The sequence below is a fragment of the Apodemus sylvaticus genome, chromosome 9 (genome assembly GCF_947179515.1).
Source record: "Apodemus sylvaticus chromosome 9, mApoSyl1.1, whole genome shotgun sequence".
Taxonomy (NCBI): domain Eukaryota; kingdom Metazoa; phylum Chordata; class Mammalia; order Rodentia; family Muridae; genus Apodemus; species Apodemus sylvaticus.
The window spans coordinates 17,076,515-17,198,978 of NC_067480.1; the positions used below are offsets into that span (position 1 = coordinate 17,076,515).

A 122,464-nucleotide genomic window follows, 5' to 3' on the forward strand; every position below is an offset into this window, starting at 1 on the left:
GATATTCAGTGATTTTTTGTATTTGTACAGCGATCTTTCTCCTTCTGCCTTTAGGAAATGAACAGTCTAGTTTCAGAGGAGAAAAAGAATGATTGTTACCTTTGCACATGTTTTATCCCTAAGAATCCCATTTAAGTTATGCTTATTAATAAAATGATGCAACATAAGAAGGTATTTATGCCTAAGTATGTTACATACTAAACTGCGCATGTGCTGTTGCTCATGTAATGAGTATGATAAAAAGTCAAGACTCTTAATATAAGAAAAACTAATAATCTCTGTCAAAGAAATGCATATTAGTTTCCTGCACTCAGTCAGATTTTTTTTCCTGGTGGCAACGTGTCTCCCTCTTAAGAGAGAAGATAGGTTCATCTGGCCTAGAAAGACTCCCGCAGCATAGACAGGAGACAGGTCTATCCTAAGAAGGAAACTGAACTGAAATTGCCTTTTTATATAAAGCAAGTTTCATATCATATAACATGGTCCTTTGCTCAATTGAGATATTTTCACCCAGGACTGTAGGTCCTGTAGGTGCTCCTCTGCAGCCCCTACCTTCATGTAGAGTAGAATATACACCTGCCTTCCTCCATATAGAGTAGAATATATATCTGCCTATCTCTATGTAGAGTAGAATATACACCTGCCTTCCTTCATGTAGAATATATACCTGCCTACCTCCATGTAGAGTAGAATATACACCTACCTTCGTTCTTGTGTAGTAGAATATACACCTGCCTTCCTCCATGTAGAGTAGAATATACACCTGCCTCCCTTCATATAGAGTAGAATATACACCTGCCTTCCTCCATGTACAGTAGAATATACACCTGCCTTCCTCCATGTACAGTAGAATATACACCTGCCTTCCTCCATGTAGAGTAGAATATACACCTGCCTTCCTTCATATAGAGTAGAATATACACCTGCCTTCCTCCATGTAGAATATATACCTGCCTATCTCTATGTAGAGTAGAATATACACCTGCCTTCCTCCATGTAGAATATATACCTGCCTACCTCCATGTAGAGTAGAATATACACCTACCTTCGTTCATGTGTAGTAGAATATACACCTGCCTTCCTCCATGTAGAGTAGAATACACACCTGCCTTCCTCCATGTAGAGTAGAATATACACATGCCTTCCTCCATGTAGAGTAGAATATATATCTGCCTTTCTGCTCTTGGCTGGGGATGAATATTCAGGACTCTTTCTCAGGGTAAGGCTTTTCATTCAATGCCATTGCTTGACATCTTTTATTCTTGTTCTTGCTTGTTCTTCTACTTCTTGATTACTTACTTACTTACTTGCTTACCTACTTATTACTATAGAATCTTAATGAATTGCTATCAAGTGAGATTATCCAGCTGTAGAGACACCACACTGAACAAAGCCTGGCAATATTGATGGTTAGTTCTCAGTTTTTTGCTTACACGTTTATTTTTTTCTGTCTCTTTTACAAATATTCATTATTATTTGACATTTTTTCAATATCGTTGGATCATGTTCTCCTTCTTTCTCTTCTTTCCCTTCTCCCACGTTCCCTTCCTCTTCTTTCCTTCTCTGTGACACAGAGAAGACAGAATCCAGGCTTGGAACTTCTGCCGTATCATTCTGTAGGGACGTTGGATTCCTGCACTCGAAATAACGTTCCCTGCAGAGGTTAGAGTGTCAGGTCTCTTACGGACAGTGTAAGTCACCTGAGACCAGGCAGAACACAGGTGCCTCAAAACACACCTGCGGGATCCACGGAGCTGCTTCGGATAAGCCATGGCCGAGGTCCGGAAAAAAAAGGCAGGTGTCAAAAAGAAGGCTACAGTGGTAGTGAAGGATGACAAACAAAAAGGTGAAACTGAGGAAGTCCAGAATTTAGGATTGTATCTGAGAACACTTCCAGCTGCCAAGAAGAAGTTTGTAAAGCTTCGAAAAAGGAAAAAGTCTCCTACAAGTGCTGAACTGTTGTTAACAGATCCAAGATACAGTGCTTCCAAGGAGGGGCCGTTCGGTTTGGGCCCGCTAGTTCTGCCTTGTTTACAGCGTTTCAACAACATTGATGGCTTTATGATTTTTTACGTTGCAGCAGTCTTAATTCACGGTAAGTTAGAGGAGCAGAGCTGCTTTGGTGAGAGGCATCACGGAGGTAGACATGAGGCTGACACACTGTGGGAAGGAGAGGATAGATGACATCTGACTCATTTTCTGAACAGGAATGAAAACCTGTTAACTCAATGCTCTGCCTTTGCCTTCAGTCTTTGGCTCCCTGCTTGGCGGGGTGCACTCCATACTGTGGGCTTCAGTTTCAGAACTGATGGGAAGGTGGTGTTGAGTTGGTGCATGTTGTTTAATGATCAACTTAAGTTCTGGCTGAACGCTTGGGAGATTAAGAAAAAGTTGAAAACGGCATCACCTTCACCATTTTTGCTCACAAGTTTGAAACACTTTCAGAAAACCAGCTTTCTGCCTGCAGTTTGCGTCCTCATCTTTGAACTGAAGGGTGGTGAGACTTCAAGTGCTTCAGATCACAGGAAAAAATACACGAGTGCTTTTATCCACATGTTGTCTCCTCCTTTCTCCTTCTCTTCCTATTATTTTAGTTATATAGTTTTACTAATAGTTTTTGTAATAACTTGGTAACCACATTTGCCCATTAGTTTCCTGCTGGTCCTCACACTTAGCTATTGCCAGTGAGAGGCTGGGGCCGTAAGTACAAAAGTGTGGGCAGGATTTTCTGTGGTTTTCTTATGTGCGTGGTGATTTTGGAAGCAGGAGCAACACTGAGGGATTGAGGTTCTTGGAGGTAGAGTAGGGAACAGATATCCTATCAGCAACAGTCATGAATATTTCAGCAGCACTGTGTTCCTGTGTCTGGCCCTGGGACAGTAGACCAACAGGGATCAGTCTGTTCTCAGAGCTTTAGGAAGAGCAGTATGGACTCCTGGATCCCTGCGATCCAAGGAGTGTTTGAGGTAACTGGGCAACAGGGGCAATGGTTGCCCCTGCAATGACATGTGACCCTGACACTTTTCAGACAAGCCATGAGTTTTAATTTGTAACCATTTTCTGTTTTCTCTCCAAGAAATGTAAATCTTTTGGTAGCTATTCCTTGTATCACATTTTTCCCTTAGTATGATTTTTTTTCTTTTTTACATGATGCATGGTGATTGTAAACAGATAATGCTACCATTTATTTGTTCTTAAGAATAGTTTACATGGAATGTATACATAATTCTTTTTTCTTTTAAGATTGAAAATGTACAAAAAGGTCAAACTTCAGGCACAGAATTTGAGCTGTAGAAGAAGGCTATATTTGAAAATCATAGCCAGGTTCAAATGTCCTTATAGTTTCAATTTAGAGAAAATAGGTAAACATCCATTATATTATTTATTACTTCTTCAAAATTGGTACAAGGTACATAAAAAAGAGTGGTGAGAGAATTCAAATGTAATTGATCTCTAAGACTACCAATAGAGGTAGTTAAAATACCTTCTTATATTGAGGCAAAAATATTTCATTCAAGTTATTTTATTTATTTTGTTTATAGGTTTTAATGATTCATAATATCAGAAAATAAACTTGAAACAGTATAAAGTTTTCTTTGATTATAATGGTGATCTGTTTTGTCTATTAATATTAATTTTATTGATTTCTGTCTTTCTAGGTGCTTTATTTGCTCTTGTTGATATGATTTTAACTATATATAAGGCTCAACTTTCTCTGTCGAAGATGGAGATATATATCATGGATTTCAGTGATTATTTTGCATCTTTAATAGTAGCAGTATTTATAGCACACTTTGGAAGTAAAGGGAACAGGACAAAATGGGTGGCAGCTTCCTGCATTTTAATGGGAGTTGGATCAATGTTATTTGCTTTTCCTTTCTCTAAATATGAAATCATAAGATCAGGAAGACAAAAGATAGGTGAGATACTTTTTCGAATATATTATCATGTTCTTCATCAATATTGATTTAACTCATTGGTACACGGAAATGAGAATAGATGAGATCTATCTGTACCCTTTCTTCTGTATGTATTTGTACAACCATGCCGATAACTGTAGCTCTCTGTTTTATCTATCAGAACAAACAGATACTATTGTGGGATAATGAATAAAATTATTTCTTTTATACAATTTTATGGATGTTATAAATTTCTAGAGAAGTCTGGAAAGTAATTTTTTATTCTACCAGATATTTAATCATTCTCTTTGTTATATTCATAGCACATACCCATATAAGTTCAAATACAGGAATAAGTCTATCCATAATGAAAGTTTAAATAGAAAAGTAACCCTTTTAAAAGCTGTATGCTACTCTTTGTCTCCCATTTGAATCTACAAACATAATGACATTGTGACATTGTTCAATGCTGATTCCAAAATATTTCATTATACTTGCTAAATAAGATCTACTTGAAATGTCCGCGGAGTATATTTCTAATACTATTGTCCCAGAGCCTTTTTTATCATGTATTGCTTTGTATATATGTTAAGGTGGGTTTTAACAAGATATGATGAATAAGCAAGATTTATTCATGTACATATGTATGTAAATGAATGTTTTTGAAGTTTATAAAGTATTGTATATTTGTCACATGTATACAACATAAAATAGTTAATATGAAACATGAATATTTAAATAATAAAATAGTTACGTTGTATGTAATGCACAGAAATGTAAGAAATGTATATTATATATGTTTTAATATGTCATGTTTATAGAACTGATATTTCCTTAATGAGAAGTTGACTAATAAAAAGAAAAGAATTAAAAGCATTTCCCTGCTTCATTCTCTTAACAGCATTCTGGTTAGCAACAGTAGAATCCTCAGAAACTTGTCTTATAAATATTAAACATTCTAGTCAGTAATTAAAAACGTGCACTACCCTTGCAGAGGACCCGTTTTGCTTCAAGTATGTAACAGGGAGACAGAAACTACACATAATTACACCACTAGGGGATCTGATACCCTCTGCAGTTCCCTAATGTCTCTCGCTTACACACACACACATACACACACACATGCATATGCACACGCACACGGACATGCACATACACATACACACACACACACACACACACACACACAAGAGAGAGAGAGAGAGAGAGAGAGAGAGAGAGAGAGAGAGAGAGAGAGAGAGAGAAACAGTAGTGTTCCTGGCAAGGAACATTCTTACAAATGACCCTTCTCCTTTTATCCAGTATACAATTCTAATGCAGCTTATTAAGTCATTGAAAAAAAATAAGACTATGAATGTAGTAAAAATCTAGAAAATCCAGTTGCAAATTGGAAGCCAATCAGTGGGAGTCTTAGGCAGACAAATAAAAGTAAAGATATGTAATCAATTGAAATACATCGTATACATGTATGAAAAGGTCATACAAACTCATTGAACACTGTATGCATTTAAAAAATATCATAATTTTAGGGCATCTTCCTACTTTCCACTGAGTCATATATTACTCCACAGAAACTACACCCATTACCATTTCATTGGTATAATAGGTTTTATTTTCACTTTATTAGTTTCTATAATAACATTTTATGAGAATGTGTTAAATTTCACCTTAGGTGTTCATAATAGTTATGGTTTAGCATGACCTGCTTAGTTCTGTCAATCTACAAGCAAGTATAAATACACAAACCCACATAACCATGTGAGTAAGAAAATTAAGAAATAGCCTGTGATGCAAAGGATGTTAAGATCAAATGGGAGCATGACGACACAATAACTAAAGAAATCTTTATAATTTAATATCTTGTCTTTATTATCCCGTGTAAACTTAGTTGTATCGTTGCTATGGAAAATGCCAGACATAAAAATCTTAAAAGAGGAAAGATGTGTTTTTAAATCATGTTTATAAAGTGCTACCTCCATTGTTTCTAGTCCTCCTTGGCTCTGAGCCCATAGACAGACATAAAACTGGGAGTGTGCAAAAGAAGTCTATTTACCAAAGGGAAATCGAGGGGTGGGGGGAGGTGGGAGTGTGTTGGGTGGAAGGACTTGGAGGCAGGAGGTGAGAGGAGTTGTTGGGGTTTTCAGGGTGGGAGTGGGCAGGGGACCCAGAAAGGTTTTAGCATTTGAAATGTAAATGAAGATTATATTCAATTAAAAATGTCTGTTTACCTCCTGGTGGGAACAAAGCAAAATGAAAACAGGAAGGAGCTGGGATAAGATATAATTTTCAGAGACCAGGAGGTGCCTCTCTCTCTCTCTCTCTCTCTCTCTCTCTCTCTCTCTCACCACACACACACACACACACACACACACACACACACTTCTAGAAATTCTCCCTTAATAATATCAACAGGGAATTAAGTACTGAACACATTAGATTTTAGAGAGGTATTTTATATACAAGCCATAACAGTATATTATAGAAGCTTAGAGGTCTAAAATAGACAATTATTTAGTCAAAGTAGTAGTGTGCATGTAATTTAAATATTACTAAAGAAAGTACTGAGATATAAAACTCAAATGGTGGAGGATCCAAGGAATTGCAAGTGTTTTTATTCTAGAGCCAAATGTCAGAAGAACAAGATACAGAGTATTGGAAAATTAGTGGAATATGTATTATGTATGTGTAAATATGTGTGTGTGTGTGTATATATAAGAATATCTGTGTATATGTAATCCTGTGCAGATAAATAACAATACTACTTCATAATATGTGTATATCTTCCAGTATTTCTGCCCATTTTCTTTTAATGTGCTATTTCTATTTAGAGCAAAATGAGGAATTAATTGTATGACTATACTCAATCTAATGAGAAAAGCATGGCTCTGGCAGCAATAGAAAATTAATTGTACATTTAAGCTTGAACTCAATTCATTAAAATATATTTCTTATCTTTCAAAAGAGTTGTGCATAGAAGAAAATAAAAAAAGAAATATAAGTTGTGGTACAAACCAAATTCCAAACAGATCAAAATGTATCTATTTCTACATCATCGGGCAGTGTCTCCAAGGAATAGCAGGAATGCCAATTTACATCCTTGGCATGACCTTCATTTTTGACCATATTCCTACAAGTTCATCTGGCTTCTATTTGGGCAAGTATTTTAAAAATTATGTATGGCTCATTTTTAATAATTATCAGATTTCTGTGTGTTTTAACTGCAACTACTGAAGTACTGTTGGCCCTGTGATAACACTGTACTAAGTAGTGACGACTTGTTTACATTACTTCAAAATCACATTGCTACATCTAATTATGAGATTTGGAACAGTAAAGCGTTTAAATGTCATTGAAAAGTTTTTACAGGAATAGAAAGCATATGTATGTTCTAAGTTTCAAAATTTTCTGCCTGTCTGTTTCTCTTTCCCTGAGAGAGTAGGAGAGGGATATGGAGGGTCAAGGAGAGAGTAGAGAGAGGGGTGCACGGGGGGAGACGGAAATAGCTGTACATGGTATCATCTCTTTCATTTACAGTGTTTTGTGTAAATTGTTTCCTGCATTAAATAAGCATTGATTCAATTCCAAATAATCTATCTGGTAACCAGTAATAGATTCTGGTCCTGGTAGGTCAAAATAAAGAAGTATTTTCACAAAGATATTAGATATCATTTTCAAAAATATAAGCTTATTTCATACTTACTTTGAAAATGTCTGTAGTGACATCCTAAAGTAGTTTAGTTTATTCATGCTCATTTTGAATAAATATATTTATGACACATTAAATTAATAAATTAAATGACATATAATTATGTCCATAATTTTAATTAAATTATATGAGTATCTAATACTTGATTAGATAAGAAGATATGCCACCCAGCTGTACTGTTAGACAGTAGTCTAGATGGATCTCTGACACTGTTATAGCTATGATTAACATTCACAATCATTAGACACTGAGTAAAGCAGTTGACTTTTGTAACAAGAACAGGCCTCGGCTCAAGCAATGCAGGGGACTAACAACTGCCTGACTGTTACCAAACAGGCAGCAATTGTGGCTCAGGACTAGCTTCAATTATATGACCATAAAGACAACTTGCTCACCAGATTCTTGTCCTATGAATTTGAAATTTCTTAGAATAAATTCTGAAAGTATTTACAATTACCTCTCTTCTCCTCTTTTACCCTGATTCTCATTTCTTCCTCTCTTTTCCTATCCATCCTTCCTCTGTCAAGTGCTAGAGAATAGTTTGAAAAACTTTCAGATAGTACAGAGAGTTCACTTGCATTTCGTATGACCAAGTTTGATTTTGAAGCTGTTGGTACTCTGTTCATTCTCAAGCTCTTGGACACTCTTCACATCTGATGGGATACCTTCTGGGTGTTATAGCAGGACTGCAAAATTATAGGCCTCCCCCCAACGAAAAAGTAAATGAAATGTAAGTTGTACTATTTACTTTTGTATTTAGTTCATGTTGTATAGAATATTTGTAAAGTAGTTACAGTGGTCCATGAATGGTACACAGAAAATATGGCAAATGTGGCTGATATATACATATATAAAAACATATGTACATTTATACTGTGCATTGAAGTTTGAAGTATAATCAATATGATTAATTGAAATTTTATTAACTGTTTATATTTTGTTGTTAAAAATGCAAAATACTCATTCATTATCATAGTGATTATGTGCATGTTTTATAGAAGGTTTTATCTTGGTTATTTTTAATTAAAATTTTTTCTCATACAATATATTCTGTTCATATTCTTCCCTTGAACCAAACCTCCTCCCAGCTACCTGCCTATCTGCATGTTTTATATACCTAGGAACAATATGTTTTCTACAAAATGTCACTGCATGTAACAACACTCCAGAGTAGGTTCCATGGCCAGTTGTTACACAATGCAAAATGAATTCAATGTTCTTTTTTCTTATAAGGACAACATTTAATTGGGGCTGGTTTACAGGTTTAGAGGTTCAGTCCATCATCATCAAGGAGGGAGCAGGGAAGCATCCAGGCAGGCATGGTGCAGGAGGAGCTGAGAGTTCTGCATCGTCATCTGAAGGCTGCTAGCAGAATACTCAATTTTTTTAATGGATATTTTTTCATTTTGTTTTGTTTTATGATTTATTTCTATATCTCATAGGTCTTTTGCTTGTTTGTTTTGATTTTTATTTTTAGGTGGTTTTTGTTTCATTTTGTTTTGTTTTATGAATGGATGAGAAAGAGAAGACATAATATCATGTCCCATATTGAAACACACTACAGTAGAAGCTATGTAAAATAAGGACATAAATGAAATGAATTCAAATGGAGTCATCAAATATTTGGGGAGACAATACCCCAACTAGATATCAGTGCTCTACTTGCAAAAAGACAGATATAGATCCATTTGCATTCTTGTACATGTAGTTATCCAGTTTTACCACCACCATTATTAAAAAGATAACTATCTTTTCCAGTGAATACCTTTGGCTTCCTAGCAACATTTCTGGTGTCCATAACTGTGGAAATAAATCTGGGACTTCAATTTTATTCCATTGATCAATATGTCTGTTTTTAAGCCAATAACAGTTGGCTTAACAGAAAATAATAACTGTTTTCATTATGATAGGTTCTAGTAAAATTGAAAATCTAAGATGGTGATACCTTCAGCACTTCTTTCTCTTTTTAGGACTGTTTTTCAGTTTTGTTTGTGTGTGTTTGTTTGTGTGTGTGTGTGTGTGTGTGTGTGCATGCTTGCATGTATCCTCATATGAAACTGAATTTTTATTTGCAAAGAATGGTGTTGCAATTTTGATGTTTTGTTGTTGTGGAATGAGCTGTTTGCTTTTGTTAGGATGTGCATTTTTCACTCTAATAGTCTTTGTTATCCATGAGGATGTGGGATCTCATCTTCTGTTCTTCAAATTTTATTACAAAAGTTTCTCACTCAAGAGATTTTTCAAGGCTATTGTGAAATGTCTTGATTCTCTGATTTCTCTCTTAGCCAATTTGTTATCTGTATATAGGAAGACTGCTGAATTTTTGGTGATGATTTTGTCTTCTGCTATCCTGCTTTTGTGTTTATTAGCAGTAGAAATTTCTTCATGGTGTCTTTTGGATATTTTATTTATAAAACATAATCTGCAAATAAAGACAGTTTGAAGTCTTCATTTTGTGTGTATATCACTTTGATCTCCTTCAGTTATCTTACTGCTATTGGCTACACTTCAAGTACTAAAACCAGTAAGTGTGGAAAGAGTCCTTTGCTCCTGTACCTAATTTTAGTAGAAATGTTTTGACTTTTTTTCTATTTAGTTTGATGTTAGATGTGACCTTGATGTAAATCACCTCTGTTGTGTTGAGGTATGTCACATACATCTCTAGACTCTTCAGGGATTTTATCATAAAGTGATATTGCATTTGTCAAAGTCCTCGTCTGTATCTAATGTAATGGTCACGCCTTTTTGTCATTCAGCTTGTCATAATTGAATTAAGTATGTGAAATGATATCTGCATCACTGGGATTAAGCCTACTTGGTCATGGAGGATAACCTTTTGAGTATGCTCTTGTACTAAGTTTGCAAGCATCCTATAAAGAATGTTTGCACTATATATCTGTTATATTGCTGAAAAATCTACATACATTACATTAAAAGTAGAATCTTGACAAAGCTGTATCTAGAATACTGTCTAACTTTTAAATAGTAAAAGTGACTACAAACTCAGAGAAATAAACACCTTGATTAAAATTTCCGAAAAGCAAATGACAAAGATAATAAAATTAAAAGGACTAGATCATCGCCAGAAAGATGTCTTATTGTACAGAGGTGCTGGGCACCAACACTGAAGAACTTTCTTTAGAATCAGGTCCCACCTGATAGAAAGTATAAACACATGCAATTTATTAAATAAATTAAATAGGTATATTAAATTAATTGACCATTTAAATTAACTATTATTAATTATTAATGAAATATTAATAAATATATTATGTACTGTGTAATAAATTTTGTATTATGTATTATATCAATTACACTATTTGATATATAAATTGTTATATAACATATAATTATGATATATAATATTTTATTTATTACATTTATTAAAAGAGCATATATAATATAAATTTTATATATAATGCAGACATTATACATATATATATATATATGTATATATATATATATACACACACACACACACACACATATACAAATAAGCCTACACACGTATTTAGCTCATCCAATGATGACTGCCTATGAGTGGAAGATCAGTAATTGTTCAGTCCTAGAGGCTGGATGTCTCAGATAGTCTCAAGGGAATGAAAGAAAATAACATGTAAGAGTCCAGATTTACCTACTAACACATTTCTCGACAGAAACTTGTACATATGGCAGCATTTATTTTTATTTTATAAGTTTAGGATACAATTTCATTGTCTCAAAGTCTCTTTCCCCTAGCCACAATCTCCTTCTCACTCTTTCAAATTCATGGTTTTTTCATTATTGTTGTTACATAGCTATATATACACATATACATATATTTAATTATTTTAAAGATAAACAAATCTATCCCACAAGAAATAATAAAGTAGACTAGGAGGTTACTAAGAAGAAAACAAAAATGCAAAACTCATAATTAAAATAGTTTAAAAATCTGGAGCACCAAAATGAAATTTAATAATATAAGCCATATGTACCGGGTGTTACTTCCTTAGAAGAAATGCTATAATGGAAATCAATAAAATTAACAACTTTCTTAAATTTAGTCAGTACACAAAATGGTAACTATCACATAAATTGCAAATGCTGCATGGCAAGCTTTGCTGATGTGCAGTCACTTTTTGAGAATGAAAAATTAGTAAGAAAGACAAATGATATCCTGAGATGGTGGATGAAGACCCTGGGGAGACACGAAGAATGCGCGTACCCAGTGTGATGGACGATGTCCCTGCTGGTGCCTCTTCCCTGAAGGTTCTTTGCTCAGTTTTTCTCTGCAAGATTCAAATTTGCAGGTTTTAGATTAGGATCTTTGTTTCATTTTAACAGAATTTTAGAGTGAGAGAGAAAGATCTCCTTTCATTTTCTGCATATGCACATCTGCTTTCCCCAGAACCAGATTTTAAAGAAGTTGTCTTTTTTCTAGCATGTGATTTCTCCCTTTGTTCATAATCAGATATCTGCAGTGTAGCTTTAGTTTCTTGCCATCTCTGTTCGATGGTCCATGTGCTTATTTCTGTGCAAATAACATGCTGTATTTGGCACCATGAATCTGTAGTGAACTTTAATATCCAGTATCAAGATTTCTCCAGCATTGCATTTCCTTAGACTCTTTGGATGTTTAGGGTCTTTGTGTCTTCATCCAAATTTTAGGTTATTTCTTCTGATTCTGTGAAAAATCCAATAGGTATTTGATACATATTGCATTGTACATATAGAAACGTTTCAGTAATAGGTTCATTTTCAGAATATTAATTCTCCTAACTCATGAACATGGAGGACATTCCATCTTTTATTATTTTCCTTTATTTCTTCTCCAGTTCTTGACAGTTTTCCTTGTGTTCTGTGTACTTGACAACTATGGTTGCTGGTAAAAGAACACTTTTACATTGAAAAGTTTTTATCAAGGTTATTTTTTCTTTATTATTGTTTTTTCTTCATCTGGTAATGTGGATGCTTTCCTGATGTTTTCCTTAGTAGGTTTATTATAGGTTCTAGGAAAGCCATTAATTTTTATATGCCAATTTTCTACCCTACTACCACGCCAAAAGTATTTAAAATGATAATCTCTTAAGAGATCTCAGAGTGACTCTTCAGAGTATGTATGTTAAGTGTAGAATCCTATTCTCTTTAAATAGGTTAGTTTTCCCTCTTCTATAAATGATTTTTTTTCTATTTCTTTTCCTCATCCAGCTACTTGGCTTGAGACATACTAGCTCTCTTGAGTAAGTGTGCAAAGAGTAGATAATAACTTTACATTCTCAATTGTGGAAGAAAGGCTCTCAGATTGCACTTGCTGACCTCAGTGTTGACTTTAGCCTTGGCTTATGACCTGTATTACCTCCATGAGTCTTCTGATACAACTTTCTTTGTTGTTTTACTATGTAGAGGGGTTGAGTTTTTAATACGACTTTTTTATAACTATTGAGATGTTTGTTAATTTGGTCTATGATAATATTTTATGCACTTTTAAAGCAATTATAAACAATAAGGAATTTTATAATTAAATATCCCATAGCTACACTTTTTTATACCATATTCTATTCCATGCCATATTTTTTCAGTATTAAAAGCTCATTTTTAGTATTTGAAACTTTATTGTATATTTCACTATTGTCTACATACACTTCCCCTGCTACAGACACACTTTGAACCTGAAGACATGTGTCAGCAACAATGAGCACTTGTTGTTCCTTCAGAGGACCTGGGTTGGGTTCCCAGCACTCACATGGTGGCTCACAACCATCTGTAACCCCAAGTCCAAGGTATCTGACAGCCTCTTCTGGACTCTGCATATGGTGTGCTATATACATGCAGGCAAAACATTCATATACATCGAACACACAAACAAAACAAAGATTTTAAGAAAACAATAATTACTTAAAATAAGCACATATTCTTCTTGCTAAATTTGACATTCTGATAAACTTATGTATTAAATTGGGAAGCATTATTACCTTTCCATAAAAGTAAATGGTATGCTGTGATGTTTTCTCTAGTCTTTTTAATGTTGTTAAAATAAGGTATATTATGTGTTATTGAATATGTATCATAAAAGTAATTCATGAGCCATTTAGTTTGATGATTGTTCTATAGAGGGACCATAATAGTTTTTAGTTTTCACAATACTTACTTTGAGCACAAGGAAAATACTTTGATTTCAAAATGTATTTGGTAAATATTATCAATATTTTTGCTTATATTTAATAGCTTATTTAAAGGTTTGCATTTAATTTAGGCCTCAGTTCTTCTAGGTGTAAAATTGCACCTAGTATGTGCCACATTTAATGTGTTATTAAAAACATACAAGTGGATGCAAATTATTTAGAAACACAAAACTTGTGGATATTACAAGGAACAGGGACTTAGGGCCATGGTGATCCATGTACTCTCAAAGGTAGGGGGGGATTAATGTAAGGCTTTCAGCTTAAGAGTGAAATTGAAGTCTTTCTAAAGGAAAGGTAGGGTGTTCTTTAATTATAGACCTCCTGCTCAGCATCAGGAAGCCCTGGGTTCAGTCCTCAGTACCACAATAAATAAACATCAGTAAGTGTATAGCAACAAGAAAGGAAAGTGTAGAACCTATGGATGTTACATAATAACATATATGACAAGAAGATTATGGAAATGAAAATTTGGAACCTTATGTGATTATGGGTTGATATATATATTCCTGAATAACACCTTCAAAATATGAGGATTTGCCTCACCAGTGAATAAATTGTAAACATTTCCACATTTTATGAAAGAAAGTCTAATAAACTCTTCAAGTATTGTAGGAAAAGAGCTCCTCCAGAGCAATCTGGTGTAGAAGTGAGCATATTTCCTACAATAACTGGTTAGTGATGATGTTGCCAAACACCCGCAGACATAAAAGACTAATTAATGTACCTTTATTATTTTTTATCTTTGTCTATTCAAGTGGACCTGATAAGTTGTACCAACTGATGCAGAGTGGGTGGTGGAACAGTTTTTTGTTTATTGCTGCAGTCTCATTTGGTATATCATTAATAATGGCATGTTTTCCGACTAGTTTACCCGGTGAGTATAAAAAGAATATAATTAGTCACAGTAATTTCTACCCTCAGCTCCCATTCTCAAAGCACAGATAAACTACATCTCCTTATGAATATGCCTTCCTCCTTGTATTGCTCTGTAACAAAGAAATATTGTCATAGTGTGGTTGTTGTTTTTACCAAATCAAGAAATATCACACCCAAATATTATATTTATGAGCTATATGTTTTGTTCATTATTTTTTTTAATATTCCCTTTTTCTTTAAAGTGCATAGGTGTTTTGGATATGAAGTTGTACTTAAATTTACTTATCCTTGATTTTTAGGCAGATTGTCTACAGTAACAGGACATATAGACTGAATCCCTTCTGTCTATCTATCTATATATATATATATATATATATATATATATATATATATATATATATATTTCTCTATCTATTGACTTGTAGATATAAATTGAGAGATATCTTTATAGATATAATTTGTATTTCATATATATCCTTGTATTTCATAAAAATTTGTATTTCATACATATATATGTGATTCATTAGAATGACATGTTCTGCTGCAGCTACTTCAACAATGTCTGTCTATGAAAAGATAGCTCAGTCCATGAGTGAGGATGCCTCAGCTTATGTTCAATACATACTGAAGTTACAAAGTAGGCTCTAATGCCAGTGAAGGAATGGACTTGCTAATGATGAAGGCCAAAGCAAGCAGGGAAAGAGGAAAAGGGGTCAGGGAAATGTCTGAATGTTCAGGTTGAGTTCTTAAAGAAATAAATAAAAAATTAAGGATGAAAGCACAATATACACAAACATTTGGAAAATAGCTGAAAAAGTTCTGGAAAGGAAATCTCATCACTAACAAAGCCTATGTGAACAAAATTCTTTCCGACATGTGTACTCTCAGTAGCTATGGCTGTTTTACAACTCACTCTAGTGAGCCATGCTGGGTATAAATTCAAAAATCATCTGCATCCTCCCAAGTACTTGATTCACGCCTTGTGCTACCACCACCTGACTACATAATCAGTTTCTAAAGAAATACAAATGGGCCATAAATATCTGAAGAACGTTTAGCATCATTTTCCATTAAGGAAATGCAGCTTAAATCTGCATTGAAATTGCATCTCCATGTGAGAATAAACGTTCAAGCAAATGTAGGGAAAGAAAAAGTTTTACTCAATGCTGGTAGCACCATAAGCTTCTACAGTTACTCTGGAGGTTCCTTCAAGAAATTCCAGAAATTATGGGAATGGAGAAATATTTTAATAGTTGAGAATGCATGCCCTTCTTGCAGATTAACTGAGTTTGGTCACAGCAACCCGTATCTGTAGATCATACAGGCAATTGCTTGTGTGCACATACTTTCTCACACACAAATTTATACATAATTAAATATCTTTCTTAAAACCTGAAACTAAAATTGTTGTATGATGTAATCATATGACTCTTGCATATGTATACCTGAATAGCTTTGTATCTTTCCTTATTGCCACACTATCAAAAATAGAAGAGGGAACTTATATAGATTCATATAAACAGAGTAATGGGGTATAGAAAATATAGTTCCTATGGAGAGTTGAATTTTATTCAGCCATAGGGAAAATAAAAGTGGGAGGAACTCGTATATTAATTCAAACCAGGGAGATTCAGAAAGTCAAACAAGTGTTTTCCTTAATAAATGTAATATAAATTTTAAAAATATGGATATATATTCACATACATGTATCTAGTATGTGTGTATCTGCATGTGCATATGTACAGGGGTATTGTGGGTGTGACAACTAGAGAAGGGATGGAGTGAGGATGTGAAGACCATTTAAGGGAACTTGGATAAAGAGCAATGAAACAGAAGTAATACATGAGCAGAACGTGAGACTGGCACAGCGAGGAATCAACAGGTGTGGGTCGTCATGACACGTGGAAGAGCAATACCATCGATGAGGGAACAAATAAGAACAGAGTATGATGACACGTACACAAGAAAATACAGTTATGAAGTCAACTATTTTATATGCTCACCTAAAGTGTTTAAAGTAAGAGTTTAGCAACTGGGATCTCTCAACACCCAGAGTGGCTGTCCTTAAGGAAGTGCCAATGTGACATAATCCAGAAAAAGTGAAACCTTCATTACTCTCACTAAACTATTCACAACAACCATGATTTAAAGCTTGCCTATAAATACAACAACAAATTACTGGGTGAGAAAAATGTGTTATCCAGGGTACTTCACTCAGATGTAAAGAATAATCATAACACTTGCAGGGACATGTAGAATATGAAGGGCCCAACAGAGCTGCATGAGAAGAAAAGATAAAGGGGGTAGGAGACAGCAGTAAGATCATGTAAAGTGAGAAAATGTAATTATATGTATACAACAATGAAAATATTATAATTACATTCATTAATATTATTACTATTAAATTATTAGTATGTATTTTTGAAGAAGCTTCTAACTTCATAGTTACAATTATTACTACAAAATATTTTATGACACAAATCATGGAGAGAGGATAATTAGAATGTGTCATCAAATGCTATTAATTGCATATAGCTATCCAATTCTATATTAAATCAAGAATTAACTCAGGCATAGATCCCATAGTTTCAGCAGTTAAGAGACAGGCATTGTAGCCAACTGCAAAATTATAACAGGTCAAATGTGAGAAATTTTCAGTATCAAAGAATTATGTTTTACAAGGCACAATTCTTATTGAAGAATTTGAATTATAAATCATACATTGGTTTTAGTGTGTCTAACATAACTCACTTGCCATTCAATGACAAAATGAGATTATTATAATGTGCAAAAATGTATGATGTATATTTTCAGATTGACTTGCAGATATGAAAAGATTATTTTCCTTGTGACCTATAGGTGCACATAAGTTAAGACTTGCAAAAAGAAAGGAACCTCCCACCATCGACAGGAGATTTAAAGATAAGGAAATTGGACCTTCTGTGAAGGATTTTCTTCATGCTATTTGGGTAATTTAAAATATTTTTGTTAGTAAAATACTTAGGTTTGCCTGTGTAATTTTTTAATAGAATTTAAAAAATGACAGTCTTTGCTTTACATTTGGGTGAAAGTTTTGGAGTCTCTTAGTTAAATTAGACATTTCCCTTATAATGGAAAAAATAACCTCTTTATTTGATATTACTAAAGACCCATCTAGAACTAGAGACTAATGGGCACAAGTATAATTTTGATTTGTTTTTAATTGATTTGATACAATTTTATTTTTGTCTCTAAAGAAATAAGTATGACATATAACAAAATTACATGAATTAGAAGAACTCTGTCAATACATAGCCACGCCCAACATACAAATAAATTCACAATATTTAGAACAAAATCCTTTGTTTCTCTGTATGATAAACAGGTCTCTCATAGTAGTTACAGACATAGGAATGCATAGAGAGCTTCTTCCAATGCTCTAGCCCTATTCTGAATATTATTTCTCCTGCTTATAACATTCTTCCTGGCATATAGATTGCATGGTTGTAATTTTCAGACACATTTCATTCATTCATAAGAGTATTTTACACCGTAAATAAAATTTCCAGGAGTCTTGAAAATAACATCAATGGAATTTTCCAAGGTCATATTAGAATTGTATATCCTCCCAATTTTTAGTTATTTTCTCTTTTCTAGAGATATTATGTCATTATTCATTTTTCTACTCAAACCATCCCATTCCTTTTTAGAAAATATTTTATTTTACAGCTGGGTCTTCTCTTTTTCCCTTTCTTTGCTCTTTTAATTTCCATGTATAACAAGCCCCTTTCTTTTAACTGTAGAGAAAGAACTGCAAGCAAATAGGAACACTGAGAGAAAGATAAATACCTTCACTAGGAAAGAGGAACCTGTTCTTTTCACGATATTAATTCTCTATTTCTGTTGCCCCTAATCTCTTGCTCAATGCTTAAAGTCCCAGTATATAAAGTCCATAGTTGGTTTATCATTTACTTAATAATGAATCTCTGTATATAAGTAAATATATACCATATTTATCCAACTGTGTCTTGTTACCTTACTCAGAATGATGGTTTTCTAGTACCATCCATTTGCTTGCAAATTCCATGATGTCATTATTTTTAACAGCTGGGGAATACTCCATTGTCTAAATTTACCACATATCTCTTATCCATTCTTCTGCTGAAGGGCATGGCATCTAGGAATCTGTAGAGACACTGAAGAAAAGTCATCCCCTTTTGCTAAAGTGCTTGAGATGAGGCTGGGAGATTTGGTCTTTTTCTGTTTTAGGGAATTCTTAGTATATTTTCCTAGATAATTTGTTAATTGGGTTATGTGCATTCTTTAGGTTTATTTTGTTCTCTGTATATTATCACCATCTATCACATAGATATATGAGAATTTTTTTCCATTTAGTATGATATCAGTTCATTCTATTAAGGATTTACTTTGTAGAAAAGAAGCATTTTGATCTCTTGAGATTGCACATCTCCATTGTTTACATTATATCTCAAGTCACTGAAAGCATATTTAGAAATGTCTTTCTTTCTCTTTAAATGAACTCCTTCTTTTACCCTCCAGTAGTTTCAGATATTTAGGTATAATAATGGGGTAGGTCTTTGATCCATTCATAGCTGATTATTGTGCAGGGTGAGAGACAAGGATCAAACTTTATTCTTATACTTACAGATCTCCAGTTTTTCCTGCAACATTTGCTGAAGATACTACATTCTCCAATCTGTATTTTGGGGATCATTTGCCAAAACCACAGTGTTTCTAGTTGCATGAAGTTATATCAGGTCTTATACTACATTGATTACCATGTCTATTTTTGTGCCAGCATCATGCTCTTTCATATTAAGTTTCTGTAGAATAATTTGAAATCAACTACAGTGATACCTCTAGCATTGTTCTTGGGCTTATTTTGTTCTCTGCATATTATCACTATCACATAGATATATGAGATTTTTTTCTTTCTTTTTTTTCTTTCTTTCTTTTTTTTTTCAAGGAGGTTTTGGCTCTCCTTGGTCTTTCATACTTCAATGTTAATTTTGAGATATTCTTATTTGTTACTGTGAAGAACTGAGCTTACATTTCTTGTGTGGGCTGAATTAGATTTGTCAAGGTTGATGTGAACAGAAGCTAGGGACAGAGCCTGTACCACCTTCATGATAGTTTTTATTGATAGTTGAATTCTTTCAGAGCTAAGCAGATATTCTATATAAGATTTATTTTCATCTACTCCTATTTTCTAAATGTGTATCTTTATGAAATAATGAATCCATTGTAATAATTTATTTCATTTACTCAAAATTTAATGCCATTTTTTAAAGTTGCATTCTATCTGCTATACCTCTCCTGGGCATATACCCAGAGGATTCCCCAGCATGCAATAAGGACACATGCTCCACTATGTTCCTAGCAGCCTTATTTATAATAGCCAGAAGCTGGAAAGAACCCAGATATCCCTCAGTGGAGGATATGTGTATGTGGTATATATACACAATGGAGTACTATTCAGCAATTAAAAACAATAAATTCATGAATGTTTTAGACAAATGGATGAAACTGGAAAATATCATCCTAAATGAGATAACACAATTACAAAAGAATGCACATGGAATGCAATCATTGATAAGTGGATATTAATTAACCCTGAAGCTCTGAATACTGAAGATATAATTAGCATATCAAATGATTCCCATGAAGAAGGAAGAAGAGGGCCCTAACCCTGGAAAGGCTTGATCCAGCATTGTAGGGGAGTACCAGGACAGAAAAAAGGGAGGGGGAAAGATAGGAGAATGGATGGAGAGAAGAGGACTTATGGAACTATGGGGGGGACTGGGAAAGGGGAAGGCTTGTAGAATGTAAACAAAGAATATAGAAAATAAATTTTAAAAAAATTTTTAAAAAGCTGCATTCTATCACTCAGGCTATACTTTAAAATTAACCCTTCTTCAGCCCCAAGAGTTCTAGAGTTTCAGATACACAGCTCCACAGCTGACCTATTTAATACTAATTATATACAAATATTACATGTACCTATTATTTAAAAATGCAGAAACTAAATAATTTTAAATGGTTTACATAATTAAATATTAAGATGAAATACTTAACAATATTTTATAAAGTCTAAGAATGGGTGTTAAGGTGTGTATTATTTAAAATTCTTTGAATAAAGTGAATTAACTGTCCATATTATTAGGGTTCATTATGATACCTCACTTAAGATAGTGGACACTACTGACTGAATCATGAAAATTTAGTGTCCCTTCATCTCATCCTTATAACTTTTATGGATTTGTAGTCTTTAAGATACCCCTTTGAATTATGTAACTTATGATTGGGGACCATGTTGATACCACTATACACAAAAGCTTATTCCTAGCATTATTTTCTGCAAACTTTCATCCATTCCCAGTTTAACTTCTACAGCACTATTATAATCAGTGTCCTATATGCAGATAAACTATTTTCTTAACCCCCTAGACACTGAAGAAAGCATTTTGAATTTGTTTTCTCTTTAACTTATAATAATTAATGCATTTCACTTCACTTATATATAATCATTTACAAATGATGAGATTGCATCTGTTTTTATAGCAAATAATACTCTATACCATATATATATACATATACATATACATATACATATACATATACATATACATATACATATACATATACATATATGGATGCATATATAAACATGAACATGCGATAAACACACACATATACATGTATGTACCCATATACCACATTTATTGTTATCAGTATATGTATTTATTGTTATGTTAATCACTATTCTTTGATATTACTCTAATTTAAATAGTCTTCAGTGTGCCATAAGTTCAGTATCATAAGAAGGGCTTATTTCCCAGAAATATATTAGGATATTTTGCAATTTTTAGGACATGAAGCCTAAGCAAAATTCCTTAGCTCCTTAAACATGTAACCTGAATCGACTCTGGAATCCTGCTCCACTATTTTCTTCCTTTTTCTGTCCTGGTCATGGCATGAAAGTTTGTATGAGCATGTGCTGCCTGAGCTAAAGTAACTAAGACTCTCAGCCATGATTAGTCTGAATCCCTAAAGGTATAAATATAAATGTCTGTATTATTATACATTAAGTAGCTGGATCTTCTCCTGAGTAACAACATTTTTTTTTTCATAGTAGCTTGACCACACCACACCCCAACCAATAAGTTATAACTGTTTTTGTAATTCATCTTTGACAGGATTTTTGGTTTTTGAAGTTCAGGCTCTTTGATAACAGTTCTTTGCTATCCCTGTGGCAGAATGCATGCCTAATATAAAGGGTAGAAGAGTTGAATTTGGCTCAGCACTTTGGCCAGTAAATTCTGGAGCTGGACTTTGAGCTACTTTCTGGTTTCTCTTTTTCCTTCACTCTTTTCTGTCCCTCTTCTCTCACCCTTTCACACCTTTGTAGGGTGTACTAAATTGACTCCTTTCTGTTTTAAGCCATTAAGTGGCTGTGTCATTTTGGGAAATTGGAAACAAGGCTACTTTCTGTAAAATAAGCAGTTTTTGGATCAGTGGCCAAGGTTTTAGGGAGTCTAATTTCTATCATTTTTGATGGTATTGACAGTTTTTCTTTTCTGTGAAAATATAAACTTAACTGTATCCCCAAGGCAAAACTGTTAAAGGTTCCCTTTCTGATTTTAACAGTTCTTTAGAGTTTATTGACTGATTTAATTCCAGTTTTTTCTTTGCAACCTGATGTTTTCTGGCTACTCTTATGTGAAATAGCTCATAGTGGCTTTGCTATTTGGGCAGGGGAGGGGGGCGTCTCCAGACAGGCTCTCAAATCCAATTCCAGACAGCAAAAAAGGAAGAAAAAATTGTCTTGGATGTTTCTCTTGGACCTACACTCATCGATCCAATGGCAATCCTTGTCATATAACCTGAACATCCCAGGGAGCATGGGTCTTCCTTCTTGTTTGTATGTTTATATTTAGAGAATAAAAGAAAAAAACGTTGCTGACAGAAATAGCTTGTTCACTTTTCCAGTGCAAAGTATCATATTCATCATAGTTAATTCACAGTGCATCTTGAGATCTGAGATCATTACATGATTTGGCCAAGTCTCTTTGTAAACAGCCATTATTTCTTGTAACTGAAGCTGATGTCAAGGAAGTTGACATCAGCGACATCTGTCTTTAGCTTGGCCTATGATATTGGCATGATACAGGTTAAAACAGATAACAGTTGTATCCCTTATCCACTTGTCCTTGGGTCCTTCCTGCTTATATGACGGTCTAATAACTTTCTGCACTTAGTACTTTTATTTTCATTGCCAAGGTTCCTATCAATACTTGTCTTTCATCAGGATCTGATATGGTTTTATTCACAGCTGAGACTAATCTTTGTGGAAAAAAAAATCAGTGGAGTCTTCTCCAGAGCCTTGTATAACATTTGCAAATGAAATGAACATTTTCCTTGGCTCCTGAACTTTGTCCCAAGTTTTTTTAAACCACTAAAGGACATTGTTCTATATCAGAATCAACAAATTGAATTTATTCTTTATCAGAGTACTGCCATTCACCCAGCATCAGCATCTGATCTTTGACTATATTCATTCCCCTGTTCTGTTTTATTGTTAACCATTGCAATTGCAGTCTTTGATCTAGTAGCGCTGCCACCAATCCCTTCTGGTCTTATGCAATAATTCTATATTGAGTAGCCCAGTTATTTAGAATTTGAGTAACAAAATAAAGCACGTGCATTCGATGTGAAATCCTGGTGTCTTTACAACACCTTAGATCTATCATTTCTATTGGACACCATCCTATCTCATGATAACCTTGTTCTACCCATTTGCAGGCATCTGCTGTACCATTGCAGGGAAAGCTGTTGATTTCCTTACCCAGGACCAGATGACCTCTAACTCTCAAATCTGGTTCTTTAATCAAATTGTCCTCCCCCCTATTCAGTTCCTCTTGGACCAGACTATCCTGTAGAGCAGCTTCTTTCTCGCTTGCCCTCTGTGAGAAATTCCCGTTCTCTTGCTCAGTCCTCCTCTTTCTGGTACTCCCCTGCCTTGCCAGCATTTCAACCTCCACCTTCATTTTTTTTCACTTGCACAGACTATGCTGCAACACTTTCAGAAAAATCGAGAGCTTTTGAAGTGAAGGCTTTTATAATCTCATTTCTGCCAGTCTTTTGTTTCTCAGGCTTCTCAGTTTCCACACATAATTTTTTAAGTTGCTCAGCTATTGTCTCAACCATTTGTGAAACAAAATTTAGGAAGAAGAAAAACAGACAGACAGACAGACAGACAAGCACCCAGAATATCCTCTTTGGGAGTAAAGTTGGCATGTCAAAAGAAAATATCCATCTCTTTATCCTCCTGTCATTTCCTCTGCAGCATCTGCAATCAAATTACATATTCTGTTTAACCCCATATTGGGTGTCATTTTCAGTCAGAATTCTTCTGGCTACTTGTAGAGTCCAGCTCGTACATTCTAACAGTGGGTTCCCTGGAAGGAGAGATGGGTATAGGAAGGGGGGCAATGTGAATGTGGCCTGGCGGGCCTGCACAATCGCCTGTTGAGCCCTGGAAGCCATTGTTGTAGCAGCCCACCTTTGAGTGCTGTATCTGAGAGATACCTGCTAGAAACACAAAAGAAGAGATTAAAAGGAAAAACTGTTTGGACTGTTTCTCTGGAAGGCCCATGGTATTTAATTTGGTTGTAAATTAGTAGATGAGGAATAAAACCTGGCTTGCAAATTAATGACTAGAGGAAAAGCAGCCTACCTTCCCAATATGGGAGAAGCAGCTTTAAGAACATTGTTGAATTAGTCATGCTTACCAGCTGATTCAGGGTCTCTATTTACCTATCATATCAATCTTTTTGGCAGCCATGGGGCTCCATCTTCTTTTTGAGAGAAAATATAAATAGAACATCTTCTACATATTAAAACAGGGTCTGGACCATTCCATGTATTAGTTAAAGTGTCTCGCCATTTAACCATGGCATAAGAATTATAAGTAGCAAGTTGCCAATGGCGATCTGCTGCAGACTGACCTTTAGTATCAGTTTGCAAGAAATTCAAAATAAGCAAAACAAAAGCAAGGCATGCTTTGGGTGATCTAGAATGGTATAGCTTCCACCTTCTTTGTTTTAAAAAGTCAATTTTTAAGAGTGTGATATGCACACTCAACAATTCCTTGACCCATTGGGTTATAAGGAATTCCAGTTTTGTTTAAAACCAAATTCTTTACAAAATGAGATAAAGGTATTGCCAGTGTAGACTGGCTCCACTGTCTGTCTTAATGACTTTGGGTAATCCTATGGTATTAAAAAGCTTGTGAACAATTATTGATTTCATTTGGAGGCGTGTGTGTGTATGTTTTAAAGATATAAAATATCTTTATAATAAGCAATGGGAAGCAATGGGAATAAGGAATGGGAAGAATATTATTTGGGGTATGAAATAATAAATATCCTAATTCCTATATCATATTAAGTACACAGATTGTTTTCAGGATTAAAATATTTAGACAAAATAAAGTAGTTAAAGGTGACCTTAAAATATATATATAATAAATATACATATATGGAAATACATTTTAAATAAGTTTTAAACAATGTAATACACAATATTGTTTAGACAAAATAGTTAAAGCTGTCCTTGAAATACATACATATGCATATATATATATTTGTGTATGTAAATATGTTTTAAATAAGTTTTAAGCAATGTAAAACACAATACAAATTATATAAGATAATACAAAAGCAAAAATGTTTCTATTAATGATTCTGTAGGCAGTACAGTAGTTTAGTAATGGTTACCTAATAGTAAAACATTAATAATAACAATAAATAGGGGATTCTTAGCAAATCAACTCAAACCATAAGGAAAAAGTGGAATTGTATAGCACACACAAACACACACAGTGAACACCTAAATTCTATGAAGAAATACACAGGTTGTGTTTATTGGCATGTATGTAGATATTAATGTATGTTCGGGTTCGCCTGGAAATATGCACACCTGCATGTGCTATCCTGTTGACTTCACGTGTGCTTCCTCGGGAGCTATCCACCTTTATTTTCTTTTTTTGAAACACATCAGTTTGTAACTTGATGAGTAGGCTAAACTAGCTTGCTAATAGGCCTCAAGACCATCTCTCAGCACCGATATTATTATACCTCTCTACCTGGCGTTTTTAAAATATGAATTACAGGGGATGAGCTCAGATCCTTGAGAAAAGCAAGCATTTTTACCAACTGAGGCATTTCTCCAGTCCCCAAACTGCAGATTTAGTTGAAACCACAGAAACACAAAACAATTACCTGTATCAAACAATAGAGAAGCTGACAAAGGTCATCAAATACGTCCAATTACATCATCTATGGTAGTCTATGCTACTGCTTCACGACAAAACTTAGTAGCCTAACCTAAAATTATTTTAGTTAATCAGTGTAAAATTTAGATGAGGCTTAACCTTCTGAACTGTTCATGGGATGACTACACTGCTCACTCTCTGAAGGACAGAATTATCTAGAGGCTTTTTTTGCTCTTGTATTAGCTGCATTAATGGTTAGGTTTCAGAATATTTCATTATAGCCTGATGGCAATTATAAGGTCATCCCAATCTCAGTGACTTCTACAAGAGCCTACCAAACATTAAATATAGTTCTGATGAATCTTAGAGTAGAAGTTTTTTACTGGGAAACTGGATTCTCTGATATTGAGGTGTTAGTATATAAATATACAACCTGAAAAAAATTTTGGACCAAAATTTGAAATCAATTACCCATGAAAACCTCCTACCACAAAATCCCTTCCAAGGATACATAATACTAATGCTACTCTGCCATAGGAGTTGAAGAATGCATGCATATGGGTTTTTAATGTAACCATGTTTGTGACATTGGGGATTTAAACATTACATAAATATTTAATCTTTTTTGAATGAATAAATACAGTGAGATCATATGGTGAAAACTTAGATATTACTCACCAACTGAGATAAATAAATGCAAAATATGAATGTATCTAATAAAGGACTGAGAAATACTTTCAATGAGCTACCAGATACATAGTTATCAAGCTGTATTTGCAATAGAGAGAAACCAAACTACAAGTCTCTTACAGAATATGTCTATTGGGGAATTATATTGTTTGATTTTCATAATAGGAAACATTAGGTTTAGAGCATAGGAAGACAGTTCTGCATGTGATGAGATAAAATCATTGTGATATGATCTGTTCTGTGTTTCAGGATATGTTGCAGAGCCCACTGCTGATGACTCAGGCAATGTGCAGAGTCGCAGAGAGTTTTACTTTTAATGCATCTTTACACTTTTTGCCCCACCATTTACAAAGTCAGTTTTTAATAACGCCTGGAATTGCCTCTATGCTCACAGGTAGATATTTCTTCTTACAATGCTATTTTAAAATTTTTCAAAATGTGAATATATAAGTGATATATGTGCATATATATCCATATTTAAGAAACATCATGTAAGCAGAAATGGATAATACAGTGTAGTTGAGTGTCATTTGCTGAAACTATAAAAACAGGAACACTTCCAATGCAACATCAACATTTTTAGTACATAAAAATTCACAATACTATTTATATAGTTCACTATCATCCGGTCATCACATCTGTATACCTGCCCATGTCCTTTCTCCTCTTCTTTAGGAAACAACTCAAGCCACCATATATCATTCTTTTAAGTGCTTCTGTACATTTCTTTTCCTGTGTCCTCAATGTTTTACTAAAACATTTATATTTCCTACTGATTCATCTATTTCTTTCACTAGGAACTCTAGTTTTCAGATTCACATTAATTTGAACTTAATGCATTGTAATTATGCTGTGGTATTCTTTGTTTTCTTTACAGTAGAAGAGAGTCCACTGTTTATCTATTATAATACTAGGAGATATAGAATTAGATTGTATCTTAATTCTTCTAAACAATGTCATAATTCCTAACTCCACTGATATGTTTTCATGCATATTTGTAAAAGTTGTTCTATGTTTTGACAGTAAACAGCAGTTGCTATTTTATATGTTATCAATCTTTAAAGTGTATTGGGAATGTGACTTTAAAAGGCATTATAAATAGAAGTATTAAAAGGTTCTAGAAATAATTGAAAAGTAATTAACCTAATAGTTCATTTAAGCTATATGAGTCAAGCAGGCATTTTTTTTATTAGATATATGCTTTATTTACATTCCAAATGTTGCCTCCTTTCCTGGTACCCCCCCCCCCAAAAAAAATCCCCTAACCAATCGACCTACTCCCACATCCATCTCCTGGCATTCCCCTATACTGGAGCATCGAGCCTTCTAAGGACCAAGGGCCTCTCCTCCCTTTCATGTCCAACAAGGCCATCCTCTGCTGCATATGCAGCTGGAGTCATGGGTCCCTCCATCTGTACTCTTTGGTTGATGGAATTGTCCCTGGGAGCTCTGGGGGTACTTGGTGCTTCAAATTGTTGTTCCTACTAGAGGCTTCAAACCCCTTCAGCTCTTTTGGTCCTTTTTCTAGCTCCTCCGTTGGGGGACCCTGTGCTTAGTTCAATTGTTGAATGAGAGTGTCCCCCTCTGTATTTGTCATGCACTGGCAGAGCCTCCCAGGTGACAGCTATATCATAACCAGTGAAAAAAATAAAAGAATGTTTACATTAATCTTAAATAAACACTAGGACAGAAAAGTAAGAGTAAATATAAAGTGTGTGCAGAAAATGAAGCAAAGCAAACAAAACAAAACCAAAAGCAAATATTAACAAGTGCAGAAGCTTTGATTATTAGCAAGCTATCAAGTTGTGTTTTGTTTCTATTTCTCCTCTTTTGCTTTTTTCCAGCTCATATTTTTGTGTGGTTTCTGTTCCCTATGCTTAAGTAGAAAAACCATGAAGTATCATGGGTACTCTAGAGTCTCACATTGTTGTCTAAAATGTTCATGTTGACAATCTATGTAAGATCTGAGTAATTTGTTCACCCAATTCTATTTCACTGGATTTTTTTTTGAGAAAACCTACTATTTCAATTAAGTCTCGGTAAATAGGACATATATTCAAATGGCTCAGTGTTAATATCTCTCAGTAAGACAACTTCTAATTTCTATTTGGCATGGACTATGGTCATGGCTTTTATTAAGTACCCAGTGCATAGAAGTAAGACACCATTACTACCAGAATCCAGTACACCTACCATGAAAATAGCTGCAAATATTATAAAGTCCACATTTATTCAAGTACCTAATTTTTTAACTCATTGTTCTATTTCAGATGTTGTCCCCTGTGTCTGTCCCCCATTCCAGAATTATTAATCACATCCCCCCTCCTCTTTGTCTCTGAGAGGGTGCTTTCCTCAAACCCCTGGGTATCTCCCTTCCCTGGGACACAGTCTCTATAGAATTAAGCTCATCTTCTCCAACTGAGGCCAGACTAGACAGTCCTCTGCTACATATGTGCCAGGGAATCTCAGACCAGCCCCTCTGTGTTCTTTGGTTGGTGGCTTAGTCTCTGGGAGCTCCCAGGGTTCAGGTTAGAGTGTTGTTCTTCCAATGGAGTTGTCATCCCCTTCAACTCCTTCAATCCTGGGAGCTTGAAGTATAATGATTGGCTGTAAGTATATGCATCTGTGTCAGTCAGTTGCTGATAGAACCTCTCAGAGGTCAGCCATATCAGGTTTTTGTCTGCAAGAACAACATAACATCAGTAATAGGGTCAGGGTTTGGTGTCCACCCATGGGATAGATCCCAACTTAGACCAGTCATTGGATGGCCTTTCCTTCAGCCTCTGCTCCATTATTGTCCTGCATTTCTTTTAGTCAACAATTCTGAACCAGAAATTTTGACTGTGCGTTGGTGACCTCATCCCTCTACTGGGGTCCTGTCTATCTACTGGATGTGGACTCTTTGACTTCCCTCTCCCCTCTGTTGTGCAATTCAGCTAAGGTTACCCTCTTTGAGTCCTTTTGACTCAAAAGGGATATGAAATGTAGGGAGCCTCTAAATGCTAGATATTTTCATGTGTTCTCCTAGCCCTCTGTGGTTCTCACCTCTTTCCCATTATACCTGATTTTAGCCCCCCTTTCTTCCTCCCCCTTCTCCCATCTAGACAAGTCCCTCCATCTGTCTCCTGTGGCTATTTTGCTCCCTATTCTAAGCGGGATTGATGCATCTTCACTTGAACCTTCCTTCTTGTTAAACTTCTTACCATCTGTGTGCTGTATCAAGGGTATTCTGTACTATTTGGTTAATAGTCACTTATCAGTGAGTACATACTATAGATGTCCTTTTGAGTCTGAGTTATCTCATTCAGGATTACTTCATTCTAGTTCCACCCATTTGCCCGCAAAATTCAGGATGTCCTTGTTTTTAATAGCTGCATTGTATTGCATTGTAAATGAACCAGAAATGTATTCATTCTTCAGTTGAAGGACATCTGGGTTGCTTCCAATTTCTGGCTATTTTGAATAAGGCTGCAATGAACATAGTGGAGCATGTGTCCCTGTGGAAATCATGTTTTCTAGAGATTTTTGGTGGTTTGTTTAGAAATCTGTACTAGAGGGAATGAGATCTATGTGTAATTTTTCTGTGCTTTCAACAGATTATGTTTAACAGTATTTTATTTTCCTTTCTCAGGACTATTTGTAATTCCAGGAGGTGTGATTGGCCATTTTCTTGGAGGTTTAATTGTTGACAGATTGGAAATGACTAATAAGAACAAGTTGAAATTTACATTAGTGACAACTGTTGTATCAATTGTACTTTTCCTATTAATCTTTTTTGTAGAGTGTAAAGCAACAAAATTTGCTGGAATCAATGAAGATTATGATGGGTAAATATATATTTGTATACTATATTTTTAATCATAACTAAAAGGATATTTTTCCAAACCAATAATTCAGTTACTGTATATCTTTATCTAACTTTTGGAATTGCTAATATGCAAATGAGGTATAAAACATGGTTTTACTTTTCATATTAAGTACCTATCTCATAGAGTTAGATTTATTTGTGATTAATTAATGAGTCATTTGTGATCAAAACTTTGTGTTAGGGTGTGTAGGAAGTAAAAAATGTTACCAGAATATGTATAATGTGATTTAACATTGTGTTCTTGGACTGATCTCTCTACTTTAATATACCCTTTGATGTCTCCAAGGAGGTAGAGAGATCAGCTCACATTCTTTCACAAGATAGAACACTAATAATTTAGGAAGAAACTTGTAAATTGGACTTAATAATAATTGAAATCTGCCTTTTCAAAGACTTGCTCTTCTGTTTTCTTGGGGGACATGATTCAGACCAGGATTCACTAAATATGCCTAGCTATCCATGAATTCGCTATGTACATTAGCCTGGTTTCAAACTTAAGGAGATCGATCTGCTGTTGCCTCTCAAATCCTGAGATTGAAATTGTGTACCACTATATCTAGATTTCAAGGACTCTTTTAAGAAATAAGCCACAGATTGTAAATAGAACGTCATGAAATAATAATTATATACACATGGAAAATATGCACATGGAAATGATTTCACTACCATTAGTCACTAAAAAGCTGCCCCATATCAGGATGCCTAAATCAGTAAAATCATACTGTTACAAAGAATTGTGGATAACAATTGAAGCTCCTAAACACTGCCAACAGAAATTCAGCCGGGAACTGGGGGCATCTCTGGCTGTCGTGGAATGAGAGAAATGAACCACAAAGAGGTTAGAGTAAAATCTCAGTTCAGGTTGACCTTATCAAGTTAGATCAAACTCTGGAGAGTCTGATGCCACTTTGTCTGTCTTTAAGTTTTGTATCCAAACTACTCATGTGCCACCTTGTCAAACCTCTGCTTTCTGAACTCCAACCTTGAGTACATCACGACAAATGTTACCATTCATCACACCCTTTCTACATTCACAATCCTTTAATATTTCTCTTTCTCTCAAGGTAGGTCAAGTTCTGTTCTCAGTGAATCTCTGTCCTTCGTGTCTTAATTTATACATGAGGTCAGTTAATGTAGAGGCTCAATCTTGCTGCTCTGTTTTAGGGGTTGCATTTCTTTCAAAATTTAACTGTCTCCAGAAAGCAACTTAGAGAACAGATTCAAAATAATAGTAGCAATAAGAAGATAAGATCATATCCAATTGATTTAGCCCCCAAATTTTAAATTTTGTGGGTTTTTTTGTAGTTTATCTACCACAAAATCTAAGTCCTAATTTAATCATTGATTTGATGAACAGGAGAGAATATCCTCCACACACTGAGTGAATGCCCACCATCTCAGAAAATTTAGTCAGCATCAGCTGAAATGCTTTATATCCTAGATACAATTGCTCCTATACTAGAACTTAGGCTCTTTGAATTATTACTGCTTTGAGGAAAAAGCAACAAATAAATGGAAAAAAAAGCAAAACAAAATCTAAGCTAATGTTGCAGGTCCTGGAGTTCTACCTGCCGTTGCTTGGAACTCAGGTGTTGCTACTCTGCACTAATGGGCTCTGACAGGGAGTGCTGACAGGGGCAGGCAGCAGGAAAGCTCTGAGTTCTGGTCATATCATGAGGAGGGTGATCCCTAAACCTCTGTAACTGGCTTGGGAACCTTAGGAGGTGTGGAGAGCATTCTGCTCGCCTTGCATAGATCTGGCTGGCAGAAAATTTTTTCTTTCTTTCTTTCTTTCTTTCTTTCTTTCTTTCTTTCTTTCTTTCTTTCTTTCTTTCTTTCTTTCTTTCTTTCTGCCTACCAATCTACCTACCTATCTATCTATCTATCTATCTATCTATCTACCGACTTACCTACCTATCATCTAACTACCTATCTGTGTTTTTCAAAAACAATTGACAGGAATTTTCATCCCCCTTCTCATGGGCTATCTTCATATTCACTATAGCTATGAATAATTTATTTTTCTGGATGTTAACAAACGTTTTAATGATTGTGCAAAATGATTTGTCACAAAGACTGAGAAGTTAGTACCATGTTCGTAGCACTCTTCCAAGAGTTGAGAACCCTTTTCTGTGAAAGGCTCAAGTATCCTGAAACCCTGAAAAGGCTTAAAGAAAAAATTCGTGTATTCTCAGAGGGCATTGTGCTTCATGTTTTGGACCAATGGAGGAAGGCTCTTGTAGGTATCATAGCAGGGAGAAAAACCCCAAAGAGGTGAAAATGAAAACATGGCTCTGATTGGCTTTGTCAATCTAGATCATATTTCAGGGAGTCTGCTGCCCGGCAGTTTCATTCAAACACAGAATTATTTGGGGAAAAGTTTCCTGATGTAAAGTGATCCCCATTGCACAAAGAAGCATAATTACATTGAAACTCAACTCGAGGTCCCTGTCATTTATTCCAGGAAAATTGATTATAGGGATAGGCTGCAGTACTAGTTTAAGGACATAAGGATCTAGTATGGTCATGGACATACATATAGTGTAGGGATTATATAGGCAATTAGTCACTTCTGGTCCTGGTTGTTGTAGCTCTGGCCAGCTGATAGCTGTACAGGTAATGTAAGGACCATCTATATTACCTTTAGTCCAGGCTGAGAGAGTTTAATAAGGTCTGCTCCCCAAAAATAACGCAGATCACCATGCTAGTAATACATCCAATTTGCAGATTTCTAGATGGAAGGACTAGATATACATCTTGTCCTCTGAGTGAAAAATCTGTTTAACATTTCTGGTAATCTATGATCACAAGAGCCATTGCATACTTAACAAAAAACATGCTGAAAAACTGGCAAGATTTTTTTAAAGAATTTTTTTAAATATACCTAGAGAGGTGGTTCAGTGTTTAAGAGTACTTGCTCTCCCTTCAGAGGCCCAGGTCTGTTGCCCTGTACCCACACTGAGGATCATAACTGTGTTATTTATAGTCCAAATAGATCTAATGTCTTTCTTTTGCCTCCATGGGTGCGGCACTCACAAGGTACACATACATACATTTGAGCAAAGTGTGCGCGCGCACGCACACACACACACTAATTCTAAAGTAGTTACATTAAAAACTTTTATACAACTTTAGTATTCTACTTATAACATACAAGAACCATGAAAACATATCTGTATATAAGGGCAAACAAAGATCATTAGTGCAAAAGAAGCAAGTAAAATATGTGTTGTATGATTACTTTTTATAAAACCCCAACACATAAACAGGAAGAGAGTTCTAATAAGTAATAAATATGTAGTAAATAAGTAATAAATAAGTGAATAAGTATTAAGGTGGTAAAGTAAATCTTTGAAGGGGTCAGCCCATTTTAAGTAGTTAAGATTGTATTTGTTAAAAAGACTCTAGAGAAAATTTTATTATAGCATCAAAATAATCTGTGTGGTACATTTAAAAGTTACAGATATATATACATACATACATTATATATGTGTGTGTGTGTGTGTGTGTGTGTGTGTATGTGTGTGTGTATGTGTGTGTGTATTATGTGTTTGAGTATTCACTTACATGAAGGTTATATGCATGCCTGCTGTCTTGAGAGACCATTGAAGGCATCTGACTCCCTGGAATTGGAGCTTTGAAGCTATAAATGATTGTGAATTGACATGTGGACATTTGCAATGGAATTTTGCTCCTCTGAAAGAAAGAGCAAGAAGTGATAAGAGGTAAACCATGTCTCCAGGACTATAGAGTGGTACATTCTTAAATGTGCATTTTATTACGTTTTTATACCTTATTAAATCTATGAAACATATTTCCATGAGCAATATTGATAGATCTTGTGGATACCTGATATACACATTAACAATTTAAATCTTGATATTATAATTGTGCCTAATCTCAACTTCACAGCTATGGTAGACTTGGAAACCTCACAGCTGCCTGTAATGAGCATTGTTATTGCACGACTTCCCTCTATAGTTCCGTATGTGGAAGAGATGAAAAAGAATATTTCTCTCCCTGCTTTGCAGGCTGCAGAGCTACTAAAAATTATCAAAACGAACAGGTAAATTTTCTAATGCTTTTTCCCCTCTGGTAAGGCGCTTAATCTGTAGATAGTGATTACATTTTACTTTTACCTCTCCAAAATCTTGGTTTTATATGTTCCTTAATTACTTTTAACAACATGGAAATGAAAACCCAGTTTTTGTTGACTGAATTCCATTTCAGCAGTATTCACTGTACTTTGAACACAAGCTTTCACACGCAAAAGGGTTGTCCAGGGCTATCCTGTGAGTCACACTTCCTTCCAGTGTACCTTCTGCTAAGATTCAAAATGCCTACTCTGAATTTTCCTGATATTTCTCTAGTTCTGCTACATAGACATTCAGATATGGATGTGATTTTTTTTAATTGGGGAGTTGAAACCACCACTGAGCTATATCCCCAGTCCCCCTGTTTGTTTGTTTGTTTGTTTGTTTTGTTTTGTTTTTGGTTGTACACCATATCTCACCATATATGTGTGTGTGTGTGTGTGTGATACACACACACATATTTACTAGAAAACTAAGAGCTGTAGAAAACTCATATGCAAGGGAGAAATGCATTAACAGAATGAAGAAATGACTTAACTGAATTGAATATGCTAAAATTTCATTATATATCTCATGGTAGTGATTTGAACCTTCTGCTTCCAGGACTGCTGCCACCACTCACAAGTGATGTCTTTCTTTCTTTCTTTCTTTCTTTCTTTCTTTCTTTCTTTCTTTCTTTCTTTCTTTCTTTCTTTCTTTCTTTCTTTCTTTTTTATTAGTCCTGTTTCTGTTGTAGAGAGCAATTGCCTATTGTACCACCTGTCTAAGTTTGTATGGTTCTCCTTTTCAAAAACTTTATGTGTATGCATGATTTGATGTGTGTGTATGTGTGTGTGCACACACATGAAGCACACTGTGCATTCATATTAGTATTTAATTCTTCAAAATGGAAAGTATATTTAGTTAGAAATTAGGTAAGCAGAGTACCAGCCTGAAGACAATGTCTGCTGTTACTCATCAGGATCAGTCCATCTTGAGTTTTGAGGAAGTCTTTCAAAGGCTTCACGCTTTCCCAGGTAGGCTTAAGTATGTGGCCCCAAAAGTCTCAGGAAGCCAAACATTTCTGCATTTGCAACAGTGAACTTACAAGCACACCACATGCCAGGCTTTTAATGTGAGTGTCAGAGATCAAAATTAGGCCTTCATTCTCCCACTGACTGAATTATCTCCCCAACCTCTAGGTGCACATTTCATATTTGCTAACTATGTTTTCTTTAGATTTTATCTTTTAACTAGAACAAGATTATGAATCTAATTCTAAAAAATCTCATGTCTCTTTTCTTCTGTCTTCTGATTTTGGTGAAGTAAAGAGAGCAATAAATAGTACATTTACTGATTGTAGATATTATGTCAATATATTTAGTAGCATTTATGCTTTAGTATCATAACAAGATTTTTCACAAGCATTAGTAAGCAACAGATTTATGACATTTATAAAAATTATTCTTCTAAATTATTATATGTTAAAAGAGTATTTAAGTTTTTAAAGTACAGGATAAATCTAAATGTAATTAAAAAGCACTATTTCTTATTGTTGTTAATCACCATGTCTAACTAACTAATTAAATGTTATTATAAGTCTGATAGTTTGAACATAATTTGCATATGTCCCTCCAAAGTTTATGTGTCAGAATTTTGATCCAGATTATGACGGATATAGAAGATGATAGGCTCCTTAAGAGGTGAGGCCAGGTAGAAGGATGGAATAATTAGAATTTTTTATCTTTTTTATTGATTCTTTATGAGTTTCAAATTATGTACCCTAGTTCCACTCATCTCCTTTTCCCTTGTACATGCCCTCTGTCCCTTGCAACCTCTGTCCTAAAAGAAAGAATGAAACATACAAACAAAAATAAATAAAACATCATAGAAAAAATCTCATTGTGAAAGCTGTAGCATGTCACAGTGTGTCTCACAGTATACTTCACTGTCCACACATCATCAATTGAAAATGTTCTTTACAATGAGACATTGGTCTGGTTAAAAGTATCTCTATCATAGCATCAATATTAGATCTTTCGTGGGGAAACTCCCTGTTATCAAGTTTGTTGCCCTGTGTTATGGAGATCCTCTACCTTCAGATCTGCAAGAGTGGCAGATGGAGTTTCCCATGGACCAAGAGTTCACAGATGAAGTGGATTTTTACAAGGGCCAACAAAAAGCCCTGGATTTGTGCCTGGGTCATTACTGAACTGGTCAGTCTGTCAGTTCTCCCTTATCCACACCACCAGGGCCAGCTCTTCAGTATTGTTTCAACTAAGCTACCCAGTCTCAATACCAGCAGGAAGTAGGGTCAACTCTTCTACTCTCATGTTCACAAGGATTACTCAGCCATACCTCATACCTTTGCCCCTAGAGTCAGCTTCACACTGCTGCTCAATCAAGACATGGGACTCACTCTCTCAAGTTCTGCAGCCAGTGAGAGCAAGAGTCACGTTTCCCTCTCTCACATTCTTTGTGCTGCCTCACCACTGCCTTTGCCATCAGGGCCAGATCCACTGTGTTGCCCCAGTGAGATCCAGTGCTTGCTTTTCCAAGTGCTCTATTCAGTGAGGGGTAGAGCTGCTCTCAGGAACTCTGGAACAGCTCTACTGATTACCTTTGGCGGCAAGGGTTCAGGGGAAAGAGTATCACCCCTGTGACCATGCTACCTCACAGCAGGTGAGTGGCTGACCAACTCTACTTAGCTTTTGCCCTTGAAACTGGCTTACCAGAGCTTCTATACCAGGAGTAGATGTTCACAGAGATGCTAAACACATTGTCAATATTAAGATACTCTCTTTTGTGGAAATTTATCTAAAGGAATTAATGATGATTAATTACTTATGATTAAAACATAATTTTCTTGCATTTCTACAAGGCACAATTCATACATAATGCATATCAATATAGAAAAGTTTCCATAAAATATATACATACACATGATAGTTAAAAATGGTAGAAACAAAATATTTGTAGTGAAGATTGCCACCAAAAGTTGTATAAAATGACAATAAGAAATGTATCAAATAATAGCTTTGAAGGAAAATTGACTGGCTATATAAATTTGTTATGGATGTAATGAAAGAATGTAGAGAATCAGCATTAATTTCAAATAGGAAAGAACTAAAACAAAAATAACTGATAAACTAAGGAAAAATGCTACCTTTACTAAAATTAAAAAAAATGTCCTTTCTTCATATTAGTAATCTGGACAATGAGGATCCTTGACACATCTATATGTCTAAAAATGCTCATAACTTTTACAAATTTATGTAATAAAAACCCTTGCATTTTTCTTTATGATCTTGTATCTTTAGCTGGTTCTTATATTTTTATGTTTTGATGTGGTATTATTTTTTTTCTGGCTGAAGAATTTCTCCATCACTTTTGAAAATTTTTCACTAAGCATGTGATGCTAAGTTGCATGCACTTCCCACAAACACATTTTTTTGTACTGTGACAAATATCTAAGAGAAACTATTTGCAAGAAGAAAGATTTGATTTATCTGGCTTTCAAATGACAGTCCATTGTAGTTTGCTTGCATTAGTTAAGTCTGTGGAGAGTCACTAATGTGGATCACTGCTCCTCAACTTATGGCATTCAGTGAGAAGAGGGGAAGTGTGCGTGCGTGTGTGTGTGTGTGTGTGTGTGTGTGTGTGTGTGTGTGTGTGTGTGCCTGGGCTAGCTGACATCTGGCACTTTTATTTCCTTCTGTTCACTTTGTATTGGGCATAATTCTCACATTCAATTCCACGAACTAACCTCTGAGAGATGACTTCATATATACAAAGGGCAAACTGATAATGAAAATTCACCATCACAGAGCTGTGTTATCTTGTTTGTCTCTGGATATTTAGAATTTTCTCTTTCTGCTTTTGTAGTAGCATGGATATAATTTTCATTTTCCCCCCTCTGGGATTCACCATGTATCATAAGTCTGGATCAATTTCAATCATTTGTTATCCTGTATCTATACTAGCAAATTACTAATACACTTTGACATTGAGTAACATTGTTATGATCCCCCAATTCTAAGTTCAAAACCCCAGACATAGCATGACTCAATCGCATAGAAAAAAGTCTGGGTACAGGCTCAAGAACTGCTCTTTCTAGGGACTCTGAAGGAACGACTTTTAATTGCATACGGGTTCTCTGAGCTTGAAAGTAATAACGTGTATTTCTTTGCTCGCTTTTCTTAGAGGCAGGCTTAGCTTTTATGGACTACTAAAATTATTTAACAGATGAACCCTTTTTTTCAAGGCCAACAAAACAGAATCTTATGTTGAATATCTGGTATCAGGACATTCCTGGTAGAGTTTGCAGCTGACTAGTCAGTCCAGAGTAGTCTTTTCCTCCCATTACTCTTGTAATATACTGTCATGGAATCTTTGCCCTAGGTATTATGAATTTAACTTATAGAAAAAATAACCACAGCCATCTTGAATTTCTTCATAGTATAAAAATTGGAGGGGACCTCTACACTATGCCATATCTTTTAATGTTTCCTATAGGTTGCCAACTCTTTCACTTAAAAATAGATTCTTTTCTCAGAAAATAGAGCTATCTAGTGTCCTTTCCCTCCACTCTATCCAGTTCCCCCATTTCTGTACTCCTCCAGACCCAATCTCATTCTGTTTCCTCATTAGAAAAGAGCAGGCTTCTAAGAGACAATAGTCAAATAGGACCAAACAAGATTTAACAATACAGTGCAAATCCCTTCATATTCAGGCTGGACATGGAAAACCAAGAAGAGGAAGAGTCCCTAGAGCAGGCAAAACAGTTGGACCTACACCCCTCCCACTGTTAGGAGTCTCACAAAAACACCAAGCTTGTTAGGCCATAAAATAAATGGAGAGGGCCTGGTGCAGACCCATGCAGACCCTGGGCTTGCCACTTCAGTCTCTTTGAAACCATGAGAGCCCTCATAGTTAATTCAATGGTCCAGGGTCTCCTGGTATCTTTCATCTCCTTAGACTCCTGCAATTTTTTCTCTCCTTCTGTGTGCGGTTTCCCTATATCCCAGTGGAGGGACAGAATGAGTCCTCCAATGTACATTCTCTCTCCCACAGAACATCTGGCTGAGGTTCTCTTCACTACTCTCTACTCGTGGAGGAATACTATCTTATGACAACTGGAAACAGCTCTAGTCTATAAGTATAGCACAATAATCATTAGGAGTCATTTCTTTCTTCCTTTCTTTTTCTTTTTTTGCCAGTAATGTTGGATTCTAGCCTAGGTCACTGGGCTATTCAGTCTCCAGATGTTGGCCATCCAGGCAGTGTATGTTATGGGCTCCCTCTACTGGCATGGGCCAGTTAAACCAAACATTGGTGGATTACGACCGCACGTGCTGTATCACCATTGCCCTCAGCATATCTTGCTGGCAGGATTGTAGGTTGAAAGTTTTGTGATTGGGTGGTAACCCAGTTTGGTTTTTCAGTAGCTGACAGAATATCACCTTTTACAAAATGGATGAGAACAGTGGTTCTCAGTCTTGCTAATGCAAGGCTCTATAATAAAATTAATATCATAATGCAAGAACTCTATAATACAAGTTTTCATGTTATAGTAACCATAAACCACAACATTATTTTTGTACTTCATAAGTGTAATTTTGCTACTGATATAAATAGTAATGAAAATATCTAGTATGTGAGATAGCTAACATTCAACCCCCTATAAACAGATCATTTAACCCGAAAGGGATTGTGATCAGTATGTTCAGACTAGAGGTAGGGATGAATCTCAGTACAGGCCCTTTGCATTCAAAGAGCTGTGTGGGTGTTTTTCCTTAGCAATGGGCCACACTGTGACATTTTGTCCCAGCATTAACCTGTGTTGTTAAGGATTAAAATGAAACTCCTTCAGCCAAGAACTCAAAGGAATACAACCCAGTCTCACCATTTGAAGGCTTGCCTGGCCACGGGCCATTTCAAACTTAACTTTCATTACTAGGAGTCCTCGCTGGGCTCACCCTCATAGATTTCAGGAATTCTTTACCACAGTAGGTTTCCACAACATGTCTCCAGCAATGTGCCCTAATTCCAGCAGTTTCTCCCCACACTCTATTCTTCCACTCTCATCCCCATCTGATACCTCCTGTTCCTTTCTTCACCTGCACTCAGTCTAAATACAAAATCAATTTTATTTCTCCTTCTCAATGAGGTCAATGTATCTCCCCTAGATTCTTCCTTTTTACCTAACATCTCTGAGTCTGTGAACTGTAGTTTGATTATTATTTACTTAATAGCTAATATATTAAAAATTAATATATACACTATTTGTCTTTCTAGTGTAGATGACCTCATTCAGGAATGTTATTTTTTTTAGTTCCATTAGTTAACAAATTTCATGATGGCACTTTTTTAGCTGAGTAATAGTACATTGTGTAAATGTACCACATAGTCTTTATTCTGTCAAGTTACATCTAGGTTAGTTGCAGGTTTTGGCTATTATATATAAAGACACATTGAACATAGTTGAGCATTTGTTCTTGTGGTGGGGTAGAGCATCCTTTGGGTATATGAAAAAGTGGTATAGCTGGGTCTTAAGGTAGGTTGATTCCTAATTTTTTGTGCAGTTTCCATAACTGTTTCCATTGTTACTCTACAAGTTTGCATTCCCACCAGCAATGGGCGAGTGTTCCCTTTGCTCTACATGCTTACCACCATGAGCTGTCACCTTTGTTATTTATCTTAGTCATTCTAACAGGTGTAAGTTGAAATGTCAAGAGATGTTTTGATTTGGTTTTCCCTGATGGTTAAGAATGGGAAATATTTCATTAAGTGTATCTCAGCCATTTGCAATCCCTTTGTTGAAAATTCTGCTGACAAATAATTTAATTTTTAATTGGATTATTTGGGTTTTAACACCTAATTTCTTGATTTGTTCATATATTTTGAATTATTAGACCTCTACTGGATGTGGAGTTCATAAAAATCTTTCTTTTCTGTAGACAGTCTCTTTTTCCAATTGATGGTATTCTCTATCTTAGAGAAAAAAATTATTTATGTTAGGACCCATTTATTAACTAATAATCTTAGTGCTGCACTGTCTGTGTTCTATTGAGAAAGTTGTCTCCTGCAGTAGAGGAGTGTTCCTCTTTCTCCACATCCTCACCAACACCTACTGTCTCCTAAGTTTTTGACCTTAGCCATTCTGACTGGTGTGAGGTGAAATCTCAGTGTTGTTTTGATTTGCATTTCCCTAATGATTAATGATGTTGAACATTTCTTAAGGTGTTTCTCAGCCCTCTGAAGTTCTTTGTGTGAAAAAAAATTTTTTAGCTCCGTACCCCACTTTTTAATGGGGTTATTTGGTTCTCTGGGTTCTACCTTCTTGAGTTCTTTGTATATATAAGATATTAGCCCTGTCGGATTTAGGGTTGGTGAAGATCCTTTCCCAATCTGTTGGTTGACGTTTTGTCCTTTTGACAGTGTCCTTTGCCTTACAGAAACTTTGTTGTTTTATGAGGTCCCATTTGTCAATTCTTGATCTTAGAGGGTAAACTATTGGTGTTCTATCCAGGAACTTTTCCCCTGTGCCCATGTCCTCAAGGGTCTTCCCCAGTTTCTTTTCTATTAGTTTCAGTGTGTCAGGTTTTCCACTTTGGAAATCAGTCTGGCCGTTCCTCAGAAAACTGGGCATGACACTTCCTGAGGACCCTGCTATACCACTCCTAGGCATATACCCAGAGGATTCTTCAGCATGCAATAAGGACACATGTTCCACTATGTTCATAGCAGCCCTATTTCTAGTAGCCAGAGCTGGAAAGAACCCGGGTATCCCTCAATGGAGGAATGGATACAAAAACTGTGGTATATTTACACAATGGAGTATTATTCAGCCATTAGAAACAATGAATTCATGAAATTCTTAGACAAATGGATGGAGCTGGAGAACATCATACTAAGTGAGGCAGATCAATCTCAAAAGATCAATCATGGTATGCACTCACTGATAAGTGGATATTAACCTAGAAACTTTGAATACCAAGACATAATCCATATATTAAATGAGGTCCAAAAAGAATGGAGGAGTGGCCCCTGGTTCTGGAAAGACTCAGTGCAACAGTATAGGGGAATACCAGAACAGGGAAGTGGGAAGGAGTAAATGGAGGAACAGGGGGAGGGAAAAGGGCTTAAGGGACTTGCGGGGAGTGGGGACCCAGAAAAGGGGAAATCATTTGAAATGTAAATAAAAAATATATCAATAAAGAAAAAAAAAGTCTGAAAAAAGGGGAAAACAAACAAACAAACAAACAAAAGAAAGAAAGTTGTCTCCTGTGTCAATACATTCAAGAATGATCCATTTTTCTCTTCTATCAGATGTAATGTATCTTGTTTTATGTTGAGGTCTTTGATTCATTTGGACTTGAGTTTCATGCAGTGATTAACATGGATCTATTGTCATTCTTTTGCCTGCTGATATGCAGTTTGAGAAGCAGCATTCATTGATGATGTTTTCATTTTCTCGGTGTACATTTCTGGCTTCACTATTAAAAAATCAGGTTCCCGTAGTTATGTGATTGTATACCTGGATCCTCAGTTTGATCCCATTGACCAACATGTCTTTTCTATGCTAGTACCGTGCAGTTTTCAATTCTAAACTTGTGTACTACAACTCAAAATTAGAGGTGATCATACCTCCAGTAATATTCTTATTGTTCAGGATGGTTTTAGCTATTCTGGATTGTTTGTTTCTATAGGAAGTTGAAAATTCAGTAAATCATTGTATTGGATATATAATGGTGATTACATTGAATATATAAGGTTTCTTTTGATAGAACTGCCATTTTTACCATTGAATCCTAAGGATCCATGAGCACTGAAGATTTGTCTGTATTCTGATTTTTTTAACTTCTTTCTTCAAATATTTTAAATTCTTACCATGCTAGCCTTTCACTGACTTTATTGGAATTAAACCAAAATAATTTATAGTATTCATGGCCATTGTAAGGGGCTCTTTCCCTGTTTCTTTCTCATCTTATTAGTCATTTGGTTAGAGGAGAACTACTGATTTCTATGAGCTATCCTGGCTATCTACAACACTTCCCCCTTTCTGTCAAATTAAATTGTTTTAAAGATGGTATAATAAGGTCTGCAGAATAACTAACTCATATTCCCTAATGGGGGCTCCGTGGGAATTTGGGGTTATTATTCTGCCTGGCAAATTAGAAAAAGCCTAAGAATAGGCACAGACAGTATTGTAATTTACTTCATTTTCTAAATTGTGTTAATTTTCAGAATGGGTGTGATTTTGAGTTTTGTGATTATATTATTTCTCTGGGAGAGAGGTCAAAATAAAGGATTTTTGTGGCTACTGGCTCAAGGACATGCAGATTTGCGAGAGAGCTTTTGTCTGTGGTTTTAGAATAGGTATAGTGTCTCTACACCTTCCAGAGTAATGTGGATCAGATATGACAAAGGGACACCTTCTAAAGAAATAAATTCCAGAGAATCAAACAAAAAATTTATCTTGATGATACTAAAATTTTGTTTTGAGATTGGTATATTACAGAATATACAGCTTTGGTAAGATCCATCGTCAGACATGCTAAACTGACCTGCTTAAACTCCTGATCTCACAGATTTTCAGTTGAATTGAGTCATGACACAGACATCAGAGTCGCTAATAATCAATGGCATGCCTTCGTAAGGCCAATGAACTCCCTCATTTTTCCCTGCCCATCTCCTCCTTCAAGCTATCTCAATGCCCATATTCAGATGAAAGTTGTCATCGCAGTTCCTTGGACTAGGGAGTCTGGGTCATTATTCTAAGGTTGTCTTTCTGGGGAATTTAGAAATGATCATAACTGGAACAGGAAGGAAATAACTAGAATTGATTATATAGCCATAATCTCACTCAGTAGAAATCTTTTTAAAAGTTACTAAGTTAAAGTCATAATTTCTTATTTTGGTACGAAATTTATTTGATACAAATTTAAAATTTTCATTGGTATACATTTCTTATTGAAATAAAATTATGATTAATACTGTTACTCTCATATAAGCATTGTTCCCATCTAACCCATTTAAGTATACAGGGCTTAGATCCAGTCCTTCTATAACTGCTATTATAAACTGCTTTTAGATGATTAAGCAATACGAGTAAAGGTACAGATAGCAAACACATGGTTCTGAGATAATTAAAAGGGTGTTCCTGAGATATTTTGATTAAAAATGGCAAAGAATAGTCAAGGCTTAACATTTCAGAAATGCTTTGAGTAGATAGTCTTCAAAGGTGTCAGAAGTCCAGAGAATATGACATTTATGGGCATTTCTTTATTAAAGATCATTTGACTAGAGACTTGCCTACTCGTGACAGTACCCCTTTCTTGGATTCAAAGAAGAAATTGAGCATCAGTGGACTTGCTTCAGTTGTGGAGAGACAGCCACTAGACAAAAATTGCTTCATTTCATCTACAGACAAAATACTATCTAGAGAAAGGATACATTGTATAGAATAGTGGGACTGATAATCTCTGCCAAGAAAGGGTAATCAGCCCTTCAAAATTCTTCATTACAAAAGTCTGTGAGATGATTCTGGCCCAAAAGGCTAAAGACAAATGCTCTGTTTTGAAGTATAAGAGGCTGCCCAGTTGATCAATTCCTCTATAAACTGGCTAGGTTTTCAAAGTTATATTTTATGCTTCTCATATTTTTCAGGTAATTTAATCATTCTTGGATTTCTGACAGGGTTGAAGACTAGTAGGATCATATCCAACACAAGCTGTTTAATTTTTAAAAAGATGATATAGATTTTAGAAGATGATTTTGAGATAATATACAATCTAAAACCAAGACATGAGTCAGGTATAAAATTTTAAGTCTTTAAAGTTAAGATAGGTGACAAAATGTTCTATTTAATTAACAAAAAATGATAAACTGTATATTAGGTCTATCTTATACTTTATAAATTACAAAATGGTAACAGTTGTGCTTAGTTTATATCTGAGATAAAATAGTCTTTTATTGGATAGAAAAGGGGAAGTGTTGCGGATAGCCCTGGTGTTGCTTATATGTTGATGCTAATTCTGCTTTCCCAGGAGGAGCTGTGGACAAGGAGGGAATCACTTACACAGGTGACTTCTTGTGAACCCTCCCCTAATGAAAAAAGGAACAAATCACTGGTCGAGTAGGCAGGACTTCCTGGTCAGTCAGAGAAGGGAAGAGAGAGGCAGGATAGGGATAGGAGCTTATGGACAGGAATAGCCAGAGGACAAGCTGTAGCTACTAGTCTTTCAGATTAGATGGCGAATCCACCAGGGTTTGTCACTGGAGGACTTAGATTTAATTTGGCTGAAAGGATTGGGATTCTAGTTGGTGGGCCTAGTAAATGAGTTACCGTTGTTTCTGAACTAAGTTTGTGTGGTATTTTCCTTCATGCAGCTGCTCAAGGGCTAGACAGCTCAACTGGATTCCAGAAAGAAAAGTACAGCTACAAAGCATGGGTTTGCCAGATGTGCACCACAAAAGGTCATGGGAGTTTTCAAGCATGGGTTTGGTGTGGTAGCAACCCACCAGTGGGAACTTAGTGAGCTGAGTGAAGAGATTTTGTAGCTCTGAGTCCGAGAGTCTCCACGAGGTGAGAACAGGCCGGCCATTGCCTGCCAGTGCCTGGCCAACCAGCCTGCCAGTTCCATGCCTGCAAGAGTATGGATTCTTTTTTTAATATTTCCTACAACAAGTTATGGTATTATTTTAATCCTTAATCTTTGTGGATCTTTTATTATGAAGAGTGTTAGATTTTTGTCAAAGTATTTTAGGCATATAATGAGATGATCTTGTGGATTTATTTTTTTCTTTTGTTTATGTGGTTAATCACATTAGCTGCCTTACATATGTCCAACCATCAGGGTCTCTCTGGGATGAAGCCTAGCTGATCATGATTGATAATCATCTTAATGTATTCTTTGATTTGATTTTCAATTATTTATTGAGTATTTTACTCTATACCTTCACAAGCAAAATCGTTTCCCAATTTTCTTTCTTTGTTAACTCTTAATTGTTTTTGTTTTATTTTGTTTGTTTTTTCATCAACTATTTTGGTATTAGGGTAACTTTGGCCTCATAAAACGAATTGGCCAATGTTCACTATGTTTCTATTTTGCAAAATAATTTAAGGAATATGTGTTTTAACTCTTCCTTGAAAATCGGGTACAATAAATCCATCTGTCTTTTTTTTTTGATTTAGAGACTACTGTATTTCACTGAGGATTATATGGATTATAGTTCATATTAGTATATGTGTGTGAGTGTGTGTGTGTTTGTGTTGTGTGTGTTGCTGCCTTACCAGTGCTAAGATTACAATTGCTGTTCTGTATGCTCTTAAAAAATTTCATCTCTAAAACAGTCTTTCTACTCTGCATAGTAAAAATCAACTCTGTTCATGATTATACACAAAACAATGTATTAACATAATCTTTCATAGTATTGTTGTTGTCCATCTTTCCAATTTCAGATAAAATTAATTAATAAAATGAATAATTTATTATCTTTAATTGACTTTAATTTGATGTATAATAAATATAAAACTAACATAAGTTTACTATTCCTAAGACTTGTAGAATTCTTCTTTGTTTATAATTATATACCCACAAACAACTAAATAAACATTAATTTACTGACAGATAAAATACCTCAGATTTTCTAAATAATTTTGGATTTATAAGTAATGTATGGCAGACAGGTTTATGAAAATATTTACTAAAAGTGGGCATTCTGAGCAGGGTGTGATGGCATAAGCCTGGAATCAGAGGCAGACAGACCTATGTGAGTTCAAGTCGACATAGTGAAGCCTTCCTAAAGAAATGCTGAGGACAAAATAATTGGATTTCTTCATGAAGAGCATACCAATTGCTCATCTAACACCAAATTGTCAGACACAAACTGTACATACAAGTAATATTATACAGACTGAATAAGTAGCATTTACATGTGTGTGTGTGTAAAACAACACATAATAGAATTAAGGAGAAAAAGGGTGACATATTTGAAGTAGGGACACATAGAAGGCTTTGAGAAGAGGAAAGGAAGCAAACAAAACTCTGAGAACTCTCTTTTGGATACTAATTTAGTTTATGTTAATACCATAATAAGTCTACTGTCTCCTGGCTCTTTCTGAAATATTGTTTTGTTTCAATATTAATAGACATACTACAATTGTTCTTGCATTAGAGAAGGACTTACAACTTCGGATAATGAAGGCCAATTTATTGATGCTGTTGCTGGAACATGTAATATCAACTGTCTTAAATTACCTTTGTTTTTTGCTTTTTACTTCTCTGCTACTGTTTTTGCTAATATGTGTAATATACCTGTCACCTCAATTATCCTTGAGTAAGTATATACCTTTCATAATTATTAAATACTTAATACATGAGTATGATACATTTAAAAATAGTTCAGGTTTTTACAGCAAATAATTTCCTGAGCTTTATAGAGAAAATATAAATAAAAAGTATTTATAGTGTCTAAAATTATGTATATGTATAATTTTTCCTTTTATTTGATTATTTGTATAACATGTATAGATGCTACAGTTAGTCTCACTTCAATTTTAAAATGTACACACCTTTGGAATTTGTACATTTATTTCTGTTCATATAGCAAATATAAGTATCTATACACCATTAAGCAACAGAAATTTGAAAAGAACCTTAGATTATATTTACCTTGTAGAATATAAATGATGAATACACATAAAAGAAAATTTTTAAATTTTATCATTGATGTGAGTGTAAATTTGACTCATTGGTATAGGTATTTAACTTTAATTTTACATTAACAGCTGGGCCATGAGAAAACATACGTGTCATCCACAAAGAAACAGAGGACTTTTTACACTTTCAATTTACTATTCTGAAATGATCTAACATCTGTCACTCATGTGCTCACCCAGAATATGCTAAGGCCACCACAACTTGTTTTCTACTCTAGAAACATAATAAAAAAAAGGAATTATTCTAAACTTATTCTGTCAACTGGTTAACAAGAATGTTTGGGGCCTAACTATCCCATGAAGGTTAACCAAGAGGAGAAAAACAATAGCTTACTTCTGACATGTTCTCAGTTGTAGAGTGAACATAGAATCAGAAACTGCAGAATATCCTAGCAAGTATATAGTTCTGATGGAAATAAAGCAGGAGATGAAATAAGAAGGAACTGGAGGGGAGGGACAACAGGGGAGGGTTTGGTCATAACACACAATATGCATAATGAATTTCTCTACAAAAGATAGGAAAATGATGAGTTACATATTTTGATTATTTACTTTTGGTAATGGTAGCTCATGTATTTTGTTTTATTTTGTTTTCAATTTGGTGGATAGGGTCTTCCTGTATAACCCAAGATGGCCTGAAACATTTTTCCCTTCTGTCTCAGCTTCTGCATAGTTTGGGTTGCAATCAGGCACACATCTTGATAGGGTAGCTTAAAAATAGTGTAGAAAATGGAATTAAAGGTTGAAAGAGGAGAAACAGAAAGCAAGGGTGAAATAGTGACATTTATAGACACTTCCCCCAAGCATGCTTGTATTTGTATTTGTGTGTGTTAAAGGGGTGAGAGTTATAACTTGGATGTAATATGGAGACATGCAGGATCATATTCAGACTTCTCATTTGGGCAAATAATAGAAAAAATCTATTAATTTGAATATAAATTCAAGGAAGAGAAATGGGAAAACATTCTTGAGCTGGTGAAATGTCTCAGTGAATGACACTTGCTACTAAGTCTGTGGACCTAATGTGTCAATTCCTTAGTACTCACATGGCGGATGGAAAAATACAACATCTTAAAAAGATTTCCTCTGGCCTCTGCAGCATTTGGCCTTCTCTCTCTCTCTCTCTCTCTCTCTCTCTCTCTCTCTCTCTCTCTCTCTCACACACACACACACACACACACACACACACACATGCATTCTCTCTTTCCTTCTCTCTCCCTCTTTCATTCACAGACATATGAATCAATTATTAGTAAAAATATGACTGCATTAAAATTACTGTGAAATATCCAAGAAAATGTATTCGGCAGAGAGGAGGGGGGAATTATACTCCTGAAATGTGACTTTGAGTCTTCTCATTTTTATTGGTTACTGAAATGAATTAAACATAGCATGACTCCATACACATATATTTTTGAGATAAGCCAACCAGACAAATTTGAAATTGTGTCTGTACAAACTGAAGCTATACTAGAATTTCAGCTACTATGTTCACAAGGATATTTATAAGGAACAACAAGCAAATGTGGCATGACTGCTGATCTCAACACTGAGTACTGAAGCTGGAACATTGGAAGTTTGAAGCCAGTCTGCATTATTCAGTAATTCTTTGTTCAAAAGAAAACAACAGAAAATGTTAAGAACACCTCAGAATTTACAGACATCATGAATTTTTGGCATATATTTCTACTCTGAATATGAGGACCCCACAGAGATATGAACATTGTGAGATCAGCACTGAATGTAAGTAGATAAGGCCAAGTCACTCTATTTTTCTGTAACATTCTGAAATGTGCTGTAGCAAGGACATCGTGTGCATTTCCCTTGTCTTCTACAGCATCAGTTCCAGAGTGACTGAACAGTGAATGAACATAGAATCTTGCGAAGCATGATAGTTCATGAAATCTCAGAATCCTGTGGATGGCAGTGGATGTTAATTTAAAGTAGAAGTGCTTCAAAGATGGTTTTTTATCACACACATGAATTAAATGTGGTTTGCCATATCAATAGAAAGGAGAATCTTTTGGTTTTGAAGCTTGAAAGTTGCTCAAATGACTTATCAAATGATTTAGACACAAATTTTAGAGCCAATACAAAAGTCAGTTGCAGGTAGGAGGTTTACAAACAAAAGGACATATATTGGAGGGGAATATAAGGACAGAGAAAAAGGAGGGAGATGATTGGAGAATGGGTGGAGAGAAGAAGGTTTATGGGACATATGGGGAGGGGAGATCTGGGAAAGGGAAAATCATTTGGAATGTAAACAAAGAATATAGAAAATAAAAATATTAAAAGAAATCTCAATAAATATATTAATGCTGTATCTCCAGGTCCTAGGAAAACAACCATATCAAAAAACAAGTAGAGAAAATAGAGGCTGGACATGTAGTGCTGTTTGGAGAGTATTTGCTGAATGTTCACAAAGTCTTGGGCTCAATCTCCAGCATTACATGAACTAGAAACTGTTGGTGTATGCCTCTAATCCCAACAAGGCTTATGATAGAGGATCAGGAGTTCAAAGTAAGGCTTGGAAACAAAGGGACTTTGTTGCTATCCTAGGAAACCTGAGACTGTCTATAAAAAAATTAAATCACACAATAAAGAGACAAAGATATTGAGAAACAGCAAAAGCAAATAAAGAAAGAATAGTGAAATAGAAGACCAAAAGCAAACAGGAAGAAAGAAGAATAAAGAAGTAGAAAAAAGAAACATAGAAAACAATGATCAGAGCTGAAAGTAATGAAACGGAGACAAAAAAGAAAAATGCAAAATTTTAATGAAACACCATTGGTTTAAAATCACATAGATAATCTTGATGACCTTATATTCAAAGTAAAAAAAAATCATGACAAAATGTACAAGCTAAGTAAGATGAAAAGTCAATATTACAAACACATATCTTATCGCAGGATTATAGAGGGCTACTGAATATTCATAATCCAAGAAAGTAGAGAGAGACAGGAAATTGATATATTTTAATATATGAAGAAATTTAGGTAGACTAGGGATATGTAAAGATAGTCCCTTATAATAAAATGAAACAAACAAAAAATCCTCATCAGTAGTCCATTTCAAGCCAACTTTATTCATAAGACACAATGAAGATTTTGTATATATGAATTTATAAACATAGTACTAGAACAGAGTTAAACAGATAATAATTATCCATTAGATTCAGAAAATTTTAGTTGACATAATTCAACATTTTTTGTTCAAAAGGTCCTGGAAAGAGTAGACATTGAGAACCTTAACTGGCATAATCACATATTGCAACCCAATAACCAACATTGGGCTGAATGAATTTATTAGATAATTTTCTTTACAAGTTAGGATGAAGCAAGAGTATAAGCTCTGTTATTCTTTAATGTAAGGTTTGAAATCTGAGCCAGAAGAAATATTTTTCATGAAAACATGAAAAAGAAATAAATTATGAACAAGAAAAGAAATATCATAATATACAGATTTTCTGATCCTATGTGCATGCATACCTATATTTCTATAACCTAGAAGTCCCAGACAGAATGATCATGAGTTCAAGCCAGCCTGGGTTACACAGCAAGGGATCCTCAGTGTTTCATTTCAATACTAATAGCAGAATAGTAATACTATTCTGTTGATATTAAAAAATAATTCTGAGTTTGCATAGTGTTAATGAGTGAAATGAATATCAAGGAAACTATCTCATTTAGAGTAGCCTGAAAATTAGTGAAATGTCAAAGAGTATACCTAAACAAAGATGTGCAATGCTTCTACTATGAGAACTACTGAAGAGAAAAATAATTACATGGTGAGATAGAAAATAAAACATTTTGATGGCATCCCAGGCAATGTCTTTCTGAAAAGGGATCAAACAACTCAGCAACCAGGAGAAATTGTTGACAAGTACAATTTCATCATATTAACAAAAATCTGCACAGTAAGATAAATGATTACTGGAAAGAGGAAGCATTCACCAGATTGGAAGAAAATTATTTCCTTCCGGCAGTGCACTGATACTCAGAATATATGAAGAAGTCAGAAAAATAAAACATGGATATGGATAACTCATTCAATAAATGGGGATATGTAACATATATACATTTTACAGAAGTAGTATAAATATCCAATAAATACAAAGTAGCAATATCCAACCTAAATACAAAAGTGTCAAGCATCTTTAATTATAAATTAAATGCAAATCAGAAACCCATTCAGATTCCATGTTTCTCCAGTAGAAAGGCTACACTTAAAAAAAAAAAAAAAAAAAACAGTCTTGTGAGGGTGAGAGAAAAATGTCCTGTTAGTTGATGGAAAATTGTGCATATGCAACATGGAAGTCAATGTGGATATTCTTAAAGTGGATTATAAAAAGAATTACTATATGACTCCTTTATGACACTGCAGGGTTATCTGAAGAATCAGTGCACAAAGGAGTGACAGTACCTGTACACCATGATCACTGAAGCAGTGTTTACAACACCCAAAAATGGAAAATCAAGATGCAGTACACATATTGGAAGATTATTTGACTGTAAAAAGACCAAAATTATGTTGTTTGTTTGAAAATTAACATAACTGAAGATCAACCCAGCCAGTATAGTGAATAACATATTGGAATGACAAATGTAACTGTTTTTTCCTCATCTGTGGCTTTTTCATTCTGCCACCCGTCTCCACACCATTTTTCCAACCTTTCAATCCCCTTACATCAAGTGTGAAGGAAACAAAATGGAGAGAGGCCATAGAGGAATGACGTGATTGTTGCCTTCTTCAGGGTCCTCGAATTATTTGAGGAAAACTTAATCTTAGCCATCAGGATATCTAATTTGTTATTCTCCTCTCTTCTGTGAGAATGACTGCTTAACAAACTGTGACCATCTGCTACCAACAACAGCCAAAACCCACTAACCCAGCCATCTTTTGCAGCCCTAGCTTTTTTATAACCTCTAAAGTCCCCAGAATTTCAAACATCATCCACAGAAACTAACTGAAGCTTGCTAAATCCAGCCCCTTGTAGAGCATGAGACAAATCATAGCATCTGTGAAACAGCTCCATATCCACACACCTGAGATTACATGAAAAAAAATATTCATCTGATATGTCTGTGTTTTTTACGAAAGCAACGAACGCCAAAATTTTCACTACAGTCAATCATTTCATATATCTCATATGTGCAATTCATTTAAGTCATGAACTTAGATAAGTTTCTTGGGGGCAATAAAGGAAACCAACTAGAGTAAATTAGAATAGACAGAATGTAAGTGCATCATATATTCAGAAGTCATTAGTTTGTACAATTGGCATATATAACGAAAAGGAAAGCAATTGCAAGGCACGGCAGTGTATCCCTATAAATAAACCACTTGAGAGGCAGAAAGGTTGATATTTGTGACTTGAAAGCCAACCTTGTCTACGCAGTCATTTTCAGGGAATCAGGGCTACATAGTAAGACACAGTCCATATACAAATAATTATTTATAAGAAAAAAATAAAAAGGAATAAATTTTAAATAGGAATATATTGTCAATTACAAATCAATGAACATAGTTTGCAATTATGAAGAGTGGAGTAATTCATAGACACATAGTTTTAATTAGTTCAATAAATATTGGAAGCATTAAAAGGTAATTATGGTGATAACTTTTCATAGATTTTTGAGGATGGTGGAAGAGAGAAAGGAGCAGGAGTTAAGTAGCAATAAAAGAAACCAGGTATAGGTATGGGCATGAAGGTTTCTGGGCTAATTTTTTTTTTCCTTCATTTTGCTTTGCTTTTCTAGGTATGCATTCATTATATATTTAAAATCCTGAATGCTAAAGTCACGAATCATGAAACTATTAATTAGGAATAGTAACTAAATTTCACAAGTGAGGCATTTTGGATGTTGCTGAAAATTTCAATACAATGAAATAAATAGTGAAGGGACAATAAAAGGTTCTGATTTAAAATACAGCTCAGTATCATTTTTTTCAACAAATCCTTCATTTAATCAATAGCAAATACAGTGTAAGAGAGAGGCCTCTGATAGAATGGAGCAAGCTGGAAGATGAATACCAAAAGAAACCTACAGAGTCAACTAACCAGGGTCCATGAGAGCTTACAGAGACCAAACCACTTACAAAAGAGCATGCAGGGGTTGGATCTAGGACCTCTACACACTTGTAGCAAAGGCACAGCCTGGTTTTCATATGCATCCCCTAACAATCAGAGTGGAGGCTGTCTCTGACTGCATGGCATGCGTGGGAATATCTTCCCCTAACTTGACAACCTGCTTGGGCTTTAGTGAGAGAAGATGCACATAGGCTAACTGAGAATGGATGTTCCAAAGTAGGGTGGTACCCAGGGGGTGGGGTTCCGCTTTTATGAGGTGGTCACAGAGTGAGGGATATATAAGCATGGGATTGGGAGGAAAGGAGGGAAGGGGGTTGCTGTGATTGGGGTGGAAAGTGAATAAATAAATTTTAAAATTTTATTGTTTAATAAAAGAAATGCAGACAACTTTCTTTTTATTATTCAATGCTTTTACTTATAAATGCATATAATATATTTTAGTTTGTGTTTTTTTAATACCATTTATTCCTGTTCCTGATGAACTTTTATTCTTCCTAATAAGCCTCTTCTATCTTTAAGGATATTTTTCTGTGTGACTTGCTCAATTAGATTTGTTTACATCGTGTGGGTGAATGTCTCATTTAAATGATGAAAAGTTATTTTTATTCATTTTAATTTGGAGTTGTGAATATAATAAGGGTACCAAATGAAAGAGGGGAAAGTCAGAAATTAGGATAAAACAAGTGAAGTTGAATAAAGTTGCAACCAAATGTAGGCTGGACGTAAGGAGCACCAATCCATATGGTGGTGTGCAGCCACCACGCTCTTCAAGGAATGAGAGTGAGAGGAACCCTTGTAGGGAAGACAACCTTCTGTGGAACTCAGTCACTCCATTTGAGAATCCTGAAGTTAAATAATGGACTTAAGCTCTCTCCAGCATTCAAAGTGAAATTTAGTAGCATCCAGGCAAAGGCCAGAATGTGAAGGGTAGACTTTGAGTGCAGAATCCACCAGAAACAACAAACTAGTAAAATGCAGAGTGAACTTAATGCTGAAATGGACTCCGGGCAATACCACACCTGGCAGAGGAAGGAAAGTAAATGTGAGAGCTAGGCAGAGCTGAGTTATTTCAGAAAAATTGTAGCTTAGACAGATTTAATCCATAAAGTTCTTTCTCTTGGGAAAAATTAAGATAAGTTCTTTCTGTGTGACTTGCTTGATTAGATGTGTTTGCATCAGTGTGGGTGTCTCCTTATTTAAGTGAGGTAAAGTTATTTGGGGAAATGGTTAGATAGACATCATGTTCATAGACCAAATTGGACTTTGGTTAACCAGCTAAATATTTGTGTATAGATTAAGTATACCACATGCATTTAAAACCATAAACCTAGCATTTCTCACTCATAGGTAATATCATTGCTATTTGCTTTCAGAAGTGTACCTGCCAACTTCAATTCACTGAGCCTGGGTGTGACCTATGTGTTTTTGAGATTTACTGGTATGTGATTTCAGCTACATTCAATATACCAAATTGTTCATTTCTAATATGTGAATTTGCACCTATATTTGCACTTAAAAGTAAATAATTTAAAATGATACAACAGTGAATGTGAGGTTGATATGAAATAATTAGGACCCAATTAAATACAGAGAGAAATTAGGTAAAATAAAAGTCATCCAGTTAAACAAAATATGGATCCATCATATCGTGTTAGCTGGAGCCTTACATTTAGAGCTTAAGTATCTTCATCATTGCACACAAGTTGGATTGCTAGATTATAGAAAACTTCCATATGTTCAAAGTAATTTCATACTTCTTGTGGTCAGCTGGGATATTTCAGGGTTGTTTTCTCTGTCTCCTGTAACCAAAGTGTGTGGTGCCTCCAGTAAAAGAGTCTTATCATCTAGTTGTAGTGATACTATGCTTAATGCTTAATCATACTATCTTTATCATAGATACTATGATATTATGATTAATTACTGTTTCAAATGCTGCTAGAGCCTCTCTGACCAGAAAACAATGCACAAAACATTGGTTGATGCTAAGATTATCATTTCATGTTTTATTTATTTATTTATTTATTTAACTAAATTTGGGTAACTGTTCAAACTCTGAAATTATTCTTACAACATGATCTTGTTATACCATACATAGACATATATCCAAGGAATAAATATTTTATTCCAGAGATATTTGCATATCCATGCTCATAGATTTTTATATTGCATTATAGCTAGGAATGGAAGCAAATTAGATGGTCATCAGCTGATATTATGTATATGCATACATATACATAGTATAATATTCCTTATCAGTAAAGAAAATGTGGCCCTGAAATATTTGCAGGCAAAAGGATCTAGCCAAAAGGAATTTTATTGAGTGAGGTCACCCATGTTCAAAAATACAATTCTGAATGTTCCCTTTCAGATGTGGACCCTAGCTTATGATCATTTGTAGGCTTAGTCCAAAGTCCATGTTGAAACTAGAGATGGCCCATTGCTTGATAGGGAGCATTTGAGGAGGAGGGATGGCAGAATATAGGTGAGATGGAAGTAGAGAGGGAGAATGTAGGGAAGAGAAGGGTTCAAGCAGGGAGTGAAATAATAGAGCAGCAAAAGAAGGGCCAGGGAAGCCATAGAGAAAATGAAGTCTTCTTGAATAACTTACATGGGCAACAGTGTTCTTGCAGCATGAGTAAAAGTGTATAAATGAGAATGATAAAAACTCATGTGTTATGAAACCACAGATGGAAATACTGGGTGCAATTGTTTTAAGAGGATGGGGATGAGACGAGCAAGAGGAGCAAGAATGGATGGGTACATGAAAGCTTAGAATAACAGGCGATCTATAGAACCTCACTAGCTTTTATGCTAAATTAAAATTAAAGACATAAATAGAAATCTGTTCTAATTTAATTGATAGCAGTACATTGAACTAAAAGTTGTGTGTGTGTGCATGTGCACATGCATGTGTGTTTTTATACATGTTAATGACACATACAGATTCACACACCTATTGGAGAATTGTGGAATATATTCCCTCAGGATATGAGAAGGATTCTATAGAAACATAGGCAAGAGAATGCAATCCCTTAATAGTATGAAGTCATTTTCAATCACTAAACTCTTAGTTATATCCTTAAAGATAGTGGGAGTCACAAAATTATGTAGTTTAGTTACTTTTATTTAAGTATTTCTGCTAAATATTACCCCAAAATTCCAAAACTACTTTAGGATATCTAGTAAATAACACCATGGACAGAATTCTAAAATCATTACAAACCACTAATATTGGTATACATGAAAGGATCAGGATATTGATTGCCAGGGTTATTGAACCAAGTGATAAAAGTCTATTATATATTTTAAATAGTGTGTTTAGAGGAGTGTGTGTGTGTGTGTGTGTGTGTGTGTGTGTGCTGAGAAAAAATTATTCTGACTTTTTTCATGAAGAACTTAATAATCATTGGCTGTTTTACAGCATCCATTCCTGAACCATTCTTGTTTTCACTGGCTTCAGCTACAGCTTGTACATATTGGGACATTGATAAATGTGGATTTGTAGGACGTTGTTGGATCTATAATAAGAAGATACTGGTCTACGAATTTATGGGACTATGTAAGTGATATGAATCATACCAATTTAAGTAAATAAAGTTGTTTTTTGGACTTTTCAATTGTTTGTACCAAGCTAATAATTGACTATGAGTAAGTACTTTGATAATTAAAGACATATATAATTGTTTAGGAAGTATGTTATACATGTGCACTATGTAATTTATGCAAATATTTGCATTATTATGTTAAATGTATGCTAATTCAAGAAAGGGCAACTAGTATACTTTTAGTTTTCTAACTCATTTACATTTATACAGTCAAATTAAGTTTTTCTTTATGAGTTTTTGTTTAGGTTTACATTATTAAATATTAGATATATTTGAATAAAACCTTGACAGTCATTCAGTGGTTTGAATAAGTATCACCCCCTAAATTCATGTGTTTGACTGCTTGGCTCATAAGGAGTGACACTATTAGGATATGTGACCTTTTGGAGAAGGTATGGCTCTTCTAGAGAAAGTATGTTATTGGGGAGGTAGGCCTGAGGTTTCCTATACTCAGTCTATGTATGCCCAGTGTTCCACACACTCACCTGCTGCTTACAGATCAAAATGAAGTTGCTTTTCCATCACCATGTCTACCTGCAGGCCAACATGCTTTCTGCTATCAAATAATTAACCAAGCCTCTGGCAGAGTAAGAAAGCGCCAATTAAATGTTTCCTTTTATAGGGGTTTCTGTGGTCATGGTGTCTCTTCTCAGCAATAAAATACTAAGAAAGAAGTTAGTACCAGGGACTAGAGTATTGCTCTGACAACTTTGACCTTGCTTTTGTTTAGAGGAATGTGGATTTAGGACTTTGGGTTAAGAAAGCAGTAGAATGATTTGTCAAGAAAAAAAAAATCTAGTTTATTTTATTTATATTTCAAATGTTATCCTCCTTCCCAATTTACCCTCCACAAACTCACTATCCCCTCCCTCTCCCTCTATGAAGGTGGTTCCCCCACCTACCCACCCAAACCTTCCTCAGAGCCCTAGAATTCCCCTATGCTTGGTCATTGAGCCTCCACAGGACCAAGCGACTCCTCTTCCACTGATGCCAGATAAGGCCATCCTCTGCTACATATGAGGCTGGAGCCATTGGTTCCTCCATGTGTACTCTTTGATTGGTGGTTTTGACCCTTGGAGCTTTGGAAGGTATGGCTGGTTGATATTGTTGTTCTTCCTATAGAGTTGCAAGTCCCTTCATCTCCTTCACTCCTTGCCTAAACTTATCCATTGGGGTCCTTGCACTCAGTCCAATGTTAAGTTGTGTGCACCTGCTTCTGTAATGGTCAGACTCTCGCAGAGCCTCTCAGGGGACAGCTATACTAGGATCTTGTTAGCAAGTGTCTCTTGGCATCAGCAATAGAGTCTGGGTTTGTTGTCTGCAGATGGGATGAATTCCTAGTTGGAGTAGTCTAAGAATGGCCTCTCCTTCAGTATTTGCTCCACTCTTTGTCACTTTTTTTATTTTGACAAGGGGTATTGAGCATTAATATTTTTGAGGTGGGAAGGTAGCCCTATCCCTCAATAGGGGACTGTGCCTATCCACGAGATAGGGTCTCTACAGGTTCTATCTCCCCTTTGATGGTTATTTTGGCTAATGTCCTCCTTGTTGGGTCCTAGAAACCTCTTGGACCCCTGGCTTCTAAAACTTTCTAGTAGTTACTCTTAGTTCCCCTCCCTCACTGCTACACACCTCTTCAAATTCCTGAGCCTTTGAACTTCTCTCCCATGTCCTCCCTTATCTAAACCAGGCCTCCTTCTCCTCTCTGCTTCTCAGATCCCTCACTACCTCTACTTCCAGAGATTATTTTCTTCCCAATTCTGAGTAGGACTGAAGGAACCACATGTTGGTTTTCCTTCTTCTTAGATTTCATATGTTCTATGAGTTTTATTGTGGTTATTCCAATATTTTATTTTATTTTATTTTTGGCTAATATCCACCTATCAGTCAGTAAGTACCATATGTGTTCTTTTGTGATTTGTTTATCTCACTCAGGATGATATTTTCAAGTTCTATCCATTAGCCTAAAAACTTCCATGAAGTCTTTGTTTTTTAATATCTGCGTAGTACTCCATTTTCTATACTATATTTTCTGTATCCTTTCATCTGTTGAAGACCATATGGATTCTTTCCAGCTTCTAACTATTATAAATAAGGCTGCTATGTACATAGTGGAGCAAGTGACATTGTTATATGTTGGAGCATCTTGTGGGTATATGCCCAGGAGTGGTATAGGTGTGTTCTCAGGTAATATTATGTCCAATTGTTCTGAGCAACCTCCAGACTGACTTCCAGAGTGGTTTTACCAGCTTTCAATCTTGCCAGCAATGGAGGAGTCTTCCTCTTGCTTCACATCCTCACCAGCATCTGCTGTCACTTGAGTTTTTGATCTTAGACCTTCTGACAGGTGTGAGGTGGAATCTCAGGGTTGTTTTGATTTGCACTTCCCTGATAACTAAGGATGTTGAACATTTCTTTAAGTGCTTCTTAGCCATTTGAGATTTCTCAGTTGAGAATTCTGTTTAGCTCTGTACCCCATTTTAATAGGGTTATTTGGAGGAGTTCAAAGGGATAAAACTTGGAATGAAGGAAGTGAAGATATCACTATTTCTGCATGATATGATAGTATATATATATATATATATGTAACCCAAAAAAAATTCCACCAGAGAACTTCTACAGCAAAGTGGATGGATACAAAATTAACTCATACAAATCAGTAGCTTTCCTCTACTCAAATGAGAAACAGGCAGAGAAAGAAATTAGGGAAATGACACCCTTCACAGTAATCACAAATAGTATAAAATAGGTTGGTGTGACTGTAACCAAGCAAGTGAAAGATCTGTATGACAAGAACTTCAAGTATCTCAAGGAAGAAATCATAGAAAACCTCAGAAGATGGAAAGATCTCCCATGCTCATAGATCAGCAGGATTAACATAGTATAAATGGCCATCCTACCAACAGCAATCTACAAATTCAATGCAATCCCCATCAAATTTCCAACTCAATTCTTCACAGAGATAGAAATAAAATTCTCAAATTTATCTGGTATAACAAATAAACAAGAGTAGCAAAAAACTTTCTCAACAATTCCAAACTTCTGGGGGACTCATGATACCTGCTCTCAAACTATACTACTAAGCAATAGTGATAAAATTTGAGTCATATTGGTATGGATACAGATAGGTAGATCAATGGAATGGAATTGAAGACCCAGAAAGGAACCCACACACTTAAGGTCACCTGATTTTTGACAAAGAAGCCAAAATAATCCAGTGGGCAGTGGGGGGGGGGGAGACAGTACTTTTAACAAATGGTGCTGGTTGATCTTGTGGTCTGCATGTAAAAGAATGAAAATTGATTCATTCTTATTTCCCTGTACAAAGCTCAAGTCCAGCTGGATCAAAAACCTCCTCATAAAACCAACTGCTGAATATCACAGAAAAGAAAGCTAGAAAGAACCTCAAACACATGGGCACAGGGGAAAATTTTCTGAACGGAATAGTGGCTGAGGATTTACGATCAACCATTGACAAACAGGACCTCATAAAACTCAAAATCTTCTGTAAGGCAATGGACACTGTCAATAGGACAGAACGGCAACCAACAAAATGGGAAAAGATCTTTACCAACCCTATATCTGATAGAGGCCTAATATCCAAAATATACAAAGAACTCAAGAAGTTAGACTCCAGAGAACCAAATAACCCTCTTTAAAAAATTGGAATTTTAATCAGTCTGGCGGTTCCTCAGAAAACTGGACATGACACTTCCTGATGACCCTGCTATACCTCTCCTGGGCATATACCCAAAGGATTCCCCGGCATGCTATAAAGACACATGCTCCATTATGTTCATAGCAGCCTTATTTATAACAGCCAGAAGCTGAAAAGAACCCAGATGCCCCTCAAAGGAGGAATGGATACAGAAAATGTGGTATATTTACACAATGGAATACTACTCAGCAATTAGAAACAATGAATTCACAAAATTTTTAGGCAAATGTTTTGATCTGAAAAATATCATCCTAAGTGAGGTAACCCAATCACAAAAGAATACACATGGAATGCAATCTCTGATAAGTGGATATTAATTAGCCCAGAAGCCCTGAATACCCAAGGCACAAATGGCATAACAAATGACTCCCATGAAGAAGTATGGAGAGGGTCCTGATCCTGGAAAGGATTGATCTAGCATTGGAGGAGAATATAAGGACAGAGGAAAAAAAGGAGGGAGGTGATTGGAGAATGGATGGAGAGAAGAAGGTTTATGGGACATATGGGGAGGGGGAATCCGGGAAAGGGGAAATCATTTGGAATGTAAACAAAGAATATAGAAAATAAAAATATTTTAAAAAATTGAAATTTTTAAAGTGGTGCTTAATAGGCCATACTAATAGAAACATGGAAGACAATATTGCATGGTTGGTTTGAACTGTGGGTACTGGGCTAAAGGTTTTCAGAGAAGAGCTCCTATCTGAAATTGCTTTACATGAGCCTCAGATACACATGTGCATTTAAACTTTGCAGGTATGTTGCAGGTTTCTTCGCACTATGAGCATGGGATTCTTATATTTTTCATTAGGAGAAGGTCATAGATCTTGGTGCCAGAGATAGATTGCTACAGATTGGATATTTATGCATTAGAACCTTGATTGTATTGACCAGGGTGATAACTATGGAAAGTCCAGAAGGCCTTTGCTCATTATTCTGATGCAAAATTATTCATTCCTGTTTAGTCACACTAATATCATTAGGAAGTGCTTACTGGGTCACACTTATGTTTTGTTCTTCCAAACATGTGGTTTTGATCTTTCCTAACCAGGCTATAAACATACAAACTCTTTCAGTTCTATTGCCTTTGGTTTTACTGAAATTCTGAATTAAAACAAGACAGTGGGAGTATATAAGGAACATACCTGCCCCACAACCTGCCTGTATTCAATATATTTACTGTAACTAGGGACACAGGTGAGGCCTCTAAGCCAATACTTGCCCTAGCTGGGACAACAATGGAGCCCAGAGGACACCAGACCTATCTATACTTCTGGAGCCACATCTTCCATCTGATCTGCAACTTCACCTGGGGTAGATCAGGTGCTCCTGCCCCTCTCCCACAACCCACAGCCTGTATATTTCCCAGGAGATCTGCTGTAACCAGAGTCACAGGAGGCCTGCTCAAACCAGAGACATAGGAGTTGTCCCCTAATCAAAGACAGCACTGCCTGACTCTCAGAAAACCTGCTCTAACGCATGTCATAGATCTCTAACTGCCTTTAAACAGGGACAAGTTTTAGTCAGAGATACCCAGGCCAGATAATATTGATAATGACATGGCTAGAGGCAAGCATAAGAACATAAACAACAGAAGCCAATGTAACTTGGCACCATCAGAAACCAGTTCTCCCACCACAGCAAGCCCTGCATATGGTAACACGTTTGAAAAGCAAGATTATGGCCTAAAAACTCATCTGATGAAGATGATAGAGGCCTTCAAGGAGGATATAAATAATTCACTTAAAGAGATACAGGAAAACACAGGCAAAGAAGTAGAAGTCCTTAAAAGGGAAACAAATAAATCCCTTAAACACAGAAAAATATAATCAAGTGTGAAGGAATTAAACAAAATGGTACAAGACCTAAAAATAGAAATAGAAGCAATAAATTAATAACAAATGGAGGCAATCCTGCTCATGGAAAGCTATAAGAAAGAACAGAAACTACAGATGCAAGAATCACAAACAGAGAACAAGAGATAGAAGAGAGAATCTTTGGCATATAAGATACCATAGAAGATATTGACACATTGGCCAAAGAGAATCCTCCCACCACATAATAATCAAAACAGAAAATGTACAGAACAAGGAACGAATATTAAAAGCTGCAAGAAGAAAAGATCAAGTAACATATGAAGGTAGAACAATGAGAAATACATATGACTTCTCAACAGAGATTCTAAAAGCAAGAAGATCCTAGACAGATATCTTGCAGACCCTAATAGACCAAAGATACCACACACATTACTACCCTCAGCAAAACTCTCAATCACCATAGATGGAGAAATCAAGATATTACATGACAAAACCTAGTTTAAACAATATCTTTCTACTAACCCAGCTCTATATAGGATACTAGAGAAGAGCCCCAACACAAATAGGGTCACTACACCCAAGAAAACATAAGAAATTAACCATCTCACAATAAACCCAAAAGAAGAATCACACAAACATAATTCCACCTCCAACAACAGAAATAACAGGAACCAACAATCACTGGTCTTTAATATCTCTCAACACTAGTAGACTCAATTCCCCCAGTAAAATGACATAGGCTAAGAGCCTGGATACATAAACAGAATCCAACATTTTGCTGCATACAAGAAACAAATCTCAGTGACACTCAGAGTAAAGGTTTGGAAGAAAATTTTCCAAGCAAATGATCCCAAGAAAAAAAGCAAACCCATCAATGTAATCCACTATGTAATCGAACTCAAATGAAAAAAAGAATCACATGATCATGTCAGATACTGAAAAGACTTTGACAAGATACAACACCACCCCTTCATGTTAAAAGTCTTGGAGAAATCAGGAAATCAAGGCCCATGCCTAAAATAATGAAAACAATATATACAGCAAACGAACAGTGAATATCAACTTAAATGGAGAGAAACTTGAAGCAATTCCACTAAAATTAGGGACAAGACAAGGCTGCCCACTCTCTCCCTATTTATTCAGTATAGTACTTAAAGTTTTAACTAGAGCAGTTACACAGCAAGGGAGATCAAAAGGATACAAATTGGAAATGAAGAAGTCAAGAAATCACATTGCAGATAATATGATAGCATATATAAGCATCTCCAAAAACTCCCACAATTAATAAAATACTACAATTGATAAACATCTTCAGCAAAGTGGCTGGATATAAAATTAATTCAACCAATCAGTAGCCTTCCTTTATACAAAGGATAAATAGGCAGAGAAAGAAATTAGAGAAACAACACTCTTCACAGTAGTCACAAATAATACAAAATGTCTTGGTGTAACTCTAACCAAGCAAGTGGAAGATCTGTATGACAAGAACTTCAAGTCCCTGAAATAAGAAATTGAAGATCTCAGAAGATGGAAAGATCTCCCATAATCATCTATCAGCAGGATTAACATAGTAAAAATGGCCATCTTACCAAAAGCAATCCACAGATTCAATGCAATCTTGATCAAAATTCCAACTTACTTCTTCACAGACATGGAAAGAGAAATTCTCAACTAAGTAGGAATAACAAAGAAAAATTAGGATAATGAAAACAATTCTCAACAATAAAGAACTTCTGGGGAAATCACCATCCCTAACCTTAAGCTGTACTACAGAGCAGTAGTAATAAAAACCACATGGTACTGATATAGTGAATATATAGATTGATCAGTGAAATAGATTTGAAGACCCACATACCTATAGGCACTTAATCTTCAACAATGAAGCCATAACCATACAATGGGGGGGGGGAAGAAAGCAATTTTAAAATGGTGCTGTTCTAACTGGCAGTCTGTACGTAGAAAAATGCAAATTGATCCATATTTATCACCTTGTACAAAGCTCAAGTCCAAGTGGATCAAGACCCTCCACACTTCCACATAAAATGAGATACACTGAATCTAATAGAAGATTATAATAGAAATAGAATAATGGGAAATAGTCTTGGACACATTGGCACAGGAAAATATTTACTGAAGTGAACATCAATGGGTCAGGCTCTGTGATTAACAATTTACAAATGGGACCTCATGAAACTAAAAAGCTTCTGTAAGGCAAAAGACACTCTGAATAAGAGAAAATGATAACCTACAGATTGAGAAAACATCTTCAGTAACCCTATACCTGCTAGTGTGCTAATATCTAAAGAATCTGAAGAACTCAAGAAGTTAGACTCCAGAAAACCAAATGCCCCAATTAAAACATGGGCTACAGAGCTAAACAGAAAATTCTCAACTGACAAATGTCTAATGGCTGAAAAACTCTTAAAGAAATGATCAGCATCCTTAGTCATCAAGGAAATGCAAATCAAAACAACTCTGAGATTCCACCTTATACCAATCAGAATAACTAAGATCAAAAACTCAAGTGACCACATTCTGGCAAGTATGTTAAGAAAAAGGAACACTGCTCTATTGCTGATGGTAAATCAATCTGCCACTTCCCCAAAAAACTGGACATAGTTTTACCTGGAGACCCATGTATACCAATCTTGCGTGAACACACAACTATGCTCTATCATATCACAAGAGCACATGCTCCACTATGCCCATAGCAGCCAGAGTTATTTGTAATAGCTGGAAGCATTAAACAACCAAGATATTCCTCAAACAAAGAATGGATCCAGAAAATGTGACTAATTTACACCATGAAATACTACTCAGCTATCAAAAGCAAGGACATCATTAATTTTGCAGGCAAATGGATGGAACTAGAAAATTTCATCCTAAGGGAGGTAACCAGCTCCGAAAGGACATACAGGGTATGTACTCACTGAGAAGTGGATATTAGTCCAAAAGTTCAGAATGTCCATGACACAAACCATATAAAACTTAACAGAAAGGAAAGCCCAAGTGTGAATACTTCAATTACACTTAGAAGGGGAAATAAAATAATTGTGGGAGATAGAGGAAGAAAACTAGATGGGAAGGGGAGGGGAAGGAGAAAAGGAGATGCAGGATCACATATAGAGAGAGACAGGAGGGTTGCCCAAAGGACCAGGAGAACGAATTGAAGTGTACAGCAGTGCAAAATGGTGTGACAGGGAAACCTCTAGAAAGTCCCAGATACCAGGGAGGCGAGAGGCTCCCAGGACCCAGTGGGGATGACCTTAACCGAAATGCGCAACAGTCAGCAGATGTAACAAGAGACCACCTCCAATAGATAGGCATGGTCCCCATTTGAGAAATGGGGCCACTCGCTCATCTTCAAAATTCTTGATCCAGATTTGTTACTGTCTAAAACAAATGCAAGGACAAAAATGGTGCAAAGACTGAAAGAAAGACCATCAAGTGACTGGCCCTAATTGGGATCCATCTCATGAGTAAGCACAAAATCCCAACACTATTACTGATGCCATGTTGTACTTGCAGACAGGAGCCTAGCATGGCCGTCTTCTGAGACAGGTGCTTTACCAGCACCTGACTGAAACAGCCACAGATACTTAGAGCCAACTATTGGATTGAGGTCAGGAACCCCTATGAGTTAGGGCAAAAACTGAAGGAGCTGAAGGGGTTTGCAACCACATAGGAAGAACAACAGTATCAACTAACCCCTCAGAGCTCCCAAAGGCCAAGCTGCCAACCAAAGAGCATATATGTTCCGGTCTGTGGCCACAGCTACATATGTAGCAGGGGATTGCCTTGTCTGGCCTCAGTGGGAAAGGATGCATGTGATCTTGTAGAGACTTGATGGCCCAGAGAAGGGGCATGATAGTGGGTGAGATGGGAGTGGGCTGGTGGGTGGGGTGGACATTCTCAGAAATGGCAGGGAAGATTGGGGGTGAAGAACTCGTGGAGGGTAGACCAGGAAGGTGGGAAATATTTGGAATGTAAATATATAAAATAATTTTTTAAAAAACTAGGTAGGAAAAAAGCATATACAAAATGTTCTAATGAATTAAATGATAGAATACAGAAATATTTCATGCTGTATTTACAGAAACACATTTAAAAGAACTAGTCATCTACTCATAAATCATTTGTAATATTAGTTGCTTTGTTTGTATACTGCTACATAGAATACAATGACATTTCCAAAGATAAAAAAACTAAAAACAAACAAACAACAGCAAAACAGCCAATGCTGTTCAGTGCATATCATTTCTGTTTGGTTGTTTGAATATTGCCCTCTCAACATTAAGCACATCTCTTGGTATTTTTTTTTTTTTGACTCTGTTATGTGCAATCATTCCAGGTCATTCTTTGTAAGATTACAATGGAATATTCCATTCTCTCCCAGATCCTTCTTGATAGATGTGTGGTGCCACCCACCCCTTGCTCCCATCTGCTGGGGAAAATGTATTCCATGTCAACTATGACGAAGTTCTCCATTTCTTTGGATGTTAATTCCTTATTTCTTTAGTTATTAAACCTAGAAAAATTTAGTCTATTGTCTGGATATTTTCCTCTGTGGTCAAATACATTTTTTTTTACTAGCACACCACTCTTCTTGGAAGGGCTACCTGGTTTATTTTTAATAATTTCTCAATTTTCTCTCAAACTTTGTGCCTCCAAATAAGTACTTATAATTTCATGATAATATTACTTATCTATCACAGGTAACTATGTCTTTGAGATTATATTTCTTAGGACAGAAGACATAGTCCATAAATGAAAAAGAATTAAGAATTAATATTTCTTGTCTTTTGAAGTGACTGTATTAGATGAATGGAATTGATTTGCTACAACATTTTAATTCCAACAGTTTCATTTGTGGAGTTTAATTATTTTTATGTAATACTTGTAATTTTTAAAAATTTAAAACATAAATAAAATCATAAAACAATTATAATGTTTATGTGTAGTAAAAGAAATCAATATTTCAAACAATTATGCTACATAAACCTCTAAGCATGTTTCAGTCTCTATTGATAAAGTTTGAAAATATAATTTATTTATGTACTTGCAATTTAATATAGTTTATGAATTTATTAAACCTCACATCTGGGAACTATATGATAAATATGAAAATTTTGGTAAGCAAGTTAAAATATATAGTTTCATATGAATGTAATACCAATTTTATTTTGTAAATGAGAAAGTAATTAACACCTTCTAAAATAAACTATATCTTTCTGTTAGGAAATTCCTATTTTTCTTTCAAAAACTTTTATTAAATATAGCATAGTTATACTTCAACTATCATTTTGTTTTAATTTCAGGGGTTACTTTCCAATTAATCACAGTCTTGTTGAACATTTATGCAATTCATATACATGATTCTGTGGTAAAGGGAGAAATCACTGAGAACAGCACCACACTTGCAAAAAATGTAAAAGCACAAAAAGAAAGAAAAGCTTAATTTCTAAATGATTTCTTCATTGGGTAAGAATTGTATGCTTTTCCTTTGTCAATGGAATATCATATTTATCATTTTAAAACAATATTAAATGCTTACATTTAAAACTTTGCCTCATATCCTCCCACAATTTTTAGTATTAGCATAATAATATAATCTGTGTTAAGAGTAATGAAGATATTACAAAATATATACTTTTGTGAATTCTTAAATAATTACTGTAGATAATTATTTTCTTGTAAATAGATTCTTTTCTCATTGAATATATACTCACTAGTTTCCTTTCCCTCTTCTCCTTTTAGTTTTTCCCACAACCCCTCACCTCCAGATGTCTCTCATTAGAAGAGACTTCTAGCACATAATAAGCAAACATGTCAAAATAAAATATAAAAAGATATAAGAAAACACTGAGGATGGTCTTGTTGGACATCAGTGGCAGGAGCAGCCCTTAGGGCTGAGGGAGTTCAATGCCCCAGTGTAGGGGAATGCCAGTGCTGGAAGGCAGGAGCGGGTGGATGGGTGGAGGAGCACCCTCATAGAAGCAGGGGAAGGAGCGATGAGATAGGGGGCCTTTGGAGGGGAGACCTGGAATGAGGGTAACATTCAAAATGTAAATAAAGAAAATATCCAATAAAAGGAAAAAAATAACAAAAGAGAAAACCCTTCAAATTTCATGAAGTCATTTTAAAGATGTATTTATCTATGTATTTTATGTATTTATCTATGTATTTTATGTGTGTGAGTACTTTTTTCTGCATGCACATCTGCACATCAGAAGAAAGCATCAAACACTTGTGGACTGCCATATGGGTGTTGGGAATCAAACTTAGGACTCTCAGAAGAGCAATGAGTGTTCTAAACCACATCTCTCCAGTACCCGTGTTGTCGTTTCTTTTTCCATTTAATTTTTTTATGTTTTTTATTACTTTTAATTTTTTTTTTACATTCCAGTCTTTACCGCCCTCCTAGTCTGCCCTCCCACATATCCTTATCCCATTCGTCCTCCTCACTGTCTCCAAGATTTTTTTTTAACAGATACTCCATTGTGTAAACTTAACAAATTTTCTTTATCCATTCTTCAGTTGAGAAGTATGTAGGTTGTTTCCAGTTTCTGACTATTATAAATAAAGTTGTAATGAACATGGCTGAGCATATGTCCATGTGGTAGGATGACACATCCTTGAGTCTATGCTCAAAGTGGTGTAGCTGGATCTTGAGGTAGATTGATTTCCAACTTTCAAAGAAACTGCCATATTTGTCTCCATAATGGCTGTACAGGTTTGTACTCCTGCCAGCAATGGAGGAGTGTTTCCTTTTTTTCTACATCATTGCTAGAATAACCTGTCACTTGTGTTACTGATCTTAGCCATTCTGACAGTTTTACAGTAGAATATCAAAGTCATTTTGATTTGCATTTCTTTAATGGCCAAAGATGGTGAATATTTTTTTACGTGTTTCCCAGTCCTTTGAGTTTCCTTTATAGAACGTTCTCAGTTTATATTTCTACTCCATATGTTTTTTGTGATAGTTTCCAGAGTTGTTAATACTTTTTGAATATTACTCTCTATAGGATGCAACATTGGTTAAAAAAATCTTTTCCCCTTCTGTAGACAGTCTTTTATCCAACTGATGGTGCCCTTTGATTTTCATAAGATTTCAATTTCATAAGATCCTATTTATTAATGGTTGATCTAAGCACCGAGGCTTTAAGTGTTCCATTCAGGAATTCGTCACTTGTGCCCATGAGTTCAAGACTATTTCTGACTTCCCTTTCTCATTTATGAGGTACAGCATGTATGGTTTTATGTTTTAAATTAAATGTCTTTCATCCATTTTGGAGTTGAGTTGTGTGCAGAGTGACTAATATGGACCTATTTGCATACTTCAATATGCAGACATTCAGTAGGAGCAACACTATTTGTTGAAGATCCTCTCTTCTTTCTAGTGTGTGTTTCTTGCTTCTTTATCAAAATCAGGTTCTATAAAAGTGTGGATTTATGTCTTTGTCTTCAGTTTTATTCCATTGAGCAACTTTTCTGTTTTTATGCCAGTATAATTTGGTTTTAATTCCTAAGGATCTGTAGTACAAGTTGAAATTGTGAGGCTTCCAGAAGTTCTTTAATTCTTTGATATACAGGTGTGTGTGTGTGTGTGTGTGTGTGTGTGTTATAGATAGATAGATAGATAGATAGATAGATAGATAGATAGATAGATAGATAGATAGACAGAGATGGAGAGATAGGGAAGAAGGGAGGGCAAATTTCTTTGTGAATCAGAAAATTGTCATTCAAAGTCTGTGTTGGAATTTTCTGCATCTTGCACTGAGTCTGTAGATTGCTTTTAGCTGTTGTTACTTTATAAATTCTACTTATCCATAAGCATGGGAGATCTTAAAAATTTTTTATATCTTCTTCAATTTCTCTCTTCAGAGATGTTAGGCTTTTATCAAGCAAATCTTGATTAGAATTACTCCTATGATAGTTTATATTATTTGAGACTATTATGAAAGGAATTGTTTCCCAGTTTCATTCTAAGTTAATGTGTCATTTGTATACAGGCGAGCTACTGAGATCACTTAGTATCTATCTACTTTGCTCAAAGTGTTTATAAGGTAAAGGAGTTCACAGTTGAGGGTCACTTATGTATCATCTGCCAACAATGAGTCTTTGATTTATTCTTACAAATTTTATCTCTGTATTTTCATGGCTGTAGTTAACCTCCTTAGGTTGGAATTTTCCTACCAGCACAGTCTGTTATGCTTGATTTGTAGACAGCTCTTTAAATTTGGTGTTATCATGAAATATCTTATTTTCTCTATTGTGATTGAAATTTTTGATGGGTATAATGGGTGTCATCTGTGGTCTTTTGTAGTTTGTAATACTTCTGCCCAAGTCCTTCTGGCTTTTAGCGTTCCCATTCTGAATTAAGGTATAATTCTCCTAGATCTGCTTTTATTTGCTACTTGGCCTTTCCCATCCAACTATTAATATTCTTTGTTTGTTCTGTATGATTTGTGCCAAGCAGTGTTTCATTTTTTTCCTACCCATCCACCCCACTTTTTTAAATCGTGTTCCAAACAGACTTTTCTTTCTAGTCCAATCAAGAGTCTGTTTGCTTCCAGAACCCTTATAAAAACCTTTTTCCTTAGATTAAGTAAACTTTCTTCTAAGATATTGTTGCAAACATTTTCTGGGCCTTTGAGCAGTGTCTGTTCTCCCTCATCTATTTCTATTCTTAAGTTTCATCTTTTGTATCATCCTGGATTTTCTGGATGCTTTGTGTCAATTATTTTAGATTTATCATTTTCTTTGGCTATTGTATCAATTTCTTTTTCAACGTCAGAGAGATTCTTTTCCATATCCTTTATTATGTTAGCAAACGTTGCATCTGTAGTTTCTTTTTGAAGTACTTAAGGTTTCATTTTCATAATTCTCAGAGTTTGGGTCTTTATTGATTCTATTTCCTGCTCCGGGTCTTAAACAGGTTTATGCATTTCTTTCTATTGTTTACATTTTCCTGGATTTTTCTAAAGGACTTATTCACTTCCTGTTTAAGGATCTCTATCATATTCATGAGACTATTTTAAGGTCTTTTTCTTGTGCTTCAGATATGTTGGAGTATTTGTGATAGGATAGATTGCCTCTAGTAGAGACGTATTACTCTGGTTATTGTTTGTGTTCTCATGCTGGCATATAGATATTATGGATTGGGATGAATGTATGTCTAGTTGCTGATTTATAGGTTTGTCTTCAATGAGTGGGGTTTTGTTCCTTGGTTTCTTTGGAGTGTCAGAGCATGTGATATCTAAATGTTGCCCAGTAGGAAATAATCTGTGAACCTTATAGTTATGGCTACTGGAGGTTCCAGGTAAAATAGGTTTCTGCATATTTCGAAAGCCAGCACATAGCAATAGAGGATAGGCTAGGTATCTCACATGATTCACACAGGAGGACGAAGTATAGAGTGTTTAACCAGGTGTTTGTCTCCTTCAAATGGGGGAAGACAGTGAAGAGAGGTTACCCCACAGCTTCTGGGGAGGAGACAGGTGGATGAGCTGTAGAGGAAGGAAAGGAGGGCAGATCTACAGACTGCCTTTCTGATTTATTGGCAGGAGTTGACTGTGGGTTATGAGGGAGAGCCAGCTTGAGTTGGGGACTGGAATAAACAAAAAGTGGGAAATGGGGGGCTTAAAAGGACAAAGGGTGTGTGGGAATCAAAGGTGATCTGTGCAGAGTAGGAAGGAAGACTGCCACAGGTGTTCAGTTGTAGAGGTGATAATGAAACTGGGGCATTAGGTTTCAAATATAGGAGGGAGTGTTGAAGGCCTTTGCTTACCTGTTTCTGTGACCTGAAAAACTGGTCAGTTTATAGGGAATGCATCCTAGTGTTAGACACTGGAATACTGAAATGAGTTGTGGGAAGAAAGGGATGGAAGAGAGAATCTTGGTGACCTGTTGGGGATGAGATGAAAGGAACGAGAGGCTCCAACAGGTTTTCTGATAAAGAGCTGAGGATGAGTCTAGGGAATCAGATCTGGAGGAGTAGAAGGAGATTTATAAATGATCCACATTTACTTACTTGTTGCCCAGGCAAGAGCAGCCCATGGATTAGCAGGGAATGCATGCTTCTGTCTAGAGCTGGGACAAAACACTTCAGGGGAGGGAAGTTAGATGGGGAACATGTCTAGGATCCACAGATATTCTCCTACAGATCCTGGGGCAAAACAGAGGTCTTAGATGTGGGGGAGCAGAGGGAGAAGGGAAAATCTGCAGATAGCCAAGCTCATTTTCTCAAGAATGACACCTGGGTTGGTAGAGGGTTCCTGCTGTAGTTGGGAACTAAGATAAAGGAATGAGCACAGGTTGAGTATGAAGTTACAAGATCTGTGGGATCCACAGGAGATGGCCCCAAGGGCCCAGGAAAAGTTAAAACAGGTGATCTACTGCTGAGCTCAGGAAGAGATTGGGAAATTGGATCTAGGGGAACAGAGAACTCAGAGACACTCTTCGTAGAAACATAACACTTGAAAGAGGAATTTGAGATGAAAATGTAAAAACATGCAGAGTTTAACTCTGCAATGATTCCCTATTAGTTACTGGACATAGGCCATGGAAGATCATCTCCTTTTCTTAGCAATTAAAGTATTCTATTATATTTTTGAGATTTTCAAGACATGTATAAAATAAAAAATCATCATATCTACCTTCCATCTCCTCCAACTTGTTCCATGTCCTCTCAACATGTACCATTCTCAACTTCATGTGTGGTGTGTGTGTGTGTGTGTTTGTGTGTGTGTATGTGTATGTGTAGATCTATATTACAATACATGCAGTTAATGGTGCCTATGTATGTTAGATATTGAGCCATGCACTTGAGCATGGTTCTCAGTCTATTTTTAAAATTATCTTTTTAGTTATCTCTGTGTTTATGTGTGTATGTGCATATGTTTGTATGCACACAAATTTACATGTGTGTGCCATGGCATGTGCGTGGAGTAGATATGACAATTAAGATCATCAATCTTGATGGCTGGAGCCTTTACCCACTGTCCATCTTTCCAGCTCCTAATAACTATTTATTTGAACGATAAATAATTGTTTCTCAGCAATCCTATAAATTATGTATTTCACTGTAGAGCATATCATGAAATTCAATTTAAATTTGTATTAAATTTTCAAAGTACATTATTTTAGCTATTTATAGTCAAAATCATTTTCACTGGTGATTTGACATTGATTACTCTAGAAACTTTGCACTACCCATTTTTTGCTGTTTTTTACTTTAGAAAACATGAATCTAATGTCTTTGCTTGTCTCTCATTTTACTTTTTCCCTTATTTTATTCACAGTACCTAATATCCTGAGTCAATTGTTAATTTTTACTTTATTCTTATATTTATATTTAATCACGATTTCTTGTGAAGAAACATTCACACTTGAAAAGAGAATAGGTATCAATCATTGTATGGAATTTTTCTTGAGTTAAAAAAAATCCTCTAAAGAAATTTCAATTTTTCATTTGTTACTCACAGTTTTGTTACATTTTCAAGTCATAGAAAAATTATTTTCCATAGCAAAAATGCATAAGCCAGTTTTCCCTGCTGTTTACTTCTCTGGGAGAACTGACAATCTTGCATGAAAGTGTGTCCTTTATGCAAGGGTGGCTCTGTCCATACCCAAGGCACACAGAAGGAAATGTAAGGTGGGAAATATCCATTGTACCCACACTCTTTAAATTGAACATGCAATATGAAAATCCATAAGCTAGTTTTATGTGAAATTTACTGACACTTTTTGTTCAAATCTGTAGGACTGGAGAATCTGTGAGGTCCCAAGTTCTAAGGACAGCAGTCTATCCTTTGGAGATTTCATAAGATGTGGCTGTGCTGTAATTTCAGAAGAAAAAAAAAAGAAAGTTAAAGTATCTATGTGCATCTTTATTTTCATAATAAAAACACTCATGAAACTTTTCTAATCATGTTTATGGATGAGCACATTTTCTTAGTCTTATTGAGGGGACAGTGTGTGTTCTTGGCATAGGACATGCCTGAGAAGTTCTCAGGAGTCAGTTTTCTCATACCAGCTTGTGGGCTGTTGGCATAGAGCTGAGGTTTTCATCTCTATGGACAAACATCCTTACCCACTAAGCCATTTGCTAGTCCTGCAATAGGATTTTAAAATATTATTCTATGTGTATAATGTAGATTACAGTAAGAATTAGTTTCATATTTTAAATTGTAAGTATTAAAATATTCTTGAATCTAAATATAATTTGAATATTTGTATACAGTTAGATAATACTACAAATAATATTCAGATTCTCTTTGAGTATACATGAAATATGTAGTACTGCACTCAGGACACATTAAATTTACATTGCTCCCTTTTTTCTATCTTGAAGAAAAACAAATATTATCATAAAACATATAAGTTGGGTTATAGGGTAAAGATTTAAATTAGTTTTTTGCTACAGCAGAACATAAATTCTGGTTCACAAATTTAGTCAAGAAAATTCTAAAGAAGTTAACAGTGTAGATAACAATCCAGCAACTACTTTCCTTAAAACCAATTTGGCTGTCTTTTAAATAGCTCGTATCTGGCTATCCATTATGAACAAAGCACCAGTTAACATGGTTGCGAAGTGTCCTTGTGTTGTGGTGGAGTGTCCTTTGGCTATGCCCAAGAGTGGTATAGCTGGTTCCTCAGATAGATGAGCTGGCCTAAAAGTAGAACACCAAATGTGAGAGTGGCCAACCAATGACTCATCCATCTTAAAACCCACCTCATGAGAGGGAGACTACCATTGACACTGCCTGGAGGGCCAGGACCCAGAGGCTGGATAGCCCAGAGACCTAGGATAGAGAATGACTCCTAAATATATTCCTCTATAATCATAGATTGGTACTTAACCCAACAGTTATCAAAGAAACATCACCTACTAACTGATGGAAATAGATTCAGGGTACCACAGCCAAACAATTGGCAGAGCTTATGGGATCCTGTCGAAGATGAGGAGGAAAGATTGCAGGACTCAGAGGAGTCGAGGACACCATAAGAAAACTCAGTGATGCAACAAACCTGGGTCCATTGGGCCTCCCAGAAACTGAATCAGAACCGAGGAAGTGTACATGGGACTGTCTAGGCCCTCTAACAGCTGGGTAGCTGGGTCTTCTTGTGGGACTCCTAACAGTGAGATCAGGGGCTTGTCTCTGACTCCTTGCACTGGTTTTGGGACCCTGTTTTCCTACCGGACTGCCTCTTCCACCATCAATTAGAAGGGAGGTACCTAGTTTTACTGCAACCTGATAGGCCATGATTAGGTGATATCCATGGGAGGCCTGCCCTTTCCTGAAGAGAATGGAAGAAATTGGACGGTGGGAAGAAGAGAGGAGATGTGGGAAAGGACTGAGAGAAGGAGGAGGGGAAATTGTGCTCAGTTTAAAAAAATAAGATAGGTATGTAATATTTTATATTTTTTCCCAGAAATATTTTAATAAAAATTGGCCTTTTTCCAAGAAACACCTATTGCCTGTCGATCAGTAAAAGAGAACTGTAACAAAACAAAAAATTTACCATATGGCTATGATTTAAAGAAAAAAACCGCAGAACCAGGAACACATTAGCTAAGTCCGATATTAAACCAAATTTTTCTTATGGTCCACAGGAAGCCAGATTGCAGAGTAGAGCATTGAGCACAGAGGCACTGAGGTCATAGGTCTCACAGAAGCACGTTCCTCAAAAGCATTCCAGTCCGAGGCATGATTTTAGGATAAGACAGAACAACAGTAACAGGACACATACATGTGAACAAAAAAATTATATAGTTCCCCCACTTGTTCTGATCCTGAAAACAAATCTAGAATCTTTATTACTGTTCTTTAAACAATTTCCAGGACCGGAATCAAAGATAAATAGAAGGCAAGGTTTTGCTTGGTTTTGTTATCAGATTTGGGGGTTTGTTTTCTTGTGCGAATTTTCTGTCCTTTTTTTTTTTCTTTTCTTCTTCTTTTTTTTTTTTTACATATACAAATAAAACATGAAGCACTCTACCTCAAAAAGAAAAAAATAAACTAACAGTTCAACAAAAGTCCTTAGCTGTGTTCTAGACATTGACAGGCTACATCACAATTTAAAGATCCAATGGTAAAAATGGAGGTTTAGAATTGTTTGGTAATCACATATGAAAAGAACAAAGTTCTGGAAACACCTTTTATTCGGTTAACCACACCAGCAAGGACCCAGTGGCAGTTGCCAAAAGGCAATTTTTCCACACGGGAAAGAAGTCGTGACTTGATTTTTCCTGCTTCCAAAATATTTATCAAATCCTGTGTCCCCCAACAATCCGTCACCAGTGAAACCGAGACACGATCCTCTGACGTTCTTCCGGGAAATGGCTGTGAAAGTCCAGTCTGTGTATGCAGCGTGAACAAGGTCAGTCTTTCCTCTTCTTTACAAATCTATTCCTCCTAAAGTATCATTCCAGGAAACTGGGAATGAAGGACTAAGGGTTCAGGGGAGGAAAGGGGATGGAGGAGCACACACCATGGACACAAGTGAAATTAAAATTGTACAAACCCAAGCAGTTTATTATAGACTACTCTGAGACACCAAAGACTGCTTGAAAGAATTCACCGTTCTGCAGGAGCGGGGCTGTGTGCTGTGTGGACATCTGAGCCCAACAATTCACTGCCTTGGAGCTGTCATCCCTCTGCCCATGCCAAAGCCTGGTTTCCGCCCCAAGCCTCTGTAGGAAGGGCCTCTCATCCCACCCCCTGGCCTACTGCGAGGGCCCTCAGGGTCCCTGAAGAGGGTTATCCCTGCGGTTCCCTTCCCTGGTAGCCGGAGTCTTCTCTTCCACATTCAGGCAGATAATGATGGGCCTATTATTAGGAACCTTCTGAACAGGTTCAGAATCATCAAACAACAAAAGCAAAACTGGGTAACTTCCCACTACTGTTGATGCGCCGCTCCATTATATCCCCCATAATTTTGGAAAACATTCTTCAGTTCCGACTTATCAGCCTCATGTGGCTGGTTCCTTATGAAGAGCTGGTGACTGTCCGGCTGCGTCTGAGGTTCTACATCTCCTGATGCACCGGCCTCACAGATTGGTCCGGGTCCTCTCTGAGGAGGGATATTGATCCACTGCTCTTGAACTCTGATCTCTCTGAGGCCTTTGTGGTGGGATCTGAGAGTCAGGTTTAGATTCTGGCCGAGGCTGTGACGCTGCACTTTGACCACATGAGATGGTGTCCCCTTCACTGGAACAGCCCCACTGGGGGGAAGGTTACTAGTCACAGATGCCCAAGAAAATGTCCTCAAGACCTTCTGTGCTGGGTCCACATTTGCCAGGGGCAGGGAAGTGCTCTTCTGCACATCCTCGGAGAGGTTTCTTCCAATGCAGGCTTAGGATTGTCCTCTTAAATGTCAGACACAGGTTCGGACTCCAGCTCCAGCTCTGGTTCCAGTTCCACAACAGGCTCCTCGTCTAAAGGTTCCTCCAAGTCATTGCTTACAGTCTGATTATAGAAAGTTCCAGAATCATCAGGCACCACCTCTGGTGTCTGCTGTCTTTCTTCAGGTTCCTCTACTTTTTCCACCGATTCCTCTGGAGTCTCTGTGACAAAACCACTGAACACCTCTTCTTTGTATCTGAAGATGTCCTTGTGAGCATTGGTGGCAACAGAGCCCCCAGGAGCAAGGACAAAGGTCTGTATGAACCTTTGCAGAGCCTGGTTGTTGTTGGACAGCAGCCCCATCACTTGCACCTCCACCCAGTCATTCAGAGTTGCGTGAGCATCCATGTGGAGGATCTCGGTGAGACAGTTGGTAAAGTTTTGTGGCATCACTTTCCTGTGGATTTCCTTCTGCCTGTTGACCGCAACTGCTAGCTTCCGACTGGAATCCAACCCCGGTGGGCATAAGAAGAGTTCTTTCCATAAAATCTGTGCAGCATGTCTGGGGCCTGGTTCAGCAGGGTATAGTACTGTCTCACAAACTCCTGCCCGACCATCAGGGGACTAGGCTTCTCCATAACCATTGCTTTGGTGGATTCAACCTGCGTGGCTGAGGGGGAGCTGTTGTGTGGGAGGACGTGGCAGCATCCCTCGCGTGATCAATATTTTATATTTTAATATTAATATTAAATAAATTTCTTAATAATATAATTTTACTGTTAAAAATAACACCAGAAAAGTATCTCAATATTAGATAAGATAGTTTACCAAACAAATGATATTCTTTTAAAAATATGCCAATGAGGACTTTGTATATTGCCACCCAATCCTGTGGTCTATCTTTTGATATCTTTTGATTGCTACAATCTAGGTAAAGCCTATCATGGCACCATGCCTCTACAGTCTTTCTACTTCTATTGAGAGATGTAAGGTACGAAGAAAAGAATTCCTGGAATCCTGGCACATGCAACACTCACAAGAGACCCTGTCTCAACAAAAGAGGAAGACAAGGATTAACCTCTAAAGTTGCCTTTGGCACCGTTTGCATATAATTGATTTCAAACTCATATCTGTGGACGTGCACACATGAACCCAAACATACACTCATCACAACACACAGGGACACAGATATTTAAGGAGGAATAATTATACATTTGAAGTTTCAGATACAGATGAAACGCTTTGAAGATTTCTAGTTATTATGGATTTGGTATCTTTGGATATTTTATATTTTATGTTTTGAATGATTAAAGCCCTTTCTTTGTTCTTGTAACTGGACAGTTTTAGTTGCAGATAGTTAACAATGAAGAATCATCAGATCAAGTGCACTCTTCACCTTGTCTCTATCTTCAAAGTGGAAATAAATTATTTATGAAAAGTTTTTTAATATTATCTTTTATTTGATATATTCTTTATTTACATTTCAAGTGATTTTCCCTTTCCTAGATGCCCCCTCCCCAAAAGTCCCATAAGCCTTCTTCCCTCCCCCTATTCCCCCATCCACCCCTCCCTGTCCTGGTATTGCCCTACACTGCTGCACTGAGTCTTTCCAGGACCAGGGGCCACTCCTTCCTTCCTTCTCGGACGTCATTTGATATGTGGATTGTGTCTTGGGAATTCCAAGCTTCTAGGCTAATATCCACTTATCAGTGAGTGCATACCAGGAGTGTTCTTTTGAGTCTGGGTTACCTCACTTAGTATGATGTTCTCCAGCTCCATCCATTTGTCTAATAATTTCACAAATTCATTGTTTCTAATGGCTGAATAGTACTCCATTGTGTATATATACCACATTTTCTGTATCCATTCCTCTGTTGAGGGACATCTGGGTTCTTTCCAGCTTCTGGCTATTATAAATAGGGCTGCTATGAACATAGTGGAGCATGTAACCTTATTACATGCTGGGGAATCCTCTGGATATATGCCCAGGAGTGGTATAGCAGAGTCCTCTGGAAGTATTCCCATATCAAATGGATGAGAATCACCTAAAGAAATGTTCAACATCCTTAGTCAACACGGAAATGCAAATAAAAACAACCCTGAGATTTCACTTCACACCAGTCAAAATGGCTAAGATAAAAAACTCAGGAGAAAACAGGTGCTGGCATGGATGTGGAGAAAGAGGAACACTTCTCTACTGCTGGTGGGGTTGCAAGTTGGTACTACCACTCCAGAAGTCAGTCTGTCAATTCCTCAGAAAACTGTGAATGATATTTATGAAATCTTACCTTTGGTGTCATACTGAGATATTGCAACTTCATGTTTAAGCACTGGTTATAGAGTTACATCGGTATTTCATTGTTTTAGCTGTTTATCTTTGAGGCATTTTCTTAGTACTTTTTCTGATTCTGCTTTATTAATATTTTAACTAGTATTGTTTCACTTTTATACTTTTGTCTCTCTTATCTCATGAGATTCCCCGACCCCCAATGGTAGGCATTTGAGAAATACATCCTGTTTGAGTCTGATTGTTACAAGGTCTTCGCTCTGTGTGTGGTGTCTGGCTCTGAGCCCTGTGTTTGCTCTCATCACCTGCTTCTTTGATGCTGACTGACCAAGATGCTGACCTATGAGTATGGCAGATAGTTATTAGGAGTCATTTTATTTTTACTTGTGTGTGTGTGTGTGTGTGTGTGTGTGTGTGTGTTCACAATAGTAGTATTGTGTTTTACAGAAGGTTCTTGAATTATCTATCCTCAAGTTTATGGACACTCAAGTATTGTCAGGTATGGGCTCCATCTTGTGTAGTGGGCCTGCACCCAAATGAGATTATATTGATTGGTTACTTCCATAAGCCATGTGCCACCATTGCCTAGTACAATTTTTAAACAGGACACCATTATCGATAAAAGATATTGATGTTAGGTTGGCATTTACCCTTCTGTAGAGTACTACCTTTCTGTTGTAAAGATAGTATCATATAGTTGTGAAAAGATCTATGATGCCAACAACTTGACTTCTCCCATGTTCTATTAGTTGTTTAGGTGCTGTCTCCAGCTATTGTGACTTTCTGTCTGTTTCCAGAGAGCAGCCTATAGCCTTGGCAACAGTCTGGGCTGTTTCAGGTTCTCACAGGAAAACTTTGACCTATAACTCAATTAGATGTAACTCAATTTCAGTATTGGAAGCTTCATTTGGTGCCAGAAGATGTCACCTCGGAATCACTCTCTCTTATTATTTAGTGATTTAATTTAGGCTACCTACATAAATACTGGTATTTTCAGAGGATTCTAATGCAGTAGGTCTTCACACTACCTCTCAAACAGACCTTAATTGTTGCTATTTCTCCCCAAATCCCCTCCCTTAGGTGCCTGTTCCCACACTGCCTCTTCACCTGAGCCTCCAATTCCCAACTAATCCATCTATGCCATATATTGAAAATTTTGGAATTTTATTTTTTAATATACATAGAAATATAATATTTTTTATTCCAGGTATGAAGATATGAGGGTGCTTTGAAGCAGTTGACTATGATATGCCTCATGCTCTAGCAGAGGCATAGTTTTGCCCTCTGCATATATATTCTGAAATTGTGGGACATTTGGAAATCTGGGAACATTTCAAAGCATATATGTATGTATATATATATATATATATATATATATATATATATATACACACACACACACACAATAGGTCCCCCAAGAGGAGGGTAGGTAATTATTGGTGTGGTTGATTGCAGTTATTCATCTTGTTAAAGAAGAAACAGAGAAATAAAGTTGATTCAGGTATTTCTAATTTTTTCTCCCCTCTATCTGCTTTTCTCTCCTATGTAGTAATAGGGAATAAAAGTACAGGCTAAGTGGTTGGAAAAAAAAGAAACTACAAAGTAGCAATGAACAGCTATATTAATCAGGGTTCTCTAGAGTCACAGAACTTTTGGATGAATATAGTATATAATATCTTAGAATTATAATAATATATAATATATTAATTATATATAAATAAATATATATTATATAATTATATATATGGAGGATTTATAGGCTACAGTCCAAATCACCCCAATGGCCAGCAATAAAAGGAAAATATAACATTCTAGTAGTTTCTCAGTCCCACGAGGCTGGGTATTTCAGTTAGTCTTCTATATAAGCTAGAATCTTGAAGAAGGAGGCTCCAATCGATGTGATGGCTAAGAAAGTGCAAACAGGAAAAAAAGAACAAATCCTTCCTTCTTACATTGTCCTTATGTAGGCCTTTATCAAAAGGTCCAGATTAAATTTATTCCTCTAAATCTGGATTAAAGTTGTCTGTTTTCCAGTGTCAAGATCTGGATCACATGTGTGCCCTTCGTTTCTAGACTTGAGTTCACTCCAGATATGGTCAAGTTGATACAAATCATAACTCATGTCCAAATGAATACAATAAACAGGACATAAATATGCCTTACATATATAACTATCCATCCTATAACCACAAGCACATGGTAAATTTAGAATATCTGTACAAATGCATTCTTAATAAAATAAAACTGAAGCATTCATTTCACTTACAATCCTCACTGTTGCACCTGGTCATGTGGCATTAGATGGTACTTATAACTATCTTCCTCTACTACCCATTCTGTATTCCTTCCACCCTCTGTCACCAAGTCAGCAGGTCTTGGCTCATTTCCTGGAGCAGTGACCCATACCTTCAATCCTGATGGGTTTGTGTCCTTACTCATACTGTTTGTATTAGTCCACTGCAGGTCACGATTGATATTATTCACAGAAGATGGTCATACTAAGAGGCCTCCTGAAGGATTTCCTGCACCCAAAACATAGTCCTTCTCACCTCCATTTTGGAGAGGCAATCCAACTGGTATTGAATTCATACATAACCTCCATCTCTGCCACCACAGCCACTTTGCTCATGTGCCCATTGGACAATGACAGGAATGGATAGGGGAAAAGACTGACTGTTCATCGTTGGGTCATCCTATCTACATTATTGCGTGCCTCCTTGGTTGAAGTCGCCCTTTGATGGAAATTTACAGGGAACATAAGTGTCTTTACATTCTTTGCCCATTTGTAGAGATCTATCCACATATATTTTCCCCAGATTTCTCATCAGTTTTTCAATCTTAATCTTTCCAAGTCTCTAACAATCACCATGACAATAGCATGTAGTTTTTACTACCTTGCTTTAATATTCACTGAGGTACATGGTCTTTGAATTTTGGTTGGATTTATTTCCTCTCCTCCCATATACAGATGTGATACCAATATAGTGTACTCATGTGATATTTTGTGAAAGAGACAGGTGATCTTATAACTTAGTTATGACACCAGGTGATAGAGTTAATATATCTTTGAGACAAAACTGCAAAGTTATGCTACTGGCCTTATCAGCTAAAAGCAAGTGGCTTTTGGTACTCCTTATAGACAACTATTGAGAAAAGGGAATTGGCTAGATTAATAGCTGGATAACATATACAAGGATATGTGTCAGTTTGCTCAAGTAAGGACATTACATCTGGTAGATGAAATAGACAATTTTCTAGATACATACCAGGTGCCAACATTAAAACAGGATCAGATAAACTATATAAATAGTTCCATAAGTCCTGAAGAAGTACAAGCAGTTGTTAATAGTCTCCCAACAACAACCAAAAAAACACAAAACAACAAACAAACAAACAAACAAACAAAAAATAGGATCAGATGGCTTTAGTGGGGAATTCTATCAGCTCTTCAAAGAAGAGCTACCAATACTCTTCAAACTATTCCACTCAAGGAATACGATCCAATCCATTCTATGAAGCCATAATAACACTTATATGTAAACCAAACAAAGACCAAACAAGGAAAGAGAACTTCGGACCAATTTCCCTTATGAATATTGATGCAAAAAATTTCAACAAAATTCTGGCCAATCAAATCCAAGAATGCATCAAAACAATAATTCACTATGATCAAGTAGGCTTCATCCCAGGGATGCGGGGATGGTTCAATATATGGAAATCCATCAATGTAATCCACTACATAAATAAACTCAAAGAAAAAAACCACATGGTCATTTCATTAGAGGCTGAAAAGGCTTTTAATAAAATTCAGCATCCCTTCATGATAAAAGTCATGGAGAGATCAGGAATTCAAGGCCCATACCTAAACAAAGTAAAAGCAATATACTGTAAACCTGTAGCCAACATCAGACTAAATGGAGAGAAACTTGAAGCAATACAACTAAAATCAGAGACTAGATAAGGTTGCCCACTCTCTCCCTTTCTATTTAATATAGTACTGGAACTCCTAGCCAGAGAATTAGACAACAAAAGGAGATCAAAGCTATAGAAATTGGAAAGGAAGAAATCAAAATATCATTATTTTCTAATGACATGATTGTATTTTAATGACCCAAAAATTCTACCAGAGAACTACTAAAGCTGATGAACAACTTCAGCAAAGTGGCTGGATATAAAATTAACTCAGAAATCAGTAGCCTTCCTATACTCAAAGGATAAACAAGCTGAGAAAGAAATTATAGAAATGATACCCTTCACAATAGTCACAAATAGTATTACATAGCTTGGTGAGACTCTAACCAAGCAAGTGAAAGATCTGTATGACAAGAACTTCAAGCCTCTGAAAAAAGAAATCAAAGAAGATCTCAGAAGATGGAAAGATCTCCCATGCTCATGAATTGTCAGGGTTAATATAGTAAAAATGGCAATCTTGCCAAAAGCAATCTACAGATTCAGTGCAATCCCCACCAAAATTCCAAATCAATTCTTCATAGAGCTAAAAAGAGCAATTTGCAAATTCATTTGGAATAACAAAAAACCCAGGCAAAAACTATTCTCCACAAAAAAAGATCTCCTGGGGGAATCACCATCCATGACCTCAAGCTCTACTTCAGAGCAATAGTGATAAAAACTATATGGTATTGGTACAGAGACTGGCCAGAAGACCAACGGAAAATAATTGAAGACCCAGATATGAACCCACACACCTACAATCACATGATATTTGACAAAGAAGCTAAAAATACCCAGTGGAAAAAAGACAGCAGTTTTAACAAATGGTGTTGGATCAACTGGAGATCAGCATGCAGAAAAATGCAAATCAACCCATTCTTACCTCCTTGTGCACAGTTCAAGTCCAAGTGGATCAAGGACCTACACATAAAAAACAGATATACGGAAGCTTATAGAGAAGAGAGTGGGGATGAACCTTGAACACATGGGCACAGGAGAAAATTTCCTGAATAAAACACCAATGGCTTATGCTCTAAGAACAAGAATCTACAAATGGGACCTCATAAAACTTCAAAGCTTCTGTAAGGCAAAGGATACTATCAATAGTACAAAAAGGCAACTGACAGATTGGGAAAAGATCTTTACCAATCTTATATCCGATAGAGAGCTAATACCCAATGTCTACAAAGAACTCAAGAAGTTAGACTTCAGAGAGTCAAATAACCCTATTAAAAATGGAGTACAATATTGAAAAGATAAGGAGAAAGGGGGCAGCCTTGTCTGGTCCCTGATTTCAGTGGGATTGCTTCAAGTTTCTCTCCATTTAGTTTGATGCTGGCTACCGGTTTGCTGTATATTGCTTTTACTATGTTTAGGTATGGGCCTTGAATTCCTGTTCTCTCCAAGACTTTAAGCATGAAGGGATGCTGAATTTTGTCAAATGCTTTTTCAGCATCCAATGAAATGACCATGGGGTTTTGTTCTTTGAGTTTGTTTATGTAGTGGATTGTATTGATGGATTTCCGTATATTGAACCAACCCTGCATTCCCGGGATAAAGCCTACTTGATCATGGTGGATGATCGTTTTGATGTGTTCTTGGATTCGGTTGGCAAGAATTTTATTGAGTATTTTTGCATCGATGTTCATAAGGGAAATTGGTCTGAAGTTCTCTTTTTTTGTTGGATCTTTGTGTGGCTTTGGTATCAGCGTAATTGTGGCTTCGTAGAAGGAATTGGGTAGTGTTCCTTCTGTTTCTATTTTGTGGAATAGTTTGAAGAGTATTGGTGTTAACTCTTCTTTGAAGGTCTGGTAGAATTCTGCACTGAAGCCATCTGGTCCTGTGCTTTTTTTGGTTGGAAGACTTTCTATGACTCCTTCTATTTCTTTAGGCATTATGGGACTGTTTAGATGGTCTAGTTGGTCCTGATTTAATTTTGGTATTTGGTATCTGACAAGGAAATTGTCCATTTCCTCCAGATTCTCCAGTTGTGTTGAGTATAGGCTCTTGTAGTAGGATCTGATGATTTTTTGGATTTCCTCAGTTTCCGTTGTTATATCTCTCTTTTCATTTCTAAGTTTGTTAATTTGGATACTTTCTCTGTGCCCTTTGGTCATTCTGGCTAAGGGTTTATCTATCTTGTTGATTTTCTCAAAGAACCAGCTCCTGGTATTGTTGATTTTTTGTATGGTTCTCTTTGTTTCTACTTGATTGATTTCGGCCCTGAGTTTGATGATTTCCTGCCTTCTACTCCTCCTGGGCGAACTAGCTCGGGCAATTCGACAACATAAGGAGGTCAAAGGGATACAAATTGGAAAGGAAGAAGTCAAACTATCATTATTTGCAGACGACATGATCGTCTACCTAAGTGACCCAAAGAACTCCACTAGAGAGCTCCTACAGCTGATAAACAACTTCAGCAAAGTGGCCGGTTATAAAATCAACTCCAGCAAATCAGTGGCCTTCCTATACTCAAAGGATAAGCAGGCTGAGAAAGAAATTAGGGAAATGACCCCCTTCACAATAGCCACAAACAGTATAAAGTATCTTGGGGTGACTCTTACCAAACATGTGAAAGATCTGTATGACAAGAACTTCAAGACTCTGAAGAAGGAAATGGAAGAAGACCTCAAAAAATGGGAAAACCTCCCATGCTCATGGATCGGTAGAATCAATATAGTTAAAATGGCCATTTTGCCTAAAGCACTATACAGATTCAATGCAATACCCATCAAATTCCCAACTCAATTCTTCACAGAGTTAGAAAGAGCAATTATCAAATTCATCTGGAACAACAAAAAACCCAGGATAGCTAAAACTATTCTCAGCAACAAAAGGAAATCTGGGGGAATCAGTATCCCTGACCTCAAGCAATACTACAGAGCAATAGTGTTAAAAACTGCATGGTATTGGTACAGTGACAGGCAGGAGGATCAATGGAACAGGATTGAAGATCCAGAAATGAACCCACACACCTATGGCCACTTGATCCTCGACAAAGAGGCTGAAAACATCCAATGGAAAAAAGATAGCCTTTTCAACAAATGGTGCTGGTTCAACTGGAGGTCAGCATGCAGAAGAATGGGAATTGATCCATCCTTGTCTCCTTGTACTAAGCTCAAATCCAAATGGATCAAGGACCTCCACATAAAGCCAGACACTCTGAAGCTAATAGAAAAAAAACTGGGGAAGACCCTTGAGGACATCGGTACAGGGAGAAAGTTTCTGAACAGAACACCAATAGCGTATGCTCTAAGAGCAAGAATTGACAAATGGGACCTCATAAAATTACAAAGTTTCTGTAAGGCAAAGGACACCATCAAGAGGACAAATCGGCAACCAACAAATTGGGAAAAGATCTTCACCAATCCTACATCAGATAGAGGGCTAATATCCAATATATATAAAGAACTCAAGAAGTTAGACTCCAGAAAACCAAACAACCCTATTAAAAAATGGGGTACAGAGTTAAACAAAGAATTCTCACCTGAAGAACTTCGGATGGCGGAGAAGCATCTCAAAAAATGCTCAACTTCATTAGTCATTAGGGAAATGCAAATCAAAACAACCCTAAGATTTCATCTTACACCAGTCAGAATGGCTAAGATTAAAAATTCAGGAGACAGCAGGTGTTGGAGAGGGTGTGGAGAAAGAGGAACACTCCTCCACTGCTGGTGGGGTTGCAAATTGGTACAATCACTCTGGAAATCAGTCTGGCGGTTCCTCCAAAAACTGGGCACCTTACTTCCAGAATATCCTGCTATACCACTCCTGGGCATATACCCAGAAGACTCCCCACCATGTAATAAGGATACATGTTCTACTATGTTCATAGCAGCCCTATTTGTAATTGCCAGATGCTGGAAAGAACCCAGGTATCCCTCAACAGAAGAGTGGATGCAAAAAATGTGGTATATCTACACAATGGAGTACTATTCAGCCATTAGAAACAATGAATTCATGAAATTCTTAGGCAAATGGATGGAGCTAGAGAATATCATACTAAGTGAGGTAACCCAGACTCAAAAGGTGAATCATGGTATGCACTCACTAATAAGTGGATATTAACCTAGAAAACTGGAATACCCAAAACATAATCCACACATCAAATGAGGTACAAGAAGAAAGGAGGAGTGGCCCCTGGTTCTGGAAAGACTCAGTGAAACAGTATTCAGCAAAACCAGAACAGGGAAGTGGGAAGGGGTGGGTGGGAGGACAGGGGAAGAGAAGGGGGCTTGCGGGACTTTCGGGGAGTGGGGGGGCTAGAAAAGGGGAAATCATTTGAAATGTAAATAAATTATATCGAATAATAAAAAAAAGAGGAAAAAAAAGAAAAAAAAAGAAAAGTAATAAAAAAAAATGGACTACAGAGCTATACAGGGAATTCTCAACTGAGGAAACTCAAATATCTGTGAAGCACCTAAAGAAATGTTTAGCATCCTTATTTATCAGGTAAATGCAAGTCAAAACAACCCTGAGATTCCACCTCACAGCAGTCAAAAATGGCTAAGATGAAAAACACAGGAGGCAGCAGATGCTGGAGAGGATGTGGAGAAAGAGGAACAATTCTCCATTGCTGGTGGGAAGCAAGCTGGTAAAACCACTTTGCAAATCAATTTGGCAGTTCTTCAGAAAATTAGACACAGTACTACCTGAGGACCCAGCTATACCACTCCTGGGCATATACCCAGAAAATGCTCCAACATGTAATAAGGATACATGCTCCGCTATGTTTATAGAAGCCTTATTTATAATAGCAAGAAGCTGGAAAGGACCCAGATGTTCTTCAATAGAGGAATGGATACAGAAATGGTATTATATATACATAATGGTGTACTATTCAGCCATTAGAAACAATGATTTCATTAAATTCTTAGGCAAATAGATGGAACTAGAAAGTGTCATCTGGAGTGAGGTAACCCAATCACAAAAGAAGGCACATGGTATGCACTCACTGATAAGTGGATATTAGCCCAAAAGCTAAAAATAAACAAGTTATAATTCACAGACCACAGGAAGCTCAAGAAGACCAAAGTGTGAGTGAGTACTTTGGTTCCTCTGAGAAAGAGAACAAAATACTCACAGGAGCAATTATGGAGACAAAGTGTGGTGCAGTGACTGAAAGAAAGGCTGTATATGATATATACATATACATACATACATACACACACACACACACACACACACACACACACACATAATCAAATCCTCAGAATCCCAAACAACATATGTAAGCAAAACATTCATCTGGGGCTTTATACACTGCTTAATTCCCAAAGATGTTACCAAAAATTGTATAGCAATGGGAAGGAAGGAGTTTGCCTGAATCCCAAGTTACGCTGATACTCTGAAGGCTTCAATTTTTACCTTTCCCTCTTTTCTGAGTTAAAATGTTCTTCTCATCATGAGGAAGGGAGAGAATGGAGTGGACATTGGAGGCATGTGGATCAGCTCCAGATGTCAGTGATCCACTCAAACACCAGATAGAATCCTGCTGACAGCAGCTGGAAGCAGGGAGGGGAGGGGATCTGGGGTGGGAGGGGGTGTTGGGGAACACATGTGTGGGGGAACTGACCTCTTTTAATCAGTCATGCTGAAGACTGGAGTGAGATCTCCCACAGAGCTCCTGTAAGCCCTGGTAAGAAGAATAGGAAGTGCCAAGGCAAAGTCTACTGCAGTGAAATACCAACTGATGTAAGTACTTGTCCATAGAATGTAGGCTGGAGAACTCTCTTAGTCAGATATTTGTGCTTTCACCAAAAACAAATTAGAAGAAAAGGCGAGAAGGGGAAGGGGAATCTAATGATTAGGAGAGGTTTAAAAGATCCCTCATTTTAAAAAGTGGGCAAAATTAAAGTCTCTAGAAATATGTTAATAAACCAGATAAAGTCAAAATGTGTTAATTCACAAAAAAGAAGGAAGAGAAAAGAAAAGAGAAAGGAAAGAAAAAGAAAAAGAGAAAGAGAAAGAGAAAGAGAAAGAGAGAGAGAGAAAGAGAAAGAGAAAGAAAAAGAAAACCTATTTGTCTTAGTTCAGGATTTATTGTTGTAAAGAGATATCATGACCAAAGTAACTCTTATAAAAGAAAATACTTAATTGGGACTGGCTTACCGTTTCAGAGGTTCAGTGTATTATCATCATTGGTGAGAAGCATGGCAGTATCCAGGCAAACATGGTCCTGGAAGGGTTAAGAGTTCTGCATCTTGATCTGAAGGCAGTCAGGAGAAACTGTCTTTTGCGGGGTTAGGTTTCTCTTCCACACTGAGCAGAGCTTAAGTAAAAGACCTCAAAGCCTCCTCCACAGTCATGTACTTCCTCCAACAAGGCTGTACCTACTCCAAAAAAGCCACACTTCCTAACAGTGCTACTTCCAATGAGAAAAGCATATTCAAACGACCACCCCATTGATTATTCAGAAGTAACTAGGTCCCTGCTTTCATGGAACTCTGTCCAACTTCGCACTGAAACTTTGAGAACACGAGTGTTTTCACTGATCATCACAGGTACTTCCCCCACATTACAGAGTACTCTCTGCCTATTCTACTAGCTATCAAAATAATAGTATTTAGACAGGTATTTAATTTTTTTCACTTAACTATCCCTTTGTCTTTTCTACCAGAAAATCATCAACTGCTATTTTGAAAGATTCAAAATAAAGTAAACTACCCGAATAACTATAAAGTTAAAATTTTCTATTTGTAATTGTTTTCAAATCAATAGGGCATTTCCTCCCATTTACATACTAGATAGAGTCATTTGCTTAAACCAGTCTTAGAAAAATTGAGAAAACACTAAACTATTTTTGAAAAAAGCTGTATCACTTTTTAGCTGCAACAATGGAATGTGAATATTCAAGAGGTTTCACTCATCTCCTGATTAGAGTTTTGCTATTAATCCTAATAGCGATATTCTTGGACATCACTGTAGATTTTATTTATTGTGTGTACGTGTTTTTGAGGATATGTATCTGTTTCTATAGATGAGACAATTTATGTATATAGGCACATATTCACATGAATGTGCAGGTCACAGATCAAAGATGTCTTTCTTCAACTGCTCTTCACTATTGTTCTTTGAGACAGTCTCTCACTAAATCTAATGCTAATAATTCAGCTAGGCTGGCTGGCCAATGAATTTAGGAATATGCCTATCCCTGCCTATCCCCAACTCCACCATCTCAAGTTGCTACTATGGTTATAGAGGTAAGCCATAGTTGGCTTTTTTATCCTGTAGGGGCTGAGGATACCAACTCAGGGCCTCATGCTTGCAAAGCAGCTTTTCAAATCAAACACGTCCTTAGACCTTACTTGTATGCCCTTTCCTTAATTATTAACAATGGAAAAGCTGTTTACAAATATGCATCTTAGCTCCCTAAGATTATTATTAATATTATTGTCTTTGTCAAACTACCTTTCCAAATTGTTTGCTCATTATTTATTGATTTGTTTCTTAATGACAAGTTGTAAGAGTTATTCATATTGGTATAATACACAGAAGTTCTAATCTGTTATGCTTATCCAAAATAAAGGTAACCATATGTATACACACAGATCAATGTGCATGTGTTCATAACAGTTTTACTTAGATGTATTCAAACTAGGAACTGCATATCACCTGGAAAGCAGATAAACCATGCTTCCCTCACAGCACGGAACAATAAAAGCAGTGGAAAGGAAGGAACTGCACTAAACTGGATGAATCAGCAAAGTGCAAGGCTGACAGGAAGATCAGACACAGAAAACAACAGCAAAATGTGCAGGACATTGGTGAAAAATATACAGAGACTTTGGAAGTTTGACTGAGGTTAGGGAGAAGAGATGGAGTAGGGAGAAGAGACTGAGTAGAACAGAGGCCAGAAAAATTTTGGCAGAATATTAAAGTGTTCAATAGCTGGTTTGTTACATTTATGCTATCGTCCACATCCTGGCCAGTTTGCACCAGCTTTATTTGTGTGGGAAAAGAAACATTAATTTTAATGATGTTGCATCAAATTTTAAGGAAGGCTATGGGGCCTTTTTGTTGTACAAGTGTTCTATTGTGGGGAAATGGAAAGTTCTACCCTTGGGCATGTTGTTCTAGGTGCTACTGAGCAAGCTACGAAGAACAAACCAAAACTCCATGGCCCATTCTTTACTTCTTTCCTCTAAGTTCCTACCTGGATTTCCTGTCCTGTTTTCCCAGATGAAGAATTATAACCTAGAGTTAAAATAAATTCATTCATTTGCTTTTGGCCCACAGAAAGGAAATGAAGACAGTAAGTTTCTGATAAGTAATTAACTGTGTATATAAAAAGGTAGACATTGTTCAAATTCATTATCAAATTATAATAGGAACTTTGAGGGCTGGAGAGATGATGGCTCAGCAACTAACAGCACTGACTGCTTTTCCAGAGGTCCTGAGTTTAATTGCCAGCAAACACATGGTATCTCATAACCATCTATAATGAGATCTTCTGGTGTGTCTGAAGAGAGAAACAGTGTACTCATATACATACAATAAATAAATCTTAAAAAATTATAGGAAGTTTAATTATTTAATATTGAGTGTTTTAATATTAAACTAATCAAATGTACAGATATCTGCATTTTGTCTTCTTTGTTGTATTTTAAGGATATGGATTGATATGATTTTCCAGTAAAATTGTATGCATATGAGAGGGTCAATTACATGAATGTGCCATGAATGTTTGCTTTCATAATGAATAGCTCAAACAAATTACTTCTCAGAAACTTACTGTCTTAATTTCCTATCTGTAGGCCTAAAGCAAATGAATGAACTTATTTAACTCTAGGTTATAATTCTTCATCTGAGAAAACAGGACAGGAAATTCAGGTAGGAACTTAGAGGAAAGAACTATAGCTCATGTGAAATAACATGGTTATCTGAATATGGTTACTTACTCCTTAGATTTTGTCCAAGATCAAACAGGCCTTAAATAGATAGTCTTTCTTTTGGTATATAGGCAAAGTATATTTTTAATCAAATATTAGAGGACAAAAGGTGATTATTAGACAAAGAACATCCTGAGCTATATTTGCATGAGCACATATATATATATATATATAGAAGTTATATATTTCTTTTAAGTCATATGAAAATAAATCTGTACTTGGAGATTACATAATAAATATAGTTCTAATATTGCTGTATGACTCAATATTTATAAATAGTTTTCCTTTGAATGTACAAGATAGAAAATTTTATGCATAGTTAATGTAGAATAGCTAGATATGGAGTTTTAAAAAGGATCACATCCAGTTTATCTGAAGGAACAATTTTAGTGTTGGCAATCAAAACTTTTACTGTAAGACATGTCACCTAGTAATGTCAGAAGCTGTGTTCATACAGTCTTACCAACATGATTACCTAATTATGAACTGAACAAGGATACCAATAATAGACCTGAGAGTAGATGAAGAATGATCCACTAGGCCCCAACCATACAAAAAGCCCTACAAGAAATGTGGAAAGGGGATAGCATTTATAGGCAAATAAAGAAAATATTTAATAAAATATTTATGGTATTGGGTATAAAAGATAACCTGCCTTTACTTAAAAACAACCCTATAAAAATAATATTATATCCTTAACTCACAAAAACATAATTTTGTAAACACAAGGGAGAAACTAGTCATACTGAGTATGTAGACAAAAGCTTTAACTGATAATTTATAAACAGTTGTATAATGACACTTTGGTCCTCAACTCATTAAATTGTTGCCATTAAAAAGAAAAAAATTACCCCCCCCCAAAAAAAGAAAGGAAAAGAAACCAAAGAATGTTAATTATGGGAGAAATAGTCTTTTCCTGAGAAAGGCTCAACAATTAATTATCCAAAACCAAATGGTCAACCTGATAATATATGTACAAAAAATACCATATAGACTAGATGGTATATTTAGAAAATATATGCATATACATATACATATACATATGTTCATATAACAATAATAAAAACAAGTCCATGGTATTGAAGAGAGCAAGATGGATTATATTGAATGTTCAAAGAGAAGAAACATAAAGTTGACTCGGCTTCCCGCCAGTCAGGAGAGACTCACCTCCATCTTGAACCCGGGCTCCAGAGATCGGTCAGACTGAGGTACACAAACATAATCCTAGGCCCAACACCGCAGGGGTCTGAGCCAGACGGGCGTTGGCCTGCACCCAGGCCCTGGGCTGTTCGAGTGGCCATCGGGGCGCCAACCCAGCCAGGAGTTTTTTTTTTTTTTTTGCCCCGGCCGGCGCACGCGCCGCCATTTTGCCTACAGGAGCCAGAGTGCTCGGGAGGGCAGAGACTGCTAACAAGCGTAGCCTGAGGCTAACAAAACGGGGGTCTAGGCCCCAAAAGGCACAGGACTGACCCCAAGAACTGGGCGGCTTGGTGGGCCATCTGTGTGTCAACCCGCCCAGGAGGTTATCAGCACAACAGACTCTCCCGGTGCTTTCGAGGAGCGCGGACGCGCACGCCCGCCATCCGGGTCACCTGGCGGACCCAAATAACAGACATAGCCCTAGGGGAACTTTGCTCGGACCTTGGCCTCCCAGGCGTTTGCCTGGACTCAGGGCCCGGGCGACAAGGCTAACCTATTGTGCGCCAGCCCGGTTGGGGAAATCGGCTGCCCAGCGGAGTGAGCAGAGCACAGGGGAGGTCACAGCAACATTCACCTTCGGAGCTCCCTGGGGGTGCACACAGGTTCCACCTGGTCCACAGACACAATCTGGGGCAAGGCCTCAGGCAGAAGCCCCCAGCTCAACTCTCTCCGCTTCAGATCAGCCTGGGTGGCCGCCACATCTCCAGGTCCCTCAAGAGGCTAGTGGGGGCTTCCGGGCAGCCAGCTGGGAGAAGTCGGTGTGCTCCAATAAATCCTGCGGGCCCCAGCGGGAGCCTTCAGGTGCCTGCTTCGGGATCTGAACAGCCTGGACAACAGCACCCTGTCTACAGGCAGTGCAGAGTGTAAGCTGTGCACCAGAGGCCAACGGGGAAGGGGCAGCTTGCACTGGTGAGTCCAGCACTGACAAGACCAAGTAACACCAGTGAGAGCTAGATGGCAAAAGGCAAACGCAGGAACGTCACTAACAGAAATCAAGGCAATATGGCAACATCTGAACCAAATTCTCCTCTACCAGCAAGTCCTGGATACCCCATCACACCAGTAAAACAAGATTTGGATTTAAAATCACTGGTCATGATGCTGGTACAGGAACAAATGAAGGACATTCAGGAGAAAATGGATCAAAAGTTAGAAGCCCTTGCAAGGGAAACACAAAAATCATTGAAAGAAATCCAGGAGAATACAAAAGCCAACAAGGAGGAAATGCAAAAAACACTTAAAGAAATACAGGAGAACTTTGGTCAACAGGCTGAGGTCATGAAAGACGAAACACAAAAATCTCTTAAAGAAATACAGGAGAACTTTGGTCAACAGGCTGAGGTCATGAAAGAAAAAACATAAAAATCTCTTAAAGAATTACAGGAAAGCACAAACAAGCAAGTGAAGGAGCTAAGCAAAACCATCCAGGATCTAAAAACAGAAGTAGAAACAACTAAGAAAACTCAAAAGGAGACAACTTTGGAGATAGAAAGCCTTGGGAAGAAATCAGGGGACAGAGATGCAAATATCAACAACAGAATACAAGAAATAGAAGAAAGAATCTCAGATGCTGAAGATTCCATAGAAACCATGGACTCAACAGTTAAAGAAAATGCAAAATGCAAAAAGCTTGTAACCCAAAATATCCAGGAAATCCAGGACACAATGAGAAGACCAAACCTAAGGATTATAGGCATAGATGAGAGTGAAGATTTACAACTTAAAGGGCCAGCAAATATCTTCAATAAAATTATGGAAGAAAACTTCCCTAACCTAAAGAGAGAGATGCCCATGAATATACAAGAAGCCTACAGAACTTCAAACAGACTGGACCAGAACAGAAATACTTCCCGTCACATAATAATCAAAACACCAAATGTTCTAAACAAAGAAAGAATATTAAAGGCAGTAAGAGAAAAAGGCCAAGTAACATATAAAGGAAGACCTATCAGAATCACAGCAGACTTTTCACCTGAGACTATGAAGGCTAGAAGGTCCTGGGCAGATCTCATGCAGACTCTAAGAGAACACAAATGCCAACCAAAACTACTATATCCAGCAAAACTCTCAATCACCATAGATGGAGAAACTAAGATATTTCACGACAAAACCAAGTTCACCCAATATCTATCCACAAACCCAGCCCTAAAAAGGATAATAGGAGGACAACACCAATACAAGGAGGGAAACTTCACCCTGAAAAAAGCAAGATAGTAACCTTTCATCAAACCCAAAAGAAGTTAAGCAATCAAATTTAAAAAATAACGTCAAAAATGATAGGAAGTAACAATCACTATTCCTTAATATCTCTTAACATCAATGGACTCAATGCCCCAATAAAAAGACACAGACTAACTGACTGGATACGTAAACAGGACCCTACATTTTGTTGCTTACAGGAAACACACCTCAGGGTCAAAGACAAACACTACCTTAGAGTAAAAAGCTGGAAGACAATTTTACAAGCAAATGGTCTCAGGAAACAAGCTGGAGTAGCCATTTTAATATCAGATAAAATTGACTTTCAACCCAAAGTCATCAAAAGAGACTCTGAGGGACACTTCTTGCTGGTCAAAGGAAAAATACAACAAGAAGAACTCTCAATCCTGAACATCTATGCTCCAAATGCAAGGGCACCCTCTTTCATAAAAGAAACTTTATTAAAACTCAAAGCACACATTGCACCTAACACAATAATTGTGGGTGACTTCAACACTGCACTTTCCTCAATGGACCGATCAGGAAAACAGAAACTAAACAAGGACACAATGAAACTAATTGAAGCTTTGGACCAATTAGATTTAACTGATATATATAGAACATTCTATCCTAAAACAAAAGAATATACCTTTTTTCAGCACCTCATAGTACCTTCTCCAAAATCGACCATATAATTGGTCACAAGACAGACCTCAACAAATATAAGAAGATAGAACTAATCCCATGCCTCCTATCTGATCACTATGGAATAAAAGTGGTCTTCAATAGCAACAGAAACAACAGAAAACCCACATACACGTGGAAATTGAACAATACTCTACTCAATGACACCTTGGTCAAGGAAGAAATAAAGAAAGAAATTAAAGACTTTTTAGAACACAATGAAAATGAAAACACAACATACCCAAATCTATGGGACACAATGAAAGCAGTGCTAAGAGGAAAACTCATAGCCCTGAGTGCCTCCAAAAAGAAAATGGAGAGAGCATACATTACCAACTTAATGACACACCTGAAAGCCCTAGAACAAAAAGAAGCTATTTCACCCAGGAGGAGTAGAAGGCAGGAAATCATCAAACTCAGGGCCGAAATCAATCAAGTAGAAACAAAGAGAACCATACAAAAAATCAACAAAACCAAGAGCTGGTTCTTTGAGAAAATCAACAAGATAGATAAACCCTTAGCCAGACTGACCAAAGGGCACAGAGAAAGTATCCAAATTAACAAACTTAGAAATGAAAAGGGAGACATAACAACGGAAACTGAGGAAATCCAAAAAATCATCAGATCCTACTACAAGAGCCTGTACTCAACACAACTGGAGAATCTGGAGGAAATGGACAATTTCCTTGACAGATACCAAATACCAAAATTAAATCAGGACCAACTAGACCATCTAAACAGTCCCATAAAGCCTAAAGAAATAGAAGGAGTCATAGAAAGTCTTCCAACCAAAAAAAGCACAGGACCAGATGGTTTCAGTGCAGAATTCTACCAGACCTTCAAAGAAGAGTTAACACCAATACTCTTCAAACTATTCCACAAAATAGAAACAGAAGGAACACTACCCAATTCCTTCTACGAAGCCACAATTACGCTGATACCAAAGCCACACAAAGATCCAACAAAGAAAGAGAACTTCAGACCAATTTCCCTTATGAACATCGATGCAAAAATACTCAATAAAATTCTTGCCAACCGAATCCAAGAACACATCAAAACGATCATCCACCATGATCAAGTAGGCTTTATCCCGGGAATGCAGGGTTGGTTCAATATACGGAAATCCATCAATACAATCCACTACATAAACAAACTCAAAGAACAAAACCACATGGTCATTTCATTGGATACTGAAAAAGCATTTGACAAAATTCAGCATCCTTTCATGCTTAAAGTCTTGGAGAGAACAGGAATTCAAGGCCCATACCTAAACATAGTAAAAGCAATATACAGCAAACCGGTAGCCAGCATCAAACTAAACGGAGAGAAACTTGAAGCAATCCCACTGAAATCAGAAACCAGACAAGGCTGCCCCCTTTCTCCTTATCTTTTCAATATTGTACTTGAGGTACTAGCTCGGGCAATTCGACAACATAAAGAGGTCAAAGGGATACAAATTGGAAAGGAGGAAGTCAAACTATCATTATTTGCAGACGACATGATCGTCTACCTAAGTGACCCAAAGAACTCCACTAGAGAGCTCCTACAGCTGATAAACAACTTCAGCAAAGTGGCAGGTTACAAAATCAACTCAAGCAAATCAGTGGCCTTCCTATACTCAAAGGATAAGCAGGCTGAGAAAGAAATTAGGGAAATGACCCCCTTCACAATAGCCACAAATAGTATAAAGTATCTTGGGGTGACTCTTACCAAACATGCGAAAGATCTGTATGACAAGAACTTCAAGACTCTGAAGAAGGAAATGGAAGAAGACCTCAAAAAATGGGAAAACCTCCCATGCTCATGGATCGGTAGAATCAATATAGTTAAAATGGCCATTTTGCCTAAAGCACTATACAGATTCAATGCAATACCCATCAAAATCCCAACTCAATTCTTCACAGAGTTAGAAAGAGCAATTATCAAATTCATCTGGAACAACAAAAAACCCAGGATAGCTAAAACTATTCTCAGCAACAAAAGAAAATCTGGGGGAATCAGTATCCCTGACCTCAAGCAATACTACAGAGCAATAGTGTTAAAAACTGCATGGTATTGGTACAGTGACAGGCAGGAGGATCAATGGAACAGGATTGAAGATCCAGAAATGAACCCACACACCTATGGCCACTTGATCCTCGACAAAGAGGCTGAAAACATCCAATGGAAAAAAGATAGCCTTTTCAACAAATGGTGCTGGTTCAACTGGAGGTCAGCATGCAGAAGAATGGGAATTGATCCATCCTTGTCTCCTTGTACTAAGCTCAAATCCAAATGGATCAAGGACCTCCACATAAAGCCAGACACTCTGAAGCTAATAGAAAAGAAACTGGGGAAGACCCTTGAGGACATCGGTACAGGGAGAAAGTTTCTGAACAGAACACCAATAGCGTATGCTCTAAGAGCAAGAATTGACAAATGGGACCTCATAAGGTTACAGAGTTTCTGTAAGGCAAAGGACACCATCAAGAGGACAGATCGGCAACCAACAAATTGGGAAAAGATCTTCACCAATCCTACATCAGATAGAGGGCTAATATCCAATATATATAAAGAACTCAAGAAGTTAGACTCCAGAAAACCGAACAACCCTATTAAAAAATGGGGTACAGAGTTAAACAAAGAATTCTCACCTGAAGAACTTCGGATGGCGGAGAAGCATCTTAAAAAATGCTCAACTTCATTAGTCATTAGGGAAATGCAAATCAAAACAACCCTAAGATTTCATCTTACACCAGTCAGAATGGCTAAGATTAAAAATTCAGGAGACAGCAGGTGTTGGAGAGGGTGCGGAGAAAGAGGAACACTCCTCCACTGCTGGTGGGGTTGCAAATTGGTACAACCACTCTGGAAAGCAGTCTGGCGGTTCCTCCGAAAACTGGGCACCTCACTTCCAGAAGATCCTGCTATACCACTCCTGGGCATATACCCAGAGGATTCCCCACCATGTAATAAGGATACATGCTCTACTATGTTCATAGCAGCCCTATTTATAATTGCCAGATGCTGGAAAGAACCCAGGTATCCCTCAACAGAAGAGTGGATACAAAAAATGTGGTATATCTACACAATGGAGTACTATTCAGCCATTAGAAACAATGAATTCACGAAATTCTTAGGCAAATGGATGGAGCTAGAGAACATCATACTAAGTGAGGTAACCCAGACTCAAAAGGTGAATCATGGTATGCACTCACTAATAAGTGGTTATTAACCTAGAAAACTGGAATACCCAAAACATAATCCACACATCAAATGAGATACAAGAAGAAAGCAGGAGTGGTCCCTGGTTCTGGAAAGACTCAGTGAAACAGTATTTGGCAAAACCAGAATGGGGAACTGGGAAGGGGTGGGAGGGAGGACAGGGGAAGAGAAGGGGGCTTACGGGACTTTCGGGGAGTGGGGGGGGGGGCTAGAAAAGGGGAAATCATTTGAAATGTAAATAAATTATATCGAATAAAAAAAAAAAGAAACATAAAGTTGACATGATACCATTATTGTATCAAAAACGAAATAATTAAGAAAGCATTGAAATGGTGAATAATTTTAAAACATTTGCTAGTAAGTCTAAGAAAACATCAAAAAGATATTTTACCATGATCAATTCATCTTATCCCAGAGATGCTGGGTTGGTTAAACATATATGAGAACAATCTACCACATAAGGAATTTGAAACGCAAAACATCATTATTATCTCATAAGATGAAGAAAAGTCCTCTGACAAAAGGGATAAAATGATATGCGATATTGAGATAGCCTCAGATTGGTGCATTTCTTAGCCCTCATCAGAGAAACATCATCTTACAGTAGATGGCTACTAATATAGAGACCTGGAGAATAGACAGAGAGTGAGAGACTTTGGAACAATTAGTCCTAAATAAGATATACTCATCAAAAGCCTCTCCTCAAGGTTCAAGGATCTATGTTGAAGAGGAAGCAGAAACACTGAGAGCCAGAGATGGTGCATAATGCCAAGGAAACAGGGTCTTACAGACACAACCAAACTGATCCACATATGAATACACACCATGACAGCACAAACAACACACACACAAGTAAATCCAGACCACATCCATCACAAAAGCTACTTCTAATTAATCCCAGCTGAAGAAAAGAAAATCACCATACTCCAATGGAATATTGGGTATGTCATAATGCCCAAAGATGGTCCCTATGACCAGAAGTAGTTGGCCAACACAAAATGGACTCTATTTTTATTGTGGGATTTTTTTTTTGTTTCATTTTGATATTTTTTTCTCTCTCTTTTGTTGTTCAATTATTTGTTTTGACTTTTTTGTTTTTTGTTTTCTTTTTTAAATTTGTTTTGAATGCTGGATGGTGGTGGTGCACGCCTGTAATCCCAGCACTCTGGGAGGCAGAGGCAGGCGGATTTCTGAGTTCGAGGCCAGCCTGGTCTACAGAGTGAGTTCCAGGACAGCCAGGGCTATACAGAGAAACCCTGTCTCAAAAATAATAATAATAATCCAAATTTGTTTTGAATGGGTTTTTTTTGTTTTTGTTTGATTGTTTTAGGTTTGAGAAATTAACATGAAGTTGGATGGGTAGAGGGTGAGGAGGACCTGGGAGAAGTTGGAGCAGGGGAATATGATCAAAACATATTATATAAAAAACATATTTAAAATAAAAAGAAGGAAAATGCAATCCTCTTTTCTCATCCTATTTAACTGCTGTGACTACAGGAGTGTGCCCTCACTCTCAGTTGTTTTGAAAGTTTGAATATATTTGCTCCAGGGAAGCACTATTAGGAGGTATGACCTACTATGAGTAGTTATGGCCTTGTAGAAATATGTGCATCACTGGACAGAGGGGACTTTGAGACCCTGCTCATAGCTGCATAGAAGTCAGTCTTTTAGTGGATTCAAATCAAGACTTAGAACTGTAAGTCCTTCCTTTGCCATGCCTGCATATATGCTGCCATGTTCCCTGCTTGATGACAACAAACTGAACCTCTGTAAGCCAGTCCTAATTAAGGCTTGTCCTTTATAAGGGCTACTTTGGTAAGGGTATCTGTTCACAGTAGTAAAACTGCAACTAAGACATAAGAAAAGCAACTTTATTTAGTGTAAAATGATATTTTCTGCATCTTAGCTATTAATAATTATTTTACTATGTTTATCTGAATATAGAATACATTTATTTACTTATTAACAGGAAATCACAATAAATAAATACAAATTCATGTTTCCACCTTCTTATCTTCAACAATTTTAGTTTTCAGTTTAAAGAGTTCTTAGATAGAAACCTACTCCAATTTTTAGAGGACACACTAAGACATCTGTCCAAGGCTGTGATTACAAGGAGAAAAAAATCATGTAATGGGCTACGGTGGCACTGCTGGACTGGATGTCCCATAAACAGTCTCTGTTCTTATTTTTATTTTCCTATAAGCATTCTCTAAGTCACAGAATCAGAAGTTCAGAAGAAAAGGTAGACCCATGAAACTCCAGTTCCAAACTCCCTCCCTCAGCTATACCTAAGGCATTCAGGTACTCAGATAGTAGACTAGGAACCACTGTGGTCTCCCCACTTTGGACTTTGCCCTACCTTCTCCAGGTAGGCACTCAGATGATCCCTAGAAGAGAAGCAGGACATGGGAAGACACACATGAGCTAAGTAAAAACTACCAGTAATCTGATTCCACAGAATAGCATTTTCAATGAGGAAATATAATTTTAAATTATTTTTGAAGAATATCTGAAAGGACAGGTAAGCACAGAAGCATCCTGAGTTCTGATTTGACTTTGTCAACACACTTGATAACTGCACTGATTCCTATCAGCACATATTTGCCACATTGAGAGCCATGGGGATTAGTGTCTGAATCAAGGAAATCTCCTGAACTACACGCTAAAGACTATGTCCATTTTTCCTTCCCTGTAACCATAATAGCCATGAGAAGGTTGTCATAGTGACATTTATTATATTTTTAATGGAGCCTAAGATCTTTTTTATACTTTAATCTCATAACCAGTAACTAACAGGAAAGAGATAAATATTGAATTGGAAACAACAATAACAATAAATATTAATAATTAAAAATATAAAACTCTGTCTTAGTCAGGGTTTCTATTCCTGTACAAGTATCATAACCAAGAAGCAAGTTGGGAAGGAAAGGGTTTATTCAACTTACTCTTCCACAATGCTGTTCATCACCAAAGGAAGTCAGGACTGGAACTCAAGCAGGTCAGGAAGCAGGAGCTGATGGAAGGATATTTCTTACTGGCTTGCTTCCCCTGGTTTGCTCAGCTTGCTTTCATATAAAACCCAAGACTATCAGCCCAGAAATCACACCACTCATAAGGGGCCCTCCCACCCCTGATCCACTAATTGAGAAAATGCCTTATAGCTGGATCTCATGGAGCCATTTCCTCAAAGGGGGCTCCATTTTCTGTGATAACTCCAGACTGCGCTGACAAACAAAACCAGCCAGTACAAGTTCACATGTGTAGAATTTGGAGAAGGCTAGACAGGATTAAAGAATTATACCATGTCTGCCTTTAAAGTATATAAACATAGTATTAAAAACATTCAGCAGCAACAACAACAACACACACACATACACACACAGACAAAAATTGATTTGAGATGCCTATTTCTGGCCACAATAGAATAAACAACAGAAATATATATAAAATGACTTTCAGATATTAGATACAGATAAAAACTGTGATTCCTCAGAAGAAACCAAAAGAGTTTAGTATTAAAACTGTTTTGCTTCTTTTCAGAAAGACATTCTGATTTATAGAGCTAAATAGAAGCTAAAGCAAAATAGGGAATTTTCTCAGTTAGAAATTTAAAATAAGATCAAATTCTAAGCACTGGAAAGCAGTAAGACATAATTGCATCACACACACACACACACACACACACACACACAATTACACTGAAGATCTACAAAATCTGAGATATCTGGGAAATAGTATCTGATGCTCAAGTAAATGATTCAGGAAGACCTGTAGGATATTCAGGAAAGACCCATAACTAAACTACTTTAAAACAAAATAAATTCAGTAACAAAGTATGAGTATATTAACAGTAACTGCAACTCTATACCGATTCGGACCATACCTATAATCCCAGCACTCCATAAACAAAACAGAAAGACCATGAGTTTGAGGCTAGTATTGGCTGTACAATGTTCATGGCTATCCTGAGTTACATAGTTATCCCTCTCAAAAAAACAAGGACTGTAGATATCCCTGAGTGGCTAGATACTATTTGTATGCAAAAATCCCTGGGTTTGATGCTTAGCACTCCAAGGAACACCCTTCATTAATTAAATTTTCTTTCAAGGAACAGGAATAAAAATGTAGTCATTTAACCATCAAAATTCATTTTCTGGCACCAAATAAAAATTACAAGAAAATTTTCCACAGAAGGTACTTTCTAATATTCAAAGTAATAATAACTCATAAAAAGTGCATACACTGAGACAAGTGGAAGTGGGTCTTCATAAGGCAGTGGAGTCTTGAGTGGGTCTCCTTGGCAGTTGCTGGAGTAGATACCTCCTTGCTCGAGGGCATTGGTCTAGGCTTCTGGCTTATAACACCAGCTCCAAAATTTGGAAATACTGGACATCTAGTTGGCTCAGAATCATAAATCACAAGATGAGTATTCAGTGAGCATGAGAAATTGAGAACATTCTACCACACTATATACCTTGGTATAGATCACTTCCTTTTCTGTGGATTGGAGCCAGAGAGCACAATGAATACAAGAAATCCTTTAAAGAAAGCAGCATGGTGGAACCGTAAATTCTAGACAAACCTGGAAGAGAATTCGGGGAAACAACTTCAACCCCTGAGATTTCCTTGGAAGCAGAACCCATTGAACTTGTGGAAACTGTTGAAGATGAAATCATGGAATCTCAAGAGCCTGTGGTTGTGGACCTGACTCATAATGACTCTGTTGTGATTGTTGAAGAAAGGAGAAGGGTAAAGAGAAATGGGAGGAAGTTGCACAACGACCATGCTGACAGCTGTGTGGTGAGCAGTGATGATGAGTAACTGTCTAGGGACAAAGATGTGTAAGTAACTACCCATACTCCTCGAAGCACCAAGGATGATGAAGCTACTGGGCTCAGGCCCTCAGGTACGGCCAGTTGTCTGATCTGCATAGATGGATGCTCTGAGATTGTGCAGAAAGAGCATCTCATTGTTTCTACAGAATGTGGCTACATCTTCTAGAACCAGTGCCTCAGTGCTTCCCTTAAGAATGCTAACACTTGCCCAACTTGTAAGAAAAAGATCAATCATAAACGGCACCACCCTATTTATATAAATGTTCACAACTGCCCAGGATAGACCAATGGACAGACAACTGGGCTGGCTTTTCTGCATGGTATCTGCCTCCAGTTTCCTGAGCTCAAAAAGACTTTCAAAAATCAATGTCTGATGTAAACTGGTCTTTTGTTTTCCAACCCCTTAGATCCTTTTGTTAATTCCAGTTTGAAGCTATGGAAGATGGTCCAGAGATCTTCCCAGACCATATCAGCATCTCTACCCCTCTGGGTGGTCTGAGCCCAGAGGAGGAAAAATGGAGTCCAGCACACTGGAGATGAGCATCATGGAGATGAGCATCATGGAGTCCAGCACACTGGAGATGAGCATCATTGCTCTAGCCTCTTTGTGGAACTTACATATTGGACAAGAAGTTTCCCTGTTGGGAAAGTTTTCCCCAGCTTTTGTTGGTGCAGAAACTTCCAAAGGCGCCTGACAGTTAGCTATTCTACCTGCCAAACAGTGACCGGACAGACAGTTCAAATATCTCAAGAATACCAGTTCATAAACTGCCCATGAAAGGGCTATCTGGTGGACTTTTAGTTTTCCTTCCCATGAGAGCAGAGGTGACCTATAATTCTGCCTGAAACTTAGCATTGATGTGCAATACTGTCTCCAAACCAAAAGACTGCAGTTCAGCCACCATCTGTACTGGGGAGTTGGGCAGTTCCACAGCCTTCTGTGCACAACCTGCCAGGAGAGTGTGATCTCCCAGCAGCAATGCTTTCACTTCTGGGCATGAAGGTGATATCTCCACCTTCTCTCTGGAGGGGAACAACTAGAAGCACACAGGACATAGGATCAGTGGAGCAGGTGGGACAGAGGTCTTCAGGCTACCATTTGCACCAAGGAACCAGGCGGCTCCACAGCCTCCTGTGCATAGACCCTGCCAGAAGAGAGTTGATCTCCCATGAGTACGGACACAGGCTTACAGGCCCACAGGAGGCACAAGCTCCAGCCAGAGACAGCAAGAACAACTAGCAACCAGAGATTACCAGATGGCAAAAGACAAACACAAGAACCTTACCAACAGAAACCAAGGCTACATGGCAACATCAGAACCCAGTTCTCCTACCACAGCAAGTCCTGGATACCCCAACACACCGGAAAAGCAAGAGTTGGATATAAAATCATATTTCATGATGTTGATAGAGGGCTTCAAGAAGGACTTAAATAGGTCCCTTAAAGAAATACAGAAGAACATGGGTCAACAGATATAAGTCCTTAAAGAGGAAACACAAAAATCCCTTAAAGAAATACAGGAGATCATGGGTCAACAGGCAGAAACCCCTAAAGAGGAAACACAAACGTCCCTTAAAAATTACAGGAAACCATAAACAGTCAAGTGTAGGAACTGAACAAAAACATCCCGGATTTAAAAGTAGAAGTAGAAACAATAAAGAAATCACAAAGTGAGACATCTCTGGAGATTGAAGACCTTGAAAAGAATCCAGGAGTCATAGATGTCATCAACAGGAGTCATCAACAAGAATTCAAGAGATAGAAGAAAGAAGCTCAGGTACTGAAGATACCATAGAAAACATTGACTCAACAATCAAAGAAAATGCAAAATGCATAAAGCTTGTAACCCAAAACATCCAAGAAATCTAGGACACAATGAGAAGACCAAATCTAAGGATTAGATGTATAGAACAGAGCAAAAATTTCCAACTTAAAGGGCCAGTAAATATCTTCAACCATGTTATGGAAGAAAACTTCCCTAACCTAAAGAGATGCCCATGAGCATACAAGAAGCTTACAGAACTCCAAACAGACTAGACCAGAACAGGAAATCCTCCCGGCATATAATAATCAAAATACCAAATGCACTAAACAAAGAATATTAGAAGCAGTAAGGAAAAAAGGGCAAGTAACTTCTAAAGGCAGATCTATCAGAATTACACCAGACTTTTCATCAGACATGATGAAAACTAGAAGATCTGGGGAGACCTCATATAGACCCTAAGAGAACACAAATGCTAGCCCAGACTATTATACCCAGCAAAACTCTCCATAGAGAGATGGAGAAACCATGGACAGAGAAACCAAGATATTCTATGATAAAACCAAATTTATACAATATCTTCCCACAAATCCAGCCACACAAAGGATAATAGATGGGAAATGCCAACATAAGGAGGGAAACAACACCCCAGAAAAAGCAAGAAAGTTATCTTCCAACAACCCCAAAAAAGATATCCACACAAACATAAAAATGGCATCTAAAATAACAGGAAGCAACAATCATTATTCCTTAATATCTCTTAACATCAATGGACTCAATTCTCTAATAAAAAGACATAGACTAACAGAAATATTTTTCATCTAAATCTTCAATTTTATTATAAAATGTTTGTAATTCCTCTTTCAATTAACTTATTAATTTTTATGTCTACCATTCTATCTGCATTATTTTTCATGATAATCTCCAATTTGAACATGTTTTCCTTTATATGTCTTCTATTTTATCAGAAATGTTTTCCATGTAAATCTCAGATTTTATCAGAAAATGTCTTTAATTCGGCCTTCAATTAATATAGAAAAGTTTTTTATATCTACAATGTTATCTGTATAATTTTCCATGAAATAGTCAATTTTAACATGTTTGTCTAAATATTTCTTCAATTTTATCAGAAATATTTTCCATGTAAATCTTGAACTTTATCTGAAAATTTTTATAATTCCACTTTTAGTCAACTTAGGAATTCTTTTATGCCTACCATTATATATATATATATAATTTTCCATAATAATCTTCAATTTTAGCATGTTTTTCTACATTTTCAACAATTTTATCAGAAATATTTTCCATGTAAATCTTCAATTTTATCATAAAATAATTTAATTCATTTTTCAATAAAAGAACATGCTTTTCAAAAAAAAAAAAACAGACTCTGCAGAACAATCCTGTTTCCTAAGAATGAAAACATGTAATAAAGCTCATTCTTCACCTGCTGTTCAGCAATTTGGAAGACGTAGTACTGCCCAGTGTTGACTATGGGAGCAGTGTCCATCCCACCATATCTCTGCTCATCAGCTATTCTCAGGAACTCTACCCATGCTCCAAAGTTCTTTGCCTGGCACAGAACACTCAAGGCTAATTAATAGGACAAGAAAGTGTTTGAGTATCCTCTCTTTTCTGCTAAGATGTGTCCTGTGTTGTCTACAATGCCCTCCAACCCTCAGTTTTTTAGTTTTCACTGCCTAATGTCTGCCCAAGCATAGATATCAGGAGGTGGTAGCAATAACAGTGGCCTTATCAGCTGTTCACTTACATGCTTTTGCCCAAGTCACTGTTGCCCATGTGTCAGAGGTGTTGCCCTACTCAACCTAGCTACAAGGGAGAACAAAATAATCAAGGGAAGTAGAGAGTGGGAGGGACTTGGAAGGAAGAGAAGAGGGAGAGGGGAAAAATAGGGGCAGAATCAGGTATGGGAGGAGATGGAAGAGATATATAGAAGGTCAGGAAATTTAACAGAGGTGTGTAGCAATGAGGGATGGGGGACAAGGGGTAGCAACCAGAAAGTCCCAGATGCCGGGAAAGTAAGAGTCTACCAGGACACCATAGGAATGACATTAGCTAAAATACCCCACAAAGGGGATGAAGAACCTGTCAAGACCATATCCAGAGGTTACACATGCCCCCCCCCCAGTTGAAGGATGGAGCCACCCATCCATCTCCAAAATTTTAACCCAAAATTGCTCCTGTCTAAAGGAAATGCAGGGACAAAGAATGGAACAGAGACTGAAAAAAGGCCATCCAGAGACTGCCCCACCTGGGGATCCATCCCATCTGCAGACACCAAACTTAGACTCTATTGCTGATGCCAAGAGTGCTTGCTGACAGGAGCCTGATACAGCTGTCTCCTGAGAGGGTCTACCACATCCTGACTAACAGGTACTACTCCAATGGAGGAGTTAGAGGAAGGACTGAAGGAACAGAAGGACCTTATATGGCATCAATGGGAGGGGAAACTCTTGATGCCCCAGTGTAGAGGAATGCTAGGGCTGTGAGGCAGGAGTGGGTAGGTGGGTGGGGGAATCACCCTTATAGAATCAGGGTAAGGAGGGATGGCATACAAGGTTTGCAGAGGGGAAACCTGGGAAGACAGTAACATTTGAAATATAAATAGCTAAAGTAATTAATTAATTAATACCTAAAATAAAAAACACATATACCAAACAACAAAATTTGAAGGCAAAATGTAAAAATAGATATCATAAGCCTCTTCAAAAATATAAATAACAGCAACATGATGAGATAACAAGTAGAAAATATTTTCCAGGGCTGGGGAGATAGCTCAGAGGTTAAGAGCACTGACTGCTCTTCCAGAGGTCCTGAGTTCAATTCCCAGCAACCACATGGTGGCTCACAACCATCCGTAATGGGATCTGATTCCCTCTCCTGGTGTGTCTGAAGACAGCTTACAGTAATAAATAAATAAATATTTTTTAAAAAAAGAAAATATTTTCCAGTTTTGAGCCAAGCATTGTTATCTGTACATTTAATTAATCTGATGGCTACAGATGCTATCCCTTATAGTACCATGTCTACTCCCCTTTGGTCCTATGAACTTGATTCTTCTAAATACTTGCTTCTATGTATAATTATCAAGAGTGTGATTATTTTGTATTAGATATTTTGTTTTTAAATTATTTTGTATGCAATTCTAGAGCTTCTTGAATAGAGGATTTGTAACTTTTGTGTCACTTGTGCTTTACAACAGCATAAGTGACTTCTATGTTGTCATAGGGCCAGGACAGTCCTTACACTCACAGGAACTATGTTTATCTCAGTCATCCTCCCTAGACCTTTACCTTGAGCATTGCTCCTAAGGTAAACAAAACCCATCTTACAGATAAAGCCATATGTCCTTTGTAAAGAGCAAGTGTACACCTTCAGTGTCTTAAAATGTTATGCACTTGGGACTGAGTTAACTGTTATCAGAAAATCTTTTTCCTTCAAAACTTTGGCATACTCAAATATGGCTAAAGTAAACTGATCTGGGACCAACTCCAGAAGCGTTGGCCCAGCACAGGTACCAAAGTCAGGGTGATCTAACTTTCATTCTTAACTCACCCTGATCATTTTTCCTTGTCTACTGTAATACCTGCATACACACACAAACACATACACACATAAATAAACAGTAATTTCAACATTTTGTTAATCAAATATATCATTATTTTAATGTTTAATAAACATATTTTCATTTTAACTAAGACATATGATTTCCCCTCTCTCATTTCCGCGCTCCAATATCTCCTCCCTGTCTCCTCTCTTTCACACTGTCTTGAGACTCTCCCTTTCCTTTTAAGATTCATAGTATCTTATTATTGTTGAATACACAAACACCCACACACAGAGCGAGAGCACAAGAGCACGAGAGAGAGAGAGAGAGAGAGAGAGAGAGAGAGAGAGAGAGGTGGTCACTAAGAGAAAGGAGAGGGAGGAGGCAGAAGAAGAGGAGGAAAAGAAACGAAAAAGAAAATAAGGTCTAGTGTGGATACTTTGATCCTTATTTGAAGGTGGATCAAAATACCCATGGCTCACACCCAACAAATAGACTGAGCATAGGGTCCCCAATGGAGCAGCTAGAGAAAGGACCCAAGGAGCTGAAGAGGTTTACCACCCTGCGGGAGGAACAATAATATGTACCAACCAGTACCCCCAGAGCTCCCAGTGGCTAAACCATCAACCAAAGAGTACACATGGAGGGACCCATGACTCCAGCTATATATGTAGCAGAAGATGACCATTTCAGACATCAATGAGAGGAGAGACCATGGGTGCTATGAAGGATGAATTCCCCAGAATAGGGGAATGAAAGTCAGGAAATTGGGGGGGGGGTGAGTAAGGAGAGGGGGAAGGGAGATGGGATAGGGGATTTTCCGAGGGGTAACTTGGAAATGGGATACCATTTGAAATGTAAATAAAGCCAATATCTAATAAAATAAATAATAAATAAAATGAAAAGTTTAGACTGAATCAACAAAAGTTTAATTTCAATTGGAAATTTTATTACTACATAATCGGATCTGGTGAGGCATACTTCAAATTGAAAAATGTTTATTGATGTCTTAAATATTCACTTTTTCTTTTGCTTAGCGATTATATCAGCCAGTTCATTTGAAATCATGACACCACAGAAGGCACTAACAATGGAAGGATGAAATAAAATTCTAGAAATACCTTCTAGGTGTTAATATGACAATTTCCTACCACCAGATGGCGGTATCTAGTTTTAAACCATATTTGCCATGCAGCAGCGGTCAAATGTTTAAAAGGAGTTGAATATGAATGAATAATCTTGTCTTAGACAAAACACCCTCATCCTAGCTACCTGGAAGCAAGTGTTTTCCGAGCTGTCTTTGGAACAAGAGGTAGAACTCCTCCAGCATCATGCCTGCCTGGACATTGCCGTATTTCTCACTACAATGACCATGGACTGAACCTCTAAACCTCTGTGCAAGACCCAATTAAATGTCATCTTTTATAAGAGTTGTCATGGTCATGGTGTCTCTTCAGTGCAATGAAACCCTAATGCACACCCCTATGTAAGTGCCTTGCAATTTGTTCTAACAACAGAAAATTTTTAAATCCTTTTGTATCAAGAATCTTAAAACTGAAGATAGAAGAGGAATGTTAAAAAAACACGGAATTATTTGCTTAAGAAATTTTGCTCAAGAATAATTCTTTGTGAGTGGACTTAGATCCTGATAAGTTATTTATACAAGCTTTGTGTCAGAATTAAAGGTATTTGATTGCTTATTAGAGCAGAATTGAATCAATGTGATAGATCCATTTCTCTAAATTGCTACATTACTAATTTCTTCCTCAAGACCTAAATCTTTGACACTTAAAAGACACCAAAAGCTTTGTTTTTAAGAAATATTATACTTTACAAAATAAAAACTTGTTAATCTAGAGAAAAGTTGACTTTCAAAGTCTATTTTTGCTGCCCAGTAGTAGTAGTAGTATTTAAGTGTGTGTGTATATGTGTGTGTCTGTGTGTTTTGTGTGTTTATACACATATCACAGTGTATTTGTGGAGGTCAGAATATAACTTGTAGGAGTTGGTTGATTCTTCTCCAAAATCATATAGGCTCTTGGGATGAAACTCAGTTGGTCAGCCCTGATGGCAATTGCATTTACCTGCTATGCCATTATTTGTTGATTAACTACCATTTAAACAAACTATTTCAAATATCATCATTATGGAACAAATTAAAATGGCTCTTCCATATGCAAACACATGCCCGGACATCAGAAACTGTAGTTGAGATTGTGGCACATTTATCATACAAGAACACATGAGGTTGAGTGAGAATTTTAAGCTCAAGTTCATTCTGATTTGCAAACTTAGTTTGGGGCCAAGTTGAGTTACATGGTAAGTGCATGTGCTCTGCCCCTCCCCCAGCATACATATACACACCAAGCAGACTTTGTGAGTGTTAGGGACCTGCCAGAAAATAATGAAACAATTCTGACCATTTCCTCCCCCGAGACCATGCCTTCCCTTTTATAAGAGCCTGTGCCATGCCTCTCCACCAGTATACATATATATAGATGTTAGGACCAACTTCGAGGTACCCCAAGACCCCTAAGGAGTCCATCTCCATGTAAATACATAAACATTTTATTATGAGCTCTAGAGAAAGTTCTCCCCATCGAAGCAAGTCAGAGGGAGAGCCCTGAGTCTAGGGATGCAGGGTATGAATTGTAGTTACAGAAAGCTTGGGGAATTTCCATATGGGTCAGCAAGTTAATATTGTAAAAATATTTTAAAATGTTTTTCTGGCATAATCTGCAAGAACCAAACCCAGGGACAAAAACCACTGGACAAACAGGATGGCTACGATATCTCTTCTCTGCAGGATGTCTTTTGGTTATCTGATCTATCTTGACCCTGGTATTTTAACCTGACTGGTTGTTGCTAAGTGCGTTGAGTTGCCATAGAATGTTTGTTCAAAAGGACTCTGATTTTCTTCCTGGGATTGGAGCTTAGCCCCGGTCTCACACAAAATGGAGTCTCTTCAAAAACCGGAGTTGTTTGGGCTTTATACACACCAAGCAAACTGTGAGTGTGAGAGGCCTGACAGAAATTAATGAAGCAATTCTGATCACACACACACACACAGCATGCCTTTCCTTTTTGTAAGCATTATGGGTAGCCCCTTGGATCCATAATCTTCTTGTCCTTCAGCTAGGAGCTGCTTCCAACTTTTCTTCCCAGTCTCTTTGTTTTCCCAACTCTGCCCTCCTCCATGTGTCACTACTTATGAAGGTGACCATCAAAGCTCTTCATCATGTCTCTGCATTTACTTACTAAACAGAAATCATAGGTTGTGGAAAGCCGTGGCAGTATTCGCCATTACAAGATGGCGCTGGCTTCCACTGTGCCGCTCCGCTTTCTTAGTAAACAAGCTATCTGCACATGTGCAAGAGTATTCTCACGTCAAATCTCTGCCCATCCCGGGGCATTCTAATGAGGTGATGAGTGAACAGCCAATTAACTATGTACATGCCACATCAAGGGGTATATAAGCAGCGCCCATTTTGGGCTCGGGGTCTTCCTCCACGCAAAGCTTCAATAAAAGCTTGGCTGCAGAAGGATCCTAGTGTCCTGTGTGCGTTCTTGCTGGCGAGATGAAAGCGCAGGACAATAGGTTGGATACTGTGTAGTAAATAAACTTTCTAGAGATTAACAGCCACGAGCTCTTGTCCTTGCACTGGGTGAGGCCTTTTGTGAAGTTCCTGCTGGTTTATAGCATGATATCTGTAATTTTAATAGTTTTAAACCTTATTTTTAATGATGGCTCTTAAATGTATTACTTTCTCTTTTACCCCACAACCCACCAGAGCTAGTGGGAAAGAAGGGATACCGGGGAAGTTGACAAGGTAAGAAAGGTTCTTTGGAGCAACTCCCATCTGTGTTGTCTGGAAATCAGCAGTTCAATTCACAGGTCAGCAGCAGCAACTCAATCCCTGGCAAACACTTCACAGACATACCAGCAGTCCAGCTTAGTAGAATCAGGATAGCAACAGGGGTGTCATGACCTAGCAGACACAGCCAGGCCTCAGCCTTGGCTCAAGTTAGCAGGAGGAAACCTCTAGGAATGCCAGGAGAAGTTCTTAGGGGTGCCTCTCAGGGAAGTGAAGATCAGTGAAGAAGTGAGACTCACTGTCCACTGTCTGGCCAGGCCAATTTATACCCTCCAAACATCACGTGTCTACCACGTGTCTTGCCTCAGCACATGTATCTGTCTCAGCTGACATTACTCTACCAATCAACCTGAGTCAGAGGAAGCAGCAAGAAATTACACCAGAAGATTTTGGAGCATTTCTCTTTATGGAGTCCTGACAAATGCAGCTCAACTATGCAATGTAAGGTGGATAAATACATGCCCGTTGTTAGCAAATAATCTTTCATCACATGTCCACTGTCTGGCCAGGCACATGCTCCACTTGCTTGCTTTAGCAGAACATCCTTTCACCTGTGTCCACTTCAGGAAAACAGTCTTTCACGTGTTCGCTCCAGCAAAACACCATCAAGCTGACTTTCCAAAGTTTCGACTTCAGTTGTCTCTCTGTTTTGAAATGGTGTGGGGATTTTTTTTTTTCTCATTCTGCCGATCTCTGGGATTAATGAAATACAAGAGAATCTGTATTATCCACAAGTACCTTTCCTGTTACTTCCTTTTCTCCTCCTTAAAAAATGTTTCATGTGTATGTGCACATAGGCTTCATGCATGGTGTGTGGAATTCAGATGGTGACTCTGGGGGGTCGGTTTTCTTCATCCACCATGTGGGCTGTAATGATCAGTATCAGGTTTGCAGGCTTGGTGACAAATGTCATGCCTAGACACGCTCTGCAGCCCCTCTAACATTCGATTCTTAAAATAGCTTTAAAATCTGAAAATGCTTCTTCTGCTACTGCTGACTTGTGAGTGACCTGGACTACAGAAACTTAAAAAAGACACCAGCATCTCCAGCACCAGAATTAACACCCAATGGCAGTGAGTAGCAAAGAAACCCAAATCACCAACATCTATCTCACGCGGGGCAATTTCACAGGCTAGTTAATAATCTCGAGTCTTTTGAATGGCTTAGCCATTAGGAATCCTTTGTTTACTTTACTAATCTTACTAACATCATGTTCTGAACCCACAGTCATACTATATTACTCTCATAACATCCCCAAATTCTTACCCCCTAAAATACATGAAGCCAACAGGATTTTTTTTAAAGCTTATTGAAGGCTTATTTATGTTCTTGGGACTACTTTAAGCATAAACTAACAGCTAATAATAAAATAAAAGGCAGAATACAACATAGATTCTCACAGAGACTCAATTTGGAAGACTTTTGAAAAAACATCAGCTGGTGGGTATCAAATAAAGAAGTAGCAAGTAACAGCTGTGAAAATAGTCTCTCAATTGATGTCCAACCGATTCCTTCTGGGACACTTTAATGTTCTAGAACTGTGATGTTTGCCACATAATTGTTTGGATATCATCTCATTATGTCTTCACAGGGCTGTAGAATAAACCTTATTATTTTCATGTACTAGGAAGATTAAGAAGGATGGCTTGCTCAGCTTGAAGTCACTAGCAAGTCACTAGCATGGATTCAAAGTCTTATCCTTTCATTTCAACCCAATTTTCTCTGTATACATTTTCATGAGGCATGCAGTATTTTACAAGAGACACCAACCACCACACTTTCCAAGCTGTACAGAGTTCTTTAGATCTCCATGGATCTGAGGCGTGCAGCTAAGAGCATACCTTGTCAGCTTTATATCAGAGCAGAGGATAAAGCTTCCTTCCTTGTGGTGAAGTGGGAAGCTTTTATACTCTTCTCCACAGAGGACAGGTTGCTGTGCTCTACAGTTTAAGGACAGAAGAATTGAGCTTATTTTTCGTTATGCAGCAATGAGATGGGTGGATTCCCAATGTTAATGACAGCCTAAGTGTGACTGAAGCATTGGCTTAGTCAGATACATGGGCGTGCCTCTCTGAGCCTGCTCTTCAGAACAGACTCTCAAAATGAGAGCTTCAACATACAAGGTAAGGGAGCCAACTGTCCCAGGATATTTCTCCCTCTTAGAGTAGCTAGGCCAGTTTTGCACCAGGCTAGAATGGAAGAAGGGAAGCTTAGCCTGGGTGCATGAGTGCCACCAGGATCTTTGTCAGTTATGAGTACACAGACAAAGAACACACCCCAGAACAGTTTCAAAGAACTGATTCCATTTGTTGGGCAAAAAAGAAAGAAAGAAAGAAAGAAAGAAAGAAAGAAAGAAAGAAAGAAAGAAAGAAAGAAAGAAAGAAAGAAAGAAAGAAAGAAAGAAAGAAAGAAGGAAAGAAAGAAAGAAAGAAAAAAAGAAAGAAAGAAAAAGTTTATTTATGCCCTTGGGGAGGTGGCCAGGGTCAAGGTTTGTGTGGCTATGCACCATTCTTCATGGGAGGGGTTTTAGAAGATGCTTCATCTTTATTCTCTGGGACTGTGGGGTTCTGGGGAGGGGCTTATAAGGTCAAACACAGAATGAAGTCTGATAACTGTCAGGGCAGTAAATTTTCACTAGTTAATGGTGGGATAGCCAGCTTTGTGGAGCCAGGTTGGGAGCAGAGAAGATAGACCACTCATGCAGTCCTCATGACTGAGATTTCCATGGTTGAAGCTGCCCTGACTTTCCTCCTCTTGACCCTGGGATGTAAGGTCCCACAGAAACACACAGCAAACATCATATGCTCATCAGAGGAACCAGCAAGCCCAGAGGTCAGTGAGTTCTCTCTGTGTGTATAGTCTCAAAGAATTTGAGTTACGATTTGATGTTAAGATTTGGATAGAAGTAGTGAGCCTATTATTGGCATTTTCTTCTTTTTCTCTGTAATTAAAGAACACATACACTAGATGCATAAATTGATAAGTGCTTGCTGAGTGTTGGCCCTGTGACAGCCATTACTTTATAAGCTAGAGATCTTGCAATGACTGTAAAAGGCATGGTATCTGAGGTCATGGAACTCAGTGGAAGGAGATGAAAATGAATAGCATATAAATAGACCATTGAAAACACAGACAAGGTCCCAAATATACAACAAAACAGATGAAGTACTAAAGATGCTTCCTGGAGGAAAATGCTGGTCATAGGCATAAAATGAGAGGTGGACTATAAATGAGAAATAGTATACCACGGCAGTTCTATGAGCGTCAGAGGCAGTTCTTTCTCCACACTGTGGGTTGAGAAGTGAACTCAGTCCCTTAGGTTTGTCAGCAAGTGCCTTTACCTTCTGAGCCATATCTCCAGCTCTAAAACAAGATTTACAAAAACCATTTTATTGTTCATTGCAAAATTTATATCATGTACCCCAATCTCACTCATTTCCCCATCCATTCATATCTACCCTCCACTCTTGCAACCTTGTCCACAAAATAAAATAAAATAAAATAAAAGTTTAAAAAATATCCTGTCATGGAAGTTATAATGCACCAGTACACCCTTTTGTCCACACATGTATCCTTACAAATGCTCATTGCAATGAATCATTGATCTGTTTTAAGGCCTCTGTCTTTGGCTACACTCTCTGTGCTGGCTTCTCACAAAGACTCCTCTCAGATATTCCATTGCTGCCCTTTGACGTGAAGATCCCACAGCTTTGGATTGCAATTCTGGCCATTTCAAGTGCTCCAGCAGATTATAGATGGGGTAAATGCTGGGGTGGATCCCTGCATCTGGGATTAGGTAGTAACTGATATAGTCAGCCCATCAGATCTCAAGCACCCATGGCCACAAGGGCCAGCTCTCCACCACTGCCTCAGCTAGCTCACCCACTGCCTCGGCCAGCAAGGGACAGTGTCAACTGCTCTCATGTCCTCAGGTCTGCTCACCGTTACCAGTGCGTTCACCACCAGGGCCAGATCCCCTGTGCAACTCAGGAGAGGTGACACGCACACAATCGGGAATGCTGTGTTCCCATGTGAGGCAGGACCCACTCTCTTTTTCTTATGACAGTAGGGGCAGCTTTTGAACCTTCAGACCACAAGGAGCAAGGGATAAAACACCATGTTTTCTAGCTGTTTTTTTTTCCAGATAATTTTAAAGTAAAATTTCAAAGTAAAAAGTAAAATTTCTTTTGTCATTCCAAAAAATGATTTTCCTAAATTTTTTCTTTTATGGTCTAATGATCAAAATTTTTATATTATATTTTGGCTGATAATAACATGCAAAATTGAGAAATGAATTCTTTATTGAGATAATACTGTGGATTGTAGATTTAATCCAGGACACCTTAATAGCTTTACATTTTTACTGGATCCATAAAGATAATTATCTAATTATCTTCAATTGGTTCTTTCCTTTGGATTTTTTGTTTGTGCTGGTTTTGGTTTTGTTTTCTGTTTGGTTGCTTTTTGTTGTTGTTTGTATGTTTTGAGACAGGATTTCTCTCTGTAGCAGTGGGCATCCTATAACTCTGTAGACATGGCTGTCTTCCAAATCACAGATCTTCCAGACTCTGCCTTCTCAGAACTGGTACTAAAGGAAGGAGGGAGAATTATGTCCCTGTGCTTTGGTTTTGGTGATTAATCTCACCTCTCCCCTTTTCTTACTGTTCAGCATATTGTCTCTTTCAGAACTTGGTGCAAGAGAGTTCAGTGACTCTGACATTCAAAATAAAGATATTACAACTACAGCATCATTGTGAGTCCTTTGAGATGAAGAGAGACTTCACTACAAGAGAGCCTGACTTTTTTTTTTCTAGTTTTTTGACAAGACTGTATAGAGTCAGGCACTTATCCCATGGGAATAATGACCAATGATGACATCTCAGTAAAGATGAAAAACATGATAGGATCTAGACATGATCAGCACACAATGAAGGAGTTAGAGAAATGACCCAAGGAGCTGAAGGGGTTTGTAGTCCCATAGGAGGAACAACAATATGAACCAACCAATAACTTCAGAGCTCCCAGAGACTTAAGCACCAACTAAAGAGTACACATGGAGGGACCCATGGTTCCAGCCTCATGGGTAGCAGAGGATGGCCTGGTTGGGCATCAGTGAGAACAGAGGCCCTTGGACCTGTGAACACTCATTGTTCCAAGGAAAGGGAATGCCAGGACAGGGAAGCAGGAGTGGGTAGGTTAGTGAGCAGGGAGCAGGGATGGGATAGGGGGTTTTCAGAGGGGAAATGTGGAAAGGAGATGACATTTGAAATGTAAATAACGAAAATATCTAAATAAAAAAGAAAAAATGTGTGATAAGAAAACATCTTTACCACATGAGATACTCATAGCACAGATCAAGTATTTGTATACAATAGCTTTATGATTGTGTTATACATGTGTATATGTGCATAAAATTTCTTATAAGCTATTGATTTTATACTTTAGAAAAATATGAAGGTAAGAAAGACTGTAAAAGGTAGAATGATTATGCCCAATTTCATAAATAATAGCTCAGTCATATGTTGTATATTGGGAAACTGATGATTCTTGATTTCCATTTATTACCTCAATAGTCCCAAGCTCTTTTGTATTTAAATGTTTCTGCTCTGCACAGGTCTAATTCAGCTTAGCTTGCATGTAAACTAAATGAGAGACAATAGGTTCTCATCAGAATTAAACTCCCTGTTACTCTCCAGTGAATATGGAAACACAAGACTATGCTTTTCAAAATATTGGCTTGCCTTCTTTTTTCTTAAGATGGATTTTGTTCAGATGATTCTGTGACAGAATCAACGTTTATAGGAACACGGAAACAAGAACAGAGAGACTGCCTAAGGAACAAGAAATCCAGCTGGGCTACAGTAGAAAGCATATTACTTGCCTCTTAGTCTTTTGTTCCTCACTACCACTGCCTTGGACATGTGAAATTGTAATTGGTCCTCCTCAAATTATAGTAAGTGTCCATCTAAGAAGCATTTAGGCCCCAAACTAAAATTATTAAAACAAAACAAAAAAAAAAATAGGAGGTTGGCCGGGTGGTGGTGGTGCATGCCTGTAATCCCAGCACTTGGGAGGCAGAGGCAGGCAAATTTCTGAATTCAAGGCCAGCCTGGTCTACAGAGTGAGTTCCAGGACAGCCAGGACTACACAGAGAAACCCTGTCTCAAAACTGCCTCCCCCCCCAAAAAATAGGAGGTTGGAGATATGAATTTTTATTTGCTTATTGTGATTACTCAGTTCTGATAAATACAGCAAAGATGGAATAATTTTTCATAGTTAAGATGGAAAAACATCCGCTATTTTATGATAAATTACATTGTTTTTATCTGACGAGAGCAAACTTGCCTGAAGGCTGAGCATGGTGGACTCCTGGACTTGAGGCAGCTAAGGAGGATGAGAAGACAGGGTTTTATTTGTGTTCCCGTTGTTTTATCTACAGTTTTTCTACAAACAATACATTTTGATCATATTTTCTTCTCCATTTCCTTCTCCCAGTTCCTCCTTACCTCCTTCCACATCCAACCTCATTTTTATTTCTCAAAAGAAACAAATAATACAAAAAATTTGTAACAAGTCGAAGAAAGCAAAACACAAAAGCCAAAACAACAATTAAAAAGGAGAAAAAATACCAAAATGAAACAAAATCCCACAAATATATATATATATGTATATATATATATATATATATACATATATATATATATATATATATACATACATACATACAGAGATCATTTTGTGTTGGCCAACTACTCCTGGGCAAAAGGCCGTTTTGGGGAGTTCTCACAATGCCTTGTACACCATTGGAGAATACTGATTTTCTTTTCCCCAGCAGGGGTTAGTTAGAAGCTTCTGAGTTAGAGGTGCCACTTTGTGTGCAGTTCCCCTTCTTTGTGCTGGATGTGGTCTGGATTCAACCCATGTAGGTGTTGTGTGTGGTGTCACAGTGTCTTCAATGTGCATTAGTTCAGTTGTGTCTGGAGGATCCTGTTTCCTGGGAGCCATCCACTCTCTCTGGCTGCTTCAGTCTTTCTGCCTCTTCTTCCACAAGGATCCCTGTACTGTGAAGGAAGGGTTTTCTTTATTCTATCCCATTTAGGAGTAATTGTTCCAAAGTCTGTCTGTCTGGCCATTATTCAGGTGAGAGTC

General features: G+C 37.0%; 1 protein-coding gene and 2 pseudogenes across 1 annotated transcript; 2 read left to right on the plus strand and 1 right to left on the minus strand.

Moving 5' to 3' along the window:
- Positions 1–1,770: 1,770 nt before the first annotated feature.
- Positions 1,771–68,963, plus strand: LOC127693015 (solute carrier organic anion transporter family member 6C1-like). Its single transcript, XM_052193687.1, has 13 exons — positions 1,771–2,095; positions 3,660–3,920; positions 6,862–7,053; positions 8,239–8,335; positions 14,525–14,643; positions 17,505–17,614; positions 26,860–27,004; positions 30,242–30,437; positions 34,391–34,544; positions 47,708–47,895; positions 55,742–55,806; positions 57,790–57,927; positions 68,824–68,963. The coding sequence occupies exons 1-13, from the start codon at positions 1,771–1,773 to the stop codon at positions 68,961–68,963; spliced, it is 2,130 nt and encodes a 709-aa protein (XP_052049647.1).
- A 9,179-nt stretch (positions 68,964–78,142) lies between these two features.
- LOC127692980 (ras GTPase-activating protein-binding protein 1-like) lies at positions 78,143–79,499 on the minus strand (annotated as a pseudogene).
- A 26,297-nt stretch (positions 79,500–105,796) lies between these two features.
- On the plus strand, positions 105,797–106,392 carry LOC127692781 (E3 ubiquitin-protein ligase RNF4-like; annotated as a pseudogene).
- The last annotated feature ends 16,072 nt before the right edge of the window (positions 106,393–122,464 follow it).

What these genes read in the sequence shown, in the direction of transcription:
- LOC127693015 (XM_052193687.1), top strand. Translation starts at nt 1,771, where the DNA reads ATGGCCGAGGTCCGGAAAAAAAAGGCAGGTGTCAAAAAGAAGGCTACA. An exon ending in TGCAGCAGTCTTAATTCACG is followed by an intron (nt 2,096 to 3,659) that starts GTAAGTTAGAGG and finishes CTGTCTTTCTAG; the next exon opens with GTGCTTTATTTGCTCTTGTT. An exon ending in ATTTTCTTCATGCTATTTGG is followed by an intron (nt 17,615 to 26,859) that starts GTAATTTAAAAT and finishes TCTGTGTTTCAG; the next exon opens with GATATGTTGCAGAGCCCACT.